General features: G+C 39.8%; 8 protein-coding genes, 1 long non-coding RNA gene and 1 other non-coding gene across 14 annotated transcripts; 6 read left to right on the top strand and 4 right to left on the bottom strand.

Moving 5' to 3' along the window:
* Positions 1 to 7,998: 7,998 nt before the first annotated feature.
* On the bottom strand, positions 7,999 to 17,836 carry LOC110960313 (tripartite motif-containing protein 66-like). The gene is made up of 5 exons (XM_022207511.2): positions 16,919 to 17,836; positions 16,468 to 16,591; positions 14,592 to 14,666; positions 14,125 to 14,277; positions 7,999 to 9,133 (listed from the first exon to the last, which is right to left on the bottom strand). Exons 1-5 carry the CDS (start codon positions 17,368 to 17,370, stop codon positions 8,930 to 8,932), a joined length of 1,008 nt encoding a protein of 335 aa, XP_022063203.2. The 5' UTR covers positions 17,371 to 17,836; the 3' UTR covers positions 7,999 to 8,929.
* Positions 17,837 to 21,661: 3,825 nt separating this feature from the next.
* Positions 21,662 to 25,370, top strand: rpl27a (ribosomal protein L27a). Its single transcript, XM_051951718.1, has 5 exons — positions 21,662 to 21,732; positions 22,389 to 22,452; positions 22,558 to 22,633; positions 23,603 to 23,777; positions 25,195 to 25,370. The coding sequence occupies exons 1-5, from the start codon at positions 21,730 to 21,732 to the stop codon at positions 25,321 to 25,323; spliced, it is 447 nt and encodes a 148-aa protein (XP_051807678.1). The 5' UTR covers positions 21,662 to 21,729; the 3' UTR covers positions 25,324 to 25,370.
* On the top strand, positions 22,962 to 23,092 carry LOC127535296 (small nucleolar RNA SNORA3/SNORA45 family). Its single transcript, XR_007944144.1, has one exon. It is a non-coding gene; the product is annotated as a small nucleolar RNA SNORA3/SNORA45 family (small nucleolar RNA).
* A 1,216-nt stretch (positions 25,371 to 26,586) lies between the features above and the next one.
* akip1 (A kinase (PRKA) interacting protein 1) lies at positions 26,587 to 28,856 on the top strand. Its single transcript, XM_022207524.2, has 5 exons — positions 26,587 to 26,778; positions 27,767 to 27,953; positions 28,054 to 28,128; positions 28,226 to 28,345; positions 28,433 to 28,856. The coding sequence occupies exons 2-5, from the start codon at positions 27,795 to 27,797 to the stop codon at positions 28,580 to 28,582; spliced, it is 504 nt and encodes a 167-aa protein (XP_022063216.2). The 5' UTR covers positions 26,587 to 26,778; positions 27,767 to 27,794; the 3' UTR covers positions 28,583 to 28,856.
* c8h11orf16 (chromosome 8 C11orf16 homolog) lies at positions 28,731 to 37,587 on the bottom strand. Of its 3 annotated transcripts, none has more exons than XM_022207523.2 (8): positions 37,224 to 37,587; positions 36,058 to 36,271; positions 34,148 to 34,510; positions 32,831 to 32,928; positions 32,558 to 32,705; positions 31,978 to 32,209; positions 31,334 to 31,834; positions 28,731 to 29,129 (listed from the first exon to the last, which is right to left on the bottom strand). In XM_022207523.2, exons 1-8 carry the CDS (start codon positions 37,292 to 37,294, stop codon positions 28,906 to 28,908), a joined length of 1,851 nt encoding a protein of 616 aa, XP_022063215.2. In that variant the 5' UTR covers positions 37,295 to 37,587; the 3' UTR covers positions 28,731 to 28,905. The 3 variants fall into 3 exon arrangements, with proteins under 3 accessions (XP_022063215.2, XP_022063214.2, XP_051807677.1); XM_022207522.2 differs by having other exon boundaries at positions 32,552 to 32,705; positions 37,224 to 37,584; XM_051951717.1 differs by having other exon boundaries at positions 32,552 to 32,705; positions 36,058 to 36,210; positions 37,224 to 37,536.
* A 62-nt stretch (positions 37,588 to 37,649) lies between these two features.
* On the bottom strand, positions 37,650 to 42,160 carry LOC110960325 (nuclear receptor-interacting protein 3). Its single transcript, XM_022207528.2, has 7 exons — positions 41,823 to 42,160; positions 41,234 to 41,407; positions 40,972 to 41,054; positions 39,506 to 39,645; positions 39,354 to 39,406; positions 39,101 to 39,189; positions 37,650 to 38,294 (listed from the first exon to the last, which is right to left on the bottom strand). Exons 1-7 carry the CDS (start codon positions 41,988 to 41,990, stop codon positions 38,264 to 38,266), a joined length of 738 nt encoding a protein of 245 aa, XP_022063220.2. The 5' UTR covers positions 41,991 to 42,160; the 3' UTR covers positions 37,650 to 38,263.
* A 3,821-nt stretch (positions 42,161 to 45,981) lies between these two features.
* Positions 45,982 to 59,697, top strand: znf143b (zinc finger protein 143b). Of its 3 annotated transcripts, none has more exons than XM_051951716.1 (15): positions 45,982 to 46,452; positions 47,730 to 47,842; positions 48,363 to 48,551; positions 48,786 to 48,866; positions 49,878 to 50,074; positions 50,685 to 50,753; positions 50,844 to 50,960; positions 51,911 to 51,986; positions 53,026 to 53,151; positions 53,824 to 54,003; positions 54,945 to 55,172; positions 55,339 to 55,487; positions 57,212 to 57,364; positions 57,720 to 57,848; positions 59,338 to 59,697. In XM_051951716.1, the coding sequence occupies exons 2-15, from the start codon at positions 47,737 to 47,739 to the stop codon at positions 59,419 to 59,421; spliced, it is 1,884 nt and encodes a 627-aa protein (XP_051807676.1). In that variant the 5' UTR covers positions 45,982 to 46,452; positions 47,730 to 47,736; the 3' UTR covers positions 59,422 to 59,697. The 3 variants fall into 3 exon arrangements, with proteins under 3 accessions (XP_051807676.1, XP_051807674.1, XP_051807675.1); XM_051951714.1 differs by having other exon boundaries at positions 47,727 to 47,842; XM_051951715.1 differs by lacking the exon at positions 45,982 to 46,452 and adding an exon at positions 46,480 to 47,141 and having other exon boundaries at positions 47,727 to 47,842.
* Positions 59,698 to 60,795: 1,098 nt separating this feature from the next.
* wee1 (WEE1 G2 checkpoint kinase) lies at positions 60,796 to 69,092 on the top strand. Its single transcript, XM_022217418.2, has 10 exons — positions 60,796 to 61,771; positions 62,423 to 62,637; positions 63,013 to 63,079; positions 63,506 to 63,678; positions 64,080 to 64,348; positions 64,507 to 64,596; positions 64,713 to 64,798; positions 64,897 to 65,067; positions 67,564 to 67,709; positions 67,892 to 69,092. The coding sequence occupies exons 1-10, from the start codon at positions 61,283 to 61,285 to the stop codon at positions 68,046 to 68,048; spliced, it is 1,863 nt and encodes a 620-aa protein (XP_022073110.1). The 5' UTR covers positions 60,796 to 61,282; the 3' UTR covers positions 68,049 to 69,092.
* A 1,870-nt stretch (positions 69,093 to 70,962) lies between these two features.
* swap70b (switching B cell complex subunit SWAP70b) lies at positions 70,963 to 109,330 on the top strand. The gene is made up of 12 exons (XM_022217416.2): positions 70,963 to 71,206; positions 72,818 to 72,958; positions 84,421 to 84,594; positions 86,493 to 86,720; positions 87,761 to 87,907; positions 88,282 to 88,390; positions 89,105 to 89,286; positions 99,450 to 99,557; positions 100,670 to 100,836; positions 104,498 to 104,696; positions 106,132 to 106,228; positions 107,071 to 109,330. Exons 1-12 carry the CDS (start codon positions 71,111 to 71,113, stop codon positions 107,187 to 107,189), a joined length of 1,767 nt encoding a protein of 588 aa, XP_022073108.1. The 5' UTR covers positions 70,963 to 71,110; the 3' UTR covers positions 107,190 to 109,330.
* Positions 86,618 to 87,853, bottom strand: LOC127535145 (uncharacterized). The gene is made up of 3 exons (XR_007943787.1): positions 87,731 to 87,853; positions 86,950 to 87,014; positions 86,618 to 86,733 (listed from the first exon to the last, which is right to left on the bottom strand). It is a non-coding gene; the product is annotated as an uncharacterized LOC127535145 (long non-coding RNA).
* Positions 109,331 to 129,052: the final 19,722 nt, after the last annotated feature.

Here is a 129,052-nt window from a genome sequence, read left to right as displayed (position 1 = left end):
TTGTGAAAATATGCTAGTCCCAATCATTCCTAATCCAAAAACCATTACAGGAAAATTTCTAATCAGCCTTGAATGCTGAAACATTTTCAGCCACGTGTGCTTCAGAACACAAAAACAGAATGCTCCATCAGTGTAAAAATTTAAATAAAGTCACATTTCCTCTCATGCTTCACACTGTCAGCGGACATTCCTGTTGTAATCAGATTGAAGCCATTTCCTCTGTTCCTGCTTCCAAGGTGAGCACGCAGTGGAAGGCCCAGCCATCCAGAGCAGCTTTTAATCAGGCAGAGAGGGAGAAACCAGCCCTGTGCTGATCAACACGTGGCTGTAGAGAGGCTTTCACATGGGACGACGTCATGTGCCCACAAAACTGCACATACCAAGAAACACATTATTCTTACCAGCTGCATGTGCACACACACGAAGCTTCAACAAATCAACATCAAAAGGCACCACAGCACATCAGCAGCATCGCGCACCAGAAACCTGTCTGGAAGGCGTCTGTTTATTCTGTGAAATGAGATTTTCTGCCATGTGTGACATGGGAAAAATTATGTTGGACTGGAGTTTGTCATTTGACTGCTTCTAAACTAAACGGTTGTTGAACGTCACTGCAAATAGGCAGCCGGGTGTTTTTGAATGGAGTGCTGGAAAATCATCAGCATGTTGTCATTACGGATGACTCTGGTGTTTTATGTAGTAGCTTAGACTTAGCTTAAGCTAGCTTAGCTTGACTGGACTTATTACTGATTTAGTGGTGTTTTAAAGATAAAAAACTCTGTAAATGGTCCATGTATTAAAAAATAGCTAGATAAGAAATGAGTCAGATGGACAATTTAACTGAGCACGGTGTAGCTTAGTTTATCGTAGTTTAGCGTAGCTTAGTTTAGCTAGTGCGATGTAGTATTTTTTTAAAAATTTAACGTGACAAGCAAGGTGAGCTGGTGGAGATTCAGTTCAATGTATCATTCAGCTTATTCTTCAATTAACTGACTAATTTGATGTGAAAAGAATAATGGTTTTCTAACGCTTCACAGTGTGTACTAAAAAAAATCTATTGACAAGCAAAGTAAATTGGTGTGCTGAGTCCGTTAACTATAATTTAGCCATCTTAACTAATTAGCTTCTTTAGCCTTAGCTTAGCTTAATGCACTGTAATCGAATTGGACTTAAGCTGGAGACCGAATGATGCTTTCAGAACAAAAATAACTGAAATGATGAGTGCGTGTTAGTTAAGTGACCGGCTGTAAATCTGTCTAGTATTATGTTGAAATGGTTTATTTGACATCAGTGTCCTAATTAGTCAACAGAACAAAACAACAAAACTAAAAAGTAGCCTAATAAGCTATTAGTTATTGGACACTCACATTTGGTCAATGTACACACAATCTGAATAGTAAGAAGTATCATTAGAAAATGATCAAGTTAACCTTCATTTCGAGGTAGATGATCACAGAGAAGACTGCAAACTCTCCCAAATCTGTACAGTTTTGACTTTGTAAAGAAATACCGCTTTATAGCACCAAAAAAGCAGAAGTATCTGTTCTTCTGGTGTAAAATGTGTAAAAGCTTCAGCCTTTTCAGCAGCTGCAGATGATAGAAGGATGTGGAAAAACCAAAAATAGGGCCTGTTCATCTTTTTCAGGAAAGACAAACAGTAAAGGCCTTTTTTATGGAAAATGTGGTCTTCATTTCATGGCACTTTAACAGAAACAACATCAATGGCTTGACATGTCAGCCACGACAAAGGTCACACTTGGTAATTGTTGCAAGAAATCAAAGGGATTTTGTTTAAATTGCACCTATAAATCCAGGCCATGTTCATCCTTCACTGTCCCACGTCTGCTAGTTGTGTTGCAGTCATGCATCCCTACAAATTCACATAAACATCTTGAACATGTTACTGCCCTGACCATCATCCAGGCTGAATAAATGAGGTGCAGAAGCAGCGGTTATCCGACCCAGTGACTTCATCTGACACCCTTTGCTGGCCCTTCTTCTTCTTCTTCTTCTTCTTCTTCTTCTTCTTCTTCTTCTTCTTCTTCTTCTTCTTCTCTTCCCCCAATGTTTGCTTCCCAAATTTGGCCATCAGAGCAGATGTGTCCTCATGTTTCCATTACTTATTGGATAAAATTATGAAGTGGGATGACTGATGGTGATTGATGGTGTGTTAGTGGTCTTTGAGATTATTCTATTTTTAGTTTTGTGGGTTTAAGAGCGTTCAAGTCTCTATCTTGAGTCCCAGAATATTTTGAGGAATGATGAACAGCTTTATCTCCTTTCTTTGTTGTATTCCAGAGCTTTTACACCGAGATACAATCAAAAATTGGGTAAAGTATGTCTTCATAGAGCCAACTTCCTTACGCCTACAGCTTAAGCTTCATGAAAAGGTGGTACATCTTTTTCCGAGACGCTGTAATAAACTATCAGTTTGCTCTCAACAGTGTCCAAAGAAAACATGATGCACTTATTCCACTCCCAGACACAATAATTCATGATATTTTTTTCATACTGTAAGTGAGGAAATTGGTCTAAATGATCCTAGATAACACAATGAACGGCAGTAAATCTTGACAAGCAGCTTTTTGGAAGAAGTATACATCTTAAACTGTTCCAAAGTAACCACGCTCCTTTAAGATGAATGAAAAATATCAGGGTTTTAAACATGGCTAATGGATCCTGTGGAGTTTGGTCTAAACACTAGATGTAGGTCTTATCTTAAGGAGGATGTTCTCCTTTGCAGCTGGAGGTATGTCTGCCTTTTCCTCCTTTTTGTGTGCATTAGACATTCACCCAGCTTCAGACAGACAGAGCAGGGGGGCTGCATGAAGGCTTTGATGTTCTTAAATGAAACATCTGCACAATGCAACAGCGGAAAAAAAGAGAGAAAGAAAAGCTGGAGAGGAAAAGAAACCAACATGTGACTGGTTTACTGGACTGAATAAAGTGGGTTTAAAAGACATTAAACCTCCCTTTAATAACATCTCATGGTCAGTTTCCGCCACTTTATCTTGACATGAGCAGCAGGGCTGCCGGCCTTTAAAAGCTGCCTCTCATCTTTCTCTGTATTTCTTGGCAGACAACTTTGGGTCAGATCATCCTGGTGGATGTACACCCAGATCAAATACATATCGTTTATAGTGGGACCAGAATGGGGTTTATCAGTGATTGCAACAGATTTAGTCAATTTGAATGTCTTTTATTGGGTTCATAGAGTCCAACCACTCGTGGTGTAGCTTTATTTACTGATTACATCACATGGAAGGGCATGTATGCATGATGGTGTGAACTTTCTACCTCAAATGAAAAAAACAACTTGAATAAGTCTCTTCATGTTCTTTCTTGTTTGACAAACTGCGTTGAACTGCATCTTGGAGGAACAAAATGTCCTGAAAGACTTGAGAAGAAGAACATCATATTAATAGCTAGAAAATCTGAAACCTACAATCAGGAACAGCAACAACACGAGGAGCAGGACACCAAGAACTGCAGCAGAGTCCAGGAGAAACACAGGCTGTAACGAGTGGAAGATGATTCCCCAGCAGGATTTTAATGCAGACAGCAGAAGTTTGTCAGTAGATTTATATAACTGTCATTCCAAATAAGTCATAGCAGAAAAGCTGCATGTCCAAAAACTGATCAGACTGTCAGGATACGCATTTTAATAGTAAAAGTTACACAATGTGAGGATCTAGTGGAATTCCAAAGCCAGGACAAAAAGAGTATATATTCAGGTTATCTTACGTTAAGTCTATTTTTGTACTTAAGCTTTTCTGAGTTTAGTTTTTGTTAATATTTAATAAATGTTTCTGTCTCTGATACACCTCAATTCACTAAAAGTTTCAAAGCAATAACTAATGGACTTGCTAATGTGTAATAAACCATTTACTAACACATCATAGCTAACGTACAAATCATCTATAAGAACAAGTTCTGGGTTGCCAGGTTGTGTGAATTCATCATCCAGCGTAAGATGATCATCTCATTACAATGCCACTTGTCAGGGGTAAGATTTATCAGGTAAGAACAGCTGATAAGGGCAACATGTTGGAAGCTGACAAAATGGGCAGCATCACAATCTGAGATACTTGGACCAATTCATGATGTCTATACAAGTGGATCAGAGCATCTTGCATGTGGTGGATAGTTTCTATCAAAAACAATCCAAGAAGGGACAACTGGTGAACTGGTGTCAGAGTGATGAGCCCCAAGGGTCTGCGTGGTGTGCACTATGTGAAGAAGGCAAACTGGTAGAGGCAGTATGATTCTCTGGGTGATGTTCTTCTGGGGATCCATTCATATGGATGTTGCACCACCTCCCTAAGAAAAGCTCCAGACCACATACACAATTTCATGGCAGCGGTATTCTCTTATGGCAGCGGCCTCTCTCAGCAGGATAATGTTCTCTCCCTGCTCCAAACTGTCGTTCAGTATAGCCTTCTTTAACCCTTGCCTCAGGTTAAATCAGGACCAGCTCTCCGTTTAAAGGGTTAGATTCTATCTGCCTATTAGTATTCCACCTAACAGGTTTCAGCAGAATAATTAAGCTGGTGTCGAGGAATACTCGCCTAGGTCCTAACTGTCTTCTTCCAAACGTCTTACCCCTCTTACTCCAATAAATACTCTCTTACTAAGCAGCCCTCCTAAGTAGTAGAATTGATTTATTGACCACGTTTGTTAACGACAGCTTTCCTCTTAAAACTGTGGCACTTGTTGATATTCCTAGGTTCGTTTTAGAGGTTTGGAAAACTAACCTCAGGGGTAATGTTTAAATAACTAGTTGGATTAAAGTAACCTTTAAGAACCATTAGATTTAATGCACACAATCAACTTAACTTTTTACCACTTTGCAGAATAGGTGAATCATAATCATTTCATTAGACTTCTCTTTAAATGCAATATAGCGTTTTATTAAGCAAGTTTTAGCAAGGGCACAGCATCAATTCATGATTAAACAATTTAATTATTTCTGATTATTTCAAACTAAACTAAACTAAGCTGAGCGTACCTAAGAATCTTCTCTAATTAGTAAATTTAGGAGAGAGAGCGGACAGCCAGGCCTTAGCTGCCACGCCCGGTCTTGACCTGCGTCTAGTTGAACTCCTCCGTGGACCAGCAGACTCGGTACGAAGTCTTCTTTGTGGGCAGAGGGTGTTCTTCATAGGCAGGGGGAGTGGAGAGGTCCCGATAGCCAATCGTTGGTCTGGCAGTTATCTTTAGTAGCAGCTGGAACACAAGTGCGGGCGTCTCAGCTGTCTTCTCAGTCGGATGGTGGTGGTGGAAAGCCCCCGTCTCATCAGGCTGTGGTGGGTCACTGGGTCTTCCAGCCCCTGGAGTGGAGCAGCCCTCTGCTGCTGCCTCCTGTGCCTCTCTGGATGCCATGGGTGCTTGCCTCTCTTCATCTCTTTGGACAACTGCAGACCTCTCAGGACTCTCTGTCTGGCAAAGTGTGGTCTTCGCTTGTTGAACAAAGTCAGACAAAGACTTTGCCTCCAACGATGTTCTCAGCGAACTCTGGAGCCTAAGTCCTGCGTTGTCTTCACGTCTCTTGGGCAAAAGGGTCCGGTGAAGATTCTTCAGAACTCTGGCGATGCTCCCCGGCAGCTCCGGCGAGCAGCATCTCCCCCCTCCAGGGGAGAACTCCCAATTCAGTGTCTGTGTCTCTGGGTTTTATACCCTAGCTCGACTTCAGCTTAGCACATACACATTTTCACACACAATTCTAACTAATAGGTACGCCCAGGTAATTAATTCATAGGTTTAAGACACAACCTTCTTCCTATCACGCATACATCATTCTTTCCATCTTTTCTGTTAACACATCCACTTGTTACACACACTTCAGTTGTCATGACAATGTAGGCCTGAGCCCATCCTGTCATCCTGTGGAAACTCCAAGTTCCTCATTTCTGAGGAGACTTCTGCTTTTCCCATCCTGTCTGCATACAGCTCAGAACAGCACAGATTACTTCCATTCAAAACTCACTTAGTTACACTGAATCACTTCTTTAAATCATTTTTCTTAGCATGATCAAATAACTTATTTTAAATCATTCTCTTCTATAGCAATCATCATTTCCAGAATATATATCAGCCTATTAAAATCATTCTTGCATCAAGCATAAGCATAATCATGTGGTTAACTTATATAGTTTCTCATTTTAACTTTTCATTGGTCTGCTTAAAGCTTTTATTTAGGTGGTGGTTGCTCCTGGGATCTCAAATAACTAGGCCCCACTTGACAAAACATGGTTCAGGAATGGTTTGAGAAACATGAACACAAGATGTTGACTTGGCCTCCAGATTCCCCAGATCTCAATCCGATTCAGCATCTGTGGAATGTGGTCGAACAACATCTGATCCATAAACGTCTAACCTCAAAATTTCCAGGACTCAAAGGATCTCGTGATAAATTCTTATAAATGCCATGCCGGTAATAAATAAATAAATGAATAAATATCTGATCAAAACAGAACACACTAAAATAAGGAGAGATTTTATAGAAGAATGAACTTCCGAACTTTAAAAATTCATGTCAGGAACTCCATATGTAAATATTGTATTTCACCTCTACTACACTGCTGCGTATATAGTAATTCATGATTTTCATTTAAAAAAAAACACAGGTAAATCTGTACAGGAATGACCACATATAGTCATACAATATGTTTTACTTGATGGCAGCAATATGTTTCTGTGTTTACTTGTTTGTTAGTTTATACAAAAACAAAACAAACATAAAAGGAGCAGAACTCCAATGGCTGTATTGTGCACCAGCGGGGATTTAATGATGATATACTCATGGAAGTCTGGCACTATTTTTCATGAATAAAAGTAGAACTGTCCCTTTATTCATTCTAAACATGGGAAAAGTGGGAAATTTCTATTTTTTCTTCATACTTTTAGGTATTTATGTAATTATCAGGCATTGAAATGCACTCAAAATAGTGTAGCGTTATATTACGTAACTGGTTGATTATCAGTATTGCCTCGTTGTGTAAGCAGTATTTAAATATTTTAGATGGTCAAAGTGAAAACTAGATGTATGCTAATGAGTAGCTCTAGTCTGTTAATTCATGTAAATTGAATAGATGTTTTATATCAATAGTTTTTATCTTAATTATTGTAGTGAAATAAATGTTGAGTAGAAGTACAATTTTTCCATCTGAAATGTAAGAATTAAAAAGCAGCATTAAATAAGAATACTCAAGGGAAGTCTAAAAATTGCAATCACTCTACAATACTGAGACAAATTCGCAGGCTTTCAGATTAATTTTAAAGCAACACAACAGCCGAGTCACAATAAAAACACCCAAGTCAGCAAAGCAAACTGTGTTCATGTTTATATGCATGTTTCTGTCCTGCAGCTCCACTGGCTCCTGATCATCGCTCTAACAAGACACACAGTGTATGCTGACCCGCAGCATTTTTCAGGCCTTCACGGTGTTTTAATGCCACTGCTTTGCATGATGTCATTCAGACAGCAAGAGCCGGTGTTTCATGTTTGTGGGACACTCGGCAGATCTCAGTGTGTTCCTGCGGAGACAGAACTGTCCAGACAGGATGATGGATCAGCAGCAGTCGCGCCCTCAGAGGAGAAGCCAGTAAGAAAGTTTATCTTGTTCCAATCAGTGTCAAGCGGCTTTAATGAAAAATATCTGTCAGACTGAATCATAACCCTTTACTCAGTTATTTTCATTTCTCCGAAATACTGTGAAACACATGCTGTTTTTTTTTTTAATTCAGTTTTTAAAATCCACACATGTTCCAAGTTTTTCTTTTAGTGTAGTTCAGTTTAGGCAGCGTTTCATATCTACTGGCTGCTTTTGTGTTTTAATTGTCTGATCCTGTTAAATGATTTATTTGCTGTGATGCCTGATTTGTCACTTGTAAACTTTTTTTTTTTTATCAAAAGCACAAAATGAAAATAAGTCATAAAATGTTGGTGCAGTAAGAGAACACCAAAAGAGAGACCAAATTAAATTGTGGCTAAATGAGTTCATTTTATTGTTATATAGGAAAATTAACCCTGACGATCTCCAAATCAGCAGGAAGAATGCTTGATAAAGATCATATAAATTACATAAATGCAAAAAAAACATACAAACAATAAAAAGCTCTTGAGCTTGAAAGGTCCCATTGAAGATTCTGTAATTTTTATGTATATTAAAAAGGGAAAACATAATGTAGATATCAGTATAAAGTCTTACAAGCATGCCCTCTGGTGGGGAAGGGTGTGGAAGAAAAGCATGTACCTGAAGAGCCACATATGAACAACACACCACAGTAAATTCACCTTGCTAAAAAAAAAACTAAACATATTTATATACATTTGTCATTAACATTGTAGGCACATACAGCATGCTAAGTTTCTGCTGGCACAAATATACAGTGTCTCTACCAAGTACATTTTATGAAAAGGAGGAAAACTATCTTACCATGTAGTACACTCATACTTATAGATCTCTTCCCACCTACTCTGGGAGCCCTGAGGCTCTGATTTAATAATAGTGATCAACAATCACCATCAACCAATCAATAATAAAGTTAAAGTTCAAATTGAAACAAAGCTGAAAACATACAGTTCATATGTAAAGTGTATTTACTTTCCTACATGTGAAAATCTTTCCATTCTGCTAAACAAAGATGAGAATGTTTGATGTGTGTGACTCCTCAGACAATCAGAAATAATGCAATAATAATTTGCGTATGACTAATTTCATTCCAAAACCGTAAATAACAATTGTCTCCTTGAAAAATGCTTCTGCTTGAAATTGTGAAAATGACGGAAAGGTGACGTAATATTAGTTCTTCTCATATGGTTTTTCATAATTAAAAAAACAAGTGAATGCTGCAGTTTCACAAAACTGTATTTTTATCATATTTTCTTGAAATGGAAGATCGTTTAACAAAACTAATGAAATGTAAATTACAGGTAATATTTTTTCCCACTAAACATGCATCTCTTTTTCCTGTAGTTCTCCTTCCTCTTCCTGTTCAGCCACTGGAGGCGAGTTCTTTCTGTTCTGTCCTGGCTGGCTGATGGGAACGTCTGGTCAGGAAAAATGTCCTTCAGTTTTCTCAAGAAAAACACCTCCAAATTTTGACCAGCCTGGGCCACCTCTGAGTCTGGCTGCACAGCAGAAGGATGTCAAAAAGCAAAAAAGAAAAGAAAGAAAGATTAAAACTTGGACTTAACTTACAGTAGCCTGGTTTTCTCTCTTAAAGTTGCCCTTTATAAAGTATGACGGTCAAATAAACATTCTGCAAATTTTAGACAATCCTGAGCAAGACCGTGCCGGAAAATTCTGAATCAGACTCCCGTTGTGACAGGAAAGACAGTAATGTTGTTGACCAACGTGTGTTTCGTAGAACAGCTTTAGCAACTGCAAGGTCAGTCCATCAGTCAAGTAGGCAGTCAGGTCAATATATAATTGAGGGACTTTTGAATTTCATGGGATATATCTTGAATACATCTTTATTGAAAGTTTTTTTTAAATTAATGTTTTTATATTCATTATTACCGCGTCTTTTGCAAATTCCATAATTATTTATTATGGAAACAATCACTTATTAATAAAAAATTACTGGATATCACTAAAATGTCAACTAAATAACTGTCCCAATTTAAAAATAACCACATTCTAATTTGCTAAACAATAATAAAATGAGCTTATTCAAAAACAGTTTTGATTGCTTACTTTTGATTAGGTTGAGATAATGACAGATATTTCATTTTTGGCAGGATATACAATTTTATATGGAAAATGACAAATTGTATCTGTGCCCGAGAAATCACTTTCATCTAAGTTACCCATTACAAAAACACCTCTCAAGGAAGTGCGTTAATTCCAGATCATATGACCTGCTCCACATGATGTCATGTCCTCCTGAAGAAAAGACTCCAAGGGTTCCTTAATTATTTAAAGCTGCTGTCTGGAGTTTCCGTTTGTTTTCAATTTATGTATCATTTTTTAACAAAGCTTAAATGTGTTAGTCTAGTTCGATACTATAATATAAAGTTAGTATAACGCGATATGAAAATTTATTCCTGAGCTCCGCCTTCCTCTCATAGACCCCCATGTTATTCCAAAAAGCGCCGGTTGCTGCCGACCAATCAAGTTCGAGCTTCAGCTTTGTCATGCTGTCAATCAACGGTTACGTGCACAGCAAGCAAGCCCATGCAGAGGTGGGCGAGCTACGCACTACGCAACCGCGCGCACATTTGTTTTGCTTGTGGAGGAGATAGCATCAGGGATCAGCAACTTCCAGAAAAGTTACCAATCCCACGGCTTGTCAGGCCAAGAGACTGCAGGACGTTTTTTGGCTCGGGGTGCTCGCGTCGCTTCCCGACCACGGTCTCCATAGCCCGCCCAGCATTTGTTTTTTTAAATAATTATGTTAATCAACAATTCAAAAGTGATGGCTGATTTTGATTATTTAATTTTCAATAAATTTTTATTTATTGTTACTTTTGTGAGTTTCAAGTGATTTCAGTGAGAATTGTGGGTTTTTCCTTCTTTAACTGAGGGGTACCAACAATTTTGTCCATGTGTGTAAACAATCTAACACATATACATGCGTAAATGCACTAAGTTTGATAAACAACGTCATCGAGAGGGATACACGAGTGTAATCACATATTGAAACTTTACTCGTTAGTTCTAGCAGATTCATGTTATTTTGGTATTAGGACAAGTTAGACTCAATACAGCATTCTAACGTAATTCCTTTATTATTTACTAAATGTACTAAATGTAGAAGAGGGGAAAACAGCAAAACAGGCGAGATGCTGCAGCACTCCGGGCACTTCTCTCATGTACTGTGCGCGTGCACAAATAAAGGGGCGAAATCAGAGGGACGGAGGGTGGGACCACCAGTGTTTTGGGAGACGCTCCGGACAGCAGCTTTAATATAAAGTAGTGTGTGAGTCAAGCGTGGATTTATTGCATGTCAACAGGTTTACTACAGCATCTTTGTAAATAAGTTTCAGTTACAATTTTACTCAATTGTATATATAATACTTAGAAGAATCTTTCTGTAAAAATGCCATGTAGTGTTTGGTTATCGGTGGCCATGTTGATTTTAGGCCTGAAAACAGCAAAAATGTCAACTATTATGCCTGTCAACTGTTACAAAAAGTCCCACAATTACATATTGAGCCAGTCCATCATTTCAGTCTAGAGTAATATTTTAACAGCCACTGAATTGATAATCATCAAAGTTTGTAAAGATTTTCCAGAGTCAGCAGGAGTCTTTCTTCTGGGAATAAAGAAGAATCCTATTGACTCTGGAAGTCTGCTGGCTTTTCTTCCAGTGCCTCTAAGCAACCTCTAAGGCTGAAAATGAAGCCAACACAGAAGTGACAAAAACTGCAGCTCCTTGAATGTCCACTTGAGGCTGGATTCAAAAGCAAAATGATCCCCATCAACTCATCCATCCATTCTCTATACACCACTTTATCCTCACTAGGGTCGTGGGGGGTGCTGGAGCCTATCTCAGCTGACTCGGGCAAAGGCAGGGGACACCCTGGACAGGTCGCCAGTCCGTTGCAGGGCTACATATACAGACAAACAATCACACTCACATTCACACCTACGGACAATTTAGAGTAGGGTGACTATATTCTGTTTCTCTGAAAAGAGGACACACTTCCAGCTCGTGCGCGAAAAATTTTCAGCCCCCCCCCCCCCCCCCCCTTTTTAGGGGTTTTCTGTGGGTCAGGGGGCTTTCTGTGCTTTGAACCTTCGAACTCAGTTAAACAGATATTCTGAATTCTCCAGAAAAGAACACTTTACCTGGATATACAGAAAAATAGCCCAAAACACTCACAAACAGTTGCTTTATAAATAATATATTCATTAAAGCAATTCTCCTAAACTATATAATCAGTCACATACAAATATGGCATGCTCTAGTCTTTAATAGTAATTGACTCAAGTTGTGTAGGAACAGGTATTCAGATGTTTAACAAAATAAGAAATAATCATCTCTCTTAAGTCTGACACTTACACCTTAGTTAAGAAAAGTGAGGTAGAGTACAATTCTTCAAAATAACCTTCTAATTATCAATTATGTAAAAATAGAAATAATGCCTCAAAATATTAAACAAAAAGAAAAAAGGGAGGTAGCCTATTCTTCAATGTTCAGTTAGCCCATTCTTCAAAGTAATGTGTCTAATGGCAAATGAAAAAAATATAGAAATAATGCCTCAAGTCAACAGTCCTTTTTTTCCTTCTTTTTCCTTTTCTTATTAGCTACAGAGACATAAGTCCCAGCTTTGCGGACTGTACATTCTGCCTCCCATTTGACACGACCCGGACGAAAACAGGGGTACTTTTTTCGCATTTCATCAGTGAAATGACATTTGCGTTTCGGCATTTTCTTTCTGTTCGAGTGCTCTCTCGCAGTGTGCCTACCTGCCTGTCAGCCTGCGAGGAAGCGAATCTCCAGCGCCGTGGCGCGCGCCGGCCCTTCAGAGACGCGGCGCTGGCGCTCCGCAGCGTGTGCAGTGGAAATTGTCTGATAGAAGAGAATGGGTTCTAAGTGCTGCGCAGTACGATTCAAGAGCACGGCGCTGTGCGACGCGGCGGTTTCGCGTTATGTGGAATTTAGGGGATCAAAAACCCGGACATTTGAAGGACTTTATAAACGCCGGCCGGACAGGCCGGACAGCCTCTCAAAAGAGGACATGTCCGGGCAAAAGAGGACCTATGGTCACCCTAATTTAGAGTCATCAATTAACCTCAGCATATTTTTGGACTCAAACCAGGGATCTTCTTGCTGCAAGGCGAAAGTGCAAACCACTACTCCACTGTCCAGCCCTCCCCATCAACCCCTATTTTATAATGTCCAACTTTACAGCAGAGATAAGCATACTTACACCCTGAACCATAACACGCTTCACACTGCACAAAGGCTGTTTAGACTGAAGTAAGACTGCAAAATATACAGAATTACTGGCACAGTCACTGTGAGTGACAGGTGAGTGCAGTCATAGGACAGATATCTGTATGGTCTACCTCGGCTCCAGTCACACTCCACCTCTTTACTCATTTTTGGATGAGCTTGGAGTTAGGACAGTTCAGGGATTGCCAAGATTGTGACGACCACAGAGAGTAAACTGAGCTTCAAAGCCTATCAGTGACATCCGAGAGAGTTCACCCATCTTTACATCTGTATGATGCCAGCATGAGATTGATTATTAGTTTTAAGTGATATTTCTCAATAGCTATTATATAGATTTAGTGCAGACATATGTGTTCCTCGAGGATGAATCGTCATCAACAGAGTTTAATTTTGTTTTGTTCAATACTTTATCACCAGTTGTCTGGAAAATTAAAGGCATTCCCATAATCCTCAGCTGTACTTTAAGTAGTACTTATTACCAAATGTAAGCGCACTAACATGCTAAGCTAATATGATGAAAATGAATCATACCTGCTAAACATCAGCTTGCCAGTTTTGTAAGCATTGTGAGTATGTTAGCATGCTAATGTTAGCATTTAGTGACAAAACAGCTGTACGTTAATAAAGCTTCGCAGGGTCACAACGGTGAGGGAATTTCTGGTACAAATACTCTGAACAAAGTTCCAAAAGTTCATTCTGACTCTACTGATAATTGACAGAGCAGTGTTTCCAAAGGCAGTGCTCAGGCCACTTTGAAATTAAAAATGTTCCTCATCTGCTACAACCAGGGCTGTGGAGAGGTGTGGACATTTTGGGCTCCTGTTTTATCCCTAAAGATTTTTCAGCAAAATTCTGTGTTTTAATGTGTATCCTGAGTTTTCTTATAATTTTATTTACCTGCTTCCACCTGCTCACAAGACCTCTCATCACACCCATAGCATGGCTCTGAAGGTTTGTACTCTCATAAATGTTAGAATCAAAGTAAAACCGGTGATGTCTGAGCTATCACCTGAGGTTTAATATCTACTAGCAGATAGACACATCCTGACTGACAGGCCCTACATAAAGAAACCAACATGAAGAGAGTGGCCCACTTTGCTGTTACATGTGGAACTTATCCCCGCTGGCTAGAGTGCAGAAATAATTCAGTTACACCAGAAATTGAATTAAAGTGGGAAATCCACTCAGATTCCAACATCCTTATGACAAACTTACATAATTGAAAGTAGAGCAGTTTTTGAACATCAGCAGGACGTCATCTACAAATTGCTCGGCGGTGAAGTAGTGGAGAGTGTTGCTCTTGTCCAGTTTCCTGCGGATCACTGACAGGTCGATCGGCCTCTTGATGATCTGGTAGTAGTTTCGTGCCTGGAGCATATTCAGAGATTAAATCATTGTAGGAGATGATGGTGTCATTTTAACATCATGTTTTGATATGTAAGAGAAAATAAACTTTGTTCATAGAGGCCAGGTGTTTTCTCTACTTAGGTAGGTTGTTAAAACAATTACATATTGCAGTTGCATTGTGTTTTTTCTGCCCTGTAGAGCTTCGAATGATTCAAATTTGGCTAAATTGGGTGTTTTGTCCTCTACTCTACTGATGTATGCATGTTATAGATTACAGCCAATTTATTTCACTGTGATTGGTATAAGACACTTTTACGTCAATCTGTTGGACTGACCAGAGGGCTGACGGGTTCATGGAACGGAGCACTGAGTCTGTGACAGTACAACAGCAGAGTCAACTTCTCACACCTCTGCAGAGAGAAATAAAAATGCAAACAAATTCAATAACAATAATAAATTCAATAATAACCTTGCAAACTTCTCCACATATACAGTGCCTATCATAAGTATTCACCCCCTTTGATGTTTTACCCTTTTATTGCTTTCATAAATCAATCATGGTCAACAAAATTTGGCTCTCTTAACACAAAAATTTAGTGGAAAAAATTCTTTAATGTCAAAGTGAAAACAGATTTCTATAAAGTAATGTTAATGAAAGAAAATTATATAAAGGAAAATAATTGTTTGCATAATTATTCACCCCCTTTTTAATTTAATGGTCTAATTCAATAGAGGTCCATCAAATTGTTGCCAATAGTCTCACAATTAGTGAAATGAAGATCACCTGAGTGGTGTGGGTGTGTTTCAAGTGATTGAGTTGTAAAACACCTGTGTCTGAAGGGTCTAGAGAGTGGTTGATCAGTATTCCTGGCTACCATTACACCATGAAGACAGAAGAACACTCTAAGCAACTCAGGGAAAGGGTTATTGAGCAGTACAATTCAGGGGATGGTTACAAAAAAAATTTCAAGGCACTGAACATCCCCTGGAGTTCAGTGAAATCAAGTCTCAAGAAATGGAAGGAATATGGCACTTGTGTGAATCTGCCTAGATCAGGCCGCCCTCGTAAACTGAGTTACCGTGCAAGTAGGAGACTAGTGAGAGAAGCCACCAAGACCCCTACAACTACTCTGAAGGAGTTACAAGCTTCAGCTGCTGAGATGGGAGAGACTGTGCATGTAGCAACTGCTGCCCGGGTTCTTCACCGGTCAAAGCTTTATGGGAGAGTGGCAATGAGAAAGCCACTGTTGAAGAAAAGTCATATTAGAGCTCGACTAGAGTTTGCAAAAAACACGTGGAAGACTCCATGGTCAAGTGGAAGAAGATTCTTTGGTCTGATGAGACCAAAATTGAGCTTTTTGGCCATCAGACAAGACATCATGTTTGGCGGAAACCAAACACTGCACATCACCAAAAACACACCATCCCCACTGTGCAGCATGGTGGTGGCAGCATCATGCTGTGGGGATGTTTCTCAGCAACTGGACCTGGAAGGCTTGTAAAGATAGAGGGCAGAATGAATGCTGCAAAATACACTGAAATCCTGGGGGACAATCTTTTTCCGTCTGCAAGAGAACTACGTCTTGGGAGAAGATTTATTTTCCAGCAAGACAATGATCCAAAACATACTGCAAAAGCTACACAGGAATGGTTAAAAAAGAACCAGGTAAATGTTCTGGAGTGGCCGAGTCAAAGCCCAGACCTCAATCCTATAGAGAATTTGTGGCTGGACTTGAAAAGGGCTGTTCATGCCCGATACCCGTGCAACCTGACAGAGCTTGAGCAGTTTTGCAAAGAAGAATGGAGCAAAATTGCAGTGGGCAGATGTGCAAGACTGATTGAGACCTATCCACACAGAGTCACTGCTGTGATTGCAGCCAAAGGTGCATCTACTAAATACTGACTTGAAGGGGGTGAATAGTTATGCAAACAATTATTTTCCTTTATATAATTTTCTTTCATTAACATTACTTTATAGAAATCTGTTTTCACTTTGACATTAAAGAGTTTTTTCCAATAAATTTTTGTGTTAAGAGAGCCAAAATTTATTGACCATGACTGATTTATGAAAGCAATAAAAGGGTAAAACATCAAAGGGGGTGAATACTTATGATAGGCACTGTAAATACGTGTATTTTACATACAGAGTTATGTTATAAAACAAAATCAATTTTTGGAGTTTTGTTCTTTCTTTTTTCCACTATAGCTCACCATCTGGACCAGGCTGGACAAAGTGTACGGCGCTTTGATTCCCCCACAGGAGTGCATGTTCTCACAGTCGTAGGCCTCCACTGGCTCCTGGTCCGTTCTGCACATTGTACAAACCCAGTCACCTCTGTAGGGCATACAGCACCTCTGTTATTTTACAACTAGGACATGAAAAAATATCCACAAGTCAAGAGCCACAGACACTGCAGAAACAATCACAATGACTTTTAATAAGGAACCTTCAAAGAGTTACTTTGTATGCCAAAAGGAAACTCTGATGTCCGCTGCGGTGAGACAGTGACAAAGCCACAGAAACATATACATATTAACATTATATATCTTTCCAGAATTAAGGATGTACTGGTCTAAGTCACAGCTCTAGTGATCATAAAAGTGTGTGTATATGTGATGAAGGTGTACAGTCTGCAGATGTTTGTATTCACACTGTACTCACAGAGGGAAGCAGATCAGAGAAGGAATGTGACAGGCCAAGTGGTAAACTTTAGGGCAGCGGTCACAGCAGAGCAGATCTCCTCCATTCAGACAAACAGCACAGAAATCTTCACTCTCCATCTCCTCAGTCCCAGCTCCAGCTTCTGGCTGCTGGATGGATAACTCCTCTTTTTCCTGTGAGCTGCAGAAATCAGGTCTCTGATCTTGATTAACATCCATTATATCGGCTTCACATTTAGTTTCAACTTTATCCTCCAGCTGGAGGCTTTGGTCCTGATCTGCTTCTGCTTCAGGGTCCAACTCGATCACCATGGTCTGCTCTGGATCTGGATCCAAATAAAATGTTTCTGAATCACTTTTCCCGTCTTCAGATCCAGAGTCAAACAGGATAAAAGGCTGATCTGGATTAGATTCACAGTGAAAGCCTGAGTCCTGCTCTGGTTCTCCAGACATGGAGCTGTAAGGACAGTAGGGTTCAGTCCAGGATAATGGTGTTATTTTTGTTAGACTCAGATCAGCCAGTTGGGGTGATCTTTCTCTTATCGCCAAAATATCTGTCTCATTTTGACTGAACCCATTCTGTGAGCAAGATGTAAAGAAAAGAGTAAAATAATCATAGTCAGAAATTTATGCTTATCATAACCACATATTAAAGCATCCAGACTTCCTCTCTGTACCTGCTGAGGACAATTTAAAGACATTTCATCGTGGAGCTCAGCTTGTGTTTGGCATGGCAACCGTACCAGGGACACCACAGGCTGCAGACATGATAAAGACACAGACTGGAAGTTGAGACGCTCCAGGCTCACTACAGCTATGCAGGAATTACCCAGAATCCTCTGGGCCTCTGGATGAAACCTGAAAAAATATGTAAAGGTTTGCTGGAGTCCTTCTTATCAGAACAAGTGTGTAAAGGCAGGATCCCCTGGAGCAGAAACATCATTTCTGATCAGTCAGAACATTGTGGAAAAGATTCTAATATTTCAATTTAGTGTTACTTAGCATGGACAATATAAATTCATTTAAGAAACATTTTCAGAGTTACCTAATTTGTTGTGGTACACTACATTATTCAAAAAGCTTTACATTTTTAAACTCAAAGAAAGATAAATAAAGTCAGGCTAGTCGTCTCCTCCTGCATCCAGCATTTATGCTAAGCTAAGCTAATCACGTCTCTGCTTGAATCTAAACGAACTTTAACACATTACATGACAGTGGTGTTCATCTTCTTGTGTCAGGGACGAAGAAATTCAGCACATTTCCTAAATCATTAACTTACTACTTTAATGCCACTGTGTTATCAAAACATACTACCCATGCTGTTCATAATTTTACCTTATTGTCTTCAGAAAAGCTTTTACATTTTTCTCTGGATTCTTTTCCCTTTTTTCAGATGACGGAGGCGCTACTTTGGCGTTTCCGTTGCAAGACCGGTGCGACTCCTTTTCCATCTCACAGACTTCAGCACTGCAGGGCTATTTTTGTTTTTTTAAAAAAAAAGATTTAGAGTCTTTATCATCTCACCAATATTTAGACAACTTGCTTCTTTCCCAGCTTTGATCATCACATCATTCTTAACGCTCTCTACATTGGGTTTACCTGTTCTTCCTGAAGGGTTTGCTCCTCTGTGATGGTTGCAAGATTTGGATCAGTCTCAGATGACATAGCCTCCAGCTTCAGGCGTACTCTACACTTGGCTTCCCGTGGCAACAGGCTGGCTTGCCTCTGTGCAAAGTTGCCATGGCATCTATGAGGAAAGCTTGCCATCTCCAGGAGATCAAGCCTCTAGGGGTGAAGAAACAGGAGAGCAAACACAGAAGAAGCTGCTCTTCTGAAATCCCCTGTGTGCTCAGTGTTTGACGGCAAAAAAGCTCGATCAAAACAAACGGAAAACCACCAAAGAAACAGTGGGACAATCGATTTAGTCGATTTGACATTTCACGTTAATCTGACTGCTCTTTTGCACCAAAAAAAGTTTACATGTCAAATGAATGTCAGAAATGCATACAGACACACTGTGTATTTACCACAACTAGAAACAGAAAATCATCATCTTGCAAGAATCATTAGGCTGAAGTTGAATCATAATATCTTACCTGAGTATGAATCCAAGTAGTGACAGGACAAGATGACTGCTTCAGAAATCCAGGTGAATGTAAGCTGAGGAGGAGAGAGAGATGGCACTGTTCATGTGTCCAGTATCAAGGGGGACACAATGATTTGATTGGTGGAGTGCTGAGTCACCCTCAGCCCCTTGATACTTCAGGACTGCTCACTGCAAACAGGTGCTTTACATTAAATATGAAACGGAATTAATGACATGATGCTTCAATTTCAGTGATGGGAGAAATATTTAGACCCTGTACTTATGTTAAAACAACAGGGTTGCAATGTAAAAATACTTCTCTACAAGCAAAATACCTGCATTTAAAGTAACTACTGAAAGTCATCATAATTAATAGAGTCATGACAGCAACGTATATTACCATATTAAAACAATGTGACAATGGTAACGAAATTTTTAGAGAAATCGACTTGTCATTTTCTTGGAAAACACAAAAATGTTTATGCAACTTTACCCTTTGCAGTAGTTTTTCCTCAGGAATGTAATCAGACTTTGTCTTGCAAAATCAGTGAGTTCCACTTTAAAACATTGGTGAAAAAAAATCCGATTGACAAAAGTGTTTTTGTGAGTATTACTCCATATTTCCTGTTTCTAAATGCCTGATGTCTTCGTGTTTATGTTATATTTTGCTGTTGTACATGGTCCATACTTTAACCAGTCTGAACTTTCTTAACCTGAATGCCAAGCCCTCTCTAAAGACCAGAAGATAAATCTGAGGAGATTAAGATGATTTATAATGTTTCTCTAGTCTTCGCTTTTGGGGTGGAACATTTATAATTTCACTTTTTAAAAGCTGGAATGTGGAACTCTTGCATATGTATGATTGTTTTTTAGTCAAGCTCTTGCCAAACTACTTTAAACAATGCTGATTAAGCTTATCGCACAGTGGTATAGTGGTTAGCACTTTTGCCTTGCAGCAAGAAGATCCCTGGTTCAAATCTTTCTGCATGGAGTTTGCATGTTCTCCCTGAGCATGCGTAGGCTTTCTCCGGGCACTCTGGCTTCCTCCCACAGTCCAAAAATATGCTGAGGTTAATTGATGACTCTAAATTGTCCGTAGGTGTGAATGTGAGAGTGATTGTTTGTCTGTATATGTAGCCCTGCGACAGACTGTCCAGGGTGTCCCCTGACTTCGCCCGAGTCAGCTGGGATAGGCTCCAGCACCCCCTGCGACCCTAGTGAGGATAAAGCGTTTTATAGAGGATGGATGATTAAGCTTATCAGCACCAAGTAAATCTCCCTGGATTCCACAGCATAGCAGCGTTTTAAATCTATCGTCTGTGCACTAGTGCTGGCAGGTCAGTCGTGACGCCTTTTACACATTTAAAAGCATGTCAACAGCAGTTGTGCAATTACTCTCACTCTCAAAAGGAACGGACACAAGTTCTGAAGGCTTAAGCCTCATAAAATACTTTCAATGAAACCATCTGAGAGTTTCAAAGGGGATACGTCTCTTTAGTGAACTGCTGACATCATCACACGTATCACATTTTTAGTTTCATTATATGTATTTTAATGTAAAATCTTAATTTCTGAAGAAACTAGTAACTTTAGCTCATACTGTAAATATATAAGGCGAAGTGAAATGATATTATGTCTCAGAGTTGTTATGGAGTATAAGTGGCATGAAATGGAAACACCTTAAAACTATACATAATTACAACACTTGAGTAAATGTACTTAGATACAGTTCACCATCGCATTACTTATCTTTCACACTACCAGAATTTAAAGTCCATGTACAACGCATTGGAAGAATTACTGCCACACAGATATGTACATATCTAGATACAGATATTCAGACATATTAAATAATATGCAATGTCCTTCAAGGATTAATCTGAGAAAAATTCCCTTACATGAGGTCGAATACCACTGAGGTTCTGAAAACCTGGTGCAGCTGTAGGAGTCTGTCTTCAGCTGACAGTTGAAAAAGACCTCAGATAAATCGAGTTCTCTTTCTTTAATACTAACCAGTGATAAGTTACATGCTGTAAAGGTCATTCAGACTTTGAATAACAGACGTTCTGTATGTAAATCAACTTTAACGCTGTCTGTTTGTGGTTGCTCCCACTGCTGCACTAACACAGAAACCTGCTAAACTGACATGCAAAAGTATAACATACACATGTTTAGAAATTGCTTGTACAAGATTTATGTGTGCTTGTAGTGACACTTTGTAATGTCTGAAAATATATTGTAAACATTTTGCTAATAAAATCAATATAATGTACTGAACCTTAGTTACAAAAGATATAAATAATAGAATATGATGTTTACATTCTTTAATTCCCACTTTTATAAAGAATGCAGTCATGTACCACACAAAAAATACTGCCAGGCTACATGAAATCAAATTCTACAAGTTTCAGACAACCTGTGCTGCTGTCATGGAGGCTTTTATTTTCTGCAGTGAGAAAATTAAGTTATAGGAACATTTTCATCCTGATTTTAAGACAAGAGGGCAGCAACTTAGAAAAAATTAAAATATGTAATGTTTTTTAATAGGACGTGTTCTGCCATTTTAACGTAAACACTTGTCTTCTGTGTAAAATTCACTGACATTTTTTTCCGCTGGCTGTCACTGGGCGTCGCTGTGGATTTCTTTGCATTTCTTTTGAGGAGGCAAATCTCGCAGATAATCGCGTGTTTTTCAAATCCCGTTCCTCTTTCACCCATCCTCCAAGATGGTAGGTGCTGCTATGTATCTCTGTGCCTTGAAATTAGGTTAAATCTGTTCCCATCCTTGGTCATTCGTACAAGAAACGCTCATCAAATGTCTTTTAACCGTACAATCATCTCATGCGAGCAATTGCTGGGTGTTATTAACGTGATTTATTGACATTATAGGAATTAGTGAGCGGTTCACTATGAGAAAGCTCTGTTCATCTGGGCCTTGTCTGTAGTACTCCACCAGCAGTTGGTGGCAGCTCGTGTTTTGTCTCCTTATAGGAAAACGTGTTATTAATGTAGTTGCGGTTGTAATGGTTTTAAATACAAAGGTTTCGTAGAAAAACATCGGAACTTCCTTACGTGCTTAATAACGAGAGGCTACCGGTAGATGCGGCTAAGTTAGCATTAGCATCCTAGGATGCTAGGCAGCATGTAAGTGTCAGGAGACACTACGTGTTGTAGTTTGGCTTGTGGAAGGAAAAACGTGCATCTTTTGTCCTCTATGTATTCAAATTCTTGCAGATTCGCTGCAGGTTTGTTTCACAGTCTACTGTGTCTAGTCTGTCAGTGCTTAGAAGAGGCCATTTGCTTAGCCAGTTAGCTTCAAGAGATAAGATTGAGATCAGGTCAAATTTTCGTAGTATTTCTAATAAATGTCAACATTTTCTTAAAGCCTACCAAGAAGACCAAGACCAGGAAGCTCCGAGGACACGTCAGCCACGGACATGGTCGCGTTGGTAAGCATAAACATTACTATGTTCATGCCTGAGTGTTTTTACCTTCTAAGCTTTTAGCTCCTGAGAGTATGGAGATTGAGCTAACGTGAACTCGTCCCACCACAGGCAAGCACAGAAAGCATCCTGGAGGTCGTGGTAATGCTGGTGGTTTGCATCACCACAGAATCAACTTCGACAAATAGTAAGTGCCTTTTTAAAAAAATGCTGAGATGTGGATCCTGTGTTGGAACAACGTAAATGTATGTGGGAATGTGAATACAAGAGTTGACCTTCTCTACCTGTATTTTAACAAACACTCAGGGTAATGTATCCGAAATGGCTGCAAAGAAGTTTATTCTACCCATTCTTGAGTGACAGATATGCCATTTTTGTTTCTTAGCAAATTGGTGATTAAGGCCATATTTCTGTGTTGTCTGACATGGTACACATAGACATTAATAACATTCTTTCAGTGATTAAGCCTTGTATTGTTGCATACATCCTGCTGTCAAGTTATGGTTCATCGTTCTGTAGAGACTAGAGTCTCATCTTGACACACATTATTGTCTTGGTGTGCTTGAGTCCTCTTAGAGTAAAGACTGGTCCTATTCACCGACTGGCCTCCTCTGTAGTCCAGTCACCCACATGGGCAGTTACAAGCTTTTTACTGAGATTGTCAGTTTGAAATTGGAGAAAGTAATTTACAGTATGCTACCGCAAGTAAAAATGTGTAATCACACTTTAGTAAAGAACATGAGGCTTTCTAAATTAAGTATGTTTTCAGTTAATTGAAACTTGTTGCAGTTATGTTTTTCCTTAAATTGATGTACAGAATATTAGACAGTAGAATGGATGGTTGAATGTTAGTATGAAGTATGCTGGTGTAACTTGGCAGCATATTTTCATGTGTAAAATTGAAAGCAGGAATCAGTAAACTAACATTAGATTCAATTCATCAATTTGTTTTTAGAGTGATCTGCATTTGTATAGTATGAAGCTAAAAGATGGAATAACACTTTAGAATTTGACCACTCATGTTCATGTTTTGTTGTTTCTACAGGGATCTACAGTAATTTGTTAAAATATTGTCAGTATGTCCAGAGGTCACTTGTTTCTCACTCCAGTTAGACCACCCTTGAATTCAATATTTCTCCTTTGTTTTTGTCCTCAGCCATCCAGGTTACTTCGGTAAGGTGGGTATGAGACATTACCACCTGAAGAGGAATGCATCCTACTGCCCCACCATCAACCTGGACAAGCTGTGGACGCTGGTGAGCGAGCAGACCAGGCTCAACTACAGCAAGAAGCCCGATGGACCTGCCCCCATCATCGATGCTGTGCGCGCTGTAAGTGCCATCCTAAGTATGATGTTTGACAGGCTGTTACTATAAAATAGAGAACACACTGCACAATGACATAGAAATGGCTCTCTGCATGCATGATCTCCTGTGTCCTTTGAAAGCTTTATGTCATCTTGCAGTAGCCTTTAGGTTTAAGATCTAAAAGATAAACTGTAAACCAAACAGCAGCATTTCAGACATTTTTAACTTCATAGCAAAGACTGACTGATTTTTGTTTTACCAAGTGTTCAGTAAGGTGTTTGCTGGAAAAGTAGATACAGGTTCTTGTGTGTTCAATTCAGAGCAAAACTGGAATGTTACATGGCATTACATAGTTAAGACTTGGAAGCAGAGAGGAATAGGTAACCTTGCTCCTTCACGAGTGTGTGTGTGTGTGTGTGTGTGTGTGTGGGGGGGGGGTGAACAGCTTCTAAACAATTTCACACGTCTGTATGTTGTGACTTACTATTGCAGTTAACACATTTTACAACCAGGTAGCTTTTATACATTAAAGCGTTATCTTAGTTGGGTGTGTAATGATTGCAAGACATTTTGTTACATCTTATTAAGCCACATTCATTCCCTTTGGTAAATAAAATTACAAATGATGGCGTAGTGACAAGCTTAGTAAATAAATGTCCATGTTAGTTAGGCAGTTTGAAATTTTATCCAATTGTATCTGTCTTTGCTGTATCATAAATCTTTGCTTTCAGTCATTAAGCTAAGCTAGAAAGAGCTAACTCTTGTTTGCACTGGATCACAGAGATTGAACTGTGCAGACAGTCTGGAATAGGAATCTTTCAAATGTGATTTTGAAGCCAGTAGTTTGTATTTCTGAATTATTTACACCTACAAATGTGTTTTTTGTTTTTTTTACTGATCCTATTTTCTCAAAGGTTCTTTTCAGCCAAATGACAATAAGAAAATTGTAAATTTTACCATTCTTTATACTGAACCACAGTAAATGGCATTGAAGCATGTTTAAACAGCAGTCGTTGTTGGTGTAGAAACACTAGTAAATGTAAAAATCATTGACGTGTTGCCATGTGTAGTTGTATGAGAAGGAATTCTCAAAAAGAATTTTTAGTAGATTTTGTTGAATAGGAAATAATTGCTGTGGTAAATTATGAACAGAGAATCACTATCCTGTATTCAGACTTTTGGTCACCCTGTGCTGCACATTGCCTTTATTATAATTACGTTAATTTTAAAAAGTGAAATTTCTTTTAGGTGAGTTTAGTGAAACATCAGTCTAATCAACTGTATATTCAGTTTAATTCTTGTCATTTCTAGTCTATTCATCAGTCCAACATGAATGTGACTTCAGCTATTTAATATTTTCTCAGGTGATTGTCATTAAGTGTTATTTACTGTAGGTTGCCAGATAAATTAATGGTCTTTATGAATGTTTTTATCTTCCCAGGGCTACTACAAAGTTCTGGGCAAAGGCAAACTGCCCAAGCAGCCTGTGATCGTCAAGGCCAAGTTCTTCAGCCGACAGGCCGAGGAGAAGATCAAGGCAGTGGGAGGAGCCTGCGTGCTGATGGCATAATGCTCCTGTCAGTGTGTTTTTGCAAAAATAAACTGTATAAATGGAAATAGCATGTTTGTCATTTCTCATTTTAACTGGTGCTGCTGTTGACAGTTACAGTATGGCATTTACACAAACATTTGCTTGTGTGAAAACTCAACTAATACAAAGATTTATGTGAGCTATGTAAGCATTATTAAAGTGTTGGAAGATGAACTTGACAAATCGAATGTGGGAAATGTGTTCACAGGCTGAGAGCAGCTTTAAATTGGACGGCTAGAATGTAAAGAAAAAACATGTTAACCGTTGGTTTTTGGAAGTTTAAGTATTTAATTTGACATTGAAGAACAGTAACCATGGGAACTTGAAAATGATGGCAGTGCATCTTGGAAAATTACAGAAACACAATTGGGAGGAAAGAATGAAACCTTCAGTGTATAATGTTTTTTAGGAGGCTACAAGGTCAAGAAAGGCACTAGTTCTCATCAGCTTTTGGCCTGTAGCTCTTCTAAGAAGCTGCCATAGAAACTTAATTACAGTTTACCTAAATGGTCTAAAGAAGAACACTGACTTCCTTCTCGACATTTTCCTAATTAAGTAGTTTTATTGGACTGAAGACACAAAGCTTGGATTGGTATCCACAAATGATGTGCATTTCTAACTTGATGACTTCACTTTTCAAAGTGAAGTATTACACTTTCCACTTAGCTGCATTTATGTTTCAAATTTATTTACACAGAGTAGAAAACAACTGAAGCAGGAACAGAGCAGCAACAACTAGTCAGTGATACTTTTCATTGTAATATCTCAGACAGTTCCGGGTGAGGATTTTCTGATTTTCCTTTTCAGAATCAGCTTTGTTGGCCAAGTTTTACATGCAAGCAAAGAATTTGACTGCAGTGAATCTTAGTTCTCTGTATACAGTGAACAGAAGGGGAAAAAACTAGGTTCAAAAATAAGATAAAAGTTGATTAGTAAAGACATGAACAAGAGCAACAAAAATAAGGTCATTAAAACCACCCATAAATAGTAGCATTCTTACTGATGTAGGTGGGGGTACATTTTAAATATTTTATTGTAAATATGTGTGAAATCTGGACTGTTGATTGAACATAAATTGTGAATCTGGGATAAAGGTGGTCTGATAACTTTGAACTTTTACTAATAAATTGAATAATAGGGGAAATAAGCATAAGCATTAATTCATAATGGAATAATTAGTAGTTGCTGTCCTATTAAAAATATATACAAATATATATATATATATATATATATATATATATATATATATATATATATATATATATATATGTTTTTTATTGTGGATTTACTTTCCTTGGCAGGATCTGAAGGGGGCGGAGTCTAACCTGCAGTACTTCCTGTATTGACATTTGAAAGCTTCTCTGGCTGCATTCTGGCTGTGAAGCTTCAACCTTGCAGCGAAACGGGGAAAATGTGAGCAGCTCGGACTGACAGGTAACTGTATGAAGCATCACACTTTTTTGAAGAACTGCACTCATTTAACTGTTTACTTGTTTACCCATGCGGCACTAACTGAAGGTGCTGAACTGGTAAACAAGTAAATAATCTCTTTACGAGAGATTTGTTGACTGTGCAGACATCTGTGAGGTTGTTGTTACAACACAATGGCAGGCTGTGACGTGAATTCGTCTCATTGTTTGTGCTGAGCTCAGAGGGAAACTGTTCTGTTTGTAAAAATATGAACTAAGTTGTTTCTGAAATAAGTGAAGCTGCTTCCTAGTGTTGCTTCTTGGGGCGGTAAGCTGTACGCATGCGCAGCTTTCCATGCTGCTTTCACTTGTGCTTAACGTGTTGATTCATGTTGCTGCTAAAAGCTCATAATTTAAAAATAATATTTACAAAAAAATACCATGCGACCACGATTGGAAAAAGTTTCTGCTAATTTTATCTGTGGGTGTGATCTATCTATCTATCTATACATCTATACATCTTCAGATTTTAATGTTTTGCATCTGTACTGAAAATCAAATATGGCTGCAGCTCTTCTTATTACCCATTAATATGCCCAGAATTCTCTCATCAATTAATCTGCTGTGCAAAAAAATTAAACTGTCATTTGTTCTCAAGTGCAACATTGCACAGCTCAGCGTCCAGCTCAGTGTTATTGTTGCTGTCTTTATTGTTTTTGTGTACATTTTTCTGGAGCCAGTGGTGACGTTTGTCTGCTTAGACTGTCATGGAGGAGTAATATAAACATGAAATATTAATTTGGCAAGCTAAATCTATGGGGCATTTTGGTGTGTTTGCTTAAAAAAATGTCTGATTATCAATCATGTTATTGCAATTGTTTGATGTTTTTATCGACTATTTTTTGGCTCCATAAGAAATCATGAGAAAAGAAAGGCAAATGTGAAATGAAACTCTATAAGGTGTTCCTGTGATGTAAAGGAAACTGGCTGATGGAGTTCTCTCTTTCACTCAGGTCACCTAAGTTTTCACTCGACCTGTTCATGGCTAACCAATCCTGGCTGGAGTCTTCCCTACGGCGCTCTGCCAGTCTGGGCTTGGAGGTGCTGGAGCGCGCCTCCAGACGGAGCGTAGACTGGACTAGCACTGGTGAATCCCAGAGCCCCACTACAACAGACCAAGATGCACATATACCTGTCAAGGTTCCTGCATGTCTTTTTCTGCATAAAGCTCACTTCCAACAACTGATTTTTGAATGCTTTTCTCAATTACAGTTTCTTATGGTTTTTTTTTGTTTTTCAGAAACCCTGCACAGAGCTTAATGATGCCTTTGCAACCATTGCAGAGTTCATGGCACAGACGACCTATCATTGCAAGGTTAGTGAATATTTCTCATATTTCACCTAGTAGCCTGCACCCCTATGTGGGCTTTCAGCTACACACACGGAAGACTTAAATTTATTCTTCGCTGCAGAGGTTTTATGAGTCTGGCTGTTGCCCTGAGCCCAGCGACACTGAAAAAAAACACACGTCCAGGTTTCACACGCGTATTGGAGCTGGGAAGACAAAACCTCCACTGCCAAAAAGGAAACATGTAAGGAACAAATAATAATAATCTACTGTTTTTTTTTTTAAAAGAATGAAAAGTTTTCATTAGTGTCATCCGTCTTTTTGTCTTCAGGGCCATGTGTCGGCAGAGGGTGAAGATTTTTACATCGAGGTTTCACCTGGAACATACGCCATCACTGCCAGTATGCCGGAGTCCCAGCAGCAGACTCAGCTGGTCAGTGTTAAAGCTGGGGAGAGTATCAACCTCACCTTCAACCTCTGACCCCAACCTGACCAAACCAGTCACCCTTAAAATTCAGTAACAAAACTGAACCATGCTAGTGATGTTTACGTGTGTTTCTTGCCTGCTTTTAATACAGATTTTTGCATTAAGAGTTTTATTTTGCTATTTAAATATTTATTTGCTGCACTTGAAAAGCCATATTTTTATTGCATTTTTGAAATTTTGCTGTAGAGCATCATGTAACGCGCTTTCGAGTGATTTTTACCTGCACTAATACCGCTTCAGTATATAAAATAAATGTACTTTTTATCCATTTTATGCTTGTTCTTTTACCAACAAATTTACCAAACATACACTGACACTTATGTGTAAACAGCCGAGGCACTGTGGCCAGAGAAAGATTGCAGTCTCGCTGGCGGTCGAGGCTTGAAGTTTGACATTCCAAAAACATCTTTGATGTTCGCTCGTCTTCCTTTAGTACCAGGAAGTGACTGAAACAGGGAGCTGTGATTTGGAGAGGCGCTGATCTGTGGGACAGGGAAGCTGAACCTGACAGGCTGTGATGACGTCCTGGGGGCTGCACTCTCTGCAGACAAAACAGAAATATGTCCAGGTTAACCTAGATCTCTTGCATATTGTATAAAGTAGAACTAGTAGTACTAGGGATGGCATCAAACACCAGTATTGGTATTATCTGATATTGAACAAGTTACATTTTGCAATCATGTTAATAACACAGTAATAGCAACATATGTTAGTAACAGATGTTAATAGTATTGGAAATAGTTCTGCACCAGTAACTATCTGGTTGACACTAAAACAATGGAGCAACATACTGTACCGTTATGACAGACTCTTAAAAAAATTGAAGATTACCTCAACTGTATTATTTTTTCTTTTAATTTTCTATAGAGATGGTAATATTGGAATTACCTTTACTCATGATAATGATGTGAAAATCTGATGTCATGACGGCCCTAAACAGTACCATAGACTTAGAATATATGTACATATCACTATCATTAAACTGAACTGTGTAGAACTTTTGTGGGATGGCTTCCAAATGAGCCCGACGGCACACGTCTCTTCATGGAAAAATGTGACCATTGCTGTGAAAAATGGTTGGAGCTGCTTAGTTGCTGTACACAGAAATATTCTCACCATTATTATAAAGCACAAAGATTTAATAATATGCGACTCAGACCATGGTGGCGATTATCTTTACTCTCATTGTATTAGCAGTAGTGTTCCTCAGAATTTACACTGAATTACAATCTGCCCATTTGCTCTATTACTGGATAGAAGTTAGTGTTATGTTTTGAGGCATTATTATAATAGCTATTAAAAATCCTGCTGAATGAACGTGTACATGGGTAGAGTGTGGTTTAAAAAAACTGCATGATAAAAATGTAGTGACTCGCCTTACTATGGTAGCTAGGGGTAGAGCAAAATATGGTCGCAGCATTATATTGCATCACTTCCTCTTGTGGTTCATTCACAATAAAACATCAACATTACACTGTCATCAAATATCAATATTTTTATTAAAACATGCATACGTGGTCTGTCATACAGGAGTGGATCTGTGTGTTTCAATCAAAGATGAAGAGCAAAGCACAACAGGCACAAGAGTAGCTGACAAGAGCCTTGAAACAGAAGTAGAGATTCACAGCTGAAATTTAACCAGTGCACCTAAATACGTAAATAAAAAATATTTTAGTTTTTAAATTTAGAGCACCGGCTGAATACTGACCTGCTAGAATGGCACTTTCCAGGCAGATTACCCAGTAAATACATCACAACAGCAAAATACACTGCAGCTCTTGGCAAAAGTTGTTTTTATTTATAGTACGTTTAATATCTCAAACTGGATGTCACACTGAGCTATTAATATTGAAGTGTTAGTAAACATATAGCACCTTTTGTTTGAATATTTTTAGATGGTTGTTGCTTTAAAGGGGATCTTCGGTTTTTTTCAACCTGGGGTCTGTTTTCATATGTCATTTCTTACATGTGAGTGATGGAGAAATTAATTTTCGACATAGCTCCAGTATTTAGCCAGGCAGGCAGCTTAGCAGCTCAGCTAGCAGCTCAGCTAGCGAAAAGTATGGGGCAACTTGCCCCCTGCGTCAAAGTCCGCCCCAACGTGCTTTTTCCCCACACTGACTGGCTCGTATAGTCTCAATGAGTGTCCCACAACATATTAGAGATGAGAAGTGAACGAAAACGTCCACATTACTTGGCGATCACTTCTTCTTGTGGTCTGCATCCAAATCTCAGGACGCTAGAAAGCAAATCTCGATCCGAAATCGCATGATAGCTCGCGCCAAAACACCAGTTTTGGAAGATTTGCTCGTTCTGAAATTTGCTAGAAAGCAAATTTCGGAATGAGATTTGCTTTCTAGCGTCCTGAGATTTGGATACAGAGCACAACAAATAGCGATCGCCAAGTAATGTGGAGGTTTTCGTTCACTTCTCATCTCTACTATGTTGTGGGACACTCGTTATGACTATCCGAGCCGGTCAGTGTGGGGAAAAAGCACGTTGGGGCGGACTTTGATGCAGGGGGGCAAGTTGCCCCATACTTTTCGCTAGCTGAGCTGCTAGCTGAGCTGCTAGCTGAGCTGCTAAGCTGCCTGCCTGGCTAAATACTGGAGCTATGTCGAAAATTCATTTCTCCATCACTCACATGTATGAAAAGACATATGAAAACAGACCCCAGGTTGAAAAAAAAACGAAGTTCCCCTTTAAGACCAGAAACCATGAACTGAGTCTGTGTCTGTTTCTTACCTGGCTGTCTGTGCTGTGGTTCTGGTCCAGTTCTTCTCCAGTACCTCCAGGGAGGACGCTGTTGTTTACTCCTCAGCTTCACTGCAGGAGAAACTGATGCTCTGGTCCCATCCTCAGAAAGAGAAAGAGAAGAAGAAGAAGAAGAGGATGGAACCTCAGAGTCGTTGATCCTCATATCTGCATTTCTGAGGTCCATCTCATTAACTTGCTCTGCCCTGTCAAACCCATCTGTTCCTCCAAGACTGGTCCTGCAGTTTGTGACTGAACAGCTGCAAGACGTAGATGCTGACTGGCAGCTGTCAGTGCAGAACATCTGAGGAGCGCAGGAGGAGCTGTGGGTACAAAGCCAGCTGCAGCATGGACTTGGAGCTGGTGTGAGGATTTGGAGCTCCCTGACTATTCTGTCATGCTGAGAAGCTGAAACAGGCAAAACCAGGCTGTCAGGAACCAGAGACACATAACTGTTCCACATCAGCACCCGGAGGCTTGTAACAGCATCAGCTGCAGGAGAGAGGAAGAGGTATTAGAATTACTGACAGTGGAGGATCAGTCATTACATCGAAATGATTCACTGTGAGGTAAAGCGTCCTTAACTGTGGACCTTCAGTTACATCACAACAAATGTTACACTGCTGTGGCCGTACCTGTAAAACCATCTCTGCCCTCAGTGGCTGCCATCACTTGTCCTGGACCAAATCTCCTCAGATCTGGTTCCCATGGTGACAGGACAGCATCGCCAGGGAGGAGACAGTGTGAATGAGCTCTGCTGTCTTTGACCATGTCAGGTGAGCAAACCAGTTGCCGTTTGGAGGAGACGACACCTGCCCTAGCACTTCCTGGATGGTCAAACTCGACGACCCAAACTCCCTTGCGGCCCTGGGTTTGGAGAGGTTGGAGGAAGATGTCAACACAGAATATACATATTTACTGGCAAGTTTTTGGTTTGAGGTTGAAATGAGGATTTAAATTTATTCACACTGACTGTGTATTTATGATCAATGCTGTGCTGCATTGTCCTTAAATTGGGCCACAATTGATAAACAGTTCATATTTAATCCACTAATTACGTACCATTTCTTGCAAAGCTTACAGCAAACCTTATAGTTAGTGTTTCATTTTGGATCCCTTGTGCTGATGTAGGGATAAAAATAAAAGGGCTGCAGTCCAATACTTGCCTGTATAGGATTACATACAGTATATGATCACAGTATTTTTTACCTGTACCTGCTGTACCACGGTGCCCAGATAGTACAGACCATCAGCCTCTCTCCTGGCCAACACCCTGCATCCTGGGAAGAACTCTGGACCAGCCAGAGTTTGACCAGGTAGCATGCAGGAGGCAACTGGACGGTGCAGATTACCCAGACTACACCTGGGGTACAAAGTCAAACAGTGTGGGAACTTGTGCTTTGAGAAATGTCATTTGTTTAAAATGTGTTTGCTCTGGTAACATCATCTGTAGTGCACTGTTACAAAATTGTGACCATGAAAACCAACCTGAGAAAGGGTGAAGATGTGTGGTGACACCAGCAACACTGAGCTGAAGGCACGGTATGCATTGATGACTGGCTCTCTGCAACATGCAGAGGAATCACCTGGCAACATCCAAAACACAGACAAACACAGACTCATTATTGTTTATTAGTAAACATTTTGCCATACTGGGGCTGCACAGTTTGCATCCTGGCCTTCCTGGGATCTTTCTGCATGGAGTTTGTGTGTTCTCCCTGTGTATGTGTGGGTTTTCTCCGGGTACTCTGACTTCCTCCCACAGTCCAAAAACATGCTGAGGTTAATTGGTAATTCTAAATGGTGTGTGGGTGTGATTGTTTGTCTGTTTATGTAGCCCTGTGATAGAATGCTGACCTGTCCAGGGTGTCTCTTGCCTTCACCCCAAGTCAGCTGGGACAGACTCCAGCCCCACTGCGACCCTAATGAGGATGAAGTGGTGTGCAGATGATGATGGATGGATTTAACCATACTGAGTGCACAGTACTGATGGATTGGTGGACTTGACATTGTTTAGGAGCAGCATTTCTTTTTGGAGTCCAACTCCAAGTGCAATTAACTCACCATTTAAATCAAGTCAGTGTATATTTCTATGTATTTATGTGACGATCGGCGTACGTTTGTCCTTCTGTTTATCTGTGAATCTTTTTGTTTGTCTGTGCACTTTACGCAAAAACAGACTTCAATGAAATTTTCAGGGAAGGTCAGAAATGGCACAAGGACCGCCTCATTAGATTTTATATGCGGCTTATAGTCTGGATCCACGTTAAAGATTTCTGTAGCATTGCAAGATAGCTGCACGGCGTCACTGTAACTATGACATCGAGTGAACACTACGTCAGCTGCCTGCTGACGATCACATAATTGCAGTCCTACAAATTTTAACTTATCCATTGGAAATAATACAATTAGCAACTGATTAAATTGTGGGGGTGTTTCAGAGTCCCATTAATTCCTGCCGCCTGCTACATATTAAGGTCACGTGATTCGATATCCGTAAATAACACACACATGCACACGCCTGTGCTCAGCGCAAGGTCATTTTTTAAAAAACATTTAATCCGTCAGTGATGATACACAGACTGAGCAGCCCTGTACTGGGTACTGCGATCTCTAAGTGCTTTTCTTGTTTACTGTTAACTTTATGGTTACTTGGATCATAGCCAGGTCATGATGAAAGTGCAGATTCTGTTGGAAGTCAAAGCAAACAGTTTTTTGTTATTTTTTTTAGCAAGTTTTTGTTGAAATTTTCCAGACTAAGCCAACAATTTCTGAATAGTCTTGTGCAGTAAAGTTCACCCATACCTTGTCCAACACTCCATTCAAACCAAATGGAATTAGATAACAGCTCCCTCTTGTGGTCTGGGTCAGAGTCTGCAGGTAGTCTCTGCTGTTCCTGTCCAGCTGCCTGCCTGAGTCCTGCAGATAGAAGATGTTCACAGGCCTCCCAGCAGCCAGGGCAGGCAGGACTCTTAGCAGGGCCTCTGGCTGGTCAGGGAGGTCAGAGCAGAGCAAGTGGACAGTCTGACAGAAGGGGTCAGCGAGAGCCACGGTCAGGGCAGCCAGGAGATTCCTGCCGGGGCTGCAGCTGATGGAGTGAATCCAGGACAGAGCTGTGTACACTGTGTCTGGAGTACAGGGAAGCATGTGGTGGGACCAACAGTGCACCTGCAAAGGGAAAAGGAAGATTTAGTAACTTCAAATACACACATGGGTGAAAAAAAGATGTCCGCAAAGAATTAATGGGAGAGACACTGCCTAAAAAAGATAAAGAAGACATATCCTCTTAGCCTAGCCGCGCTAGACAACCCACGGCAACAAATTTAATTCTCTGCCAGGGAGGGTCTGGTTACCCTCCATAAGGCTCGAGGCTGGATTCTCCTAAAACTGGCCGGACCAATCACCATGAAGTGTAGAGTCAGAAGGCGGGCGTAACGAAGTGACGACAGAGGCGTGACGATTCTGACAGAAACAACCGGTGCACAATAAACAGTTATCTTTCGACTCGGTTTTGGCCACAGCCCTTAAAGATCTGAAGCTAAAATTCAACTTGAAAGATAAACAAAGGACGGGACTGAAGTGTTTCATTGAGAAGAAAGACGTATTTGGACTTATGCCGACGGGATATGGCAAATCCTTAATATACCAGTTGGCTCCGCGGCTCTGCTGGCAATCCGTCGGCGCTCTCGGAACTACGTCAGCCTATTCGTTGCATTGATTGGTTGTATACCTACCCAACTGCTGCAGAGGGATTTGATAGACAACCTTTTAGCCCGCCTCCCTCCCTGTCGAGCTTCCCTAGACCCTTGTGCCGTCAGAAACATGGGTGTAGCATGGCTAGGCTAATATCCTCTTGTTTCATTAAGATAATACAGGCTTTAGTTTATATCAAGTTAAGTTATTTACCGTTTACTGAGTCCTTACTTCATTTACTTGGCTCGGGAGTCAATCCTGAGCATCGTATGGTAACATCTGAATTTTAGGATGCAGATTCATGATTTCTAAATTAATATTTGTAATGTTTTTGGCAAGTTTTTGATTTACTGTTCAGACATGTTTGACCAAATTTGGTGAAAAAAAGATTTATCTATTAATCAAAACAATACTGTGCTTGTAAACCCCCACTGTGCTAAACTAATGTGACATTACTTTATTTAGAAATGCTGTTTGAACCATGTGACACAAGCTAATACCAATGCTATATAATGGCAGTTCATACTGGGACATCTGGGGTCCTTGCACATTCGTCCACTGGAGCCCAGAGATGTTAAACAATGACTTTGTCCCATTTGTGCCGAACATGAGACTGATTTTGATATACATGTTCCAAGAATAACTCCCAAGTTTTTTTGGTGGGCCGTTGAACTTTGTTTTAAAAAATTTTCTTGACATTTATACAAAAACGTAAAAACTGATGTACAGATTGTAAAGAAATCATCCTTTCACCAATATTTCCATGCTCCAGAGGATGAACCTTTGAGCATTCTTTTTGTGCCGTCCTGGAGATATAAGGTGAAGATTTTACTCAGAAGTTGTTGGGCAAATTGATGTTGAGAACTATTAACACTTTTGGTTTAGTGACTCCATAACCAATCCCTAGTGTCACCTACACCCAAAATATCTCCAACAGGAGTGGCTCTGGAGAGCTTTCGTTGCTCAGATGTAAGACACTGTAATCATTTGTTCTGTACAACAAGCAGTCCATCCCAGCTCACCTTGCTGGAAAAAGTCATGATGTTGAAGAGTGAGTCCCTGAGAGAAGCTTTGGCCAGCAGGGTCTGGATCAGCAGGCGTTTCACTGACCCCAGAACAGCTCTCATGTTCTCTGAGCTGTCCAGAACAAAAGTAACGTTGCATCTCCGTTTGCCCTGGAACAGTGGAATCAGTGCAGCCTCAGAGGCCAGCGTTGGCTGAGATGTCATCCTAACACTGTAATAACGTGAAGGAACGACACAATTTCTATAAATTTTTCAGCTTTTTGGAAACATTTTATAGAAGAGTAAGCATGAGACAGAAAAAGAGAGAGGAATGGATGACATGCAAGTGTCTGAACCATATTTAGGCCAAAAATAACATCTGCCATCTATTTGTTTATTATGTAGACAGTAGATAGGAAGGAGCAGATTGCTTTTCTCGTTATGTATAATTTTCCTGAATTATTTTATCTGTTCTGTTCAGACATGTTTGTCTCATTTACCAAATTTTAAAGCCTGTTCATCAAATATATGAAACTACTGAATTGCTTTCATGAGAAAAGCTATAAATAAAGTTATGCAATTTATGTGATTATTGTAATTTACACCAATTAGTCAAACATTAGAACCACCAATAGGTGAAGAGAGCATTAATGCAGATGATACTTTGACACTTACAACCCACTTAAACACTGTTGCCGACCAAGAACATCCTGTTTTGCCAACAGCGCTCCTTTATTTCCTTCAGCGTGACAGTACACCCTGCAATTCCTGAAAATATTGCTCAGTCATGGCTCATGGAACATGACCATGAGCCCAAGGTGTTGGATCGGGCCTCCAAACTCCCCAAATCCCAATCCAGTTGATCATCTGTGAGTTTGCTCTCTGTTGCTTTTGTTTTATGAATCACAGCAACTGGGTCATGTTAGGAGTTATAAGTTTGAAGACACTCACACAGTTATTTAAATTAAGCAGGGGATAAGTAAGTAAAATATCATTTACACCAAAATGTTCTATCTCAAAGCTGTACTTAAATTGCACTTGAGTAAATGTATTCAGTTGCATTCCAGCACTGATACTGGACCTTCACACATGTACAGAGAAGCAGCAACATTTATGAGTCTTTTCTTGTTCTTTACTCTGAACTGAAAGCCAACACGTTTGTTAGAAAACACAGAGTATATTACCTGCAGCTCTTGTGTTGCTCCCAGTCAGCTGCAGACGACAACTTCAGCTCATTGTTGATGCTGGTTTCCATGGAGAAATGCTCAGGACTGAGTCAGTCTTCTTCGTGGCCACTGGAGGGGCTGTTCACCTGCCAGTCAGCCGCTCAGAGTCCGTTACCAAACAGCACTGTCACACGTTGAAGCTGCTGCGGTTCGGCCGTGCTGAAAAAGCGTCTGTGAGAAATGACACTGGTCCCTGCTGGTGTGTCACGACTTTTCTCCCGCTAACCCTCTTCTGTTTTACCTCTAATTAACAGCTTTAATTATGTCAGACTGCCTTTAGCTGCACCCAGTTTCAGAAATGGCTCTCAGATTGAACAGCGCAGGGACATGTTATGTAAGATTTTCTAAGGCGCTACATGAAGAATTGAACAAAGACAGAAAGAGTTGTCACATAATTTGGCAATTTATTTGATATTCAGTGCTACACGTTTGCTGCCGTCATGTGATAGACATATCACAAGTGTCACTAACATTCTGTAAACATTAAAAGGCAGTGACCTCAATGCAAATACATGTTTCAGACTAGAAAATACATTTACAACGTTATAAAATACAGTAGATAAACAGGTAACCTGCAGATTGTGCTAAACTTAACTACACAACTTCCAAATGTGTTCTCCATGGCTGATTTCCAGCTATAAATGTAGGATACTACGTCTGGCAGAACAATATGGGAAATCACAATTCTATCAGAATCTTAAAGGCTACAGCACTAGAGCTTTTGTTAACTACCTGCACAGCACGTACTACTGTAGTGACAGCTAATACAAGATACTCCGGGCTACAAGGACGCCGATGCTACATGAGGAAGTGCGAGCTGCATTTATGTAAAAATCTGTGAAGTTATTGAGGAACATCTGACTCCAAAATGCACCAAACAACATGGCAGAGAGAAAGTAAGCCTATGTGAAGTGAGAAATCCGAAGTTCCCCAAAGAGGCATCTATTTGTGTGAGTAAATATTTCTATTGCTTCTAGTCAGTGTGTGTGATAAAAAGATTAGTAATCCAGGTTTCTGAAGTCAGAGGAGCTGCCGTGTCAAAAGGAGAGAGGGAGCAAATAAAAGATTGGTTAGACTAATTTGTAGAGCATCTGCTTTCCCTAATTTAATTTGTGTTGGTTCTGTGTTATCAAAGTTCTCAAATCTAAGTAGTATTTTTGTAATAGAATACTGTAATACGGTAATAGAACACTCTTGTTCTTGTAAGAGTGTAGATATTTTGCACTGATTTCCAACATCTGCTGGGCTGAACTAATTCTTCATCCCAAGCGATGCACAACTCTATCTCCAAAAGCTTGAAAGATGCAACAAAACAACCTTTTGTGCTCTAAATACAGTGTGTTTGTTTCACTTGTTGATAATTACTGACATTCATTTTACACCTACATAAACATTACCCTTCAAAAGTTTGGGGTCGCTCAGGCAATTTCCTGTTTTCCATGAAAACTCACACTTTTATTCATGTGTTAACATAAATGCACAAGGGTTTCCTAATCATCAATTAGCCTTTCAACACCATTAGCTAACACAATGTAGCATTAGAACACAGGAGTGATGGCTGCTGGAAATGTTCCTCTGTACCCCTATGTAGATATTCCATTAAAAATCAGCTAGAATAGTCATTTACCACATTAACAATGTCTAGACTGCATTTTTGATTAATTTAATGTCATCTTCATTGAAAAACAATGTTTCTTTCAAAAATAAGGACATTTCTAAGTGACCCCAAACCTTTGAACAGAAGTGTAAATGAACTGAATGAAGTATAATTCAGGGTGAACCTAAAAGAGGACATGCATTCTCTCACAGATAAAACGACACAGTGATCTTCCTACCTTTCATTGAGTGGCTTTATGGCAAACTGAACCTGCTCTCTCATGGTTGTCCCAAACACCAGCATTTGCTTGTCGGTGTCGATTACACACTTCAACACAGACAGCATGCCAAAATGTTACACACTTACACTTGATATTCTGCAGATATCTTCTATCTTTTACATCGCTACATTGCAAATACAACTTAAATGCACCCTTTGGTTTGGATGACTGAGTGCAAGTCAAAGGTTGTGGTGGAAATGAAATGACTTACCTTGAGTGCCTTTAGAGTCTTGCAGCCCAGGGACAGGAACGGCTTGTTACTCTCTGAAAATAATTGTAATTGGTGGGTATTAATGCTATGATAATAGAACTTAAAATCTTCCCTGTCATTTTTACTCATATATAGATTATTTTCCTCCTTACCCACGATGGCAAACGAGCACATTATCCGGAGTTGCCCGATGGTCAAGCTGAGCTCCTTGATGTGACCATCGATGCAGAGCTTACGCTGAAACGGAAATCCATCTGTCTCCATTTTGTTCTCTTCGACGTATTCTTTTAAACTTGGAGGGAAACAAAATTAATTTACCGTTATCTTTCCTCTGGCCGTCAAAGTGTTTGCATATAAGAGCCTTAATTATGTGTTTTGGGATTTTGCTTTTCCTTCACAGCTGCTTTGTTGTCCATGTAAAAGGGCTGCAAACTCCCAAAGCCCACAGCAAAGATGGAACACAGCTCCTTATCGCTCTGAAAGGATTCATTTGAAGTTTAGGCTTTTCTTCTGTTACTTATCTAACTTACTATTTTGAAAAATATCTCTATATGCAAATGAATTCTTCACACCGATAACTTTAACTTTACAAATGCCTGCAAGGTTCTAAAAATATGCAGATTAACAAACGATCAGCTAACTTCCAGCAGATAAAGTGAAAGTGGAATGTGAAGTAATGCTTCACTGGGATCTGCACAGAATGTGTAAGGAGCTGATCTTAATGCAGAGTTTCTTCAGTTCTGTGGTGCAATAATCCCGTCCTGTTGTTCTATGGCTTCTTGTGACATCCCACACTGCTTTGCATTGACACTGTCAAAATACTTCAGTTTTTTTAATAAATAAATGAAACGCAAATTATTAATTTCATGTTCCATCACAGGGCTGCACAGTGGATTGGTGGAAGAACTTTCGCCGTGCAGCTACGAGATCCACGGTTTGCGTCCCCGCCTTCCCGGGATCTTTCTGCATGGAGTTTGCATCTTCTCTCTGTGCATGCATGTGTTTTGTCAGGGTACTCTGGCTTGCTCCCACAGTCCGAAAACATGCTGAGGTTAACTGATAACTCTAAATTGTGTATGATCGATGTGTCGCTCTGAGATAGACTGGTGACCTGTCCAGAGCCTCCCCTGCCTTCACCCTAAGTCAGCTGGGATGGACTCCAGCTCTCCCACCCTAATGAGGATTGAGCGGTCTATAGATAATAGATGGATAAATGGATGTTCCATCATACAGTACATTATTACATAACTCTTCCTGATGTTTTTGCCTTTCACTGGTTACGCTTTGCAACTATATGTGGGGAGGCCTACACTGATGTACTCAGAGATCTGGGGTTATAGTACGTAACAAGTATTGGCTCATTATAATTTGCACAGCTGACCAATCAGAGCAGACGATACTTCCTGGAGTATAAAGAAACTGGAGCTAAAATGGGGGCATTTCACAGATAGTGAAAGAAGGCAGTGCAGCGATGTATACATGACAAAAGATCATCAACATATACCATATACCATCATAAAATCATACGTCTGAAAATTTGCACAATCAGGGCTCTTTAATTACCCTTTAGGTGCTTAAAATCAAGTAGGCAAATGATGAGAATGTGCAGTGATCTCACCCTAATCTCCCCACAGTCAGTGAGGACATCAGGTTCAGCCTGCAGCCTGTATCAATCAGCACATTCAGCTCCTGTCCTAAACACTGTAAACACACAGAGAAGGTGGCTGTAAAGATGGAGACAGAAAGAAAAAAAACTTCACTTGTACAAAGCTATTATTTGGGTCTTATGCAAATAAAGACGTATAGCCAATGTTACTGACTACAACTGTCACACAATAACATCCAAAGTAACATCTCTCAGTAGATTAACCCCCACCCACCTTGCAGGGTACATGGATGAAGTCTTCCTCCTCTTCCTTCTCATCCTCATGTGAATTTAAATTCTTGCAGCTCAGAAGGATTCCTCCACTGTTTGGTGTGACCCCACACATGTTCATCCTGCCTCGGCTCAGCTTCGCCTCTAGCAGGCGCTTCTGGAGGATATTGTGTGGCTGCTGCAGTGGAGATAACAACAATATGAGCATGAGTCAATTTTAAAAAACTAATCAATGTTGAGTTGGAGCTTGATGTAAGATAACACTGCAATTACAGTATGCATATGGTAAAAGAACCTTCTAGCAAATTCTGTGAAAAGGTGTGAAACATTGAGCTACTTTACATGTATACATCAATTTGAGACCATTTATGATTCCCCTAATAACATATATGCTATTTCACTGCATTACTTTACAAGCTACACATTTTTAAAAAATATATAATGATAAATGAAGGATTGTGAAATTGTGGTAAATAAAATAAGACGCAGTGACTGTCCCATCATCTTTATTTGCATTAGTTCACGCTTCAAGTTGATGAATAAATTATCTAAAAGTGTGTCTGTGTGATGTGAGGCCTTTGATAGAAGCTCACCCCTTGTTTAGACGTGCCGAGTTTCTTCAGTCCATCCAGAGGCAGCAGATCAGCCGAGTCCTTGTGGAGGAACTGGATGGCTTGTTTGATCCTCCTCTGCTGCCTCAGAGCCGCAGCATCCAGGACCCCCGAGTCCCTCCGATCCTCAGCCCGCATCCCCGGGAACATGTCGGCGGCTGTGAGAGTCAGAACCGGGCGGTGTGTCTGTATGTTCCTCGGTTCTCCACCTGCGTGCACGCAACTGATCTAAGGAGGAATCCCCAGTGCGTGAAGCCCACTAGAGAGGAGACTCCCCCATCCTGACAGCGCAGAGGACGTGGTCAAGGCAGACATGTTAGAGTACTACTTCCGGATTGAACCTTCTAAATAAAACTTGCCACATGTAGTTGTTGGGCCATTTTCATTCTCTTTCAAGCAGTAAAATCGTAAAAATGAGATATTTTACGAGTTGTTTATGAGACACAAAGAAAATGTAAATACTCTTTAGAATTATAATAATAATTTTTCTGTACGGCTCATTTTTCTGCCAACAAAGAACCAAATGCTGCATGATCAGAGTGGGAATCACTTCTCGATGTTTTTGTCTTAATTTCCCCTATGGTCTATATTGGACATTCAGTAAGCTAGCCTGTCTACACTGTAAAACAAATACACAGTACCAGTAATATTCATCTCCTAATACTGCAATATTCCATGATTGCAATCTTCATTTTACATTTAATCATGTGTACTTCAGTGAAGGGTATTTACCTGCAAAAACAAACAAACAAACAAAATCTCTGTAGAGACTCAATATTTCATTTTCTTTTAAATGACACAAATTTGATCGAATTCTAGAAATGTGTCTTCAGTATTGTTGCTAATTTAAAAGTTTAATCCATTAAATAAATCTGTTATTTAAAGAAAGGTCTACAAAGAAAGGGAAACAGCTCATAAATGTATTAGGTTCATATGCTGTTCATATGCTGCAGTAAAGTAGACTATTTATAACGGTCCAAAAATAATGACTTACTAGATGTGGGTTTGCAAGTGTTTTGCATTTTGCTGCAATGCTGTTAATATCATTGTGCTCCTTTTAAGCTGTTACATAGACGCCTGTCTAAGACATCAGAAGCAATGATAAAACTACTGTCAAGCTCCTTGTATGTGGACACACATATTTGGTGAATATGCTTTTACTTTGACACAAGCTCTCTGTATCGTGCCGTTTGCGTTTTGATGTCTTTGGTTTGACTTGACGTACCTTTTGCCTGCCTGAAAATAATGAAACATGCGTCACTTTACTGAATCGTGACTACAAAGTATTAATTTTGCTATAAGTTTTTTCTTCTAATTAAGAATAGTATGATAATTTTCTATCAATACAGAAAGCACACCATATTGCTGAAGCAGAATTTCAAAAGGAATACAGGCCTCCACCAAAAACTCAAAAAGTCATCCTGTATGAACATTGCTGCATTTATTCTAAGTGACCTGAGTATTCTTCTGTTTTCATAGTTGATATATAGTACTTGTTACACATCTCCACGTGTTCTTAGGAAGCAGATGTGAAGGAAGCTTTTACCTGAGTAAAAGTACTACACAGAAAAATAGCAAACATAAAAATCCATTACAAGCAAAACTTCTGCATTAAAATCCTGAAAATATATTTCCATTATTACAGTATTAAAATAAAGAAAATGGAAAAATATATTATTACCGATTCATTTATCTGTAAAAAAAACAAAAAACATTTCCATTTTCAACAGTTTTGTTTTGGACGACAGTTAATGATGATCATTATGAACCAGTCATGGTAATTATTAGGGCCCCAGCACTAACAGTGCATAGGGACCTAATGGAATGCTTTCACCAAAAAGTAGTGCATTTTTGAGGGCCTAAACATGTTGATAAACTCATGACAATTTGCACACACAGCAGAACTGGCAAAAAAAAATGTAGAATTTATGGGACTTGCACATGTGTGTGGCAAAATGACTTCACAGAGCTCCCTGCAAAGTATGTACCATCTACTGTGGGCTGGATGTTTCAAATACATCTACTAAATTTGGTAGGCATATGTAGCACGTCACAGTGCACAAAAACTCCAGTACCACCCATGCCCTAAACAGGAAATCCACCATTTTGCTTTAACTGTGAGATTTTTTATTATTTTTGCTAATTTTCAGGTGTTACATCCTCATAAGGGGTAACTCTAGGAGACCTCAAATTTGACCAGTATATGTAACAGGCTTTAGTGATGAAAAGTTATCAAAATCTTCCGCAAAAATCAAAGGGCATTGCCATGGTGACCTCCTGAAGTTTGATGCTTTGCCATGAAAGAGGAAGTGCTGTCTAACTTCCGTGTACATGCTCCAGTCTACCTCAAACTTTATATGTCTACATCCATATGAAGTAGGATATGTCTGCAGAGCCAAAGGCTGCTCTCACAGGACCACGCCGATAGGACCACACTTCTGGGACAAGAAGTAACAGTATTTCCCTCCATGATGGACAAAAGTCACAATGTGAGTCCTCATCATGAATCTATTTTATGTATTCATTTTTTAAAAAATTTTATACCCCTTATTAATCCCACGAGGGGAAATTCTGATTTTCGCATATCCCCCCATCTGAGGGGGTCAGAGCACAGGGTCAGCTGCGGTACAGCGCCCCTGGAGCAATTATGGATTAGGTGTCTTGTTCAGGGACACCTTGACATGAGCACAACAGCCGGGGGATTGAACCGCAGCCCTCCGGTTGCGAGACGGCCACTCTACCCACTGAGCTATCGTTTAATTGTTTAACATTATATAACCATTTCTGATGTCTTCATTTGCTCAAAATGTTTCATATAATTACCAAATAATTTTCTATTAATGAACCAGTAGATAACTGGACTAATCATTTCAGGTCTACATGTATTTTATTCCAGGCAGGGTAATCCATAACACAGCGTCATATTCAATGAGCTGCTCATAAATTTGCTTGCAACACTCTTCATCTGTAGAGTCACTGAAGTTGTCCAATGAATTATGTACATAATAAGAATAAAGTATAATATTCCCTAATGATGGGCTGCTGAGTTGAAGCAACATTTAAAGAAAAATACTCAAAATGCACGTACCACATATTTGTGTTTAGCCTTTAGGCAGTACTGGATAAAATGTAATTCCACCACCATTAAAGAACTAATGCCATTTGTCATTAGGTGAGATGACATGTCTTAGAGCCTCTTTTCAATTCAAGAATGAATCCATCCATCCATCCATTCTCTATACACCGCTGTATCCTCACTAGGGTCACAGAGGGTGCTGGAGCCTATCCCAGCTTACTCAGGCGAAGGCAGGGGACACCCTGGACAGGTCGCCAGTCTGTCACAGGGCTACATATACAGACAAACAATCACACACACATTCATACCTACGGGCAATTTAGAGTTATCAAAAAACCTCAGCATATTTTTGGACTGTGGGAGGAAGCCAGAGTGCCCGGACAAAACCCACGCATACACAGGGAGAACACGCAAACTCCATGCAGAAAGATCCCAGGCCCACCCTGGGATTTGAACCAGGGATCATCTTGCTGCAAGGCAAAAGTGCTAACCACTACCTCACTGTGCAGCCCAAGAATGAATCCTATTAGTAATATTAGTATTAATATTCAATGTCAGAGTATTTATCCTTGCAATATTGTAAGTATACCTCATATTTCTACATTGTAACATGCAATAATATACAAATACCGTGTCCTGCTGTAATACATTTATAGTCAAGCCTCATTTGAGCAATGCTAATGAAATGCCAATACACCAAACCTATGAATTTTTCCAATATATCATCAGTCTTCCTCAGTGTCTTAATAAAGATTTGAGCTAAGAAATTATTAATTCATTATTTAACTAAATATTTCTTATGTATTGGAGTGTCCTAATGTTATGTCATTATTTATTTCATTTAGCTTTTGTGATTTCCCATTTGGAGATCTATCTATCTATCTATCTATCTATCTGATAATCAGGAAGTAAATTTCCTGTTTTGAACGTCTCTTAAGATGCTTGTGAGTTAGTATTTCAGTTGTGCTGTGTGTAGTTTGTACTGTCAGCTGTCAATTGGACATTTCATCCCACAGAGCCTCTTTTCACTGCATTGCCCACATTCCCCCTTTTTTTCCCACACGACCTTGTTTTCAACATGGATGCCGAAAAACCTGCCCACACATCGCTGTTTATGTTGCTGAAGAACCGCTGCAACCACATTCTGTGGTGTACAGCGGCTCGGAATCTACAGAGTGGGCTGGCTGCCGTCTTACTTTGAAGCTTAAATATTTATTTTATGCGACGACGAAGCACATTTACAGTCAAAAGCCCGAGACAATACGAAAACCGACGCGGAATGGCGTCTGCCCGGGGCCCAGGAGGCTGAATAACAACAACACAGGCTTGAAAGGACATGATGGACACATACGTTGACCAATAGGAGCGGTATTTGGGACCTTCTAACCAATCATATTCCCTTTATAGTGAATAGGCGGGACAGTACCCGAATGACTGTGTTTGTCATACATGTTCCCGGTGTGTGGACATCGCCGATCGTTTCCTGAACTGTTGCATGGTGGTCGAACAGGAGGAATTGTTGGAAATTTTTCGGAGGTTAGTATATAAATTGGTTTTTACCCAGTGTGCATTATTCCCACAGCCATCTCTGTGAATGGGAGTGACAAGCTGCTGCAGGGATTCAGTCGGAGAATGGAAAATGCTCTTGTATTAAACAATAAAACTGACATTCACCGAGCCAAAATGCTTATGTTATCATTAATTAGCTCTGGGATTGCTCGTTCTTGTTACCTAACTGCGTCGCTTGTTAGTCGAACTCGGCTTGAAGCTTTGCGGAGAGAGCTAGCTAGCCAACCAGCTGTCATACAGAGCCAGCTCGGGCTCCACATACCCGTTTATGACAACTGTACCCTCGTTAATTATAATATTTTAGAGACAGTTCGCTAAGAACCGCTGAAAAAGTCGTGACAGCACTGGTTGGCGTAGTTAGCACTGCGGTTAGCATAATGGCTAGTTAGCAAACTCCGTTATGACATATCGTTTCGGCGGCTGTAGTTGTAAGTGTTTGACCATTTAGACATGCTGTTAGTGTGCTAACAGAACAACGTTAGTGTCACACTGCCACCGCTTCAATACAGCTGTTTGGTCATGTTTATAACGGCGTGACAAATGTGGCAAGTCATAGTTGTGCTACATCTTAGCTAGCTAGCCCAACATGCTACATTCAAACCAACTAGCGCCAAAAACAGATGAGCAGTGACAGACTGATGCTAGAGCCCATTCAGGTAGTGGGCACTCATTCAACTCTGAAGTAAATGCTAGCTTGCGACTGTTTTGAGTAACTCTTATGTAACTCAAAATCAATTACTGCCGATAATAAAATGAGCTAATGCTAACTTGCATGCTTAAAATGAGAAGGTAAACATGTCAGTTGTAGATGAATCTGCAATAGATGTAAGAGCTTTGTTGTATCTTTTTGTCCCTGTGTATGACACAATAATGTCTTTCATGTTTAATTAGTTATGATGCATCATACCCGTGCTCATTTACACTCAGCTGCTACTTTATTGGCTTCATCTACTGAGTGTATTCCTCCATTGAAAAGAATGGTTTATATTATTGATAAGCAGGGGTAAAAAAAAAAAAAGGACTAGCAGCCTTTCCCCCCCACTGTCAGTTCCCTTTGTAAGTTAACTTGTCTTGAAAGTAAGTTGTGTATTAGCTATTATCTAACAAATGTTTGCCTATCATCAGCACATTGTTACAAAGGATCTCTATTTTTCAGTGACTGCATCACTGTGTGTCTGTGATTACTGGCCTGTTTTCACCAGTATACGTTTCAAATAAATCTCCTCCATCTATCACTCCAGCAGCTAAAGCATGCTCTTGGCCCAGATAAACCGGGACTCCCAGGGTATGGCAGAGTTTCACGATGCAGATGGGCAGCCAGTCACTCTCTGTCTTACAGAGGCCGTGACAGTAGCAGGTGAGCTCCCAAACTTGAACTCATCATCATTATAACACGTTTGCTGTCAACATTAGTTGAATGATTAAATGATGCATAATAAATTGCTCTTAATCAACCAGAAAAAGAGGATGGGTAAAGTGTCTTCTGTCTAAAGGTAGCAGAAGTTTGGGTGACCCATAGTTACTGCACTCTCAGAAACTAAAACAAACATGAAAGTCTTCTAAGCAAGAGCTGAAAGCCGAGGTTTAACAGTTGGGCAGTCTAATTTGCTTTTAGAGGAAATGTCTGTCCGATGCGTTATTCATGACCTAAATTTAATAACCTTATTTTGAGAATTTAAGAAGGATAAGTCAGTGATGTCACTTTAATATTGCGTTAGTTCATGAAATTTGTCATATGATAGCTTCACAAAACATATTCCTGTCAGACCTTGTTCTCTTTTTACCCTTTCAGGAAGTTAAGCAAATCTGCTATAAAATGCTTTTCTTACTTTCTAAACTGACATTTAAAGTGTTGCCACCGTCAAATCATTTCCCAGATGGTGATCAGATGGAGAGCATGGACACAGTGAGCCTGCAGGCTGTGACTCTTGCTGACGGATCCACTGCATATATCCAACATGACTCCAAAGCCTCCTTTTCTGACGGACAGATTATGGACGGCCAGGTGATCCAGCTGGAGGACGGCTCTGCTGCCTACGTTCAGCATGTGTCCATGCCTAAAGCAGGTAAAATAAAAACCCAATAATGATCAATAATTATCAGTAATAAGAGAATGAAAGTATTACACTGATTTTAAGACCAACAGGAGACTGAAAAGTATTTCTGATGTACTTAATTAGGTGACAGAAACTAAAGTAGTGCATGTCTTCTCTGTGACATAATTCCTTCAAATAGGACTATGAGCACACACAGCCAGAGAGCTGGAAGTAACTAAGGTTTTTTTTTCATATGTGTTTTAGGAGGGGACAGTTTACAGCTCGAAGATGGACAGGCAGTTCAGTTAGAAGATGGAACAACTGCCTATATTCACACACCAAAAGGTAAATGTTTGACACCTTAATACCTCATTTTCTGTGTGAACTTCAAGTTTCTGTCATCTGTGTCTTCAAGTATCCGGAGAAATTTCAAATTTTTAATTGCCTTCCAATATCATGACGGGAACAGAGAGAAAGTAAAGAACAAGAAAAAAGATGAAGGATTGAGATTTAGTGTTTGACTAACCTATTTTAATTTAGTCTGCCTCTGTAGTTCTTTTTTAGAACGCCATTGTACAACTTAGATGGCATTATGTCCGTTACAACAGAAGTTTTGTTCCATCAGCTATTGTCATGCTCAATAAGCCACCGCGCTGAACTTGAACTTTATTTTTGTGTGTCATATTGTGAATATTGTGAATGTTGTCTTTGTATGTATGTTATGATGTGTGACATGACAGCTTGTGAAAACAAATTTCCTTTGGGACAATAAAGAGCTCTATCTATCTAAACTTTTAGAGAATGAATGTACTTGTAAATTGGTTAGTAGCACTCAATTCTTCAGCTAGTAGTGTAGACATTACAATATGTTTATGAACAACTTTCACATTTTATTCAAAATGAAATATTTCTTAGCTGCATTTAGACAACATGGGGTTTTTTGAGTGCAGAAATACATTTTGTGGCATTTTTGTAGTAGATTGACACCAAATCCATGTATAAACATCATGTTATAGATCTAAGAAACCTTTTTTAAAATCTAAGTAATTTTTGTCTATTTGTTCACACTATTCAAAAATTCTCGAGGACGTGTAACTAATGGACCAAGAAATGTATAACGCATTAATAATTAAAATTAATATAATTTTAAAGCCAGGATATGCAAACCTCTTGATTGAATAAGTAATGTCTTATTGCTGAGTGTTTTATTTATTTTTATACAGAGAATTTTAATGTTTGAATGCAGGCATGTCTGAAATGGCAATCCTTTGTGACCTTCTCAGTTTTGTCACTGGGTCCAAGGTCAGTTTTTTGTTCCGTTTCTTTCTCTACATCCTTCTCCTTGTTTCTGCACAGATACGTATGACCAGAGCGGCCTTCAGGAGGTACAGCTGGAGGATGGCAGCACTGCGTACATCCAGCACACGGTGCACATGCCTCAGTCCAACACCATCCTGGCCATCCAGGCTGATGGCACCATAGCAGACCTGCAGGCTGAAGCCACGGCCATCGACCCAGAGACCATCAGCGTGCTCGAACAGTACACGACCAAGGTACAGTACACCATCCTATACTATGTAACATTGCACATTCTCAGGTGAATAATTTACACATTCCTGCACACTGTAAGCATTTCTATTACTTGTATAATTCTTTGAATTTGCTACATTTGCTGCTGGTTGGTCTTGTAACATTCACTGTCTACTGACTTGTAACATTTAATATTTCAAATCTTTTTTTCCTTTTTTAAAAATGATCTGCATGTTAATGTTTACTGTAAGGCACCCAAACACCAAGTTAAATTTCTCCTATGTAAAAATCTACTTGGCAATAAAACTGATTTTGTTTCTACTTGTACTGTTTCATTGCCACTGGTGTTGTATTTATGCTTTCATGCTTCTAGATTTCAGCATTCCTACAGTGTGTTTCTATCTAAAATTGAGCACTGAGATTGTTTTTCTTGCTTGTCTTTTTCAGTAAATGACGCTGTGGATCTTTTGCTGATATATGCACTGTATCGACCTTCACCTGTTGTGTACATCACATGTTTAAATACTGTACTTGTGATTTATCTTGTGAAACAAATGTAGCTGTAGATGGTTGGGGATTTTTACAATAATCCAGGGAGCTATAAAATGAAGTATCTTTTCTTTTCCTGCTCAGGTGGAAAATATAGAAAACCCCTTGGGGTCGTTTGGCAGAGTGGAAGCAGACAATGGTGTCCACATGCGGGTACAATATCTTTATTTTTTTAAATCACATATTTTTACATTTTATTTAGGGTTTAACATCAAGTCTAAATTGTGCTTCTTGTCTTTTCAGATTGTGTTGCAGGGTCAAGACAACAGGCCAGGAAGGGTGTCAAATGTAGGAGAAAAGTCTTTCCGTTGTGAATATGAAGGCTGTGGAAAGCTCTACACCACTGCCCACCACCTTAAAGTAAGTGTGGGTGTTTTGTGGATTTGTCTGCACGTCATGAGAAAAGTTTGCTGTATTGCTTCTTCAAGTGTGGGGTTATTTCAAAGAAATCTTTTCCTCACAGCACCTTCCTATTATGTGTTCAGTTACTGCTTTCCTTTTTATCCCCCGCTGGCCGAAGGCACGGAGGGGGATATTGGTGTGGGCACGTCCGTCCGTATGTCCGTCCGTACGTCCGTACGTCCACATTTCGTTTCCGGAGCATATCTCAGAAACTACTTGAGGGATTTCATTCATATTGCACCCAGGCCATCTCTATATAGTATAGATGTGCCTTTTGGGGTGCATGACCTTGACCTGATTTTCAAGGTCATAGTGAGGCACTTCAAATATTTTTTGGTTTCCGGATCATATCTCAGAAACTAGTTTAGGGATTTCACTCATATTGCACACACTAAGCCTGTTTGTAATGTAGATGTGCCTTTTGGGGTGCATGACCTTGACCTGATTTTCAAGGTCATAGTGAGGCACTTCAAATATTTTTTGGTTTCCGGATCATATCTCAGAAACTAGTTTAGGGATTTCACTCATATTGCACACACTAAGCCTGTTTGTAATGTAGATGTGCCTTTTGGGGTGCATGACCTTGACCTGATTTTCAAGGTCATTGTGAGGCACTTCAAATATTTTTTGATTCTGTTTCTGGAGCATATGTCAGAAACTACCTGAAGGATTTCATGCATATTGCACCAACGCCACCTGTGGATAATGTAGATGTGCCTTTTTTGGTGTATGACCTTGGCCTGATTGTTTTTATTGTAGTGAAGATGTATCATTTTGTAGGTGTATCGTCCAGTATATATTATTATTTCTTGCACTTAGAGGCACTATATAGAAGGCGGGGGATGTTTTAAGCGGAGCGTGTTTATTCAGTCAGCACTACTCAGCGGTTTTGTTTGTGTGTCCTGCAGGTACATGAGCGCTCCCATACAGGAGACAAACCGTATGTCTGTGATTACCCTGGCTGTGGGAAGAAGTTTGCAACAGGTAACTACGGCCAAATTAATGACGGCAACTAAATGTGTTGGCTTCATGTCTGAATGATCAGCACCCTGGTAATTTTTCCCTTAAAGGTTGAGCCGAATAACATTCACTTATCACTTTCAACACAGGACAAGTCGGGACTGCATGCTGTCAAATTAGCAGATTGATTTGCGGATGAAATGTACTTGGAGTTGTGTGAAGCGAATTGAGGAAAGCTTTTTTCCCACTGCAGCACCAGTATTGATCCAAATGAATCACAGAGAGGAAAAGACAGAGTTGGCATGCCTTTCTCAGATACGTGCATTACACTTTACTTAGTACAGTTTCACATGAACAGAAAAGTCCATTAAATAAAACATTTCTGCATTGAAGACAGACTGTCACCTGTCAGATAAATCAGGCTCACCACTAATCAATCTAATCAGGGTTTTAACAAAATGTTAGCAGGAGGGTAGCTGTTTGTTGTAGTCTGTTGAATTTATTAAATACATGCAGCGTCAGCAGCTGCAGGATCCATAAGAGCATCTCCAAAGCAAGACAGCTGTGTGGAATTACACACGGGGAACAACAGCAGCAACCTTATTAATTAAGTGATTTGTTACTTAGTGCCATTCCTCAGATTCTCTCCCTCACTGTGATGGGTATGTCTGTAGGAAGCTGTGAGACAAACATTCTAGTGACCTACGTATCTCTGCATTACAGAATAATGTCGCTTTAATGGACTGATGGAGCCAGAAATGTTACATTTGTTACGTATATGTCTCTTTAACCTATCACCTTAATTTTTCTGCCATTTTTTTTCTGAGTAGGAGATTGTTGCTATGAAAGGTCCTTTTCACTGACTGAACTTTTTAATTGCAAAATCCCGTAGTCACTGTAGTGATGTTCTTGTTAACAACTGAAAATAAATTAATTGTTGAGATTAAAACAAAGCTAGGATAGGGGGCTCGTGTGCTGCTGTAAGAGATGACTAAACAGAAATAACAGAATATTCACTAACAGTAATGGCCTAAATGACTGTCAATGTGTATTCTGATTTCAGGCTATGGACTGAAGAGTCATTCACGCACACACACAGGGGAGAAGCCATACAGATGTCAGGAGATGAACTGCTGCAAGTCCTTCAAAACCTCTGGAGACCTTCAAAAGCACACGAGGACTCATACAGGTACACAGCCACACCCAGAGACTCACTGACCAACCTTAATTTGTTGCAACACACAGTAAATCAAGAAAAGCTTGTAAATGTCTTATATTGCATCGTAAGTCTGGCATGAGGGCTCACTACTGTTTACTCCTACTGATAAAAGCTGCCTGGCTTTGAGGCTCTTAGTTTAATACAGAGGAGGCTGTTCGAGGAGTGTGTGCAGCTGAAAATAGATTAAATCACACGCCACTGTTTTTTTTTAAACAGCACAGATTGTGGTGAAGTTCCAGGTGTGGCTGAACAACTCGAGATATTGTGTTAGATTGTTGAGTTGAATTTTTCCCGTTACCAAAGGCCTGCGAGAAGGCAGGAACATTGTCATTATTAGAAGCATGATAAGTTGCTGCTGCTTATTTTTTAAAAGCAATAGTTTGCACTTTTTTATTTTTAGAATAATATGAACTGATAAATGTAAAGTATTTCACAGATTATATCAGCATCTGTCATGTATAACACCTGAGATGCTTGTCTTTTACAATTTCTTGAAAGCTTACATATTTCAAGTTAGTTAATTTTTTGGTTGTTCTTTTACACAATTATAGGAGGTTTTGATGTAGTTTATAGTGTATGTAGCTTTAAAACTGCTAAATGATTACTTTTCTTCTCTTGCCTGTCCCATCTCTTGTTTTGCAGGAGAGAAGCCTTTCAAATGCCCAGTTGAAGGCTGCGGCAGGTCGTTTACCACCTCCAATATCCGTAAAGTTCACATCAGAACGCACACCGGAGAGCGGCCATATTATTGCTCTGAGCCAAGCTGCGGACGGTCATTCGCGAGTGCTACCAACTACAAGAACCATATGAGGATTCATACCGGTAAGTCAGGGGCTCGACACACGGGAAGCGACAGTTGAGGGGGAAATGCGAAAGTCATTGCAACAGGAGATAGATTCAACACACGGTGCGCGATACTTGGCAGCGGCAGGCAACGGCAACACACGGCACGCTGTGCCAAAGCACAGATCGCTTGTCTCCCTCACTTCTGATTGGCTGTGAAATTAAAGGGATTTTTTACGTTTTCAAAGAGTTTCATGACAGAAAAGCATAAAGATGATGAGCCAGAAGATATTGCTTGATTTAGCCGAAATTTTACTATTGACATTGGCTTATAAAAGTTTACCCTGGCGCCAACCAACTCCCATGCAGCAGCTTTTTTATTTATATCACGATAGTCATTAAGGGAAGGATCATAAAGAATCGGGAAATCAATCATGGCTAAAATAATTTGCTCCTCCATGTTGAAAAGGGCTGAAAACATTGGTTGAAAACCGGAGCGGACCATTAATGTATAGCAGCAGACTGTACTGTGTAACATGCTGTAAGCTCATTGGTCAGTGAGTGAAACCCTCGCTGATTGGTTGAAGCTCCAGACGACTGCAACAAAAGTTGAACATTTTTCAACTTTCTGGTATCGCGTCGCAAGCCAGCGGGTGCACCTCTACGTGAACTCGCGCAAAATTTCACATGCACGAATGTCGCCGTCACGTTGTTGGGAGGGGAGAAAGCGATGTTAGTCTCATCGCACAGCAGCCATAGAAAATGAATGGAGCGTGACTGTTGTCGCTTCCCGTGTGTCGAGCCCCTTAGTCTGCTGTTTTGTCTCCTCCAACAAGGTATCAACAGTTTAGCTCCTTTAACATGCCTGCAAATAAAGTGCATAATAATTATTGAGGTCCTGCAGTAAAGATAGGCTTTTATAGCTTTATGTAATTACTGTTACTAAACAAAACCCATTGTCTGCTTTCTTACTTCTCCAGGAGAGAAACCCTATGTGTGCACAGTTCCTGGTTGTGAAAAGCGCTTCACAGAATACTCGAGTCTGTACAAACACCATGTTGTTCACACACCCTGCAAACCGTACAACTGCAACCATTGTGGGAAAACCTACAAACAGATCTCCACACTCGCTATGCACAAACGCACAGCTCACAACGACACAGAGCCCATTGAAGAGGAGCAAGAAGCATACTTTGAACCGCCAACAGGTCAGTGTGAATCCAACAATGTAGGAAAAAGGCCTTGAAAACTATTTTTGATGGAATGCTGTGAGCTGTCTAAGATTAGATTAAACTTCGGTCTAATGATGGTCCTAATGTAGCGACTTAATAACAAATGAATAACGTTTTAATGAATTTTCTACTGCCGAGTCAGATGCCATCGACGACCCTAATGTGAGCTACACAACAGCGGTGGTGGAGGCTGACGACTCCGGCTCAGAGCAACTTCCAGTAGAGACCTCAGACATGGTTGGTCAGCAGCATGTTGCCTTGGTAACACAGGAGGATGGAACACAACAGCAGGTAACAGAATGCAGTGACATCACAAATGGTAACATGTCACAGTTTAGTCCAGTTTGGATTCATATGATGTTGATACAGGACCTTTTCTGACAAAATTCATGTTGTGATTATAAGACAGCAATAAACGGTGAGGTTATGTGCTAACACACACACTGGTTAGTATGGTAGTAGAACCACAAGCTGAGCTGTAACACGGGTACACAATAAGTCTCTTAAAGGCCCATAAACGTGCTTCCAGCGTCTTTCAAAAGCTTGTTATTAGTGCTACCATCTCTTCATCTGTGTTCATGCTACACCGACTGGCAGTCAGTCTCCTCAGTGTCCTGACTCTTCATGTCATTCACTAAGCAGCCATGAAGCTTTGCTGCTCACAGTCACTGCTCCCTGACCTGTCTTTTGCATATTTTAAATTCGCTCAGAGAGGCTTCATGCAAGACTTGAGAGTGTTTTAAAAATGTGACATTCCAGCTGCCTTTATGTTGCTGTTAGGACTATATTTGTCTTCAATTAAATGAATTAGGGTCACCATTAGACAGGGACATCTGCTCTAAAAATGTATGGGCAAATCTTTAATAATAGTCTCCATCTGATGACAAATAATATTAAAAACAAAATAAATGGGATGCCACCTTTGAGGAAAAAAATTTATTATAGGCTTGTTTAACATTTTTTTTCCTTTGCTAGCTCTAAAAGCGACCATGATCCAGCTTTTATAAGGCTGCTTATACTAAATTAGCTCAAGGAAGTGATCAATTTGAATTTTTGAAAACTCCAAATGTAAGCCCCAAAATTCTTGCAATTTGAGGTAATATATATGTTAGAATGTGAAGCAGTTTGCATGCATTAATCGTTTTATTTAGTTATTTTTTATAGCCAGGATAATTATTCTAACAAATTATATTAAAATCAAAAGTGTGATTAAAAGAGGACTGAAGCACTTTAAATAATCCCAAATAATAGTAATGATAATTCATAATATATTGTATTTGACTAAATGAACCACTTTGTACGTGAATACATCAGAGCCCAAAGTTCAGAGGTGAATGCTACATTGGCACACGTGGCACCTCCAGTCAAATGTGATTATCTTAGTTGCGTATAACAGCCTGTGGACTGACCTTGTTTGTAAAGAGATGGAGCCCAGTTTTTTGGGGAAAATTCAAAGTATACAACATTTATGCTCCCTCCAAGTGCCTGGTTTAAATGATCTTTTTTCTGCTTCTTTACAGGGTCAATAGTGTCAGAGTTTTTCACACTGAGAGAAATTGTGTTGCCTCACAAAATAGGCTATACAATTAATTAAATATGAACCGAAAATTTGGTTTCCTACAGTTAAACAAACATGATCAACGGCAATATTGATGTCTAAAGTGTGCGCTCCACTCATTTAAATTTTATTTCCAGATTATTCATTTAGAATTTTATTAGATTTTACCCTAAGAAATGCACTTAACTCAAGTGAAGAAGAACCTTTATTTTATTTATTTTAAGTCCTACTCAAGATTTGTACATTACCAAAAATGTATTCCAAAGTGTAAGTCAAAGCAGTGCTCTATTTAAATATATATGAAAGTGCAATAAAGATCTTTTGTCCCTACAATCAGTGAATAATCATTATCTCAGCATTAATGGAAATAGTTGTTATCATAGGATTACTAGTATTGTGCCAGACGTATTTACTGTGAAAGTGAATGTTTCTCACTCTGTCTTGTGTTTCACATCAGGTCAGTATTTCTGAAGCAGACTTACAAGCTATGGGTGGCACAATCACCATGGTAACGCAAGAAGGCACAACCATAACAATCCCAGCCCACGAACTGGCAACGCAAGGTGCACACTCCGTTACCATGGTAACAACAGATGGCTCAGATGAACAGGTAAACAGTTGCTCCAGCTTTCAGTTCACTGTACAAAAATGTAAGAAGAATAAATTATTTTCCAACTGATTGGCTTATATGAGAAGTTGCTTCAAGTGTTAATGTATAACTCAGTGACCTGAGCTGTATGTATTTAGAAACAAAAAAAGAACCTCAGCACAAGAGAATCTATTGTCTCAAAGTCACTTAAATTCAGAAAGAACTTGAAATATTACAATTTAGGGAAACAGAGACACCTCAGCAGTCTTCAGGTGTTTCCTGGTGAACCTCCATTATGACACCAGATGTAGTTTATAGTCAATTTGGGACCCAAGACAAAGCTGTAACTTCAGTACTATGTTTCTGTCGCCCCCAGGTGGCCATCATGACTCCTGACATGGCCTCATTCCAAACTGTGGAAGAGGCAGGCTACAGCCAAGAGCAGGATGATATTCATCCTGTCACGTTACTGGCCACCTCCAACGGCACTCACATTGCTGTGCAGGTTTGTAGACCAACACTATAGGAGTGATTAAACTGGTGAATTAACTTTGTGAATTTGTTATGTTTACTTTTTAGGGAAGACAATTACATACTTCTGTTGAATCAGGTAGTTAGAATGCAGAATATGTACGGTGGCTGACAGGGGCAAACGGCAAAGGCGCTGCAAACACAGAAATGATCCAAAACCAAAAACTCACAAACACATAAAACACATGCAAGAAAAAAATGCTGCAAGAGCAACATGCTGCAATCACAGAAACGATGCAGAAGCAAAGACTTACAAAATCACAAAACGGATGCAAACGAAAAATGCTGCAAATATATAAAAACACACACAAACCCCCAGAACAACCGCAAGAGAAAAACGCTGCAGATTCAATCCACAACGGAAGTGCACCAGACACGAAAAAGTACAATTTCTTTCAGTGTGAAAAGGTATGTTTTCCTTTATGTTTTACTTGGCTAACTTGGCTGGCATCTTCTTCTCCTTCTTCTCTTGTTCTTCGTGTCTGGTGCACTTCCGTTGTGGATTAAATTTGCAGCGTTTTTCTCTTGTGGTTGTTTTGGGGTTTTGTGTGTGTTTTTATATATTTGCAGCATTTTTCGTTTGCATTTGTTTTGTGATTTTGCAAGTCTGCTTCTGCGTCGTTTCTGTGATTGCAGCATATTTCTCTTGCAGCATTTTTTTTCTTGCATGTGTTTTATGTGTTTGAGTTTTTGGTTTTAGATCATTTCTGTGTTTGCAGCGCTTTTGCCATTTGCAGCGCATTTGCACCTGTCAGCCACCGTAAATATGATACATTTGTACAACTGTTTGTTAGAAAAAGCAAAATATAGAGATATCATTCATAGATTGATGTTGGATCAGAGTAATTCCTGTGTCAGTGTCTTTTATTTTTGCTAAACATAACATTAAGTGTTATTGTTTTTTTTGTTTGTTTTGTGTAGTTATTTATATGATACTGAATGCAGTTTCAGTCAGGACTAAGGGTATTTAAAATAATAATATGTAGGGGAAATAATCCCCTCCCAGGTCCTAACCACTGCTCCACTGTTCAGCCCCCTGACCAAGTCTCTAAACAAATAAATTCACTACATTATAGGAATGTATATTCATTCAGAAACATGTGTTTTAGCTACATATTACACTATTCTATTCAATTTGAATACTATGTTAACTTGTTTGGCTGAAAACCCCTGAGGGCTACAATTGAAGGTCTCATGACAACCCTTTTTTCTCTTCAGATTCCTGTTCTTTAACAGCTTCTGCTTTTACTGTTGTATTAATTACAAAGCAAACACTTCTTTTGCACCATGTGACAGGCACCCATGAAATTCAGCAGCCCCTAACATAATTGGTTCCTGTCAGAGCTCAGATTGTCTTTTAAAGGAGTGGCAGGGTAAACAGATAAACTGGGTAGTATTGATCGATTAGCAGGGGTCATTAGAATGTCAGTCAGTGTTTGTATTAATGTTGTATTTCTCTGTAGCTCAGTGATCAGCCTTCGCTGGAAGAAGCCATCAGAATAGCGTCAAGAATACAGCAAGGAGAGTCACCAGGCCTGGATGATTGATGGACTCGTTATGGACAATGATTTAGGATCAAGACCAGTTCAAATGGACTATATAAATGGGAGAAATCATGAGTCTTCCTCCATGTTTTTTTCCACAAAAGAACTTAGCTTTTATGTGTACATAGGATTTTGATAACTGGAGTTCTGCTATGCTATTTTGTCCCTCAACTAAAAAATGAGAGAGGGGAAAAAATGCTTTCTAATGTTTATGATGCACAGTGCACAGTGCAGTGTACAGCTAATGCTATTTCTAATAAAAAAAATATTGTGTGATTATTTGACATATTTTTTTTAACACTTGAACGCTTGTTATACTTCTGCCTTTACCTTTGCTCAGCACTAAAGCTAAAAATATGCACAGGACTTACAGGTAAGGAATGTGAAATATACAATATGTGTTGTACATTTACTCAGGTTATGTAACAAAATTACATTTCTGCTGATTAGTAATACTAAGTTGTGAAGAATTTGTAATAGAAGGTTTTTGAGGCAAAAATAACTGTATAACACAACTAGGAATGACAGACATGATTATAAAACTGCAGAACAGTTAAAGCCTATACAGTAGATGAGCATAAAGCAGACGGTACTTCAGTGAAACTTCACATGAAATGATATACAGCAGATCTGGATGTGTGCCTTCAGTTATCAGTCTTATCAAAGCACCTGATAAGATACTACATAAACTTAGGAGATTATGTAATTGTGAATTATCCACACTGGCTTGTAAAGTGTACTGTTTTTTTAAAGCCCCCCTAGACCTACATTTGTGCAACCATTGTACAACTTGACTTTAAGTCTCATATGCTTAAAGCTTTCAGCTTTTACAAGGCCGATGTACGTTTTTACTTAACTAGATTTATATAACACCTATAGTGACTCTAATCTTAAACTAAGATTTTACATAAAATATGTAATTACCTTATATAAGTGCAGCAGGTAAAATAACAATGCACATCACTTGAAACTAATTCAAGAAAATCTACAAAATCACAGTTATACTTGGATGCATCCGCAAAAAACACTACTATATAACTGTATTTGCAACTTTTACTCATCAAAGTTACTTCATTCAAATAAAAATGTTTAAGGTGAATGTTAACTTCTAAAAAATGGTTTTGAAACTGCGGTTCGTGCCATGATTTAAAGCTAACTGAGCGGCGTTTATATTCTGTTTTTGCTTTGATCTTTCTTATCTGGGCCTCTGATCCTGCCGCGCTAATAAAGGACGCTTTGTCTCAGGTTAGTTTTATACTGTGACTTCAGCGTCGTTCGCGCCACATCGTTTCACTGCAGTGGATGACGTAACGTCTCCTGGATCCACTGTGGAACGCCCATCTTTCAAAAATCCTAAGCGCGCTCTGACTGGCTGCTCACCGACACGTGATCAACGGTCGCGGGAAGTGCTTTGCCACGCGCGTGATAGGAAGCAACCAGTTCTTGACTCATTCAAACTTTTTGTAAACATTACTCAGGTTTTATTGTGGCGAGACGTGTTTATCTGCCGGTGAGACATCGAAACGGGAGGGACGGAGACGGAAACCGGACCGGACGAGGTACAGCTAATGTTTGTTTGTAGTTTCAGACCAACTACAGACGTTATTCTCACGGTGAATACAAGCTAGTCCGGGGCCATTCCTCAGCGCTGGATGGGCGTGTAGGAGTTAGCAAACAAGTTAACTTTTGTAGGATGTTAACGGAGATTGAGTGTACTTAACGATAGTTTTTTGTTCTATACCTTTACTTCAAGGTAGTTGTAAATTGAATAATTTTGCGAGAAACGCCACTGTATCAGTAGTAGGGGACCAACCGCGTGATTTTTTTCCCCCCCGTCGACGAAGCCGGGGTTTAAATCCTGAAAATGTCGACCTACAGTCGCCATCGACACGGATCCCCTTCCCCCAAAACGCGGCCAATTCGTCAGAAATTACAGTTCACATCCAGCGATGGGGAAGACGACCCCATTGAGGACGTTAACAACAGCACCGGGGGAGAGTCAGGCTTCACGGAGATGGACTCCCCGATGCCAGTGCGACGGCACACCGCGGACAAACGGCTGGAAGGCAGCAGCAGCCCCCTGAACCAGTCCGGCGGGGACGACGATGTGGAGCTTTGGGACGAGGAGGGTTTTGGATCCCCATCTAATCTGCGGTCACCGACCAGTGTTATCTTTGCTAACTGCTCACCATCACCGAGGAAAAGCCCTCGACTCTACAGAGGATCACCGGAGCGCTCCTACGTCCAGGACGACGGGGAAGGATCCAGTTCTCCGATCCCAGACTGCCCCGACACACCTCCGCACAAAACCTTCAGAAAACTCAGGCTTTTTGACACGCCGCACACACCAAAGGTTAGTATTTTGACAAATTAAGGAATCATTTTTGCACAAGCATTTGTTTATGATCAGTTGATGCATTAAAATGCGTCGTGTTTGCAATGATCACTGCAGAGACTTTAAGCATCAGATTCTGTGCACTTGCAAAAACGCCTTAACAGAACATTTTGAGTGCAAATATCTCAGGTTAACTTTGCACCAATAAAACATTGATATGACTATCTGGTCAGATGTCAGGTGTTCAACTGCAAAGAAAATCGTGGATAAGAAGCCCCCACCCATCCTTGAAACAAACAAATTTATTCAATTTTTTTGAATTCTTGGAGATGCTGTCTTTGCTGTGTCAGTTAACAACCCAGTGACCCACTTAGTGTACCACTGTACTGATTGCATAATGTTCCAACTGCAGTTAGTCAGCCAGATGATTTGAGGACCTGGAGTTTTATGTCTAGGCATGTCTTTATCAAGGATTACTGCATTACACAGCATTACAGTTTTAGCATTGAGACAAATCTTTATCTTAGAACTACCCTCACTACATATTGTTGTTGGCTTCTTTAAAATATTTCTGTTGCTCAACTATATTCGATCTTTAGTAGTTTTCTCTGTCTCTGTTCCTGCTGCTGTTGTCGGTAAACAACAAAGCTCTAAATCTGTCTTTTGCAGAGTTTGCTGTCCAGAGCCAGAGGCTCCGGCCCTGGATCCTCCAGCAGGAGAGTTGCGCTGTTCAAAAATGTGGAGCCCTCAGCAAAGTCAATCGTAGACAGTGGCAGGAGGCAGCAGACCCCGCTGGTCAACTTTAACCCCTTCACTCCTGACTCCCTCCTCATCCAGTCGGCCACACAGCAGAGAAACAACAGGAAGAGGGCTCACTGGAATGAGTATGTTTCTCACGTTTTCTGTCTGTTAGAAATATATGCCTTTTGAGTGTGTTTACTTCTAAAATTCCTCCCAAAATGTTACCACCTGAGAAGCATTCAGTATTTTGGATACTGATCCCCACCTCAGGTTTCATTACAGTAATTTTAATTGCAGAGCAGTGTGAAACATTTGTACCTGTTATCTGGCCTGCAGACCAATTCTTTTGTTACAGTAACCTGATACGTTAGAGCCGTTGACCAAGACCAGGGGGTTTGGCTGGGAACCAAGACCTCTTGGTTACTGGTGAACTCTGCCATGTGCTTGTGAATCCCCCGGTGCTGCCCCCTGCTGTACAGAATGCTAACAAACACCCTCTATTGTCTTTGATCTCTCAGCTCTTGTGGAGAAGATATGGAGCCAAGTGACGGTGAAGGAGAGGAAGAAGTCCTTCCACCATCTAAGGTGATTACATGCGCTTGTATTTACATTATTTACATGTGTTCATACAGTTGCAGTCAGAAATATAACAGGAGGGTACATTTTAAACTTTAAGTAGTAAAAAGACTAAAGAGGTTTTTGTATAAATATACTGTAAAGCCAAATAATTAGATTAAATTGCATCACAGATTACAGCAAATAGGACAAGTAAATACGTTGCACAATAGTAATTGTAACTGCAAATACAAAGTGGAGAAGCCTGATTTACTGTTCAGCTTCATTTCTTATGTAAATGAACTGGGAAGTGTTTGCTGAGAAAACCTGTTGGTGTAAATTGTTATGCTAAATGGTACTTGGGAAGAATCTGGACAACAAGTTTCAAGTTCTTAGAGAAGTGGATTTAAAGTATGTGTTTGTATTAACTTTGGCTTGAAACTCTTCTGCCCTCAGAGGATCACCATGATGGAAAGCAACATGATGTCCCGCTACGCCTCAGAGTTCCTTGAGCTGGAGAAAATAGGCTGCGGGGAGTTTGGTGCTGTGTTCAAGTGTGTGAAAAGACTGGACGGCTGCATCTACGCCATCAAGAGATCAAAGAAACCTCTAGCAGGTTCAGTAGACGAGTAAGTAAATTCGATTTGGATTTAATTGATAAAATTATGCATTTCTGTAGATTAGATTGATACTTGAATATTGATATCCAACACTTGATAAGTATCATAATATTTTGTTAACTGTCTTAAAGGACATGTAACATTGAAAAAGAACTATAATTCAAACTTAATACTACTATTGTGTTTGTACTAAAGGCACATATTTCAAGTTTGTACATGATGCTTTTGGTTAGAACTTAATATTATCCTGTTAGGCATCCAAAGTCCCTTATAGTATTCCTTCAATGTCTGAACAGACAGGATAAGAGTTGTTTACCAAGGCTTGAGGGGTCTCTACGACATACAAAACCAACTCCAAAGCCTGTCTCAGACATGTCTTAATTAAAACGGTCTGTTTCCTGCCTTCACAGGCAAAATGCCTTACGGGAGGTGTACGCCCACGCTGTGCTGGGCCAACATCCCCACGTGGTGCGCTACTACTCAGCCTGGGCCGAGGACGACCACATGCTCATCCAGAACGAGTACTGCAACGGCGGCACGCTGTCGGACGTCATCACGGAGAACTACAGGCGGCTCAGCTACCTGTCGGAGCTGGAGCTGAAAGATCTGCTGCTGCAAGTCACACGAGGACTCAAGTACATCCACTCGACCTCTCTGGTGCACATGGACATCAAGCCCAGTGAGTACTTGTTGTGTGAATTTGTAGCAATACATTGTTTTTTTTTAAAGGCAGGAGCCAAACTCATTTAATCAGCTTCGGTCATGCATCATTGTAGCATTTTGGATATTGCTACTTCAGGAAAAATATTTTTACCATTTTAATAATGTGTTGAACAGGCAACATCTTTATTTCCCGGAAATCTGTTGCGAGCTGTGATGAATGCGACGAGGACGATGGACTGACAACTAGTGTCGTATACAAAATCGGTAAGTTGCTTCCACAGTTGTATGGCAACACCCTGTAATCTAATCATTTATCCATTTTATGTTCCTTACGTTCATCCTCACATTCATAATCTGTACTCTTGGTGTTTCCTCTTCAGGTGATCTCGGTCATGTGACAAGAGTGAACAATCCACAGGTGGAGGAGGGTGACAGCAGATATCTGGCTAATGAAGTTTTACAAGAGGTTTGTAACCCTTCCTAAAATAAACGGCTTTTACTTCTGAATCCATACAGCTTCAAACAGTCTTTAATCTTTCCTTGTTGTTCTGATGTTCTCTTTAGGAGTACACTAACTTGACAAAGGCAGACATCTTTGCTTTGGCCCTAACTGTTGTCAGTGCCTCTGGGGCCGAACCTCTGCCCACTAATGGAGACAAGTGGCATGAGATCAGACAGGGCAAACTCCCAGCTATTCCTCAACTGCTTTCTCCAGAGTTCCTCAGTCTTCTTAAGGTAACTGTCAGCAAAGCTTTTCCTGTATATACACTGCTCAAAAAAATGAAAGGAACACTTTTTAATCTAAGTATTGCATCAAATCAGTGAAACATGTGGGATACTGATCTGGTCAAGTAAGTAACTGAGGGGCTTTTTAGTCAGTTTCAGCTGCTTTGGTGTTCATGAAATTAACAACAGGTGCACTAGAGGGGTAACAATGAGACAACCCGCAAAACAGGAATGAGTTTACAGTTGAAGGACACTGATATTTTTTTCCTTCCTAATGTTTTCTGATTGTTTTTCACTAGTTTTGCATTTAGCTAGGGTAAGTGTCACTTCTGGTAGCATGAGGCGATACCTGGACCCTACAGAGGTTCCACAGACAGTCCAACTCCTCCAGGATTGCACATCAATGCGTGCCATTGCCAGAAGGTTTGTTGTGTCACCCAGCACATTCTCAAACGCATGGAGGAGATTCCAGGAGACAGGCAATTAGTCTGGGAGAACTTGACAGGGCTGTCGAAGGTCCTCAACCGATCAGCAGGACAGGTATCTGCTCCTTTGTGCAAGGAGGAACAGGATGAGCACTGCAATAGCTCTACAAAATGACCTCCAGCAGACCACTGGTGCAAATGTATCTGATCAAACAATCAGAAAGAGATGTAATGAGTGTGGTCTGAGGGCCCAGCGTCCTCTAGTGCCCGCTGTGCTCGCTGACTGACACCGTGGAGCTCGGCTGGCATTTGCCATAGAACACAGGAATTTGCAAGTCCACCACTGGTGCCCTGTGCTTTTCACAGATGAGAGCAGGTTCACCCTGAGCGCATGTGACAGACGTGAAAGGGTCTGGAGAAGCCGTGGAGAACGTTATGCTGCCTGTAACATTGTTCAGCATGACCGGTTTGGTGGTGGGTCAGTGACTGTGTGGGGAGGCATATCCATGGAGGGACGCACAGACCTCTGCAGGCTGGACAATGCATTCTGAATGTCATTAGGTATCAGGATGAAATCCTTTGACCCATTGTCAGACCCTACATTGTTGCAGTGGTCCTGGATTCCTTCTGGTGCACGACAATGCCCAGTCTTATGTGGTAAGAGAACTCATGCAGTTCCTGGAGGATGAAGGAACTGATACCATTAGCTGGCCCCCATGGTCACCTGACCTGAATCCAATAGAACACCTTTGGAACATTATGTTTTGTGCCATCCGACACCATCAGGTTGCTCCTCAGACTGTCCAGGAGCTCAGCGATGCCCTGATCCAATTCTGGGAGGAGATACCCCTATATACCATCTGTCGTCTCATTCAGAGCTTGTCCCGGCATCGTCATTCATGCATAAAAGCACATGGAGGCCATACAAACTACTGAATACCATTTTGAGTTGCTGCACAGGAATTTCAGAAAGATGGACTAGCCTGCCACATCAGCTTTTCACTTTGATTTCGGGGTGTCTTGAATTTAGCCCTCGTGGGGGGTTGATAATTTTCATTCCCATCAAACAATGTGGCACTTTTCATTCCTAACACATTATCCAGTCCATATCAATGCTAATATCAAGTTTGTTTTTTCCCCGTATTGAAATATGATGTATTTTCAAAGTGTTCCTTTAATTATTTTGAGCAGTGTAGTTTTTAAAAAAAATGGTAAATGGTTGTATTTATATAGCACTTTTATCCAAAGCGCTTTACATGATACGTCACATTCACCCATTCACACACACATTCACACACTGATGGCGGAAGGCGCCACGACCCATCAGGAGCAATTAGGGGTTCGGTGTCTTGCTCAGGGACACCTCGACATGAGCTTGACAGGCCGAGGATCGAACCAGCAATCTTCCAGTTACAAGACGGCCACTCTGCTCACTGAGCCATGCCCCCCCCCCCAAATATAAATATGACAATGTACAGTGAGTTTTTGTAAGACACTTGCTTTTTTCCCTCTGTCAGACCCTGGCAAAGAATTTTCTGAATGAATTAGATGAGTTTGGATGAATGCTTAAATTTTTTTAAAATGTCTCTTGTTCAAAGGATCTTCTACTATATATTCTTGGGGTTTTTTTTGTCATTTTTCAGCTTTATTTGATAGAGAGAGACAGGAAATAGGGAGAAGGATTGGGGAAAGACATGCAGCAAAGGGCCACGAGCGGGAATCGAACCCGGGCCGCTGCGTCAGAGACCAGCCCCTATACATGGTTCACCTGCTTACTATATATTCTTAGTCATGCACACAACTCTTACCATTTTTCTGGATTGTCTGAGTCTTGTCTTTTAGTAAGCTAAATGACTGCTGAGTAAGGACTTTAGCTTTTTGAGTTTTATTTCACCTTTTCTTGCATTTTATTTTCCAAGCAAAAATTGAATAAAGAACAGCATACTGTAGTAATAATAATAATAATGAAAATAGCATTTATCATCCTGTTTTATTGACTGATAACTTTGTGCTTTGTTGTATATCGTGATACCCCAATATTCTCTTTTTCTTATTCATTCTTTTTTTTGTGTTTTTCCAGCTGATGATCCACCCTGAACCAACCAGACGACCATCAACCTCGGACCTCATCAAACACCCGGTGCTTCTGACTGCTGCCAGAATGAGCGCAGACCAGCTCAGAGTTGAGCTTAATGCAGAGAAGTTCAAAAACGCCCTGCTTCAAAAGTGAGTGCAGCTCAAAATCTTGTTCGATCATCTGTGTTTTGATGAGCCCGTCTGTTTAGGAAAGTCTGAATAGTAGCAGGAAAGATGTCTGTTGACAGTTTTGAGAGTTTATTTTAGCACAAAAACCATCCTGAATTGTCTGGTCTCATTAATTATTAACTTCTCTACTTTATCTTCCTCAGAGAGCTGAAGAAGGCCCAGCTGGCCAGAGCAGCAGCAGAGGAGAAGGTTTTGTCCACCGACAGGATCCTGACCCGCTCCACAGTTCAGTCCAATCCCAGAACATCAAGGCTCATTGGAAAGAAGATGAATCGCTCGGTCAGCCTCACAATCTACTGAGACTTTACTCTGCCTCCACAGGAAGTGAAACACAAAGGCTCACGGACCTTTTAATCAGACCTGTTCAGTTGAAATGGTCTCTTTAGCTTTTCTTTAGAAGGAGAACACCGTCATCTGTGGTGTTGGGCTCTTCTGCCCAATAAAGCTGTAAACTGTTGCCACACCGAAATGGAACTCATCTCACTTGACTCTCATTGCCAATATAGTTCAGCCCTTTTACCAACGGGCTTTCTCCTTGGAATACAAACTCATTCCTTAAAGGTAGTCACTTTACCTTTTCCATTCAGTTGTTCCTTAAGCTTGCATAGACGCCAGGCTCTCTCTCTGTCTCTGTCCTTGCACTTCCCTTGACAAAGCCGAAGCCTGGTAGCAGCGGATCGAAGCCGCAGTGAAGCTCTCTTCAGTGTGAATGTACTTGCCGTAGCCGTGCGCACCTTACTGCCTGTCAAATGCCTGATGCTGGGTACCAGAGGGTCTGAGAACTGACGATTTCTGTGTCTGTAATGGAGCACTTTGGAGGCAACATGTGGAACTTGCCACATTGTTTTAAAAGAGAAGAAACCTGCTGCTATTGATGTTTTGTGTGTATCAGGGTTGGTCAGTTTTGGGATGGATCGTTCTGAAGGTCATCGGCTCGTCTTTATTATTTTCTCGTAGCAGGAGTCCATTTAATGCCAGGTTTTTATTTTTCTAGACAGATGGAAAAATGGATAATGCCATTTGAGGAAAATCATTCAATTAGTTTGAAGCACCAAAACTAGTGAGCTAACTCCTAATCAGTGAGGTTAGAATTGATCCAGTATTTTGAACTGTTGATCAGTGCTGCCAACCCTGCCTGTAGCATTAGAGCAATCATTGTCCTGTTCTTTGGATTCTCATGTGTTCTGTTAATATTTCTTTTGCTGTCATTCTCACAAGTCTCATCATCGTTAACTGTTTTGACAAGTATTCCTCATCCTTCTGTTCTTGTAATCCCTAACACAAAAAAGTTTTCTGTTTTTGTAACATGTACATATGTTCTTGAAATAAATTCTCACTCGTCTACCCTTTGTTCTCTGTTCTTTTTTTTTTTTTTTTAGGATAAAGAAAAGTAGATCACACAGAAGTTTTATCCAAAGCAAGTCTCTGGAAACAGTTAGAAAATATTTGGAACTCAATAACAGAGACTGTCAAAGGACTTGAGTTGCTCCAATTTGTTTTTTGCCCAATAAAGAACAAAACTTTCTTCTTTCTTTTTTTTACAAAGTTTTTGACAGATTTTTAAGATATTTGTTTACTTGTTTTTATGATTGATGTAATGCATTGTGTGTGTGTGTGTGTGTGTGTATGTGTTTATCTATACCGGTGGGGACTTTGACCTGACTCCACGCTATCTTGGTGGGGACTCGTGTCATGGTGGGGACCAAAAATGAGGTCCCGGGAAACAGTGTTTTCTTGGCCATGTTGTTGTTACTGAAAAAAGTAAAAGTGCAAAAAAGTTTCTTTAGGGTTAGGCATTGTTTTGGTGTTGGTTAGGGTTAGGGGTTAGGTATGAATGGGAGTCAATGGTAAGTCCCCACAGGGATATAAGAACCAGACGTGTGTGTACATATATATATATATATATATAGAGAGAGAGAGAGAGATTACTATGACCACCTCCCTAATATTGTGTTGGTCCCTCTTTTGCTGCCAAAACAGCCCTGACTCATTGAGGCATTGTCTCTACTAGACCCCTGAAGGTGTGCTGTGGTATCTGGCGCTAAGATGTCAGCAGCAGATCCTTTACGTTTTGTAAGTTACGAGGTGGGGTCTGCATGGATCTGATTTGTTTGTCCAGCTAGCACATCCTACAGATGCTGGATTGGATTGAGATACGAGGAATTTGGAGGCAAAGTCAACACCTCCAGCCATTTCCAATCCATTTTTGCTTTGTGGCATGGCACATTATCCTGCTGAAAGAGGCCACAGCCATCAGGGAATAGCGTTTCTATGAAAGAGTGTGCATGGTCTCCAACAGTGCTTAGGTAGGTGTCAAAGTAACATCCAGATGGATGGCAGGACACAAGGTTTCCCAGCAGAACTTTCATCAAAGCATCATGCTGCTTCCATTGGCTTGTCTTCTTCCCATAATGCATCCTGGTGCTATTTGCTCCCCAGGTAAGAACGCACCCTACCCAGCCATCCATGTGATGCAAAAGAAAACATGATTCATCAGACCAGGCCACCGTCTTCCATTGCTTCATGGTCCACTTCTGATGCTCATGTTCCCATTGTTGGTGCTTTCAGTGGTGCACAGGAGTCATCATGGGCATCCTGACTATTCTGCAGCCCCACACACATCAAATTTCAATGCTCTGTGTATTCTGACACCTTTCTGTCAGAACCAGCATTAACTTCTTCAGCAATCTGAGCAACAGTAGCTCGTCTATTGGATCGGACCACACAGGCCAGCCTTTGCTCCTCACATGCATCAGCACCCGTCACCCTGTCTCTGGTTCACCACTGTTCTTTCCTCGGACCACTTTTGATAGATTCTGACCACTGCAGACCAGGAACATTCCACAAGAGCTGCAGTTTTGGAGATGCTACGACCCAGTCATCTAGCTGTCACTATTTGGTTCTTGTCAAACTCACCCAAATCCTTAGTCTTGTCCATTTTTCCAGTTTCAGATGTGTGCTACTGGTGAAGCGTGTTGTTCTGATAGATGTGTGTGTTACTGGTGATGTGTGTTGGTGTGTGCTATTCTGATAGATGTGTATGTTATTGGTGATGTGTGTTATTCTTATAGATGTGTGTTATTGGTGGTGTGTGTTATTCTGACAGATGTGTGTTATTGGTGGTTTGTGTTGTTCTGATAGATGTGTGTGTTACTGGTGGTTTGTGTTGTCCTCGCTGAGCGGTGCTGCAGCTCTTCTCTCGTCATCGTGATGCCAAACACGCAGCTCCGACTGTCTGACAGCGCCTCATGTGACTTTTCCTCATTGTGTCCAGCAGAGACTGTTGAACGCAGCGACAGAGGAAGAGTGAGACAACCATCCGGAGAGGAGAGGAGTGAAAAAGCGAGCGATAAATCAGCATTATGGCGCTGCGGGACGAACTTTTAAAGTCTATCTGGTACGCGTTTACGGCTCTGGATGTGGACAAAAGCGGGAAAGTGTCCAAATCCCAGCTGAAGGTAGGCTGCTCGTGTTAGCCCACTCGTTATTTTGGGGTGAAAGAGTCGCTTTTGGCCTCAGCTCGGTTTATCTGTTGGAAAAACATGTTTGGTTTTCATGTTGAAGTCGCTTCTTCCTCTTCTGTCGTTAGTGGAAAAACACAAGTGCGCTTGTTGGTGCCAGCAGCAGAGACGCACCTGTTGATAGTCTGAATATTAATTGACTGGAGAGGAATCTCAGTGAACTGGGGCAGGTTTGGATAGAAAAACATCAGTAATACACGTAGAAACTACTGCGGAAGTGTGCAGTGACTATAAAAGACCCAAAAGAGGCATTAATGTAGATGAAAGTCATGTTGTTTCATTTTAGTGCTAAATGTACTGTTTATCAGTGGAAGAATACCAGCCAAACCACAGCCAAGATTACAAAAAGTTAACTTCCTACTGCTGTAACACAGTCTGTTTAAACAACCTTGTTCAGCACTTTCACAAAATATACCAACAGTCAAGGTCAAGTTTAAATTCATCTGCCTCAGGCACAAAGAAAATAAAACATTGTCTACTTGCACCCAAGTTAGACATGTTTCTACACAAACATTCACCTCAAAATACCAGAGTGCTTTGCAGCTCTGAGACATGTTAGGTTGGTCAAAAGGCCTCATGGGAAATATGGAAAACACCAGGAATAGTTGAAACAGGCAAAAATGTCTCTTAACCCTTCTGTTAGGTTAATTTCTCAGGAGCAGCAAAAATGCTCCTGGGTCGTGTATAACCATCTAATAGTGTCAGAAACTAAAAAAATCCCAGTAAGCATCATTTATGTCTTGCTAACTCCATTCCTGAACCCTTCTATCAATATTCAGTGCAATGGTGTTCTTTACTCTCACAGGTCTTGGTTCAATGAGGATAATTCAGTCGTTTTTCATCTAAAAAATGCATGGCAAAACTTTTTTTAAACGTGTATTTGAAAGGCCTATGCATAAAACACAAGAGTTTTACATGACATTGTTTTTTTGAAAATTTTCATTTTACATTTTGATTTTTTTTCTTTTAATGGAGTTTATAAATTGACACAAGACACCTCTTCAGCTCAGTTTGGGCTGGCAAATGTAAAATGAACCACTTTCATTTTGTATATTGATTACACTTATTAATCCAAGCAGAAGAAATTTCATTCTGAAAAAATACTTTAAACGTTTGTTTAAAGTGTTTGTTTAAATGTTTTTTTTTTATTTTTTGCTTTAAAATGGGTCAGTTTGTCCCACAACATAACAATAGGGTTAACTGTCTGGAGTATTTGATAAACAACCTAACTCCCTATCCAACTGAAGGATGTCTGAATATTGTCTTTACAGAAGAATTTTAGTTTCAGGATCTTGTACTTTTGTTGGTGTGTAGGTTGATATTCAGTCTCTATACCTGACAGCTTGAATGCTTCTCAAAAGCAGCTGGATTTAAGAAGAACGTTAGAATAAGAGAGAACTTTGGTCACTAAGGCAAACTTCCTGTCAAAAGCCTGCAAACCCAGAATTTAGGTTCTCAGAGGTTCTCAGATTTAACAAAGCTCATATTATCAGTCTGTCCATGTAATCAATGATAAATGTGGGGTTTTTTTTTTGCCCATGATTCCAGGTTCTGTCCCACAACTTATGTACCGTCATGAAGATTCCACATGATCCGGTGGCACTGGAGGAGCACTTTAAGGATGATGATGAGGGTCCCGTGTCCAACCAGGGATACATGCCGTACCTGAACAAGTTTATCCTGGATAAGGTCAGTCAGCAGCGCTGGTTTTCACTGCAGTAACACCTGGGTGCAGCTAGTACAAGACATTAAGATGGTGCTTGAATCCAAAACAAGAGTAGAATGCTTCTACTCATTCTAATAATACAAGTCATGGTGGGAGGCAAGTCTGACCTTTCTTCGTATGTTCTCTACATGTTTGTGAAGTTTTCTTCTGTGGTTCTGCTCCAGAAAAACTCTCACAAGTTCAAATCTACACACAGATGAGTGACAGTAAACTGATGGTTAATTCTGTTAAAGAGGAAACAATCATGGTCAGTGATTTGACTCTGAGTCACCAGTCTGTGCTGTGACTCTTCAACTCTTAGTATGGAAATATTATATACTGGAAGAAATACGTAGCATCGAGTACAAGTTGTCCAGTTTCAGTGGTTAACTCAATGGGACTCCTGTGGATAGTGTCCTCTGAGTGTCCAGCTGCTAAAATCCAAATGATCCAGCTGATAAACATGTTGATGTGCTCATAACAAAAAGCTTTACCAGCAACAGTACAAGTGTCCTGTTGGCTACACACAGGAAACACGAAACATGTGATTCTTGCAGCTTGTTGAGACTTGGGAGAAAGTCCTCCAGATGCTACTCAGGACTGAACTACCACAACCTCTTCCATCTGTTTTGATCTATAATTTAGTGTGTGTGTTATTTTAAAGCTTCAAACATGTGTAATCATAGTCTTCCTCAAATTTAAATGCTGAATGATGATACAAATATTACTATCATGGTAAAGGTCATCATCATTCTTTGGGGCTTCAGTTGAAGCCAACTGGACTTTTCTTTGGTTCTTGAAGATGTTTCACCTTCATCCAAGAGGCTTCCTCAGTTCTCACAGATGTGACTTCAGATAAATACCTGGAACTCCTGACCTGCCAGTTCAAAGCATTGAAGACTTATATGAGAGGAGTGACGTCTTTGAGAAGTCTACTTGCCTTCTACCCAGGTGTCCAGCATTATTATGACCTGCAAAACCATCACTGGACACACAGAGTACTCAAAACATCTTCTGTTCAATATGAAAAGGTTATAATGTCATAAATCATCAAAAGAAAGGACAACAATTGAATTCATTTTTCTAGAAAAACTGAAGAAACATGGAATCAACAGCATTTTTTCCAAGTCCCCACAGATGTTGTTGGTATTGGAAAAAACTCTACGTACTATAGGTAGTTTTAGCTTCCATGCTTGTCTCCTGTCTGCTCTTTGTAAACACAGCCTGTAGTTTAATAAAATAGTCCTGATAATTCCCTTAATTCTGGTCATGTGACTGTTGGTTGGAGCTGGGTCACTCATGGTTTAACATCTGACAAGCGCAGAATTTCTTTCTTTTTTTTCATTAAATCTGGTTGGTGCATACAGTTTATTACTCTGCCGAGGAAGTGGAGCCTCGGTGGAGTTATGTGACGATCGGCGTACGTTTGTCTGTCTGTCTGTGTGCAACATTACTCAAAAAAGACAAACGGATTTGGATAAAATTTTCAGAGAAGCTCAGAAAGGACACACGGATCAAGTGATTAGATTTTGGCAGTGATGCAGCCTAAAGATGTTTTATAGATTTCTGTATCATTGAGAGAGAGCAGCACAGTGTCACTGTAACTATGACAAGTAAACACATGATTGCAGTTCTACTAAAAATTGACTGTTGTGGACTTACCAGGACTTGCGCATCAGAAATTATACAAGGAACAATTGATTAAATTGTGAGGGTGTTTCTGAGTCCCATCAGTTCCCACCACTTGCTACATATTTAGGTCACGCGATTCAGTATCCGTACATAACATACACATATAACGCACACTTGTGCTCAGCGCAACATCATTTTGTTTGTGGGGACATCCATATTAAATTACCACATTCTATTGCACGCTTATTTCTGCCATAATTTTTTTCAAGATTTCAGCCATTGGAAATGATACGACTGAGCAGGCTTGGCGGAGTACTGCACTGTCTGAGTGATTTCCTTGATTATAAATGAGAAGATGTGGGATTTTGAGAAAATACGAAAATTCTAAGATTTGGTTTAGTTTTCCAGTGGAGCATCACGTCACAGATAATTACTTGATGGACCATTGAAAAGGTATAAAAACAGCAATTCTCTCCGTTTATACAGTTTCTGATTCTGATAAATGGTGCTATTTTGCTGTATTTTTAAAGTAAACATCCCTTTAGTTGTGTTTGGATTTTAGAGGGTTACATCTTATGCAGCAAAACTGAGTTAAAGTCACTGTTTAGACCAAAGAGGCCCATTGATTGAACATATAGTGTTGGTATATTGTGCTGGTGTCACACTCTTTTGTGTCCTTCAGTCATTGTGCTGTGTGAGCTCAGACAGTGACACAGAACCAGATATTGAACACTGACTCAGCTCATTCAGCTCCGTCTGTCCCTCTGTGATGATGTCACAGCATGAACGTTGGCGATTGTTTAGCTGGGCGTCCTGACAAGACGCCTTTCCTTTTGTGATAAGCTGCTGGCTGTTTGGGATTCTTCTTGTATGACGTCACAATGGCGAATCAATGGGTGCTGGTTGGTTGCTGCCATGACTAAAGGTGCGGAACTCTGTCGTGTCAGACATGAACTCTTCTAAATGTCACATGTCTCTTTTCACTGAGTTTCTGAGAAATGTAGTCCATCAGTTTGGTCTGTTTGGTATGTCTACATGCACTAAGTTTTATTTTTCCATGTTTTATGTGTTTGCCAACCCAATTCCCTCACCGGTAATTTGCCTGTCGCATTCACAGTTTTTATTTTGTGATAATTTTACAAGCAGTGTGCCACATCTAGATTATAGGATCTGTTTTTTTTTTTAAAGTTTTAAAGATTATTACAAGTCATGTTTAATTACACATTATTCAAGATCCATTGGCTGTTGCCCTCTTTGCATTCTGTCTTTAGAACAATTTGTTATCTTGCATGTCACATTACAGTTTCTATTATTAGATAATTTTACCAGCAGTGTGCCACCTAATTTTTTTTTAAAATCCAACAAAGAGTCTAAAATCACAAGCTCTGATTGTCCTGTTGCTGAGTTGACATGAATGTGGCCAGTGTGAACTGAAAATAGGATTGTCTAAACATCATTTTGAAGACAGAATGCAGAGAGGGCACGAGGCAAACTGTGTTACTTTGAATTTAATAATTAATATATTTCTGTTACTACTCTATACAACTTTATAAAAATGATCAAGAAATTAACTGATTATAGTTAGTGTAGTGTAAAAAGTGTGGTCCACTTCATGCTTCTTGGTGTCAAATGTCTCATCTGTGGTTGCAAATAACTATTATTATCATGTTTTTCCATACAAACAATATAACTGGTTAATATATGGGAGTTATTGTCTTTTGGCTAACTGTTGCAGCTGTGGTCTCTGTAGATATAAAGGCTGGGTTAGCTGTAGTTTGGGATGTCTGATTCTCTTGGTTTGTCTTCCTTATCTGTGTTTCTGTGTGCTGCTGTAAAGTTGATGTCTGAAGTGATTTATTCCCACACTGGCGTCAGCATCTCTGTGATAAAGTTCCTACAATATCCAGTCTCTCTGCTCCCTCTGAGAGATCTTAACATTGTATTGAGGTTTTTTCACTGTGGGAGGGAACTTGTAGCCAGCAGCTGCCGCTGAAGTTGTGAACATTTCATTCTCTGGAACTTTTATACCACAAATGATTAGGAAGTTATTTTCTGTGTGGTTTCTGGCTGCAAGAGTCAGCAACTTCTTAGCGACTTTGGGATTTGTTTTTTTAAATGGAGTTTTTCAGTGTTCCCTCATTAGTTCCTTGTTCCACCTTTGTCGTCACTAGATGATTGAAAGAAAGTCGTAAAACTTGTTTAACAGCCAGTGACACAACATCAGCCTGTGTGTGATGCAAAGACACACATTGTAAGACACACACACACACACACACACACACAGCTTTAAGGTTTATTTTACACTGTCGGGAAAAAAATGGATATGTCCTGTAAAACCTTTGGTATTTTTGTGCATTTTTACATACAATTTCCCCAAATGTGACCTCACATGTTTGGGAATTTTGAAAGCTTCATTAACGTATAAAATAAAAAGTGTGTACTGGATCTAAATTTAGCAGCACCGCATGGGTTTATAAGGACTGACCCCTAGTTATTTTGTGACATTTAAGAGGCCGCACTTTGTTTAACAGGGACGCGTTTCTTTAAGAAAATGTAAATTCGGGATTTACGTTCAGGAAAAGAGACATGACGTCATGGGTGGACATTATGTCCCTCAATACTCACACACACACACACACACACACACATGCATCTATGTACTTTTCCACACACAACCTCACCCACCCCCCATCCATTGAAGTGGAGGTGACCATGGCGAGAGATGGAGGGCGTTGGTCAAAGCATTCAGCTGCTCTCACTCTTGAGGAAACTCCACCCGGCCACACAAGGAAAATGCGTGTGTAAAAACTCAAAGAGCAGGATATCAAGAATCCTATTTTATAAATGAACAGAGTTTCTAGTCAGGAAAAACTTGACTGTGTGTGCATGTGTGTGTGTGTGTGTGTGTGTGTGTGTAGTGTATTTGTACTACAGATCGAAAGCAGAAATAGATGGAGGGTGTGCATCATCCTTCCCGACTCACTCCACTTGTTGGCAACAATGCAGCGGAAAATAAATGCACTGACATTTCATCTTATCAGACGACACAAACTGCTACAGATGTGTCAGTGTGGTGTGTTGTTGAGTTCAGTCACCTGATGCTGAAAGCGTTTGCATCACTGACTTTGCAGCACAGACAGAGGTGAGGTTGAGGCTCAGCTCTCAGCACTTTGTGGTTTGATGGAGCGTTGCACTCAACACAAACAACTGATTCTCTGTGACGCTGAAATACCCTGAGTGTGTCTAAGAGAGAAGACTGAGTTTACACTTCTCCACGTCAATCCCAGAACAATACTCGCACAGCTATACAGCGGGTACAGTGAAAGCGTTATTACTCCCCCAAGGAATATGGCGAAGTTACGTGATGATCGGCGTCTGTTTGTCTGTGCGCAACATAACTCAAAAACAGAATTAAGGATTTGGATGAAATTTTTAGGGAAGGTCAGAAATGACACAAGGACCACCCCATTAGATTTTTGAGGTGATGCGACTTATAGTCTGGATCCACAGATTTCTTTGTCATTGCGAGATAGCGGCGTTACTATAACTATGACAACAAGCTCCTGATGATCACATGATTGTGATCCTACTACAAATCAACCGCTGTGGACTTATCCATCAGAAATCATATGACTGAGCAGCCTTGGCGAAGTACTGCGCTCTCTTGTTGGTAGCTGTAATCACTCCTGTTTTTTTCAGAGTCCTCATTTGGTGCAACAATATGTTGAAGCTAAAATAAGCCTGAGTGAGCCTAAACAGGCAGGTGTGTAAGGACAGCATTTCCATGCTAAACTGCTGTAGGCTGATGTTTTTATGCGCAGGTATCACATTCGGAAAAGTTACTGGAAAATGCAAAATATGAAAAACCTCAAACTCAGCAGAAATGTTTTTTTTTTAAACTGGTATTAGGTGTTACGATCTTTTTTTCTTTCGTTCAGGACAGTATGAAACATGTCCAATACCAGCTGACATGACAGAATAATCTCAACCTGCCTGTTATTCACTAGTAGATGGTCAAAATTTTGTTTGATTCTTCTTTACACTTTTTAATCAACAAGTTTTATGTCTGACTTCTATTGTTTTTGTCACATTTATGTCTAACATAGTCTATGCTGTCACCTTCTGACGACACAACGCTGTTAAGTGTATTAGTTTCAAAGCAGTTAATGGAGCCAAGACTAACTGGTATCGCCTTTTGCATTTTTGCAATATTCAAAATCCTGTGTTTTTAATGTGCTTGACAGCTACATGGAAACCCAGCTAGTTAAATATAGGAGAATATTATATTAAAGACTCTATAGCCATGCAAAATGCCAACATGATGTTATACTTGTGAAGTTTCATAACAAGTGTTTTCTGCAGAACTGAAAGACTGATAGTGACATTTACATTTGAAAGTTTAAAGTATCTAATGTATTTGGCTGCATTTTTTGCACTCAACCCCCAAAACACTTTTGCAAAGCAGTGCATTTTTTTTAAAAAAAGTACAATTGTGTGTAAGAAGTATCCCAGTCAGGACATTTTACAGCCCTAATATGATGGACGATTTTCCTGTTTATATTATTTTAAAATTAATCTTTTCCATCTCTGTATTTCAATTTCTTGCCGTTTCTGACATGTAATTGGATACTGTTGTGTCTGCAGTGAGGTAGTATCAGATAAAACACTGGTCAGGCTCTCTGTTTTTGATTGGATTTGTACTGGAATGGAGCTTTACAGCCAGTCAGACAAGGGGAAGAAACCAAAACCTGTTTCTATGCACATATAGAGTATAGATACTGGTTTAAGACAGACTTCAAAAAGTGTAAGAATCATCCAGTTGCTGTCATCTACGTAGCGTCGTCATTCATTTTTAGTGTGCATGGATGGTTTTGGCATTCCTCATCATGTTGACTCTTTTTCATTGTCAGGGCTCACATATATATTTACAGCCACAAACCTTTGGACCAAAAGTGTGTTATTTCAGTGGAACCACTGCAATCTGTGGTTTTGCTTTCAGAGGCAGGGTGCTTTCCCATTGAGTTCAACTTTGGTGAGCTTTGACAAGCAAATTCACACCTATTTGAGGCTGCCATAATACAGTTCTGGAAAGCCTTACTGATGAGATCCTCACCTGCCTTCCAACACAGAATTCACTGACTCTGTGGATTATAGAAATACGATTGTAGAAGGCAGACATCTGTTTTAGCAAAGGGCAGACATTCAGTGCACCACCCAAGAACACCTGCAGATGCTTGTGGTAGTTTTGTGCTCTGGACCATTAAAAATTCTGCCCATTTCCCCTTTTTATATGACTTTCATTTCATACCACGTATTAACCTGTAGAGCGCTCAGCTGTCCCTGCCACTGGTGGGGAATATTTCTAGCAAACCCAATAATTAGAGAGCTGACAATCCAGTCAAACTGTTAACAAGCTTTTATGTTGTTTTAATGTTTATCCTAGTCTGACTCGACTTGTTGCACTTGTCTGGTGTTTCTGTGTGAGCTGTAAAAGCTGCTGCAGGAGATAAGGTTGAAGTTTGGATCCTGAATCCTAATGAACATGTGGCAGTCGAGAAAAGGGGGGGGGGCAGTGCTGACAAGGATCTCACTGTTGAAGTGTCGATACTGAGAGTGAGCTGGGAGGAGAGCAGGAGTAGAAAACGACGGGGAGAACCAACGAGCCACAAAGAAAAACAAGCCGAGTGCGACACAAAGATGTTGAACAAAGAGTTGCTCTTTCATCACAAATCCTTCTTTCACAACTTCACTTCTGTCCCCGGTCAGACTCCGCTGACTCATTCAAAACCACAAGAATGATACAGATTCAGCTACCTAAAGCCCGCCATCCTCATCCTCACGAGTCTGATGCTGCTGAGTAACAACGGGAGGATGCACTGTTTCATTTGAGTCAGACGTGGTGTCGGAGATTTGATGCAATAACAAAATAGTTATGCTGGGAGGAGCCTTTTCACAGCTGCATGACTGTTTTTTTTTTTTAGATGATACTCCACCCACATGTTATCTTTAGCATCAGAGAGCACCAGGAGGCTTTCAAGTTTGCTCTAAAAAGAGTTTCACAAATGCCAACAGCTGTGTTCAGCTTCAGTTCATTTTGCCCAATTACTCGCTTCTAGCTTGGCAACAACTACTCTTTCAGAGGTCCATATTAAAATATCTAGTAAAATCAGCATGTTTACACGATTTTACGGTACAGTACATGTCACCATTACCCAACCCATTATGCAATCTGTTGGCCTTTCTCAAGAATAACTACACAATTTGTTGCTTAAAAGCTTCTTTTATGTACACATTGGTGGCAAACCAACATTACATGTCTTATTAGTGTGCCAGATGGCCACTTGCCTCACAACAGCTTCAGTGCATCATCATTCATCTATATTCCTACATTTAGTGTTTGAATGGTGGAGAGGGCTGTCTAACATGTCAGCCTAAAATCTCCCATTTGGTGGTGAACCTTCCTTTGGTAATATTTGTGGGCAAAGAAAATGTAGCTAGTGATTATAAGTAAACAGGTTGTTTTTTATGAAATATTCACCACGGTGTTTTTCAGTTTTTCTTTTGGACACAAGTGCAAGTCAGGTTACAAGCCCGTATGAGAAGTTAGTACAAGTTGGGTGTCTGGATGGAACGTTAAATGACACTGCATTTGAATATTTTTCTTTTCAAAGCTGTTTTCACAATTCAATTCAATTTTTTTATATATAGTGCCAATTACAGGTCAAATTTTCTTGAGACACTTTACAGAACCCACATGCCTGAACCCCCAGAGCAGCCTTAAGGTGACAGTGGCAAGAAAAGAAATCTTGAGCAGAACCCGGCTCTGTTTGTGGGGGGACCCATCTGCTGCTAGCCACCGGGTTGAGAACAGCGGTACTTCCACCAAGATCTACTTGGCAGCTGTGAGGAAATTTTGAAGTTGTATCACATGTACTCTCTCAGTGGATTGACTTTGCCCCGTCCTGGGATCACGCTTAAATTTTAAGAACTTCTCGTCAACGTTGGCTTAAAATTTGAGACTAAAATTGTGACGTTCAACGTGTGCCAGTTTATGGTCTGCCTTAATCTGTTTTAACTGTTGTCATTCTGAAAGATAAGTAAAATGTTTTTGCTGCTGTCAAATCTGAACTTACAGGAAATATTACTTTGGTTGCATTGTAGAGGTATTAAGTCATATCAAGTGTAATTGATTTGTACTCACTTCCTTTGGAACAATACGTCACCTTCAGTGATGGCTGAATTCATTGTAACTGTACGGCGTTAAATGTTGGGAAACCTCACAGGAAACTATGCAGAAGGAAGACAGTGACGGATCAGGTGAAAGAGTAAGGGTTAAAAGGTCGTACATTTGCTATGAATTGTGAAACATGTACACCTGTATTCTACTTTGGGCTACAATATCTTGTCGCATCCCTTCTCCAGAACACAAATCATGCACTTAATTATAATAATTAGTTATGCTATTTTGACTCAACAGTATGATCATTAGAATTTGGAACATGCTGAACATATGGATGGACAGCAGTAAAGTGTATTAAACTGTAGGAAAAGTATTTGTTGTGAAAACCGACCTACTAGTAACTACTGCAACAGACACAAATTCAAACTGACCACAGCTAATCATTCTTGATTTTGGAAAAAAAAAAGTGTCCATTTTTACTGCCACTCTTCAAGCTGGCAGGATGAGTGTTTCACAGATTTTGGGTGGAGTGTCATTTTAACATCCAGCACAGGTTTCCCCACAGGCACTCAACCTAAATTAGCACAATAGCCAGTTACATCAGATCCTGTGTCGCCTTAGAAAGGTTCAGACTACTTCAGCGCAGTCATTCACATGGACTGAATGTTGTTCTTTCACTCTCCCAGAGCTGAGGCAGCACTGGAGCACAAGTTTATTTTGATGTGAAAATAATTTACTTACTCAGTTTCCAGAGTTTTACATGACACAATTACACAAATTTAGAGCTGAGAAAAGTGGCTGTCATGGAAGATTTGGTAAACTTTGGTAAACAATGAGATGATGAGTGTTAGAAGCAAGAACACATCTCAACCTGTACTCATCTGAAATTCACTTTGACAAAACAATCTGAGCTCAAGATCCACTTTTAAGCCTTTCCCACAGCTTTCATTCCCATTACGCAGCCCTGATCAGCAGCAGGAATTTGCTTAGTTGTGATCCAGATTCATCTGTTTACATGTAAAAATGTAACGGCTCTAATATCACCTACTGAGCTTCCTAACAGCTCTGCGTTTGCTTTGATTATAAGCTAAAAAGGCTTGTTCTTGACTTTTCAAGAAGTAATCTAATAAAACTATCCCAACTCAAAGTTCATTGAAGAGTTCACCCAAATCACACAATAACTTTCATATCACTTCAAACGTTAAATTTTAAACACGTTTTTTGCAACTTACTCTTTTAAGTGACAGATTGGAGCCCAGACTATACAGCACCATCTACCTAATGTCGTGTGGAATGATAAAGACATGCTTTAATAACAATAATTAAGTGTAATTTAATATCCATGATAGTGTTATGTTTAAATACTTACTCTACATGTTCCTACTTAGACACTTGACATGTGAGACTGCTATGACTGTTGTTATTTTTGTGCTCATGCATGTGTTAAATGAGAACGTCTCGTGTTCTGAATTCAGGTTCTGGACCGCCGCCTGCTCAGACTGCTGTTGTCCAGACCACAGCACATCTACCACATCATCCGTGCTAACAGCGGTTTCAAACAGACAATCCTACACACTAAACGCGGCTCCTGATGGGTTCAGTTACACGGTTCACTGCATGTTCTGATCGGCTTGTAATTGCAGTGAGGGCTGGGAGTTGTTTTGGGGGGTTTGCTGGTTACTTGTTTGAGGGGACAACTGCCAGCAGGACAAGATGTGCTTCTAATCCACACGACTGCACAGTCAGCCTGCCAGCAATCTCCATGGAGACGCTACTGTTCACCGACTCCAGGAAAACATTTCCCTCCGCAGCACTGATTGTACCTTTTCAAGAGCTTTCCTCCCATTTGCTTTGGAATTTGAACCCAAGAGACATTTTTTTTTTAGAAGGCCCGTTTCTGTTTCCTCTAACGTTTCTTCTGACAACACTGACAAGATATCGAACATCTCTGGGAAGTTCCCAGGCAAAGAATTGCTCTTTTTTATGTGACCTTTGTGTATTTACTGCCACATAAGAAATAGTTTTAGCTCTATAAAAACATGAAATTGAAATCAATCAAAGGAAAAAAACGACATTTTGGGTTAAATGGCAGCTTATAGAAATGTGAAACTTTTATCCTTCATGTTAAAGGATCGTAGGCCAAAAAGGTTGGAAACCACTGACGACTGGTTCAGATACAGACTAAAACAACGACTTCATTGCAGATCACATACTTTGTCTCCTTACTTTCTGTACGTACTGGAGCTGCTGGCACAAGACATTGTGATGTTGTGATGTTGCTGTGCAGAGGATTGTGGGTCAGAATGACCAGTAAAGCTGCTGGATTGCATACTGCAAAATACAGCTGGGTTTAGTGGAGCATCCTGATATTTTTGGCATACTGCATTCGATGCACTATGTATTGGGGCATACTTTTTCTGGGATGACAGCACGAGTATTGAAATGCACCCCATGAGAAATGTCATGTTTTCTTTTATTAAATCTTTGCCAAATCAGGATGTTTTATCTGTGTCCTTGCTTGTTAGCTGGTCTCCCTACAAACCGTTATTCTTCCTGGAAAAACAAACTGTCCTCCTTTGGTGTCCAGCATGAACCCATGCCTCACTACAGCTGCTCTTCTCTGCTGTGCTGCAGGTGACAGATAACTTTGACCGTCAGGACTTCAACAAAATGTGCTGGACACTGAGCTCCAGGAAGAACCTGGAACGAAGCCAGCTGCTCATCTCCGACGACGACGCCTTTAAGATCTGGTGCATCTTCAACTTCCTGTCTGAGGACAGATACCCGCTGATCATCGTCACTGAGGAGGTGAGTCTTCACCACCGCATCACTCCTAAAAATCAAAGAGAAGATATATTTTTTTAGGACAAACTGCTCTGATCTGATAAGCCCAGTTAATGTCCAGAACTGAACACACATCTGTACTGATAAGAATTTATGAACCCTTTGAGTCCCAATACAGGCCAGTGGGTTTGACAGGCATGCTATCATTATTTTAGAAATGCTAAAATTGCACTGTTTATAGGGGAAATATATCAGACTTTTGACTTTCTAACAGTCCTTGAACCATGACCTGCATTGTGCCAAACCAAATGTGAGTTTAAAATCACAATATTTCATCAAAATAATTTCTTTCTACATTTCTCATTTGAAAATTTGCCAAAACCAGAATTTGTAAACAACAAAACTTTGTACACCTCTGTGACACCGTGAAGCCATGAGTGAGTCAGGCATGTGACAAAAATTCAGGAACTATGAGGCTGGGCTGAACTGCAGGCTGTGTTTACACAGAGCAGATAGGAGGAGAAGTATGGAAATCTATCATAAATGTAAGCAGTAAAATGTCTTTCAAGATTCATTTGTTGTGAAATAAATAATCAAGTATCATCTTTTGTTATGATTTATGGCATTATGGACCTGTTTACTGCACAGAAGACATTTTATCTTCACTGCTAGCAATGTTTGTTCTATTTCCATAGAAGACAGGAACAGAACGCCCAGAAATTTCTTTGGGTTCAGAGGGTGAACTCAGTAAGGGCATCATTTTGTGCCATCATCATTTCTAAATCCTTAAAATGTGCCACTTTGCATTGTGGGACTGTTAGCAGAAAGTAATGACCCTATTATTTTAGTTTCACTCTGGACAACATTGAGTTTGGACTTCACTATGTATTGTGTGAAAGAATTCAAAGTCTCAATCGGACTTAACTGCTGACTCAGTTGCTTTTAATATACTGAAGTCAACAGTATCTGAGTTTTAAGTCTTGATACCAAAACAGTTAATGCAGTTTGAGGCAGAGAAGCCCTTTACTCTTTGATGCCAAACTACTCGATATATAATACATTGATCAGCCATTTCACTTCATTTACATGAAGAATTGTCTCATCAAACTGTACAAAACAACAACAAAAAAACTTTTTCTTTCTGACCAAGCAGACTGTGTAACTTAAAATGGTTAATCTTTTTTAATATTTGAAGCTAAAGACACGTATTAGTAGATACTCATTTAACCCAGCTGTACTTGAGGCCACTGTGAGCTCCACATTTTGTTAACTGCTCTGGACACTCGTGAAGCTGCCAGCTACTGGCTGCAATCCAGTTTAATTTACAGTTGCTTTGACCAACAACAGTTAACTGTAAATGTATAGACTGGATAAGCTCTTTTAAAAAAACAACTGACTTGCGTGCTAAAACGGGGGAAGCCATTAACGTAAAAGGGGCCAAATCAGCCAGCCAATTATAAGTTCCTACTCTGACCATGTGTGGTTTAAAGAGACTGTTCTCCATTTAAATGATCATATAGTTCCTACACAGTGGATTTTATTTTGTATTTTTTTACAAGAAGTAAGATATGCAGCATAGTATGTTCATTGTATATTGTATATGTGCTACTTCTCTGTTTCAGCAAGTGGTCAGTTGAAAGCGTGTGTTGCTCAAGAGCAGAAAAGGAAGTTTCCAGCTTCCTGTTCTTTTACAAATGCTGGAAGATTTATTGTTGAGTATAACAAACATCAGAGCTGAATCACAGGAAGATTGTTTGCAGAAGAAATGTAAATTTATATGGAGCAATCAACTCCCAAAGAGGCAAATAGAAGAAAAAATACAGAACAGTGGCAACCATCTTTGATTATAAATAAACAGCTGTATGTTTAATGAATACAATTTTGCATTGGTTTGTGTGTTTTGCCTCCGTCTCCAAACACAGATCGAGTACTTCTTGCGGAAGCTGACGGAGGCGATGGGGGGCAGCTGGGTGGAGGAGCGTTTCGAAGACTACAAGCTGAAGCTGAGCTCAAAGCAGCAGTGTCTGAATGCCTGGGAGCTCATCAGCCTGGTGGGATCGGGTCACTTCAGCAAGGGCATGGACCGCCAGACGCTCTCCATGGGCATCAGCGAGGTCTACCAGGAGCTCATCTTGGATGTGCTCAAACAGGTCGGCCACAAGTCTACAAAAACAAATCCTTGTTCTTTAGTTACTTTCAGCTTTTGCAGGCAGTAGTCTCACTTAGTCAGCTGGTTTTGTAGGACATAATGATCTCACTGTCATCATGCTTCCTAAATAGTGACAAGTGGAACTGTTTGGTGAAACATTTGCAAGCAGGGAGACGAGTATTGTGAATAAAATGGAAAATCAACAGAAAAAAGTTACAGAGCATCCTCACCGTATAATCCAAATCCTTGGCAAAACTTAGGTTGCTGCCTGGAGGTTGTTGTTTCCTGTATTGGACTGGATTTAGAAATCATAGAAAGCAGAAGGGAAGAACAAAGCTGTCTGAAATGAGTGACCAATGGCAGGCTTGTTGAAGCTGATTCAGTCTACATTTCCTGCCCATGCAAAGACTGCACCATTTACTCCTGTTTGAGTAATACTGCCACAAATTACAACTGTTTTGGGAAATAAATAAACTCTATGTTAGTGACACATTTCTAAAGATTTATCTTGAGGAACCAATTCATTCTTAGAGCTAAAGCTCTATTGGAAGCATTGAGAGATGAATGGATTAACACGTCTGACCTGTTTTTAGATATTGCTCAAAGTGTCAGAGCTTGTTCCACATTTTAAATCTCTTCTTAGACAGTGATCTCATGACAAAGTCCTGTAGGGTGACAAGTGTTTGTCTGTGATTAGGCAGAAAAATGTTCATCAGCTGAGGGTTTACTCGGTTTGCAAGAAAAAAATGGAAATGTATGGATTTAAAAAATACAAAGAAACTGAAGTACTAAAATATACAGCAACTAGCTTCAAACCAAACAACAGAAGAGGCTCATGAAATGAAAAAATAGTTAATTGCAAATTGATAAAAAAGAACAGAGTTTGTGGTCTGTGAGGCACGGCTGTAAATCTTAATGTAAATAAAAAATGTACAAATGCATTGCTGGGGTCATGTAGAGACAAATAAATTGAAACTCAGTAATATTAGAATATTTGTTGGCTGACATCACCTCCATTCATATCCTCCTTTCTCTCTGCAGGGCTACATGATGAAGAAGGGTCACAAGAGGAAGAACTGGACGGAGCGCTGGTTCATGCTGAAGCCCAGCTGCATCTCCTACTATGTTGGGGAGGACCTGACTGAAAAGAAAGGAGACATTCTGCTGGACGGAAACTGCAGTGTGGAGGCAAGAACCTGCTGTTTGAATAAAACATTTCAGGTGTCTGAATACAATCTTCAGTTGTCTGTCAGCTCCCTAACCTTCAAGGCCATACAGCTGACAGACAACTGAATATTGTAACACAAAATGTTTCAGATTAATGATTGCCATGTCAACTCTACATGTTATCAATTAGTGTTTAAAGTTCAGTAGGTGAGAGAAAATTTCCTTCATAGCACTGGGATCCTTGTAACAGTGGCTTACTAACCTATGGAGCTATGTGTACATTCAGCACAGTGGACCTTAAGGGCAATTCCCATATTGTTGTTTATTCCTCATATTTGCTCACATCTGTGCACTTTTCAGTTGCTAAAATCTGTACATGTTGTTTTTCATTGCAGCCTTTACAAGACAAAGATGGAAAGAAGTGTCTTTTCCTCATCAGATCATCACAAAAAAGCTTTGAAATCAGTGCGTCAGACAAGAAGAAGAAGCAAGAGTGGATCCAAGGTGGGTGTGAGAAGACTTCATTCGAAACTTAAAATCACAGGCAATCGTATCCTCTCATTACCCATCAGATAACAACCACTGATTTCTGCTGCTGCAGGCCTCATTGTAGTGACTCAGGTTGTTCTAGCACTCATTCACTCCCACAGCTGCAAATACACATTTGTTAGTTTTACATAGTTCATCTAAAACTTGAAAGTTCTAAAAACAAAAACTGAACAAGCCCTTTTATACGTACAGCGCCCTCCATAACTACTGGCACCCCTGGTTAAGATGTGTTGAAAGCCTTAAAATAAATTCAACTTTCATGTGCCCACACTGAAAACTGTACAAAAATGTCTTATAGGAGAAGATTAGGCGCTGTTCTTTTGGCAAAAGGGGGTTGTACAAAGTATTAGCATCAGTGGTGCTAATAATTGTGGCACACATGATTTTGGTGTAAAAGAATTATTTCTTAATGTGTGATTCCCCCCCACCCCCCACCCCCAAACTGAATAAATGCACTTAAATTAAAGGTTGGATTTTCCTCTTTTTTTCCATTGTGGCCCTATATGATTTAGAAAAAAATGAACTTATTAGAAGCTAAAGAACACATCTTAACCAAGGGGTGCCAATAATTATGGAGGGTGCTGTAACTGAAAAAAGAGTAAGCAAAAACCACACCTTTGAATGGAAATCACAAAATGATGTTTATGTCTCTTCCATGTTGCCTCTCAGCCGTTCAGACCTGTGTGAATCTACTGCGTCAGGGTCGACCAGCGCCGCACCGTGAGGCCCGACAGAAACGTCGGGACCTGCGACTGAAGCAGCAGGCTGAACAGGAGGAGCTGGAGCTGAGGATGAGGGAGCTGCAGACTGCCAACGAGGCCAAACAGCTCGAACTAGAGAACATGAGGAAGGTGAGGATAAAACATTCACAGTAAATGCTCCCCTGTGGTCTGTGGCTCATCTTCAGATGCTTTTTGTCGTATCTAGATCTGAAAATAAACAAAAGTAAAACATTTTTCAAGCAAAATGTAGAGATAGCTGTATTACAAATTAAAAGAGTAAAGAAAAACCACAGTACCTACACGCGTTAAGGCACTGATTAATTAACGCCGGCAATTATGTTATCATGCGTTAATGCAGTTTTGTTCTAATTGTTATTATTGTGAAAGTCCGTTGCTCACTGCCTCTGAATACACAGGATGCTGCTTTGATGCTGATCAGTACTTGGGATGGGCGTCATCACATCTCACCCAGACTAAGAGTGGAGGGAAGCTTTTGGCTTGATGGCACATAAAAGCATCAACCTGCATCTCTAGTGGGCGACCTATATACGGGGGCTATATTTTTCTGATAAAAGAAAAATATTTCTGCTAGTGCCTGTTGTGACGAACATATTGGCCTTGCTGCACCACAGTACCGTTCTGGGGAAAAATATGTCTTGTTTGTATTTTTTAAACCAATCGCAGTCGGCGTTGGTGGGGATAAGCAAAGGATTCAGCTTCGGTGTTCCCTAAAAGTAGTGACCTATGTGATATAGCTTTGGTGAAATATTTGCATGTAGGGAGACTCTGCCATCCACAAAAAACTAGCAGGGCTGCCTGACTGCACAATCCAAACACTCAGCACAACTTGAAATTTTCAGTGTGGTAGGTTGCTGCTTGGACATTGTTGTTGTTGTTTGCCATTGCAAAGAAAAATGTAGCCTACTGATAGCGGATAAAAGGACCATTTTGACTGAAATGAACAGTGGCTTATACTTGTATCCTAGTGCTTCAGATTATACACTGCCTGGTACAATTAAGCAGTTAACATTAAATCGTGTTCAGTGGCATGCATAAAAATACTGACCAGGTCTGGTTAATTCTGATTTAGTATGAAGATTGCAAGAAGAAAAGATGTAAGTGAAGGAGTGTGTGTTGTTGGGGCACAAATGGCAGGGGTTTGAGACACAAAGACTGCTCAACTGGCCAGTGTTTCAATAGGAGATTTTAGATCTGTTGGAAAAGACAACAAAAATTGTGGTCGACGACTGGGGTGCAATAAGTAAAGAAAAAGACAAGAGGTGACTGTCAATACAGGACTTGATGTGACTGAAGCATCTTTCTCTACTCATTTCATCGGGTTTTTTCTTTAATTAGTCTGTAACTATATGCACATGCACAGTCAAGGTTAGACGGCGCTGTGAATCAACATCACCATCTTCCAGTACAGTTGTACAGATCTGAAGAATCAATGCCAAGCAGCACTGGATGCATAAATACACTATATTAAGGAAGTTAAAGTTTGCAGTCATATCAGGAAGGGCTGCATATTTTCATGAGAAAGACTCTGAAAATGGAGAAGCAAAAAGGTATTAAGTAGAAAAAACATGTGGACGAGCAAACAGAGTGTATGCATTCTTTAGATATTATCCCCTGCCGGCCGTAGGCACGGAGGGGGGTATTGGCGTGGGCACGTCCGTCCGTCTGTCCATCCGTCCGTCCGTCTGTCCGTCCATACATCCGTACGTCAGCATTTCGTTTCCGGAGCATATCTCTGAAACTACTTGAGGGATTTCATTCATATTGCACCCAGGCCATCTCTATGTAGTATAGATGTGCCTTTTGGGGTGTATGACCTTGACCTGATTTTCAAGGTCATAGTGAGGCACTTCAAATATTTTTGGGTTTCCGGATCATATCTCAGAAACTAGTTGAGGGATTTCATTCATATTGCACACACTAAGCCTGTTGGTAATGTAGATGTGCCTTTTAGGGTGCATGACCTTGACCTGACTGTTTTTTTATTGTAGTGAAGATGTATCATTTTGTAGGTGTATCGTCCAGTATATATTATTATTTCTTGCACTTAGAGGTACTATATATAAGGCAGGGGATGTTTTAAGCGGAGCGTGTTTATTTTTAGTCTACTGTGGTTAAGATTACATCTGCCTCCATGGAGGCCCTGCATAGATCATCCCTGTGCTGATTTAAGTAGCAGTTTCTCTTTGCCTGTGCCGAGAAAAGACAATGTGCTTCAATTGAGATGATTACTTTTCCTTTTAAAATCCATCCATTATCTATCTACCGCTTAATCCTCATTAGGGTCGTGGGCTGGAGCCTATCTCAGCTGACTTAGGGTGAAGGCAGGGGACACCCTGGACAGGTCACCAGTCTGTCACAGAGTTACATATACAGACAAACAATCACACTCACTTCACACCTATGGGCAATTTAGAGTAACCAGTTAACTTCAGCATATTTTTGGACGGTTTACCCGTAGAAAACCCACACATGTGCTGGGAGAACATGCAAACTCCATGCAGAAAGATCCCGGGATGCGAACCAGGATCTTCTAGCTGCAAAGCGAAACTGTCAGCCACCATGCCACTGTCAAAATGTAAAATACATTTTTTTTTACAACTTTGATTTAAAGACTTTCACATTGCGCCCAAAACAAAGAAAACCCACACAAAGATAAGGCGCTCATAAAACATCCCACACCTAGACAAACTACACAAAACAGACTGTTGCACTGACAAAAATAAGTTTGGATTGAAACCGCCTTTTGCAGTAAATGAGAGTAAGAATTGCATGTGGGGTGATGTAGTGGCTGGCTCATACAGGGAGCAGCATCAGCAGATAAAGCTTAGCACGTTACTACTGCACTGTAGAAACAACACGGCAGGTTTTTCTGTTTAACGGACAAATGAAAACAAAGCAATCTATCCAGGAAGTAATTCACTGCATTTCATAGTGAGTAGCTGAAAGCTGAGGGATTTCCCCAGAAGGAATTTCTGAACCTGTCGCGCCAACAAAGCAACTGCCCAAAGCAAATTCAAAGTACGAGTAAGTCCCAGGCTGCTCAAAAAACAGGAAGGACGGGAGGCTTTCTTATTCCAGGATGGTGCATATAGTGCACTGCAGTAAAAGCATGTGTTCCTACATGTTTTTAAAGCAGCACAGACAGTGCACATTTGTAGTTTGAAAAAGAATTTGTCTTTAACACTGTGTCTGAGTTTAAAGCACATAACATTTTTATCGCTGATCTGCAAATAAAATGCCCATTCTTTACCAAGAATCCAAGTCAACTTACAGGACATTCAATTTTCTGCTGAAAAGAGTTCTTACATTTCCTTTGTAGTTTAATCATACTGCATCACCGTCAATCACATCTTGACACATGCAGACAAAATTAAGAACTTCTAATTATTGAAAATGGTTCCGTCTACTCTCCATCCGGTGACAGTGGTTATCTGTAGGTACGTTTAAGAACACTGATCTTTACGTTTCTTCACTTCACTTTAGTGAGACAACATGAAACATGGATGATACCAGCTGACATAAGAGCATAAATACAACTTGCCCAGTTGGAAACGATTTCTGAGGAGTTCTAGTCATTATTACTAGTAATCTTGCTGCGACATTGAGGATGTCTCAATTCTTAAATTGCATCTGGAGGATCAAGGAGGCTATGAGCACAGGTGTGTCCTTCATGTGCCTTTTTCTCACATGTGGCAAAAAAGTGTGTGTAAAGAAGTGTCACACACAACTGGAATTTATGAACCATGTCGTGAAAAAGAGCCAATAAGTTTGTGCGTACTGTAAAGGTGTACTTTAAAAGGTCTGAGCCTCACCTGGAAACATGCGATATGACTCCCATTATGGGGTATAAATGTACCCCATAAATTTTTGTACCACGTTCTACAACAACCCAAATGTTTGAAGCAATCAGATAAATAAAGGAGAGGAAGGCTTTGTGTTGTGTGGAGGGGTGCCTGTCTTGGAGCAATAGCACTACAGCTTGAAGTTTTCCTGTCCTTGCAAAGACATGACAGACTTTTGAGTCTGGACAGTGATATAAGGCTTTACAGTACACAGTTCTCCCCCACAATTGGAGGTAAACCTCTATTTTCTGGGTGAGGCCAAGAATTTTATAGTACCCTTGTAGATATCACTCAATCAGAACATAGTCAATCTTTATTTCTGTCGTACAATTTTGTGTATTGTTCCTCTTCTGTATCTCGTCACATTATGCCACACTGTTAGTTGAATTAAAAGTAAACATATAAGGGACTGCAACCTTTCACGCACACTGTCCTACTCATCTGACAAAGATAAAACTGACTGCAACAAAACAATGGACGGATTATCCAGCTGTAGCATGCATCAGATTTACCGTATGTCATTTTGAAACAACAGCTTTGGGCGAGGATGTCTCATTTTGTTAAATTCCTGCTGCCTAGACTCTCCTCATGTCACTTCTTCACCTCCTCTGTTTGCATCTCTGCTGTGAGAGAAATCAAAGATGTACCGAAGTGAAAAGGGGAGTGGCTGTTTGCCAACTGCTGAAAAAACTACTAAGAAGAAACAAAAGTTGGGAAAGTTGTAATTACTCTGCTACGTCAGAAAAGGTGGAAACAGCTCCTGGTTCATGTACAGTAAATCTTTGCTGTGTCAGAACTAATTACGGAAAGACGTTATCGTCTCTCATTACGTGCAAAATGAAAACCGCCTCAACCAAGTGTAAAAATGTTTTTGCCACATTGAGACAATGTGATTTACTCAAGCTGTTTCCATTAACTTTCTCTAATGTGATACAAATGCACATTAAAATACATTACTGCAAAACGGCTACTGATAGTGATGCACTGGGTTGGAAAAAATGCCACAAACGGTGAGAGCGACACTGTGCCTCTTTGACCTTCACACAGCTGGTTGATCACAGCGTGAAGAGGCTTTGAATGTTAGATTGTCTGTTCCAAAAAGTTACAGATAATATGCGACGCAGACACCCCCTATCTGGTGTTGGCCTCTGACAATCCCTGACCATCTGACATGCAGTCTGGACAAACCATAAATCCTCCTAAATCCCTACAGAACAGGTTATGCTCAATCAGAACAAGCTGGAAAAATATGCCATCCGACCATGTCAGAAATCAAAAGTGCTCACTTGTCTTAAACAGCCTCTTTGAGGGCAGAATGAGAAAACAGCTGTTGTAAAGAGGGGAGATATCTTATCATTTCAGTATGTGGCTAGGTGCACATAGTTTAGACTGTATGTCCTGGAAGTCATTCATAATGTTCCACTCAGTTGCTCATGGACGAAGTGGATTAGAGCAAGAGATTCAAACTCTTACATCTCTTTCAACTCAGCACAGATGACTTTAGCAGCCAGCTGCATTATTTTGCATGAGGCCAGTCACAAAACATAGCAGGGATGCTGATGCAGAGGACTCCTGAAAGGTGCTACACCGGCCAACTGAATGACCGAGGCACACAGTAGAGCAGATTGTCCTGTGAACGCTGCACTCTGATGACACTCTTCTTATAACAACATGTCTGCTATGCAAAGGTTTGGCATCATGTTGTGCTTGAGATCACTGCAAAAACTTAAAATCTTACCAAGTCTATTTGTCTTATTTTTAGTCAAATTGTCTCATCCCACTTGATTTAAGATAAATTCACTTAGGAAATGACACTTCAGCAAGATGGAGGGACTTGTTTTAAGATAATGTATCTTAAATATCTTGTTAAGTCAAACAATCTTTAAATTATCTTGTTTTAACTCTTGTGTCGTCCTGCTGGTCAAACTGACCCTTTTTAAAGTTTTAAAATGTGGGAAAAATATATATATTTTCACAGTGAACACTTCCACATTTTCAAAATATTTTGGGGAATTTTTGAACATTTTTTGGTGGGAAAAAAAAGAAATGCTAAAAAAATGTTTCTTTAAGAACATTCAGAAGAAAATCAACTAACATCCAGCTGGATTTTGGTTGATTTTTTTTTCTGAATGTTCTTAAAGAAAATATCAGAACTTTTACTGGTATATATGGAATCCCTTTAGATATTTTTCGGAGTTTTTTTGGAAGGTTTTTATTTGTCCTTTGAAAATGTTTACAATTTTTAGATTTTTATAATTTTTTAATTGTTATTTCTTGCCAAATTTGGGATTTTTTTTACATAAAGCTTTTAAGGGAAACTTTCTTCCTGAAGATTTTGCAATTTGTTTTATAAATTTGGGGAATTTTTTGCTGAATTTTTGGATTTTTTTCAGACAAGGGAACAATATTTTTTGGTGCCATAAATGAGGACAACAGGAAGGTTAAGACACCTATGCGTGACAATCCTGGTAAAATAAAGCTTAAAATAAGTTTTCCCAGCTCATTTTAAGATCTCAATTTTCTAAATATCACATCTTATTTCAAGAAATCTTGCCAAGCCATTTTGTTCTATTGACAGATTTTTTTTCACGTATTTCAAGGTGAAAGTTCCTTGAAACAAGTTTTTTTTTGTAATTTTTACAGGTGCATTTTTTCCAGTGATCCTTTGCTTCTTGTTGATTTTGAAAATAAGAAGAAGGAAATACTTTTTACTTCGACCAATCAGAGCTAAACCAGTCTCAAGCTGAGGTACAGATAAAAAAAGACACCGCAAAATAACAAAGCAAGTCCATTATCTTTGGTGCTCGTGCCAATGAATGACAAAGTGTAATTTTCTGTAACTCATTGCTGGTTTCACACACATGCACACTGTTTCACACAACAATTCAAGTAGGTCACCTAAAAACTCTAGTGGTCTCCTCTGAAACCCGCCAGCAGTTCATGAATAGCAACAATAGATCGGCTCCACCCTCAGGCCTCAACTATTGAACAGTCTATCACATGCAAACAGAGGAATGTTGATTGAATCAGGGAGGGGGGCAGAGGAAGGATATTAGTCTTCGTTAAACCTGTTTTTCCAGTTACTCTTCCTAAACCTGACCCTCATTTCTACCTGTTGACACTGCTAATTTACCGTGTTAACATTTTTGTGACTGTGGATTCCCTGAACACTGATGACGAGCGTCTGGCTTCCTGCTAGTGCTGTAAATGGCTGTGAGGTTAACAGGAAGTGTCGGCTTCATAAAAAGTAAAGTTTATGTCATGCAGTTGATTGAAACACAATTACATTTGTAGCAGTTCTGTTAAATTGATTTATTCATTGCCTGTTACAAATCTATTAGAGGAAACATTTGTTTATTTTAGGTAAAAAAGTTTTAGCAATAAGAAAACATTCTTTTTCATCGTTCCACTGTAATTTATGCTCCTCTTTTTTTCTTCACTTTCCTTTTTCCCACTATTTGATGTAATCCAGTAAGTCTGAGGGAGGCAATGTTTAGTTTTGCTGACGCTGTCAGAGGTAGTAATTTGACTTTTACTATTTAACTTATGTTTACTCTTCAGGTTGTGGTTTGCTGTGATGCTAAACTGAATTGCATTCTCTGTAAATAAGTTGGTCAATACACTAGAAACATTACCATAGAGATCATTGGTAGGAATATTCTGCCTAAATGTCATAAAAGATGATCAGTGATTTAGTTTGCTAAAAAAAAAAGGCTCAAAATGCTTCACAATATGGATGAAATAGAGAAGATAAACTGGAAAATGTAAATACTAAAATTGTGTTATTCAAAGAGACAAGTCATCACAAAAAGCAATGGGTGAAATTTGAGAACAAAAACTAAATGATTCATTAGGGATGTGCAGGATGGATCTGAGGTAAAGTGCGCACATTCACCGCTTGTTCCGTTTCTGTGAATACAGTTTGGGTGTGGGAAATGTTGTATGCATGTTGTGTGGGCATCATTTGCACATGTGGCATCAAGACTTAGTATATTTTCATGATCGTGTCTGGTGTTTTTCAAACCCACATTTAATCAAGTTGGATGCACATTAAATGTTACAAATTAGGAAGCAGTCTGAACAAGTTAAATGATTTCGTGTTGTTACAACAAAGCATGCCAGCATTGTAGAGCAGAGTCCTGCCTCAAGAATTTTAACCCTCTAAACCCCAAAATCTGCCAGTGGGTTTGAAAGACATGTTTAAACATCACCACAATGAACGCATCTGACACCAGCTAGAAACAGAAAGAGGCGTTGGATTCAAACTGTCCATCAGTTCAGGAATAATTCTGTCGCATGCTCATCTCAGAAAACTGAGCCACATCTGAGTTCAGAATTGTGATATTTCATCAAAATTAATTTATTTACAGGTCTCATTTAAAATGTTCCCAAAAATAACCACTTTGCTCTGACCAGATTTCAGGACTTTTTGGTCGAATCGTAAGCCACAGAGTATTAAAGAAACAAGTACGGAAAGAAATAACACTAAACATTTCTGTCGTATGCAGAGTCACCTTTTCTTTTTTCAGTATTGGCAATACATTTCTCACTTGGGACAATGTTGTACATGACTACATTTGTTTTCAGTTTTTGCAAAAAATAATAAAAAAAAAAGTAACTTTTGATATTTGTTTTGTTGTCACTTCTGACATTGTAACTGTGGTATTCTACACAAGAGACATTTTTGAGTTCTCTCTACTTGTAGTCCTAGTTATGCCGTTTCCACAGAGGTACAAGACATTATACAGCAGTAAAGGAATGAGCCCACAGTGAGTAAAAATGTGGCAGGAGTAAATAACACCCAGAAGCTGCATGAGGTTCAGAGGGTGAAAGCAACTACCATAAACCTACAAAGAGTACGCTTTTTATCTGAATCATTTTTGCCGTTTAATAAGCTCACAATGACCTTTAGCTTAACTAAAAGCACCACATTTACAACAATTCAGTCGTCTTGGTTTTCAGCTCAGTGCAAAGCAGCAGCATTGTGACGAACAGTGGCATACAGCAACAGTCGGTCAAACCAGTTCACATTGCAGTTGTGTAACGTACAGTGCAGAAGAGGACAACAGTTTGTCTTTGTGTGGGACGACGACTTCTGAATGCACAACAATCTCCCATTGAGGTGCAAGCGTCCATCTCGCATAGCTGGTTGCCTGAATGCACAATGAACACACATATATGCCCGCACACATGCACACAATAGACACTCCGTCTCTCACACTGTGCTGCTACGAGAAGCTGAATGTTGCAGCCTGCAGCCAGTTCACAGCTGGGTGAGAAAAGTCAACAAGAAGTTACTGCTCAACCACCTGCACAACTTAATTACTTAAAGAGTTACTTTTTTGTTATATATCCTTTATTGAAAAAAGTATGGAGACATGCTCTGAAGATCTTACCTCTGTTTGAAACCCGTTGTAAACAAGGAAATGGTAACAGAAATAGTAATAATTTGAAGAAAGGGAGCAATGATGAGAAGTAAGTCCAGTGAGTTCCCCAAATGCACAACAGCTGTTAGCTCAGACTACAAGGTAAACAATGACCGTAAAACCCAACCCTGGAGTTTTTCAAACTGAGACGAGGTGAGCAGCATTTTCAAAAGCCTTTATTTTAGAGGTTCCTAACTTATTGTAATTTTAAAGGGCTTTAGCAGGTGTGTAGCCTAATTCTTACTTTGTCTTGCATTATTGATCATTTGTAGTAAACTGAACCATAGAGTCATAGATATTTAATCTGTCTATCCAGTTTATTAGACAGTATTTTTGCAGGTGACAGCAACAAGCACTAAAATTCCTAGACTTGCATGAAGTGAGATAGATGTAGAGGAATGTGGTGGCCACATGGGAATCATCAATATGGAAATCTCTGAGAATTTACACACATTAACATTGTTTTTTGATTCAGAATGCAGTAAAAATAGCAATAATTTCTTTCTGGCAGAAACCGTGTGCTTGATCTGCTGCTGCTCCGTGAATTCTGTTGTTTGCTGTTTGTCCAAAAATGGTTGGACTGCAGCCTTTTTGGTATAAATACTCTGTAGTTTGTAATGTTGAGTGTAGCACTAAGATGAAATGATTTAAATGACGTTACATTTTTTAGCAGGGACAGTTATTTCAACAGGGCACATTACTTCATGCTCAGTTTGTCTTCATCAACAACTTCTCTCTCAGCCAAGTGAAGAGTTAGAGAATTAAATATCTATTTAAAGACAGCACATTCACTTCTGTTTATATACACTACAGTTTGCTTCTAGCCTTTTAAACTAAAATTAAACACACACTAACACTGTGAAGGCCACGTTTATACTTCCCCTAATGGCAGTGTGGTTGCTTAGTGGTCTTTGTTTCTTTCAAAAAATAGAGAAGGTGCTTTTATCTAATGCTTTTATCCAATTGTTACCTTTTTTCATGACTGTTGCTTTATTTTGTCCAGGCTCTGGAGGAGGCTGCAGCTAACGCAGCGGAAGAAGAAAAAAGACGCCTTCAGACCCAAACTGAACTTCAAGACCGCTACAGGATGGATCTGGAAAGAGAAAAAATGGTACATCACTTCTTGTCATCTTCCACTGGGTCACTATATCAGAACGAATGATGGAGCAAGAATTACTGTCACACAACCTTCTCTTTTACTACGTGGTATTTATGTATGTTGACATTTACCTACATCTGATACTTAGAAGAGCCGTGTGAAAAAGACTTCACGACATCAGCAGCCCAGAGTGGCAGTCTGAAGTTGAAATCACTTTACAGCCCATGAGTCATTTCAATAATGTTTGTGCTGTCGCTCCATATTTAATAATACACGATGCACTGAACGAGTCTCTCTGCGGCTCAGCTAATACAGTCAGGGTTTGTTGTCTGATTCTAAATGAGGAAACATGTTTACGTGTTGAGTTTGGTAAATGCAGTGATCAAAAAAGGCTGTGTATGCTGTGTTTCACGGCCTCTGGTGATAAGATCTAGACACGCTCAGAGCACAGGATGGTTGTGGTGTATCCGCACACTGATGATTATCAACCATCACTGACATTTTACTCATCTGTGACATTACATTTCATCACAGTCACTTTATTCTGTGTCTGTCATTTAACAATTTGCCAAAAGCAACTCTTTGCAGTCACCAGATTTTTAGAAAAATGAAAAAAAAATTGCGCTCTTCACTGCAACTGTGATGCCATAAGTAACTTTTCTACAACCACTAGTCATGTGACAAAAACTCAGAGATTTGAACTGCAGGCTGTGGAGGAGACAAATATACTACTAATCACTGGACATTTTTCCCCCATTATTTGTAACACCTTTAACCACTTAGAAGAATATTGTACTTTGAAAAAAGAAGCCGTATTATAAATAACCAAAGAAATTCATCTTTATTTCATTCTTTTAATGACTCACAGCATCTTAACAATTTTAAAGCATACGAAAGACATTTGAAAAATCATCAGAAAAACCGACTCCTAACTTAATCACCATAGAGCTGCTAATTCATTTGATAATTCTTGAATCCAACAGTAAGCATAGATGGCTGGAGTATAGGCTCTACTGACGAGAGGCTACACGTTTCATATTGGACCCCTGAAATAAAAATGTTCACCAGGATCATTGATATTGGATTTCAGATTAAGTGTACTTCTGAATGTTCTGTTCTCAAAGGTACGACAGCAGATGGAGGAGCAGGTGGCCCAGAAGTCCACTGAGCTGGAGCAGTACCTGCAGAGGGTCCATGAGCTGGAGGACATGTATCATCAACTGGAGGATGCTCTGGAGAACGAGAGGCACGCCAGACAGGACGAGGAAGCTGCCCGCAAGCTGCAGGCACGGTCAGTCAAAGGAAATAGGATATTCTGTCATAGAGCTAGTCAAAAGTTTTAACAACCGAGGGAAAATATATTGTAGGTAATTTTAAAAAAGTAGAAGAAGAAGAAGAATGTGTTAGTCGACTCGGTAATTTTACATGTGAAACTTCCTGAATTTGGTCTTTGTCTCTTCTTGAAAACACAGAGTTGGACTTTAGGAAAAGTCAAATCTGTGAATTCAAGTTGTAGTTTCTTGTCATTAAGGCCATGTCCACATGTATCCGGATATTTTGAAAACCGAATATCCGCCCCCTTCCGTTTAGGAAAAAATCTGCGGCCACACGTCTCCGTTTTCTACAAAAATCTCCGTCTACACGTATCCGGAGCGGTGGCGGCGTCTCTCGCATCGAACATGCCGAGGACGTGGAATGGTTGTCAGGTGCAAAATAGCGGAAGTCACAGCAGTCCTCCTTCTCTGATGCTCTTCGAGGTGAAGCAGTAAATGAGCTTGAAAGATCAAACAAGCAAAAAGCGCCTGTAGTATTGTTGAAACCAGTACACTTTTCAGCACGTCCATTCTGCTCCGATTGTCTACAAAGGTCGCATGTCTGACGTCACAGCAGTTTTGTCGCAGGGAGTGTCGTCTGCGCTCCTAAAACTCCGGTTATGTCTGTCCACACGTAAACGCATACCCGGGGTTTTTCCCAAATCTCCACTTTGGCCGGAGTTTTCAAAACCTCCGTTTTAAGAACCAAAACCTCCACTTACGTGTGGATGACAGGCCGAATCGGAGAAAAATATATGCGTTTTCAGACTTATCCGGATACGTGTGGACAGGGTCTAAAACCTCACCAGAAGGTAGCAGGATAACATAACAAAGTAACTGATAGAATGTGAATATGTAAATGCAAGCACCTGAAGAAACTAATCATGTTCAGGTAAAATAAATTCAAATTTAGATCAAGTGTCTGTAGGAATCTAAACTAATCATAAAGGACAGAAACTGTTCTGCACTGAATTGTTAAATTGATTGTGGCACCAAGAGTGACTTGCTTAAAACTTCAGAATGCCAGAGCTAATATTTTGTCCTGCAAATCTGACAAAAACACATTTATTGATTAATGGCGAGATGTTTCCACTCGGTGCTGTCCAAAAACAGGCCGGGCCAGTGCCAGTTAGATTTGCCAATATGAGTGGCACATATGCTGATGTATCATAATTCCCAACAGATACCTGACACAGCTCCAGACTGCAACAGTCATCTCTGAAGCGAAAGCAATTGCTTTCACAGGTCAATTTCAATTGTTGATTACTCTGTTGAATGTTTATGTATCTTTATGTAGTCTGTAAAATGACAGGACATGGTATAAAGCTTTGATTTGTTTTCACAAGCCCATGCTGACGTCTTTAAATATCGTATTTGGTCCACAACCCAAAGATACTTTTTTACTGTCATCCAAGGAAAAAGACACCAGTAAATTCAAGAAGCTGATATTAAAGACTTTTGACTTTTCTTTCTAAAGAAAATTGTCAAACTGATTAATCCATTTTCAAAATATCTAATTAATTTAATAGTTGACAACTAAGTGATTAAGTTATAAATCGTTGCAGCTTTAGAGGAAAAAAAAAACTATTGTGTTCTAACCTTGCTATACAAATTGTAATTGGAGGTGTAGCTGCAGACAACTGTGGGCAAACTCTGCATTTTTGTCATAGCACTAGCAGCTAATTCTGGAAAGCTACTGGACAAGAAGCAAAACGACGTGAAGGCGGTGGAGACATAGAAGACAAAAAGTCAAGCTAAAAATAAGATGTCTTGTTTTGTGTAGAATGTAGTGTTGCCAGTGCAAAGTTTCAAACTAGCCCAACAAACTAAACTTTACCGCAGAGCTGTGCAGAAACTCAAGCGCTGCCCAAACAATATCTCCTTAACAAGGAGATTTCAGCGAAAGGACAGTGCTAACCACACGAGTTATGTCCCTTACAAACAGGGACATGAATGCGTCATTGTGCTACTCTTTAATGTGTTTGGAGGCCATATTCCATACAGGAACAATAGATTCATGTATTGCAGTCTGTCCATAGATACTGCCCTTGTAGCGTCACAAAAGTTGGAGAGTAAGCGTACACCCTCTGATGACAACATTTGTGTCTCCTGGATCCCACCATACCTTCATGTACTAGCCCAAGAAAGCTGAGTTTTGTGTCAAATCCAACACAGCACATTAAATCAGTAGAATCTCTAAAGAGCAAACAAGCTGCTAATTATCTGTCAATTTGCATCTTGATCTTACCCGCAGCTTTCCTGGCTATTTTAATCTGCGTTTGCTGCTATGTTGCATATTAAACAGTGTTCCACTCATATGTCTCACAATCCTAATTTTAGCATAAACGTAACTAATATAAATTCTGCCTTTTCTCTAATGTCAAACAATTTGGTACTTGTGCTGCCAAATTAAAAATTTTAATAAAGCCTGAAACCAAACATTTACTGCATAATCAGCTTTTAACATGAAACAATGTCTGGTCCTCTTTTCCCTTTTTTTACATGATCCAGACATTCAGCTTCTGCTTTGCCACACTGCTTCAGATTTCCTCTCTTGTCCTTCCTTCCTCCCTGCTGACATAAACTTTCCACCTCACGTTTGACCGACCATTAAAGAGTGTTTCAGCATGTGCCTTTAAATTAAATCACGTCGTTAAAAGGACAACAAGCAGTCGTTTATCAGGCCATAGCAGGCCATTTAGTGGACGCTTTCATCCAAATGATTCAATTAAGTTTCATGTCACTTTCACAGTGCTTTAAAAAGCAGAGATTAATGTTTGACAGACAGAGTTTGAGTTTGGAACTGGTTGCTTTTGGTTTTAGCCTGAATGGTTAAATAATCATCCAGACTAAACAAATTAAGTGTAAAAGTGGAAGTGTTTACACTAATCAACAACGACCCTTTAGTTAGGAGAGTAAGAGACATGAAGGACTTTAATCTTGCCCAAGTATTTTTGCTTTTCAAGTTTTTATTTTATGCTGTGTGTAAGCAAAAAATAAAAATGCAAAATAAAAGTCTATTTACAGACATTGGTTGTTATAAATCAAGCATCTAGTAGTCATACATTTAGCTTCAAGCATCTTCCTTTTGAAGCTGACTGAAGGATAAAAGTAAGAATATAAACAGTGTAGATGTAATTCAATGCAAAAGTTTTATCTGTACTTCTACTTGAACAATCTTGTTAAAACAAGTTTATAACTGCACTACAGCACCACCTGCTGATACACTGTTATTCCACATCCACCTCTGTTAACCACTGACTTGTACATTCATTTTAATGCTTGGACTAAGGAAACATGTCTTGCATTGCCTCTGACAAACTGTAGATTTATATATTAGGGCTGACATGAAATCACTAGACTCTAGGCTACAGAGATGTTTAAATATACAGAAGGCAAACTACACTGATGGTAAGAATTACACAAATGTTGGCAAATAATATCCCAAACAGGAAAAAATGTAGGTTTCTAGCAGTTGAAAAGGAGGAAAATGTCTCTGCTTGCTGCTTAGCCCATATTATTATCTGACCCTCTAGTATAGGAGCCAAAACAGGTGAAAATGAGAAACGTGCCTGTAGTGAAGGTACATTTAGAAGACTGAATTACATGTTCACACTCTCTTGTATGTGTGTGGACCAGGTTACTGGAAGAGGAGGCCATGAAGAGGGCAGAGTTGGAGCAGATCCACCTGCGGCAGCAGATGGCCATCTCAGAAACAGAGGCTGAGAAACAGGAGCTGGAGAGGGAACGTCTGGCCAAGGAGAGCGCCCTGCAGGCCGCGATGCAACAGCTGGAGCAGCTGGAGCAGGAGAGGCAAGGGGCGCTGGAGCAGTACCAGGTCAGCTGAAAGCAACAGTCCTGCTTTATAAAGTTATATAGTTACTCCACCAAGGAATGCAGCAGAGTTATGTGATGTTCAGCGTATGTTTGTCCTTTGATAAAGTTGTGAATCTGTCTGTCCGTCTGCGCACAACATTACTGAAAAATGGACCAATGAATTTGGATCACATTTTCAGGGAAGGTCAGAAATTTCACCAGGACCACCTCATTAGGTTTTGCCAGTGATGCAGCTTTTATTCTGGATCCACAAATCCAAGATTTCTGTACCATTGTGAGATAGCGACACGGCGTCACTGTAACCATGACAAGTGAACGCTATGTCAGCAGCCCACATCAATTTACACCGCCCGCTACATATTTCAGTCACGCAATTCGGCATCAGCACACATCAATGCACGCCTGTGCTCAGCACAAGGTCATTTTGTATTTGTTTGGTTTTTTTTGTGGGTAAATCTATATTAAATGCCAGATCCTATGTTGCCGTTAATTATCAGTACATAAATTGAGGAATGAACAGCCTTTTCAAAGTGCTGCGCTCTCTGAGTGCTTTTCTTGTTTTTATTTTTAATAATCAGCATGCAACACATTATGACTTCTGTTGAAAAAGGAAAGCTCCACAGTGCAACAGGACTGGGTTCCTGCGTAGTGGAGCTGCAAATACTTTTTCTATCTATCAATATTTGAACACATGGTCATTTAGTGAAAGAATCTTTAGATTAATGGGGAAGTTTCCAAGGTTTTTGGGTGCTGGAGGGCACCAGGAAGCACAGAAAATAAAACTGAACCTGGGGATACTTTTTAATAATACCTCCAAGAATATAGTTGGCTTGTTGAGGACAAATTTTTTAATAAGTAGCCCTTGAAAATGGAAAGCAGTGCAAAATTGTCAGGTGGTACATGGGGCTTCAAAACGTTCCTGTATTTTGAAGCCTCTTACATCGGTAGAATTTGATGCTCAGGTAAGACGTTGTTTTGTTTTTTTGAGAAAATGTAAGAAATTAAAAAAAAAACAACAACAACAACAAAAAGCAAACACTCCAGGTCTGACAACATTTAATTTTCAAAATTTCTGTCTGGGATTGAAATAACAAATAAGTAAACTCTGACTCTAAATGTTTTTTGTTTTTCTTTCTTTTAATAATCATCATCCTCTGTTCTTAATGTCCTTGTAAAGCACTTTGAATCGCCTCGTTGTTGAAATGTGCTATACAAATAAATTTGCCTTGCCTTGCCTTGACAAAATCTGAGGGGGCACAGCAGCACACTTCCTGAAATGTGTCTGAATTACACAGACTGACCAGTATCCATATCTTTAATTACCATTCTGACTAGTTAGAACCTGCTGTGAGGTAAAAAAAAACAACAAAAACAGTAGTTATTACTTTTAGAACTATGGTATGCGTTATGTCTCTGTGTTTCCATGTGTGAACCAGACGGTGATGAAGAAGCTGGAAGATGCAACCAACAACACCAAGACATGGAAGCACAAAGTGGCTCAACATGAGGGGTTGTTACGGCTCATTCAACCAGGTAAGAACCCACCCATTGCAGTGTTTTTACCCTGTTTTTCAAAGAACTGCTTTGTAGTTTGGATTTAATTTTAAGTTCATCAGATTTTCATTAGGCCACATAATTTTCTTTATCTCTGTCCATTTGCTTGAAATCAATGGAAGAAAAATGGAAATACATTATTTTTTCTAAATGTTTTACTAACAACACACGAGTAAACCATCACTGGTATCACTGCACTGTTACTGAGGTGATAGTTACTTGCTAAGCAAATGAAAACCGCTCACGTAAAGATCTCACTCAAACTAAACAGGCGTTTTCTTTAGGACCATGCTTTTGTTAACTACATGCACTATGCTAAGGTGGTAATAATAAAGAAGGTGCTCTTCTGTGATTCATGAAACCTGCGACTTAAAGACCATCATATAGTGCTTCCTTGAACTGTTTTATCCCGAAACCTACAGTCTACATTTAATGATGCCTCATCCTACCAATTTCCCAAAAGAGTTGAATAGCAAAATAAGCAGAGGCAAAACAACTTGGCTCTTTTTAATCCTGATCATCTCATGCCATGCTTCGTCTAATCGCATAAAACCAGCCCCCACCTGACAAAACACAAAAAGCAGAAGACATAATCAAATACTGTTGATGCTTCCTTGATTTTTGCTCCTACTTGTTGTTGTCACCACCCCACATGTTCTGACAAATTCAACATTGCTACCAGTGAAACCAACGTGCAAACGTCGCGACAGTAATCAAAAAGCTTCTTTTCAGCTTGAAATTTAATTACTTTTAAATTTCAAATGAACTGAAATAAAACTTCTTACATTAGTGGTGAAGATTCTTGTATTTTTCTTCTCCAGGTTCCAAAGGACAGCAGAGGATCACAAACTGGGGCCCAGCAGCCTTTTCTGATGCAGAGCTCAGTCTGAGAGAGAAGAAATGGCAGGAGATGAAGAACCAGGCGGCCCAGGCTCAGTAGAGTTACTCTAAGCCCTCAACCTTCAACAAGTCTCTCATTCAAAACAAGGCAAGAGGGGGATGCTGGAATACATGGTCTGTGATGAAGCATATTCTGAGTAGTGTCTGGAAGGAAACCTGCTAACTGGAGTTTTTAGTGAAATCCAAATATGAGATTTACCAGGATAAAAAGGCATTTTATTTTTACGGGCATTAAGTAATCCCTGACCTTTATCCCGTCTATGAGTCTTTAGTGTTGACAAGTTGGAATCAGCACTGATAGAACTGGTAAAATTTCAAGCCTCTTTTATTGTCATCCACCATAGATGGCCATGGAGGAAGATTTTCACATTATGTGGATTAAGTTTACCAGTTCTAGCAGGGATCCAGCAGCAGCGCTAAATGAGGAAGTGGTAGCACTAGGAAAAATGCTGGAACAATAACATCTATGTTATGTTTCTAATACCCCTTAATGATAAATGCTCTTGGTCTTGTTCAACTAAGCACCCTCAAAATGAGTTGTAAAGTGAGCAGCAGAGCTCACTTAGTAAAGTTGAATCAATCATATTGATCTTTAATCCGAACCACCACAGATCCAGTATATATGAGCTACAGTATTGAGCTTCTTGGTTTTTTATTAGTTTATCAATCAATCAATTAAATTTTATTTATAAAGCGCTTTCCAACAGCCAAAAGGAGCACAAGGCGCCTAACAGAGTAAAATAAATAAGTAAAAGCATTTAAGAAACACACAGTTCTAAAAGAAGCTAAGCGTCAAACGCTACACGGAACAAGTGTGTTTTCAGACATTTAAAAACATTTAATTCTGAAATAGACTGTAAATGCGATGGAAGAGAGCTTAGGGCCAAGAACGGAAAAAGAGCGGTCACCATACTTTTTATATCTTGCCCTGGGGCATTTGTAAAGGGCTAGCACACTTAATAGCTCATCACTCCTAGCATAACAGCACAGTAAAGTGTGAGGCAAGTGGATCAATTAAGAAAGAGGACACCATCTACTTGAGATAAAATCATGTCGGACAAATAGCTTGCTATTGAAGTTACCCGTCTCCTTCATACGACAATACAAGTTGTTATTAATAAACCATTTAAGAACAGTGGATGCTGTCAAATCTGTAAGAGCTGACCATAGTTAAAATACAACCAAGCTAACAATATGTATACTTTAAATCTTTTGACTTCAAGATGTGCAGCTTATTAAAATGTATTTATGGTTTATTTCAACCTGGAACAAGTGTCCTCAGATGGCAAACTCTAATGCAGTTACATCTGTTCCAGGCAGCTAATTTCTGTTTACTTTTGGTCAACAGGTTCCATTAGTCGCCTCTATCATTTACACCATTCAAATGCCGTGTTGCACCACCTCTTTGCCCTGAATCTCCACAAGGTGAAGAGTGCAAAGGTAGTATGATCCCTAAACAGCATTAATAGCAAATGCATCAGGTTGAAATAAACCAGGATTATCCTTCAAGTCATTAGTGGAAAAGAGTACACACAGCACTCTCTTATATCATTTTCTTCCACTTTGTCATGACTGTATTTTTGTATCTATGAAATGCACTACTGATGACCAGAGTCTGATCTGCCTAACAAAAATTAGCCTGAGAATGTTTTAGGTTCGGGCTGTTGAAAGATACACAGATAGTGTAGTCCTTTAAAGAAGCAGGAGCTACTAAAACTGCTACGAACTACATTCTGTCCTTACTATTCTTGACTCTTCAGGAACATTTTTCCATGAAAACATAAGAAATTTTGTACATACTCTAACAACAATTGCTGTTTTTTGTTACCTTAACAAAAAATACCTTGTACAATTCACTAAATATTTTATCATCAAGTGCCTCCGTCTGATCTTGATTATTTTTCTGTGTCTAAATAACTGGCTCTTAAACATTTCTTGCTTGTAAACACTGTTAGAAGTAGGGCAGAGTCTCACTCAGAACACGACCTGTGTTGTACTATACCCACCAGTGCCTTTGATACTGTCATGAGTGAAAATTGTGATTTTTGTTTTTATATAAATATGTAAAAAGCTGAAGACTGAACTATGTAATAAAACATATGTTGAATAACTGCCTTACTGTATTTTGACTTGAACACTGTACTGCAGTTCTAATTACAATAAATGCAAATTACAGATGAAGCATCACAGGAGAAATTTATAATTCACAACACCTGGATACTGCACCAACGAACGGCCGACGGCACTGTGCTGATGTTTTCGAACCCCAGTTACTACTTTGTTGCTGTTGTGATGACACGAAAACAAATGCCACAACCTCAAGCGGTCACTAGAAGGCGCTATAGTACCATAAACACCATGTCACTGCAGAAAGAGGCTGGAGAACAGCAGTATTTCTAAAACTGGGGAGCTCTACCTGCTGTCAAATTGCAGTACAGTGTTAACTGTGGATCATCTGGGGACAGAATAGGTGTCAGCGGGGACCTAATTTCCATGACTTTATTGTCTAAGCCTTCCATTTTCCAAAATAAAGCCAATTAAGAGTAGTTTGCTTCCTGTCTGGCTATGCATGATACAGACAAGATTATGAGTATCATGCTGTTTTATGATTATGTAACTGTTAAAATGCGTAATTCAATTTTCATCTTCATTTTGTAATATCAGTGATAATGGGCTTGCAGTACTTTGTGGTTTCAGAATGACTGCACAGGCAGTATGGGCGTTGATATTTAGACTAACCTGGGATAAATAATATTAAATATTGAATTTTGGTGAGTTATGTGATGGCCCTTTTCAGTCTTATTTTCAACACTTTTTTCCTTTCTACACTTAGGGTGCGCAATAACTGAGCACTATTGTATATCTACTTTTAGTGGAGTCCTTTTGTGATTAATATGGTTTAGTATTACTTTAAAATTGTTGTTTTAAAATGCTATGAAAGAGCAAGATTTGACTTTTTCAAATGCTTACTTTATCTTGCAGTAAGTTCCAGCTTCTCAAATGTGAGGACTTTCTTTGAAGAATATTTTTAGACTCTAAATTTGTTTCATGAAGCATGTTTTGAAGTTAGTGCTGATCAGAGCGCTATCATGTGAAGGTCACTCTGGGTTAAAAGTGCACAGTGAATGAAAACGCACCATGAGTGGGGCTCTGATGCTATGATTCACCATGGTGAGTGGAGCCAACGTTTTAATCCAGCGAATGCTGATATGTGGCTTGAGGTGAAACGGCAGCGTCAGTGAAAGAACACGGAGAAAGGAGTCATTAAGTGTTCCCTTTTACATTTGAATCATCATTTAGAAGAAGGGATTTCCCTTAATGGCTGACGAAGTGCTGAATATGGTTAATAAATTCTCTACATTATTTATTTTTTGGCTGTGAACAAATGGGACCAGAGTGCTGCCATAAGGTAAGACAGACAGATAAGATTACGTTCATTTATAGACCTTTTAAAACTTGACGGTCTTAGCCAGTTGACTAATCAGGATTTTTATAATTTGCATATGGAAGAGGTAAAAAAAATCTTTCTCAGCATCATCTGACAAATAATTTTCAGCATGTATTAAATTGAACCAAAGTAACTGACATTCTGTTAAAACAAATGAGGAATATATGCGGCCTTCATTCAAAACCAGTTTGGTCCAGTTTTCAAAGCCTTAAAGTGTTTTCAGCTGCACTATAATCATCATCATCACTCAAAAATTTAAATAATCCCCAGTATAGCATGATAACTATCAGTCCAGACAATCACAAAATACAGAATAATAATACTGTTGTTCTTATTTCTGGTGATATCTACAATAATACAATAAAGTGCAGAGGAACTCACTAATGACCTGACAGTTGCCTCACTTGTCTACAGTCACTGTGTCATATGAATGTATTTTTTTTTACGCTGAGTTAAAAGTGAATGCACCATCTGCAATGTCTGGAAGTGAAGAAAGGGCTCACTCCGCTTCCTTCCTTACATCGATGGCTGATCGTAACAGTGTTCTGATTCGTAGTTATCAACTGTATGAAAGATGAAATGCAACGTCGTGTCAGGCAGTTCCTTCAGGCTCAGCAGGGGGGGAGAAGACAGGGAGAAACTCAGGGTTTGTTGAAGAAAACATGTCAGTCAGCAGGTTAGATTGATGGTTTTTTCTTGTTGTTGTTGTTTTTTTTTAACTGAACACGTTTTTTGGAAGACACACCTGCACTGCTGGTCAGGCTAGGGCTGCACAACATATTTCAGCAACGGCACTGTGATGTGCAATAATCACACTGCAGGAGGTGCAACGTGAAGTAAGGCAACTGAACTCAAACACAGCACATGGCAAATTTTTTTTACCCGCTTGATATAAAAAGAAAACTCACATGGTTCTCATTTTCCATGACTAATCTACCAGAGAAGTCTGTCCGATAGAACATAATTTACTCTGATTTAAGGGTTCTTGGACACACTGAGATTTTTCAACTATATTTAAAATACAGAGTTTGTTGACATGCTCGACGTGTGTACTGCGGAATGAGCGAGGAACAAGAGATAAACACAGAAAGTATGAAAATATTTCGACTACAGAAAGGATGATGTTGACCAGAAACAGGTACTCTGTTGGCAGTGTCTTGCCACTACATGAGGCAACACAATTAATTTGTTTTGCCATTTAAATCAGCACCACATGACAAGTGTAAAGTCAGTTCTGAATGCCATCCACAACAAAAAAAAAACTTTTCTGGACGCCTTTGCCAGTCTTACACCATATAAAAGAGGTTCCAGACATCATTTTTAAATTTATTTTTATTTTCTATGCAATTGTACTCCCCTATAAAATCACCCCAGTCACTGCCGAATGATTCATTCCGTGTTATTCAAGTCATCTGGTGACAATTCCTGTATTTTTTATATATTTTAAAATATACTGTAGAAAACAAAATGTTCTAATGTTTGCTTTTTTTCCGATACAGCGCAGCTATAGGTTGGACACAGTTATCAATGGAAAGACATCACATTGGGCTCTGAGAAATTGTGAAACTGCTTTGTGATATAAAATTTTGGTTGGTTGCAGCAACACACAAGTTCACAAATCTTGTGTACTGGAATGTACTCTAAATGTATTTCAGGCCATGCAATAACATGAGGTGTTGTATCCAGCACTAATGACACTACTATGTTAGTAAATTAGTGTTGCTTACTTTGATTTCAGAATTGATACTTAAAAATCATACTGGAAATTTATTCTCATTACCTTAATGCTGACTTAATCAGTATCATTAAGACATTCTTGAACATGGTCCAGATGAAAACAAGAAAAGCACTCAGAGAGCGCAGTACTCCGCCAAGGCTGTTCTTTCCCCCATATGGAATTGTTAGAAATGCAGGATTTTTTTTTTTTTAGAAATGCAGTATTTGTTTATTAGCTATTGATGATCAGAAATCACGGCAACATAGGATGTGGCCATTTAATACAGATGTACCCACAAACAAAATGACCTTGTGCTGAGCACAGGTGTGTGTTATGCACGTGTACGTTATGTACAGATATTGAATCGTGTGACCTAAATATGTAGCGGGTGGCAGGAATTGATGGGACTCAGAAACACAAACACAATTTAATCAATTGTTCCTTGTATCATTTCCAAAGGATAAGTCCTGATAAGTCCACAGCGGTCAATTTGCAGTAGGACTGCAATCATGTAATCGTCAGCAGGCAGCTGACATAGCGTTCACTTGTCATAGTTACAGTGATGCCATGTTGCTATCACACAATGACACAGAAATTTGGAACAAATCTGTGGATCCAGACTACAAGCCTTATCACTGCCAAAATCTAACCACTTGGTCCTTGTGTCATTTCTGAACTTCCCTGAAAATTTCGTCCAAGTCCATTAATCCGTTTTTGAGGACAACTTGGATAATCAATGGCTGAGAATATTCCATAATAATAGACTGAGCAGGTATATTATACGGAGTACAAAGATTCTTCAACTCAAGCTGAGCATCATGCAAGTCTGAGTCTGCAGTCAATTTGCAGGTCAGGAAGTTTTTCTCCTCTAATGAATCTGATTTTAAGATTCCCAGTGCCCAATGACTGTCACTGCTTTTCTATTCTACCGGTGTCAAACATTTTGCACAACAGAGTATCTTGTAAAATCTCCATTTTTAGATCCTCCCTCCTCCTTCTTGTAAGCTCCCCAACTAAGCTAATTCGCTCCATCCTCTCTCTGTATCGTGCAACAGTCATTAATTTGAGTGAGACGGGACAGACCAAACAAACACACACAAAATACGTTCCTAAAAATCTGTGGGCCAGATGCGCTCGGCGCATACCACAGCTGCACTAACATTGCTTTATGCAACAAGAAGGGCCTATCATTAATGTCAAGTACTGCGCCGGATGCGCTCTGTTTACCCCCCTCCGCATCCCGTCACTCCCAGCCCTCCCCACAACCCCCTATGACCCCCAGCAGCGTCTGTATCCCATCAATGCTCTCTCTTTTAAACATCCTCACAATCATCAGCCTGAGGTTATGAGGCTTGTGGCACGCGCGCCGCATTCCAGGGAGGTGATGCGAAACAGAAATGCATTAAATTCCCGATCTGGAATCCATCGCAGGGGGTGTATGCGTGTGTGTGTGTGTTAACATGTGTTTGTCTGTTTATGTATATGCGATGGCCAGTGGTTGGGGTGGGTTAAGTCATTGCTGACGGGTCTCACTGCCCCCTTGAGTACGAGAGCATCTCAGACACAAAGCGTCTGAAGACGTCTGAGGAATTCAAAATAAATAGGGTTTGAAAGTTGTAGGAATTCTGGGTATTTACAGCGAATGGGGTTCTTGAGAAGTCCTGGGGCCTGCTGAGCAGAGGGGTACTCTTGGGACAGTAAAATAAAACGCCTGCAGAACATTTACCTTCCTTCACAGTATCGCATATGACAATTCATGGATCCCAGGGGTGTGATACGGGAGTATTAAGAGTTCAGAAAAGCATGTGGTGAGAGAGTGGACAAAAATAGCATATCACTGGATCTTCACATTATAGATCTCTATGGAAGATTAAAAGGTCCCTGAAGAATTCCTGTAAGGGTCAACGATGCAAACAGATGTCCTCCTCTGCCTCATAAAAATGAAAAACACTTAAACTGGGTCCAGAGAGTGAGGAATTAACAGCAGCATTCCACTTCACAACAACTACAATGTCTATTACTGTAAAGACTGCCTTTGCCTCACCGGTGGAATTTCACCTTCAACCTCATTTCACCTGCGTGTCATCTTTTTTGTCCACCAGCACATGTTTCTCCGCATCGCCCTCCTGACATTTCACAACATCGTATTAGAGCTGGATTTGTGTAATGTGGGACTCACACCAACGACCGAAGGTTTTAGTTTAGAGATTTCGTGAGGTTCAAGGGTGCAAGGAGACGGAATTTGGGACAAAGGATCTGGCTCCAATCAGAGCATCTGACTGAGGTTGACTCTGCACCCACAGGAAGGCCAAGCCCGAGGCCACAGCGGGGAAATCAAACCCATCTTTCTCAATTGTTCATTCCAGATATAAATAACTTTTGACAATGCAAAGAGCCAAGCTAAAGGTGAGCTGTGTGCCACTCTCACCTCCCATTTGTATTTTTACCCTCAGAGGCCAGAGGTTACTGTGGATACATGTACAAGCACATGCACACTTACCTACTGTAAATGTAAATGCAAATGCATGCCCAGAGGAATACACACGCCTTCATGCATGCACACTGTCTACACCAGGATGCAGACACACATTAACGCTCACTTTCAAATGTATGCATGCTGAACGCACACGTTCGTGCACCCACTTAAATGCAGCAAGCACACAATTAAATGCCAGAATGTGGTACAGACACACACAGACACACAGAAAAAGAGACGTGCACACACAGACAATTTCTTAATTTAACTCAGCCGGATAGGAACTGTAAAAAGGCAACAGAAAGAGGTGACTGGTTGTCTATGCGGTCATACTCTGTATGTGAGGAATGCTTTACGTGACAAGACAGAAAGACTTCAAAAGTCAGCGTCTCATCCTCTTCCTCCCCCATGAACACAAAAGAATGTGTGGCAAGGCGCAAATATAAAACACAAGTGTTTCTGTGGAAAAAAAAACCCTGCAACCCCCATGGACTGTGCTGCACTCCTGCCAGCACATGAAGTTATTCGTTTTTCAGTGGAAACGTCTGACTTATCATGACTAAGCCAAGTTTGGAACTGGCCCCCTACCAGAGCATTGTTTACCAGCATCCCACCTAATTGCAAAGATGTGAAATCAGGCTAAAAATACCCAAGCGCAGCCGGCTTAAATGAAGCACGTCAACGAATCAGCCGAGCCCTTCTTTACCGGGTGAAAGGCCAAGTGCTTGATGAAGCGAAGCCAAGGGTAGAATTACCTGCACACTCCTGTATCATCATCCCTTCCCTAAAGACACACCCTTTCTCTTCCTCCAGGATAAGAGTGTCATTAAGGTAAACCTGTAACTGCTATTTAAGACCAGAGAGCAACACAAACTGCTTTGTTCTCCTGTCAAAGAAGACGTGGTTTAAAGGAGGGAATGGCACACAAAATATTAACTGTCACAATAATCTTGGCATGAACACACCGGCATGGAGGGGTGCCAGCCTCCGCCCCCACACTACTTCCTTATCGGCTTTGCTGCTAAAAGACAATCGAGTTCAAAATATATTCCATTAGTTATTTAACCAGCTTTGTTAACTGGGATTTCATTTACTCAAGCATAACAGAAACAAAAGTCTCTCTCCGAAGAGTCAGGAAATATCATGAGACTGATAATGTAAAGCCCTTATGATGCATTAAATATGATGGTGATTTTAGAAATTTTATGTCTGAATGAAGACCGAGGTCACATTTATATCAAAGCTGAAAGTATTACTGAATCCAACCTAGTAACACTCCCATTCTACAAATGTAAAGACGACAATGACAGAAGGTTAAACGTGGGAGGAAGTTGAGAGGAATTAAAGGGATTTGTTCGCCTTTTTAAGAATATAATACTAGGGAACTTTACAACCATTAAAGCACATTTTAAGAGCTCCCAGAAGAGATTCTTTGAGATAGCTTTGTGCACTGCTAGGAAGTGTATAGCAGTCTCATGGAAGTCTGACTCTCATCTCCTCATAGCGAGATGGTTAAGGGAAATGAACAGCTGCATCCCACTCGAAAAGATTATGTACACTCTGAGAAACGAATACAACACTTTTCTGAAGATTTGGCAGCCCTACTTGACCTACATTGATACTTTGCCAATACCTTTATCAGATCTGTAAAAATGATACCAAATGGATACATCGCAGGTCACTTGTAGAAACCAGGATTATTTACATTGCCTCATATTTTAGGTTCTGTTTATTTATTTATTTAGTTATTTATTTATTTTTAGGACTTTAACTATTACCTACTCGATTGACTTGGATATTGCTGTAGTCTGTACACATACACATATGGGGGGTGGAGGGATATTCTGTAACCTGTTCCTTTTTTTTGTGTGTGTATGTTCTGTTAAAGTGAAAAATTTGAAAATAAAATATTCCAAAAAAAGAATATAATACTACAGTTTTAACTCAACCACCAAATACCACGAATGAGCCAATTTTAGGTTGAAAAATAAATATAGGGCTTGATGTAGGATCAGTCTTTAACCACAAAACTAATCAGACCACCCCTCAATATCCCCAAAAAAAAGTTTTGACAAGAGCTCCAGTTTTCAATCAATTAGTTTTAATAATCGATAATAATTGAGGTAATTTTTTTAAAGACACAAAAAGTCTGATTCCAGTTTCTTGAATGTGAACATTTTAGGGTTTCTTTCCTTCTCTATAAAAGAAAAACAAGCATCTCTGGCTTGTGGAGAAAACAGGACATTTTAAAAAGTTTAGGAAACAGTGACTGACATATTTATCACATTTTCTGACATGGTACAGACAAATCTAAGAAAGGGAAAACAACAGTTAACTGCAGCCTTAGGTACAACATGTAATGAATAAATAAAATAAGGCATCGGAATTGTCATCTAATAATGTTAAATTATGAAACTAATTTTTAAAATATGCTCCAGCCTTCCCACAACCCTCTATAGGGCAAAGCAGCGTATAGATAATTAATGGATGGATTTAACAAATGTTTTATACCACTTGCTCCAAGAAGAAATGGCAAGCATCATAAATGCTCATATTTTTCATTAATAAAGGTTTCAGTTATAAAGACAATTTTTCTTCGGATCAGAACTTATTAAATTGCCAACACCACTTCCACTCTTGGTGATGAATATGGTGCAAACGCTGACAAAGGTGTCGTCATGTTTGAATGAAGCCATAAGGAACTTTTATGTAACTGACCCCAGTGACTGAATGGCAAAAATCCATCACTTTAATGGAGAGATGAAGCAATGTTATATATTCCATGCGTAAAAGGGGCTTAACAAACACTCGGAAACACTGAAACAAAAGAGGTGAGGTGCTATTTGAAAGACCATATCTAGAAAAAATAAGATGAATTCCACAAGTTACACAATCCATCTCTCCACTTAATATGAAAGTGATGAAACATGCCTTAAACTATAAAGTTCTAATGAGGACAATGTGACAGTAATCCTCTGGTTCCAAAACTAGAGATAAACTTCCCAGTCCTAATGAAGTGTTATACAATCTATTAGCTCACTATAGCGCCAGGTTTGCATTTCAAAGACTTTGAACTCAGCAGGGAAACCAGAGTGAGTGATAGCCAGTGATACTAGACAGATTTACTGTCTTGATCCACTATGAATGCAGCACTGGGTGAAGATTGTGGATTTTCAGCGTGCAACGCTGCCGTGACAGCAATGACTCATGATAGCAGAATGTGATGGAGCAGGAAACATTACTTGCAATTACACTATTAACTTCAGAAGGAATAACTACAGTAAACATGGTATTTTCGAAACACATTTATGGGCCACTTGAGGGACATCCATCTGTTGGAATTGGAGAGGACAATGTGGAATGAAGCTCCAAAACATCTTGGAAATCTGATCTACGTTTGCACTGCTTGTTGCCTTAGTGCAAAAATAAAACGAATAAACAATTGTAGACAGTGACCAGCGCACACAGATGAGCCACAACATTATTGTATCAACAGTGCATGTCAAAGTCTGGGATATTAAACACTGACGACTGGCAAAGCGTTGGATGAAGATGAATAGAAAGGTGTATAAAGACCTAAATAATGTGACTAAGGACCAAACTGTGATGACCGGGAGACTGAGCAGGATCATCTCCGAACAGCAGAGCTTGTAGGGCACCTCTGGTCAGCAGTGGTGAGATGAGGTCCACGAAAGGACAAACCAAAAACTGTCTCAGATGTGTTGGAACTTTGATTTGTAGCATCTCCAAATCACATGCCACAGGACATCTTCAGAGGTCTATTCAGGTTCTTAGCAGGCTGTTGTTGGTGGCAGCACCCAAAGGACCAACAGAAAATATTAGGCAAGTGATGTTTTGGCTCGTCCATCTATATTCTTCTGTTTATCCAAGATCAGGTTGAAGTGGCAGGGCATTCCAGACTACTTTTTCCCCAGCAACTCTCCAGTTCATCCTGGAGGAATATCATGTGAGACCTGGGCCAGATGAGATATAATTCCTCCAGCAACTCCTAGGTCTACCCCAAAGAGTCCTACTGGTTGAAGGTGACTGGATGATCTCCCCATCACATGCCTGAACCATCTCAACTGGCTCCTTTTGACATAAAGGAGCAGTGACTCCACTCCAAGCTCCCTCCGGATGTCAAAGTTCCTCACTCTGTCTGTAAGACTGAGTCTGGCCACTCTATGGAGTGAAGCCAACATAGTGTATCCCTAATCAGAGGAGATCATCTGACCGCAACACAAATTATTGATGATAGAAAAGCAGTTCTGTGTCTACAAGGTTCACTGTTCAAATCATGGCAGCAGGAAAACTCTTGGTGGGAAAACAATTAATGTTCTGAGAACTGTTAGAACCGGGCAGGTAACAGGTGAGAATCTGTTAAACTGAAATAAAGCAGGGCGTTACTGGAAAACGACAAAGCACTTGATTTTCCTGAGTAAAATGTCAGAAGATTTTCATATAATTAAGCTTTTAAAGCCAATCTGTTGCATCAGCATGTTTTGCATGCCATAGTTTGTTTGCATGACTCACTAAGAAGTGTTTTGAAACCAAGCAAAACCATTACACCCACACTAACAACACTCTGAAGATGGAGTTTCCTATAAATACCTAAAAGACTAAGAACTGAGGTATTTATTCGTCAACAGTACAAAATGAACACTATCTGTGGTGCGTTGACAGTGTAGTTAATCAATATCTGTGAATACTCTGCCAGGTGTCGATGTTTCTGGCTTTCAAAATCCACTTTCCATGCTGCACTCCACCCTCTGGAATTTTAAGACTGTCCAAATTGATCCCTGACGTATTTGCACTTTCAACACAACAATGAAAGACAAGTGAGAAACCAATATCAAGAGACGTGTCAGCTATAAAACTCAACTATGTGTCAGCTGAAGATCAAAAGCTAAATTTAGTACTTTGATATATTGTCCTGTTCCTTTATTGTTTAACAAGATCAATTTGAAAAATGGACTTAAAGTGTAACGGGGTTGTAAAGCCCTTTCTAACGACTAAGCTAAGCTGTCATACACTTGAGACTTTCAAATCTTTTATTTGGAGAAATTAATTTCAAAATCAGAACCAGCACAAACCAATAGGATTATACTGACTGAGGGCACAATTACAAAATAAATATAACTACTGATTGAATGAAAAAAATAAAGTCAACTGGGTTTTGGATTGGGGGGGCTGCACAGTGGTTAGCACTGTCGCCTTGCAGCAAGAAGATCCCCGGTTCAAATCCCGGCCTGGGCCTGGGATCTTTCTGCATGGAGTTTGCATGTTCTCCCTGTGCATACGTGGGTTTTCTCTGGGCACTCTGGCTTCCTCCCACAGTCCAAAAATATGCTGAGGTTAATTGACTACTCTAAATTGCCCGTAGATGTGAATGTGAGTGTGATTGTTTGTCTGTATATGTAGCTCTGCGACAGACTGGTGACCTGTCCAGGGTGTCCCTGCCTTCGCCCGAGTCAGCTGGGATAGGCTCCAGCACCCCCCGCAACCCTAGTGAGGATAAAGCGGTGTATAGAGAATGGATGGATGGATGGGTTTTGGATTGTTTTGGGACCAGCATTTAGGGGCCGTTTGCAAAATTGCAATGTCAAATACTTCCACAATGGCTTTAGTATCAGGCTGCGGTAGCTGTCGCTCAGATATGACATGTTTCCATTGTCTTCTGGATCTGCTAAGACGATCTCCTGGAAAATCCAGAACTTTGCAGGTGCATACAATAGTTGAATTTCTATTCAATGTCTGAAGCAGATGGCTAAAATGGGCTAAAATTGGAAAGCGTTAGAAAGCCCAAAACCTATAATTTTTCAGAAATGTTTTAAAAGTCACACTAGAGATACTGAAAAACGAAAATGAAAAAGATGCAAAAGAGTAGAGGCATTTCACACCATCTGCCACGTCACATAAAGCAAGACCCTCATGTTCTGATGGGTCATGTAAGAAATTATCAAAACCTTAATTTTAATCTCTAAGTGCTGTCTTTCTCTGACCTCAGTCACAACACCACTGTTAGAAAACTGGATTGCCCACATATCGATCATTTGGCATGATTCACTCGATTTTCTGAGTAAAGGTTTTATTGTCTGCCTCATTTGAGTTTGATGGACTATTTTCTCTGGACAGCTGTTGAAATATTGCTTTCTGAGTTTGTGTGCTTGAATTTCCGTGGCAAACTGCTCAGGACTCACAGGTCCCACATGGTGTAAATCTGAAACTCAGTCATAGCCAGGTTTCCACTGGGTAAGATGAGCAAAGCTTCAGGATTACCTTAAAACTCTGAACCCCAACAGTGGAAAAGACATTTTGTCAATAAGACTTGTGTTGGTATTTCTGCCCTCCAATTTCACACTATTTTCTCTGAGCAGAATCTTCAGACTTCACTTTAGTTCATGATTAGTTTGTGTCACAGATCTCTGATTTTTGGGCTTTGGGATACAGTGTATGTTCACAGTTGTTCCAACTCAAGACACAATGAAACAATAACAAGACTCGCTGAGTTTTCAGACTATAAATTAAATGAATTTTTGACATGGCATGACTGCATTCAATGCATTCACACAGTCAGAGTCAAATTTACCCATGCACACATCCAGAAGTAAGCTTAAAATATTTTAATGGAAAAAAAATGCAGGTACTATACAAACTAGCTGCACCTCACTGCAGGTGAATACAGGAAAAGAGTTCTGGGTTGTTTGTCTTTCTTTAAACCAGTTGTAATCATCTGAGGTGGCACTAAGTCTGGAGTGCAGCAATGACGCTCCTGCAAAACAGTGTCATTTGGGATCTTGTTTTGGTGGAACATGCTCGGAAAATGAAACTTTTTCCATAACAGATGGGCAAATGTGCAAGACATACTCAAAACACAGCGAATGTTGTGAATACAATATTTGTAGATCTTTACAACTATTCACCAAAAGAACCAAGCAAGCCTGACTTATGCCAGAATCCAAACTGTTGTCCAAATTTTTCTGCAGTGTTGCTGCTTCCCATAGCAAAGGGGATGAGGCATGTTTATTTTTTTCAGTTATTTTTTGCATGTATTTATGGTTGCCACTGACAACTATTTATCTATTGATTAATCTATTAATCGTTTTACTGATTAGTGTTAATATACCTAAATAAAATTAGACATTTTTGAGTGCAAAACTGTAGAGGGGCTGCTCAGTGGGGTAGTGGGTAGCACCTTCACTTTGCAGCAAGAAGATCCCTGGTTTGAATCCCGGGGTAGGCCTGGGATCTTTCTGCATGGAGTTTGCATGTTCTCCCCGAGAATGCGTAGGTTTTCTGCGGGTACTCCGGCTTCCTCCCACAGTCCAAAAATATGCTGAGGTTAATTGAGTTCTCTAAATTGTCCGTAGGTGTGATTGTTCATCTGTATATGTAGCCCTGCGACAGACTGGCAACCTGTCCTGGGTGTCCCCTGCCTTCGCCCGAGTCAGCTGGGATAGGCTCCAACACCCCCCGCGACCCTAATGAGGATAAAGCGGTGTATAGAGGATGGATGGATGGATGGAAAACTGTAGAGTTAAACTGGAAACTCCAACATAAATAAATAAATAAATTCCAAAAGAAATTCAAGTATCTATCAAATCCCTTAACAAAGTGAAAAATATATGTCTGCATAATAATAAACAAATAGCAACATGGACATGGTGGATATTTTAAAAGCACAAAACACCTATATTATGCTTTGACTTTGGTCATAGTTTCAAACCCTTTCAAAATATCGCCAAATTCACAGTACAGCCATAATCTTTACCTCCTGAACATGGCGAGTTTAACGGAAAAAATCGCAGCAGGATTTTAGATGTGCAGAGCAGCAGCACTGAAATGAGTGTTGGTCAACATTCAGTCTTAAAAAGTTCCATTTCAGTCACTATTTCATACTTATTGCGTTGTCCGACAACAGAAACAAAATTCCATCAATGAGATCTGCTTCATTGGGAATTCTGCTTTAATAAAAAAAACAGTAAATGTGAGCACAGAGAGCAGGAGAGAAACTAATAGAGTGTTTTCTTATAGGTATGCTGCTATGGCTGGTCAAAATCAACAAATCATGTTTTTTTTTAATCTATGATCATTTGAAATACTCCCATGTGTTGATTGCTCAGAAACTTTTACACCAAACCAAGTCCGATTTTACACTGCCACCATTGTCTAAAACTGTAGCACTGACAGTAGCTCATCAGTGACGAATAAAACATACAGATTTTGAAAATGTGTTGTAAATGTGAAAAAAATTCAAATTAGTTCATTAAAACCTGACAGATCATACAGCATGCCGACAACTGACTACACAATCTGAAAATACAGGTGTCTACCGAAGCCCTGTAAACAGCCATCTACAGATAAGATCATCATTTCTCCATAACTATATTACACAGGAATAGCAGTGGTTTTCCCTCGGGCCAACTGATACTTTCCACCTGCAAATATCTGATCCTGTATTTTTCCACTCAGAGAAACAAATATTGTGATTTTCCGTTGTTTGGAAAGTAGCTAAGAGGAATGTTTGGGCCACATATTTAGACAAGTGCATTTCCAGGGAGTATTGCGGAAGAAAGCGTCATGCTATTGCATACCAGAGCAGCAGAGTTAATAAAATCCCTACAATTCCTGTCCCACTATCTTGGTGGTAATAAAACAGAGTGGAATGTGGAACTATAAATAGATGCTGAATAACTAATAATATCACATAATGGGGGCCTGCCAATGTTGAGCTCACACTGTGTTCTACTGAACTCAGAGTGGAAATCAATCACAGCTTCATCTGTACAAGAACCAAACCCCACATTGTCTTGATTTCTTGTATATGTAATATAAGAAGCTATTTTTGTGGCAATTTAAAGAGATCTTGGCTTACTGATCTTGATACATAAGCCATTAAACCATGGGTGGTCAGACTGATCTTGATCATGAGTACACTCTGTTTTGGAAAAATGGAAATTCTGCAGAAGGCGTGCCATCAAGACACAGAACAAACAAAGGGCTACTAATTTAAGAATGGGAAGGGATCGTGCTAAAACATAGATCACTGAATCATCTTTTGGCTCTGGTGCCACGCTGTTGCCATGACAGCACTGTGTGTACATACTGAGGGTGTTCAAATGCATGAGTCATGTACCTCCATACACCCATCAAATCTGCCACTTTGTTTTCTGAAGTCATATCACAACAGACCTCACATTGGCACAAAGAAATAGAGCCTGCAGACATGGTGAAGATGATGACTGGAGTCGTGGTTGCACTTGCAATGTAGGCTGGGATTACATCAGCTGCATGCAGGTCAACACAAGTTGGAGGCTCAAGATTGTGAACAAGCTAAGCAGTTTATTAGAGCACTTTCACACCTGTAGTTCTTTTAAATTTGGCCTGACTAAGTGAAAAATGCTAAACTGTTGCCTGGACCAGACTGAAAGCAGAGAGACCCCCAACAGTTCAGTTGAAGCTGGCTACAGCAAAAGCCCGGGAGTGTGTCTCTAGGGAAAATGTCCTCAGTGTTTTTAAAATGTTTGCTGGTTTGTAAACCGATTTAGCACATTAGAGTTGAAAATTGAGAGTTTTTTTTTTTTACTACAGTGACCTCAGAAGACTTACATTTACAGTTTAGGTACAGTTTTAGCTAGTGCTGGGCGATATGGAAAAAATCATATGTCACAATATGGATTATTTTATATCACGATAATGATATATATCACGATATACAACAATGCCACAAGTTCTTTGTAGACCTTCTTTAGGATGGATAGAAGAGGTTTGTTGTGTTGGCATCGGGCGCAGGAGTAGTCTTGTAGCATAGTTTGCATATGGCTGTCTTCTGCTCCGTGTCGGACCTCTTGAACCTAAAATGTAACAAAATCACAGACGTACCCCCTCTTTTCGGTAAAGGTGCTTCTTCTTGGGCTGCCTGCTTAGCTGTCTCTGTCTGTTGCGACTCCAGGCATCAAAGTTCAACCTGTTCCGCGTCCATCGTTCATCATTCATGAGTTAAGTAACGTAAAGCATGTCACAAACCCGCTTGAGAATCAAAGAACGTAAAGCAGCGTCATGTCGCAAAACCACAAGACGGAGTTTCTTTGTGAAAAATCTCTTTTTTATTCTTCTTTATTTTCACTTATATAAACTTAGAGTATGCATAGTGACAAGAAAACACTAATACAATTGTCGCAGGCTATTTAATGATATGTTTGCTGTAATAATTGATAAAATTAGGTTAGAAACAATAGAAGAGAAATGGCAGGATAGACGCTTTTCCATCGTTCCCACGATATGTATCATCATATCCTTCAGCACTAGTTTTAGCTGATGTTTCCGTTAAAATTGTATTTAAGCCTAAAGTCACGCAGAACTAAGCGTGTAAGGAACCACAGACATTTCCATGGTGACCTCTTTGGGTTTTTTTTTGGATTGACCATGAATTAGGTCAGGTTCCTGCCAAGATAGCGGCAGCCATTCACTGAGTTTCAAAACAGGAAAGTTAAAGGTGACATTACAAAGGATCCAAACATTCATACAGAATCTTGTGGAGTAATGTAGACATTTTAATGCTTTTACATTATTAATATGAAAAAGTTAGCTGTATTCTGTTAGTTACAGAAAAAAATAATCAGATTACTGATACATTAAGTGAAAACAGAGATTATCAGGAATAGAATTTCAAAATCCATTTCTAAATAGGCTAAAGGGCAATGAACTGTCTTGCCCGGGTTCCCAACTCTCATGCTTTTGGCAGAGGACTGGATTAGTTTGTGTCTGTCCAAATAAACAACAACAACAACAACAACACTGGTCTACAAACATTACGGACAGTGCAACAGATGGAGTTCTTATGCTTTTGTTTTGAGTTTTGCCTCATTGACTTTGCTCTATAATGTCACATCAAGTACAAACTGAAATGTCTACAAAAATACAACTCTACCGCGATGAAGATTCTGTATCTATGTCTGTCTGTATTTTGCAACTTCAAATATACCTTAATATATCTTCTGCTGGCCTATTTAAAGGGTCACCTCAGCCAAAATATTATTCAACTAAATGACTGTTATAAATTTACTAAAATAAGTAGAATGTTCACTATATTATGAAACCTCCTATATTTTTCAACAGGTATTAAGTAATTGTATTGGAATGCATTGTTAAAGTAATCCTCCCAACTGTGTTTATACAAAGTCAAGGGCAAACACAGCAGAGTTTGGCTGAACTGAGCAGGCCAGGTGTGAAGAGACTCTCTACATGCTGAAAAGGAACTTTGACAAGAAAATGCACATCCAAATACAGCGATGAATTACTTTTACAAGCATCTGATGACTAGTCTAGCCATGCTACACCCATGTTTCTGACGGCACAAGGGTCTAGGGAAGCTCGACAGGGAGGGAGGCGGGCTAAAAGGTTGTCTATCAAATCCCTCTGCAGCAATTGGGTAGGTATACAACCAATCAACGCAACGAATAGGCTGACGTAGTTCCGAGAGCACCGGCGGATTGTGGCTAAGTCCCATTAGCTTCCCAACCAGCGGAGCCGCGGAGCCGCGGAGCCAACTGGTATATTAAGGATTTGCCATATCGGCATAAGTCCAAATACGTCTTTCTTCTCAATGAAACACTTCAGTGCCGTCCTTTGTTTATCTTTCAAGTTGAATTTTAGCTTCAAATCTTTAAGGGCTGTGGCCAAAGTCCAGTCGAAAGATAACTGTTTATTGTGCGCCGGTTGTTTCTGTCAGAATCGTCGCGCCTCTGTCGTCACTTCGTTACGCCCGCCTTCTGACTCTACACTTCATGGTGATTCGTCCGGCCAGTTTTAGGAGAATCCAGCCTCGAGCCTTATGGAGGGTAACTAGACCCACCCTGGCAGAGAATTAAATTCGTTGCCGTGGGTTGTCTAGCGCGGCTAGGCTATCTGATGACTGTAAAAAGGGCTGAGATGTATCTCCTTAACACTCACTGGTCTAAAAACACGCCAAGTAAAAATTCTGCCATTATTTTGAATGCCTTCAAGAATTCCTTAAAATTCAACTACTGAACCATTTTATGATATTAATATCAAAGTGATAGATCCTTATGTTGGAAAAAGAGTGCGTCAGCAGTATAAAAATACTACAAGAACACTGATTTGTTGAATCCCTATGTGCTGCACACTGGATTCAATCCTAGAGTGTCACAAAATTAATGCTTCCAAGGCCTTACGTAAAAAACGGGGTGGATATTAAGAGCGTAAAGGAAAACAAATTTTGCAATACATTTTTCCTGGAACATTTCTACTCTAATAAAGAGCATAAAGGAAATGGAAAGATTATTGCTGATCCCTCACACTTACATTCAGTCAAAACAGCAGTAGACCTCTTGGATTCTGAATTAGAAAGAATGAGCAATTAAAATGAAAAACATGACCACATAAAAATCCATCGTCACCTGTGCACTGCCCTGTCTCTCCAAAATGCAGGCCAGGACAAGCCTTGTAAATTCATGTTCACCTTTGGCAGAGATAAGGCTCTACTGAAGGTGTGAACATAATTACTAGCTGATTTTTTGAGCACTTCTTCACCAACATCCTTTTGTAAAACCCTCACAGTCTGATCATTAAAGGTGCACAGTTTTTGCCAATCAGAGAAAAGGAACATAGGTGATGGAAGTGTTATTTTTGTGGTTGCACCGATTAACCAAATAACTTACAGCACCTTATGAATTAATGTTTTGGTCATGTGACACTATAGCTGGAGTTTGTGCTGGTAATAAACTGTATTATGTTATTCTGAAGTTGTTTCAATTAATTGGTTTTCCTGATTAGTTTTGGAATTGATAAGCTAAATTATCTGAACACTTTTATTGCATGCTACTGCAGGGCTGCTAGCTTGCGTTGCATTAGTTTTAGCTATGTGTCCTAAATAAGCTGGCCCCTTAGTGTACAGCATAACTGCAATTCATTTAAAGAAAACCTTTTGTATGACACTAGATTGATAAATTTTATTTCATGAACAGTCAAAAAGACATTTCATCCCAGGGAGAATTATCCCATAACACATAATAAAGCATTTTTAAAATGACTTACAAGGTCAAGCGACACAATGCCTCATAATACTACATACGTTTTCACTATACCTCACAGACCATGCACAGTCTTTTACTGCAAGGCCCTGTTTTACATTCCTACAGTCACTTTCATGCATTCATGCATTTGTCCAGTCCTCTAACTGCTGCCAACTGAGCACCTCCACTAGACTAACCGGTCATTAAAAACCGTAGCGATTTTTAAGACAAATTTAGCGAAAGTCTTTTTATATTTTCATTTATCACTTCTTTTACACCCAGATTTCCTAAACTTGAGAACAGATTCAAAAAGCATACTTCTGGTTGTTGTAAAATTGGTGAAATTTAACCGTCTAAAATCTAATTATGATTCTGAACAGAGAAAATGCGTAGCTGTACGGGTTTTGGGGTGCAATACTGTGCATGTTTACCTATATTTTAACATATATTCTGGGATGCTCTAAGCTTGACTATTACACATCATACCTAAGATTTAAATAAAAGTTTAGATTCATTTGCAGTTCATTTATAAATTAATAGAATTTTTTGCAGTTTTGATGCTGCTCAGTTTCTCAAATCTCTGTGAAAAGTCACTGTAGTTAACAAAGACGATAAAGCGTGGGAACTGTTGAACAGGTTCATCTTTGAAATGCTTGAAAGTAGGTTCCAGTGGCTGTAGGTACCATTACACTTCCTGAACAAGTCAACTGGAGACGCACAACTTCTGTACAAAGCACAGGTTCTTTTCTTAAGTTTATGGAGTAGGCACGCAAGTGCATGCAGTTGCCTTAACAACACAGCGCTAATTTAAATGCAGTTAGCTCTTTGCAGCTATTTTAAATCACAGATGGCTACCCCAGGCTGAAACAGAGCCATCTAAAACAGATTTTTAGATTTATTTCAGCTGTTAACAACATTACACCCAACTTGACTGCCTTAAAGCATGTATGGCCACGCTTACACCCCCTAAATAACTAGTTTCTGCAAAACTGTTGAAAGAAAAGGTACGTAAATGTATTTTGTGCACATAAATCTCCTAATGCAGCCAAAAATAAACCTTTGACAGAGAGGAAGATAAAAGTTTAGTCAATTTACCAAACCATTCTCAAAGAAAAGGGGCTGCAATAAATCAGAATTAAGATTCACACAAACTAAGTATTAGTCACGCCATTTGCGGATTGTGGACTTGTGGACTCGATTATAGTCTCTATCTGCATGTTTCTGGTTT

This window comes from Acanthochromis polyacanthus, chromosome 8 (assembly GCF_021347895.1).
Source record: "Acanthochromis polyacanthus isolate Apoly-LR-REF ecotype Palm Island chromosome 8, KAUST_Apoly_ChrSc, whole genome shotgun sequence".
NCBI lineage: Eukaryota > Metazoa > Chordata > Actinopteri > Pomacentridae > Acanthochromis > Acanthochromis polyacanthus.
The sequence above is the reverse complement of the archived record's forward strand: the minus strand, read 5'-3'. Positions and strand labels throughout refer to the sequence as shown.

What these genes read in the sequence shown, in the direction of transcription:
- LOC110960313 (XM_022207511.2), bottom strand. Translation starts at nt 17,370, where the DNA reads ATGTCTGGAGAACCAGAGCAGGACTCAGGCTTTCACTGTGAATCTAAT. An exon ending in TCTCTGATCTGCTTCCCTCT is followed by an intron (nt 16,592 to 16,918) that starts GTGAGTACAGTG and finishes TATGCCCTACAG; the next exon opens with AGGTGACTGGGTTTGTACAA. An exon ending in TGTCCAGCCTGGTCCAGATG is followed by an intron (nt 14,667 to 16,467) that starts GTGAGCTATAGT and finishes TTCTCTCTGCAG; the next exon opens with AGGTGTGAGAAGTTGACTCT.
- rpl27a (XM_051951718.1), top strand. An exon ending in AGAATCAACTTCGACAAATA is followed by an intron (nt 22,634 to 23,602) that starts GTAAGTGCCTTT and finishes TTTTGTCCTCAG; the next exon opens with CCATCCAGGTTACTTCGGTA. An exon ending in TCATCGATGCTGTGCGCGCT is followed by an intron (nt 23,778 to 25,194) that starts GTAAGTGCCATC and finishes TTATCTTCCCAG; the next exon opens with GGCTACTACAAAGTTCTGGG.
- akip1 (XM_022207524.2), top strand. Translation starts at nt 27,795, where the DNA reads ATGGCTAACCAATCCTGGCTGGAGTCTTCCCTACGGCGCTCTGCCAGT. An exon ending in ATGCACATATACCTGTCAAG is followed by an intron (nt 27,954 to 28,053) that starts GTTCCTGCATGT and finishes TTTGTTTTTCAG; the next exon opens with AAACCCTGCACAGAGCTTAA. An exon ending in AGACGACCTATCATTGCAAG is followed by an intron (nt 28,129 to 28,225) that starts GTTAGTGAATAT and finishes TCTTCGCTGCAG; the next exon opens with AGGTTTTATGAGTCTGGCTG.
- c8h11orf16 (XM_022207522.2), bottom strand. Translation starts at nt 37,294, where the DNA reads ATGGAAACCAGCATCAACAATGAGCTGAAGTTGTCGTCTGCAGCTGAC. An exon ending in GAGCAACACAAGAGCTGCAG is followed by an intron (nt 36,272 to 37,223) that starts GTAATATACTCT and finishes ACGTTATTACAG; the next exon opens with TGTTAGGATGACATCTCAGC. An exon ending in ACCACAGCACAGACAGCCAG is followed by an intron (nt 29,130 to 31,333) that starts GTAAGAAACAGA and finishes TTTTGTCTGCAG; the next exon opens with AGAGTGCAGCCCCCAGGACG.
- LOC110960325 (XM_022207528.2), bottom strand. Translation starts at nt 41,990, where the DNA reads ATGTTCCCGGGGATGCGGGCTGAGGATCGGAGGGACTCGGGGGTCCTG. An exon ending in GTGCTCGTTTGCCATCGTGG is followed by an intron (nt 39,407 to 39,505) that starts GTAAGGAGGAAA and finishes AATTATTTTCAG; the next exon opens with AGAGTAACAAGCCGTTCCTG. An exon ending in AGACTCTAAAGGCACTCAAG is followed by an intron (nt 39,190 to 39,353) that starts GTAAGTCATTTC and finishes TCTGTGTTGAAG; the next exon opens with TGTGTAATCGACACCGACAA.
- znf143b (XM_051951716.1), top strand. Translation starts at nt 47,737, where the DNA reads ATGCTCTTGGCCCAGATAAACCGGGACTCCCAGGGTATGGCAGAGTTT. An exon ending in CCACTGCCCACCACCTTAAA is followed by an intron (nt 50,961 to 51,910) that starts GTAAGTGTGGGT and finishes TGTGTCCTGCAG; the next exon opens with GTACATGAGCGCTCCCATAC. An exon ending in AGGATGGAACACAACAGCAG is followed by an intron (nt 55,488 to 57,211) that starts GTAACAGAATGC and finishes GTTTCACATCAG; the next exon opens with GTCAGTATTTCTGAAGCAGA.
- wee1 (XM_022217418.2), top strand. Translation starts at nt 61,283, where the DNA reads ATGTCGACCTACAGTCGCCATCGACACGGATCCCCTTCCCCCAAAACG. An exon ending in AAGTCCTTCCACCATCTAAG is followed by an intron (nt 63,080 to 63,505) that starts GTGATTACATGC and finishes TTCTGCCCTCAG; the next exon opens with AGGATCACCATGATGGAAAG. An exon ending in CTAGCAGGTTCAGTAGACGA is followed by an intron (nt 63,679 to 64,079) that starts GTAAGTAAATTC and finishes CTGCCTTCACAG; the next exon opens with GCAAAATGCCTTACGGGAGG.
- swap70b (XM_022217416.2), top strand. Translation starts at nt 71,111, where the DNA reads ATGGCGCTGCGGGACGAACTTTTAAAGTCTATCTGGTACGCGTTTACG. An exon ending in AACTAGAGAACATGAGGAAG is followed by an intron (nt 89,287 to 99,449) that starts GTGAGGATAAAA and finishes TATTTTGTCCAG; the next exon opens with GCTCTGGAGGAGGCTGCAGC. An exon ending in GTTACGGCTCATTCAACCAG is followed by an intron (nt 106,229 to 107,070) that starts GTAAGAACCCAC and finishes TTTCTTCTCCAG; the next exon opens with GTTCCAAAGGACAGCAGAGG.